We start from the raw sequence: 116,399 nt of genomic DNA on the forward strand, positions 1-116,399 counted from the left end.
ACAAAATTGACGACGCCGAACACACGTTCTTCGAGTGTGTTCGGTGGAAGGACTACAGGAGCAGCATCGAAGAGAGTATAGGCACCAGGCTCTACCCCCCAAGCCTGGTTACCTATATGCTCAAACAAGAAGGAAACTGGTCAGCTGTTGCAACTTACGCACAGCACCTTCTGAAAGACAAGATTGCAGAAAGGGACCAGTAGCCAGGAGTAGGCGTCGCAAGACGCAGCACGGACTGGATTGATGTAATGCTAACGCGGTTCCAATCCAGTCCTCCCCGTAACATCTGCGGGGAGAGGGGAAGAGGAGTGTTTTTTTTAGTGGGTAAAAATCTCCACACTACCGACTATAGTTATCCGCCGTAGGATGGGCGGCGGAGTATTAATGATGGCGGTGTCTTCTGAAGATCTTTTTTCGTACCTCTTTATAAAAACACACACACACACACACACACACACACACACACACACACTCAAAGTTAAGTTCATCGAATGAATGAATAAAGATGCTTGTTACCGTTCGGCAAAACGGCGATTTTGGTGGTAAAAGGGCGTATAACTTTGTTATAGAAAATTTTATTACCTACAAAATGAAAAAAAAAACGACTCCGTAACTTGGATAGTTTCCGAGATATCCCGATCAGAGTGTTTGCATAGCCCTCATCCTGTGTTAATCAAATGGGAAAAATTCATACCGGATGCGTCACCTTTTAGAATTAAGCCACCGTGCTCCGGTTTCACGAGGCTTCGTTTGAGGCTCAAAACTAACTTTTTCGAAATTACGTAAGAAAAAAATTTTTTGATGTGAAACATCTATAGCCGCACGTAAAACAGATTTCTGGCGTGGCGACGCAAGCCGTGGCGACGCGTCGCCACGCTATATGATGGTAGTACGGTGTGGCGACGCGTCGCCGTGCGCAATCGACTGTGCATTGTATACTCCCGGAGTGTATACAGTGTTTTGTTTTTGTTTACTACAGTACACATAACCTGTGTTTTACTTGAAAACAAATTATTCTGATAATAAAATGTCTGACAGTAATAATTTAGAGAGTGAAAGTGATCAGCCTCCTGCAAAAAAAGCAAAATCACCCGATGACACACTATCAAGTCATCAGTAAGTTAATTATATTTTTATATTTTAATTGATTATTAATTTTAATTAATTTTAATTTTTTTAAATTGATTATTAATTATAATTAATTTTAATTTTACAAAATAATGTCGATGTTTCACATCTGCCAGGCGTCCCGTGACGGCTCATTTTTTTTAAAAAAAAACCACTCCAATATACGTATATACATATGTTGTAGCGAGTGACATTCGACAAACCCAGTCCCCTGACACTCAAGAGTGCTCGTATACTAAAAAATTGTACGCGTCTTGTCCCCGTTTTTGAGTTCCTCTACGTGGCGCTAGTAGACTTCTGACACGCTCGCTGCCCTCACTGACCGCGCGCAAGCTCGTCAGGTAACTACTAGCGTCACTGGTGGTGGAAATTGGCGGCAGAATCGAGGGACATTTTGCGAACCACTTTTAGCAGCGTGTGTCAGGGGGCTGGACAGACCCGTATGATTTATCTGTAAGATCATCTGTTCTGTCGAAACATGCATCAACAATGCATAATTCTGCCGCAAAGTGCTGCCGAACACGGTCTTGCATAATCGGATGCTACATGAAATGCTACCTGGTAATGGTTCGGTGTTGTGTAATTTAAGGATACTGTAACAGTGGACGAGATTGTGATAAAAAACTGAAAAAAATTTAATATTAATTTGAAGAGCCTGGCATTAGACAGTAAAACCGTGACCGCCACGCTGCTTGGTGGGTAAAAACTTTACTAACTTCCTTATCCGTTTTGGTTTTTCTGCGACACCTGCCTGATATTGGTACTGTTACGTGCCAGCCGGTATCCACGGCGGCACCCTCTCTGCGCCCTACCTGACCAGCGTGCAGTTACCATAAGAGAGCCTTACGTACTCTTACCAATAGTCGTAGATTAATACCAACACACATATTTACCATCGTAACGTACAAATTCTTATATCGATAGTTCTCATACGCGAGATTAACCGTTATTTCATCAGTCAAGTTCATGACATACACTTCTCGCAAAAATTAAGGGAACAACAAAATTTTCGAAATTTTTTGGTGATTTTCAACAGGCTGTATTTCAGTGAAAAATGGTCGTACAAGAAATAAAAAAACCAAGCTTTTGAAGCTTGAAGACTCTAGTTTTTGAATTTATTGGTTAAAAATTTTTCAAAGCACTATTAGCCATGCAATCCTTGGATAAAGCACGAAGAAAAAATTTTCAAAATTTTTGACATTTTTCTTTTCGCTCTACGGGCATGGAAAAATTTTTCCGAGCTAAACTAATGCATAGGTCGCATAGCCTGTTTATTCAGCTTCAAGATGCTTTTTTTTAAACCTCGATACGACCATTTGTCTTCGAGATATCGAATTTTGAATGCTAAAGGATCCTTTTTCACTCAACTGCCGATATCTCTGGAACTACTGGTCGCACAGCAAGCCGAAGGGCAGTTTCTTTTTCTGCAGAAAATTTCCTACAAAAATCTGTCAAGGTTGATGTCAAAAAAATTTTTTTTCCACCGGTAACGTTAACGTGAAAAAACAGCAAAAAAATGCCATTTTGCCTTTTTTTGGATAATCGACTGTATCTTCGTCAATATTGGGGGGAAAGCTTAGGTTAGAAGAAAATTTTACAGCCTAATGTACCCCAAAGGTCCCCCTTAATCGGTAGATCGATCGGTTCAGCGGTTTTCCTGGACCGATTGATTGAAATTTTGAAAAAATCAAGGGAACAAGGTTTTTGTTTCTTAAGGGACCTTGTTCTCTTAATTTTTTCAAAATTTCAATCAATCGGTCCAGGAAAACCGCTGAACCGATCGATCTACCGATTTAGAGGGACCTTTGGGGTACATTAGGCTGTAAAATTTTCTTCTAACCTATGCTTTCCCCCCAATATTGACGAAGATACAGTCGATTATCCAAAAAAAGGCAAAATGGCATTTTTTTGCTCTTTTTTCACGTTAACGCTACAGGTGGAAAAAAAATTTTTTTTGACATCAACCTTGACAGATTTTTGTAGGAAATTTTCTGCAGAAAAAGAAACTGCCCTTCGGCTTGCTGTGCGACCAGTAGTTCCAGAGATATCGGCAGTTGAGTGAAAAAGGATCCTTTAGCATTCAAAATTCGATATCTCGAAGACAAATGGTCGTATCGAGGTTTAAAAAAAAGCATCTTGAAGCTGAATAAACAGGCTATGCGACCTATGCATTGGTTTAGCTCGGAAAAATTTTTCCATGCCCGTAGAGCGAAAAAAAAAATGTAAAAAATTTTGAAAATTTTTTCTTCGCGCTTTATCCGAGGATTGCATGGCTAATAGTGCTTTGAAAAATTTTTAACCAAAAAATTCAAAAACTAGAGTCTTCAAGCTTCGAAAGCTTTGTTTTTTTATTTCTTGTACGACCATTTTTCACTGAAATACAGCCTGTTGAAAATCACCTAAAAATTTCGAAAATTTTGTTGTTCCCTTAATTTTTGCGAGAAGTATATATAGTATATATATTTTTTCCCATTTAACCGTTATACCTTTCAACATTAGCTTTCACATAAAATCTTTGATTCACGATCTCAACCGCAATAACCCAAAGTAATAAACACCTGCAATAGTTAAGATAATCGACTAGACTAAACACCGGAAATGTGGGAAGAGAAATCATGGATAGCTCACAGAGAAAGAAACCCTTATTCTTGGAATTCAGGATAGCGCCTTCATTTTAATGACGATAAGACCAATTAGCGCTTCACCGCTTGCTTCCCTAAACCAACCACCTCGCGCTAATCCCCCACCGAGATCTCATGTACTAATCAAAAACCTTACCCCAATTATTTGATCATCCTTAACCAATCATCCGAGACCCGCGAGAAACCGCGACTCCTTTTGAACTCCTCCTACTTTCCCTCCAAGTCAACCCTTTCAGAGAACAGAAAAGTACAGAAGAACTTCAGACATCATAGACAACAGATCAGAACCTCACCGAAATCCTAGAATCAAATCACATTATAAGTAATTCAGAACCTCCGACACTCATTAATAGTTTGTCATTGCGATAGTGATTAACATCAGTTGGTACCACAATTGTAAATCTACCCAGGTAGCATTCTGTCGCAAGTTCACGTTATGGTCGTCACGTGGCGCGTGCATGGCTCTGGCGGCAGACCACTATCTGCCTGTTTCCGCAGTTGTAGGATGACGTGCGCATGTGTGCTTTCGACAGCAGCTTGCTGCAGATCATGCATGATTCTCGAAGGGTCTGTCGGTATTCACGAAGAGCAGAATGCACAGGTTCTCATTGGCAAAAAAAAAAAAACTATATATTGTAAGATTTTCTCATTTATTTCAAATATAATGTTCAAAATCACAGAACATGGCAGGTCATTCGTTGACTGTAATCGTTATACTATATAATTATAATAATATTTATATTTTATATTATTAATATGCGGCTATAGTAAAATATATGATATATTACACCCATATACATCTATAGGTATAATATAAGTTTGCATATATTTTACTTTTACTTAAAGATAATTAGTTACAAAAGTGTTACAGTTACTCGCGAGCAAAAATGAACAAGAAAAACACTGACTTACAAATCTATGTCTGCAACAAGACTAGAAGAGAGGGTCTCTTCTACCGTTGTACAGTTATTAATGTAATATGTCTTTAGTTACTTTTTTATACGTTGTAGCTTAAAATTATTAACTACAGTTTATAATAGTATTGATAAACTGATATCAAATGAGTAGAATAGTAGATAATAATGAAGTATTTGAAATCAAAAAATAAAAATTAATACTTTATATAAATGTTAGAAGACTAAAATTTATACCAGATACCAAAAGCGTCTACAGTACCTAAATGTTAGCTATTTTATAGCTATGTTAGTACAAACCCGCCACATTTGTTGATATAGGTATAATGTTTCATTGGAAAACATATAGTTACATATCACTTGTGGATATCACAGCTGCAGTACCAATTATAAATACTATGCTTGAGCATAAACATAAAAACTAACATCACAGCTATGTGTACTAAAATATTTCTTAGTCAAACAAAGTACGTAGGTACGTATGTTTGAATATGCGTAGGATCTTTAATAGGCAAATTGTGGGTCTCTTATACCGCAGAGTCATTGTCCTGGGTGTTCAACCTTGTAACGATGAGCCATTTCAGTCATATATTTTTGTCTGCGACCCTCCACATGGACAGAGCGATTCGCCCGTCGTTTTGCATCCGGCAATCTTTTTTGTGCGCCCCGAATTGCCTCTTGCATCAGTCTCGCAAATTCTGTACAATCATGTGGCTGTGGTATTGTTCGACACTCACGTAAGGGATCTGCGCAAACAATCATCGAAACCTTGCATTGAATATAGGGTAACGTATTATTAGTCAATAACGATAATCTTAGTCATACACACCAAAAAATACCTTTCCAACACAGGTATTAAATAACAGTCGGAGATTCTCTTTATCTGAAACAGACTTTCCAGTCCAAGAGAATTTTTGTGTCAGGCTATCCGTCATGGCTTCCTTCAGAAATTGGTTGAGAGCATCTCTAGCTGTGACACCACCAACGTTAATAAGATAGTATCTCTGAAATCCATATCACTCGTTTTTAAACTTGCAATAAACGTCACTGAAATTAGTTACCACCCGAGAAAAAATACACTATCGGGTGCTATGATAAAACTACAATGCTTACTAGAAATCGTTGTCTTTCAGGATCTTCAAACTCTTGGAATACCTCCAAGGAATCAATCCGGAGCATCAGCTATGAAGCATCTGAACTTTATTTTTACTAAATGATTCTTGAAGTGGATACCACCGCTGGCGAAAACCTCTTGGACTTCATTTGTGAACATTTTAAAGAAATTGTTAAGATCTTTCGGCTTACCCTTCCCATAATAGACACCTGCGATAAGTATAGAGCTATCAGGAATATTTATTATTCAGAACTGGATAGGCCAATACTGAGTTGAACAGTCTTTTGCGCCAGCAGCTCCACCAGTACTAACATCGATTTCTAAGATATTAGGTATGGCATATGTGTGTTTGGAAAGTTCTTTTAAAATTTCAGCAACAAAACTTACATGCCAATATTTTCCGGGTTCAACATCAATCAATTCAACGCGACGATTGCAAGTCCCAATCAATATTCTTACATCTTCTGGACGAGAAGCCAAACAGCAATGTGATCTGAGAACTGTAAGTATTGAGTTCGCCTGAACATTGTCCATGTTATTCTCAATAAAACAATCAGCTAACTGTGTTCGAAAGCAATTTTTTAATCGAGTACTGCCTTCTTCACCCATAGACTGACTGTTACTATCGTCTTCACAGATAGCATCTGAATTTGAACACCCATATTCGGAAGAATTATCTTTCGCCTCGCGAGCTAAGTTATTCCACGTAACTGAACTTTGCGGTTCGTAAGGAGGACTGTCATTTGGTAAAATAGATGCTACAACGTTTCCATTATTCAAAGATATTTCCTCAGAACTATCATTATTGACGATATTGCAACGTAAATAAGGATTAGCATCGGCATGCCTCGCCATTCTAGTCATTCAAACGATTACGCCGTTGCCTTTGTGTGAGTTGACTACAGGGGTTTCGTTTCAGCCTAATCATGATTCAGGCATGTATATAGACAAGCTACAGAAATTATTAATAATATTGCATATAGTTATAGTAGAGGCAACAAATATGAATCTCTGAGAATTACGTGACTTTAAATTAGACGAAATATCACTTTTGTACGTAAAAGTAATAGCAATGGCCAAAAATTTAGCTTAAAAAGTGAGCTAATATAGGTAATGTTGTATTATATGACAACATTTGGACACGACATACAGGTCTCCATATGTGCATTAATTTTGAAAGATAATTTGAAACAACACTTACCCTGTGAAATGAGGTAATGTATTTCTTTATGTTTTCCTTCCAGCACGTGTATGTCTTACGGCTGATAAAATATCGTCGACTATATATTTACACGTTTTCCTGGGAAGCCCAAGCTTCCCCGGTTCCCGCTGTTATTGTATGTAATATATAGGGTATAAGCATCCTGCGTGCACGTGCGGGAAGCTTGCGAAGTACGAAGAACATAATTGCGGCAGACGTCGCATGAATGCTGCAGCAAGCTCTGTTTGACAGTCCCATAGGGACCGTGCACTAAATATAGAGGCAGCACTTTAGCCGAAAGTAGCGCGCCCTGGTGTTTAAGAAAAGCAAATGCTCGCTTGTTTTGCGTCGCCATACAGCAATCATGCATTATTCTGCCGCATGGCGCTGCCGATCAAGATCTTGCATAATCTGACGGCGCATGAGATGCTACCTGGGTACCATTGAGAACTAGAGGGAGATTGTTAATAAATGTGTAGTTAACCCAAGTTTTGTTATAAATAATTATTTCAATCACGCGTAGTGATGGTTGGCACGAGCCTTACCTAACAAACTCTTAGAATTGTAGCCGAATTGAACGAGAAGATCTGAGGAGCTGATCTGCGGATTGCCGAGATTTACATATACCAACTACGTAAGTCAGGAAAATAATTTAAATCACGCAGCGAAGCAGAATCGACTCGAAACGTTCCTCTCAGAACGTAACACTACTATACTCTAATCTCCCTATTGGCAATACTGTTCAAGTCCAGCCATTGCTATCATAGGTAACTGTAGGTGACATCAACCAGGTACGAAGTGTGAAGTGATAGATTTACCTAATTTGGATAAAATAAGGGAAAATATTCAACACATTTTTTATTTTTTAAGCATCTCAAGATCTATATGGATTATCGACGTTTCCAGAGAATGGCTGCAGCCGTCCCCAATTTATATCAAAATGCTGGTGTCCTCAAATATGTTGGCAACCGCACAAGTAAGCCTACTTAAAGTTGATACTTAACTGCACTCTGTACATGTAATTATCAAGTTCGTTGCGTTACTCACGTATTACCTCGTAATATCTAAAAAAAAGGTGTGCGTCGTGGGACGTGCGATAGAAATGATAAATTTCGGTGGAGTATCGTCTGTCGATGTTTTTATCGCACTTTTTTTCGTGCTGATACCAAATCATCTGCACCACCAGAGGGGCAGGGGAGGGGGGACAGAAGGCGCAGACTCAGTACGAATTAATAGTCCAGGAAATATAGGGACATGAGCGTTATTACCTTGGGGCAAACTGACTTTTCTAGGCGGGTAGTAAAAATGCTTTACGTACACATACCAGGACAATCTCTTAAAACTTGGAAATCAATTCATCGGCTGTTCTTGCAGCCTGTAGTTGATACGAATTTTTGAGGTTAAAATCTCAAATAATTGATATAATGACGCGGAAAGGTTCAGGAAGCATTTGTTATTGGGTCGGAAAGTCAATTCTACAAAGAACGGTCGGAATTTAATGCTTATGCGCTTTGAAAATTCGTTTTATTCGATGAAAATAAGAAATCGGTTTAAATGTTGGGTGCTTGGAAAAAACGAAGCAGGTATGTGGGAACTGTTTATTCAATCATTTCTATGATTTCATATATTAGAAATGACAATGAAATTTTTTTCTACTAACAGGAAATACAGTCAAGATAATTACATCTCTGCTATTCACTGATATCCCTACTAAAAATCGAGGCATGAGATCTGATGTAAGATGTCATGTGAGAAGTTACGTGAGAGAATATGAGATCTGATATCACATCTGATATTACCTCATATGAGTTTCCGCACGTGTTTACATCAGATCTCAGTAACGAATTTCGAACTGAGCCTTTATATGAGATCTTTTACGAGTTCTCATGTCAGATATTTTCCATGATTTTTGTTAGATCTCAATTGTAATTTTATTTGAGATCTCGTCCTAGATATCCTGGTCACAAATTGTACTTAAAATTTGAAGAAAAATAATAGGTAAGTCAGAAATTGTTGTATATTTGGATCGCAAAACATTGTGCAATCAATTTTTTTTTTATTTATCACATAGTAAAGTTACATAAACATTATTTTGGTAACAATAAATTTAGATGATCCACATTGCAATTTCTTTATTATTACAAATTATTGTTTGCATTTCTGAGGTAACTAGGATTGTAATTGTAATTTGTATTTTATTGAAGTGAAGTACCAGGTGTGGCTATTAAATAACCAGACTGAAGTTATAACACTTTTTATTCGTCACCAATTACAACAGAAGTTTTATTGCCTTCAATGTACTCCCTTTGGCGATCCTTACACCGCTCCATACAACGCTTGCAGTATTGAAAGCAGTGCTGGAAGTCCTCTTCTGTCAGCTGGTTGAAAACCTCCGTCACTTTTGCTTTAACCGCTTCTGCACTGTCAAATCCTGTCCCCTTCAGCGCTGATATATATCTATTTATGTTCAGGAGCATACGAGGATTGATATTTTATATATATATATATAAAAACGAATATACATCAAGTATATATAAAAATAGAAAATAAAAATAGAAAAGAAAAAAATAAATAATATAATATGAAAAAAGTAGAAATCTAACAAGATTTAACACAAGGATAATAACAAAAATGTGCGTAAGTTTTAATAGTTAACAATAATACTAGGATTTTAGATTACTTAAATTTCATTTTTGAGTAATGCTTCAACGTCTGTAGTTTTGAACCAATTTACGATTTCCGTTGTCACTTTCTTCTTCAATCTGGTTTCACAGTTGAGCAGTTTGATTCAGAGTGCGGTTGGCATGGAGTTGATAATTTTTAGACCTATGTATTCATAGCTTTTTGTCCTATGGTTTTACGCCTTAATGGAATTCTCAATTGTTGAGCTGTAGTTCGTTTTGTAGTTCTTTTGGATTCATTTGCAGGTTCTTCTTCGATTCCCTCAGTACTCAGGTACAGGATTGTTTTCAAGGCAAAAGTTTCTTTAATTGTCAAGTATTTTGATTCCTTGAGTAGTTGTTCAGAGGAGTATCTTCTTGGCTTGTTGGAGATTATTTTTAGAACCCTTTTCTCAATGACTTCTACTTGTTTTATCGTGGTTTTGTTCATTCCTCCCCACAGTAAGATTCCATATCTCAGTATCGAAATGAAAAGCGCATGGTATAAGCATGTAGCAAGTATTTTTTCGTGGAAAACATTTCTCATTTTAGCGAATATAAATGGTAAATATCTTAATGTTTTACATAAACCGTCGACATGATGGTCCCAACGGAGATGGCTATCGATTATCACTCCTAAGTATTTAGTTTTTTCAGTGACTTGTATGTCAAGGTTGTTTAGCTCATGTTTGAAAGATATCTTTTCCCAGGTTGGTATAGATGATTTGTGAGAACCGTATAGCGTAGCTTGAGTTTTTGTTACATTCACTGTTAAGGAGTTATTTGCAGACCATTCATAGATTTTTGGCACCTCTTTTTCTACATTTTCTCTTAGTTTATCCCATGTTTGATCTTCAAAAATAATGGAGGTATCATCAGCAAAAGAGTAGATTTTACCAGAGCAGTTGAGATTGTAGAAGTCATTCAAGTAAAGTATGAAGAGCAGTGGTCCAATTACGGTTCCCTGCGGTACCCCATATTCCATGATTTTATGTTCGCTTAGAGTGTTTACAATTTTAACTACTTGCTCTCTTCCTTCAAGATAGCTTTTTATTAGAGCGTGAGGCACGCCTCTAATTCCTATTAGTTCTAATTTCTTGAGTAAAATTTCATGGCCTAGAGTGTCAAAGGCCTTTGCCAGGTCAATGAATAGGGGAAGTCCGGGCAAAGTGAACACCTTAACGTTTGATGAGTTACAGAAAAAAATTCCAACAGATATAAAAATAAAACAAATAATCTATATGAATTAGTCTTTATTAAAGTTTTTAATATAATCAACAAAAATATGCCAACATCAGTATTTTAATTATAATTATAAATAATATTGGAAGGTATGCTGCTATGCACTTTGCCCAGAGCACCGGGTAAAGTGGATAGGGCATTAGGGCAAAGTGAATACAAGTAGCCGTGTGGTTCCGGCAGAGTAAAATACATGAGGATCACTCCATCTCTTCTCGTGGATGTCGTACGAGGCGACTAAGGCATACAGACATCAATATAAGATCACTAAACAGCCTCCCCAACCCGTCAAAGCTTTTATTTATCAGCGCAGACGTCACAAACATATTGGCCCTGTCCTTCATATGCTGTGCATTTTTCGTGACTCCATTGTTTACAGGAATTGCACTGAATCCAGTCATCAACAGGTTTTTTGTTTACTTCTATGTAATGTTCTCCTCAAAAATAGCACACACAATCTGCTTCATTTTCTTTATCATGAACCTTACGTTTTTTATTTTTAATATCTTTGGTCGTTGTTGCCTTTTTCTTTGTCTTTTGTTTGGTATTTAATTTTTTTATGTCTACTTTTACTTTAGTGTTTACTTTGACAAATTTGACTTTTCTATTCCTTCACAGGCGTACTTGCACCTCAGACTTATTAATCATTCTTTTGCGGGTACCTAAAGGAACGTGTGCAGTTGGAAGCGGTCTTACTTCTTTTGGACTAAAATAAGCTTGAGGACGATTGAATCCTTTAATTCTGCCAATTGACGTTGCTTCAGGAACTCTGAGAGTAATTTGTGGATTTCGGCTCATAAATCCTGCTAGCCAATCATCACCAGCCTTTTCACTTTTGTCCCAACTTGGCGGGTATGTGAGATTATTCTTTTTTGCGTAAGCGAAAACCATCGCTTTGAAATCTTCTCGGGTTAACCCATAAAACATACTGTCCATTTCTTGCAAATATGTTTGAAGATCGCCTTCCTGTTGATCGTTGAAAATTTTACGAAAACGTCCAAGCTAAGCAGTTGAACTGCCTTTTTTCCAATGCCTATAGAGAGTAACATAAGGTAAACCATACTTTTTTGCCGTCGTTTTCACGGGAATACCAGAGTTGCAGTCTGCTATTGCAAACACCATACTATCTTCACTCCATTGAGCGTGATTCGTCTTCCTTTTGTATTTTTATACCATCTAAAACGACAGAAAAACAAAATTACTCAGAATGTATTAAAAACAAATCAAGGTGAAATATCTCGTATGTTTTGTGGATTATCGATTAGTTGCTAATAGTGTATGATTCCCTCAAAATAACAGCTTAACCTGTTTTTTGACAAATTGAGCCGAAAACGGACAAAAAACCAAAAAAAAAGTGATAATCTTATATATGAGTTACAGGGCAAAGTGGATATCGGCAATTAAATCCCCGACAGTTTTTAGGCATTTTGAGCTTATGTTGTCATGCCCTGGATATTTGGAGTCTTTTAGTTTCATGATTTCCTTGTAAATTTCAATTTCAGATACAGGGTGTAGGTAAAAAGTGTCTGCGATTTTTTTGATGCCGTGACTCGAAAATTCCTTTTTTTTTTCAATTTTGATGCTAGATTTTTCCCTACATTTGCAAAGTAGTCATTGAAAAGATTCGCTCTGTCTTTTCCATCTTGAGTTTTAGTTCCATCTTCTTTGAGTAATTCTAAGTTTTCGTTTTTTTTTTGTTGTTTTTCCTTTGCATGAACTCATTAACTACGTTCCAGATATTTTTTTGGTCTGTTTTGTTTTTCTCAGTTTTCTTGATGAAGTGCTCATATCTCGCTTTGTTAATTGATTCTGTCAGTTTATTTCTGTACTGTCTGTAATTTTCAATATCGGCTGGACTAGCCGAGAGTTTTGCTTTTTTGTGAAGTTTGTCTCGTTTTTTTATGGATCTTATTATGGCTGAGGTAATCCAAGGCTGTTTGTTTCTGTTACTTAATTTTGTGTCATATTGGCTCCTTTCGATCGCGTTTTTTATAATTTCCGTAAGTATTTCGGCGCAGTGATCAGGTTCATAGCTGGCATACAGTTCAGAGAGGTCTTTATCGGATACAATATTTCGAAATTTTTTGAAGTTCATTTTCTTTCGTTTTTTTGGCAGATCTTCACTTCTTTGTTTATTTGATTGTACAATTTTAATAACAATCGGATAATGGTCGGTAATTGATGTTTCAATGACAATTGGGGTTAGCTTTTCAATAGCCTTGTGGGGCTTTACAAAGCAATGGTCGATGCAGGTTGCAGATGTACTTGTTATTCTGGTTGGAATTTCAATGGTAGGAAAGAACCCATAGGCTGCAAGTGTATTTAGATATTCAGTTGTAGTTTGAGAGTTATCCTTTAGGTCAATATTGGAGATCTCTAATCAAGATTTGTTCTGATTGATTGTTTGCAGTTCTGGCATGCAAAAAGTTTTCCAGGTGCTCGTTAAAATCGTTAGTGTTTAAGGAAGGTGATTTGTACACAGCATAGATCTCATATTGTATATTATGTTTATATATTTTGTTTATGTTTATTGTTGCCTGGCTCATGGTTTCAATTGAGTGTTCATTATATAATTCATTTTTTACGTATGTTATTATTCCATCATTTTTGTTGGATTGTCCATGATTATATGACAACTGGTATCCTGGGATTTTGTAAAGATTTTCATTTACTTGCCATGTTTGCGTGCAAATTATGACATCTGGAAGCTCATCCATTTCGTTTATCATGATTAGTAGTTCTTCGTAGTGCTAGTTTAAACTGCAGATGTTCATATGAATAATTATGAGTCCTTCAGGGCCTTTTTTTAGTATTTTTTTATATTCAACGGTTGTGGCTTTCAGAGTTTCTTCTACGTTGTGATAATCCATTGTGGTTGTTTCATTATTCGATGATTTTCCCCGCGGGGAAATCAGTCCTCGATATTATGTACCGTTTTCTGTCCTTGAAAGATTCACATTTATCTTTTTCTGAGGGAAGATGTCGTGTGTCTCTTGTCGTTTTGTATTTTTCATTCGATTTTATGCAGTTTATGCATTTTTTCTGGTTTTTATTTTGGCATTTTTCAGACAAGTGGTCGTCAGCGCAATATTTGCAATGTACTTGTTCACATTTGTTACCCGTGTGCCCATACCCATGGCATTTCCAGCACCTTCCTGTGTTCAATTGGTTGTAAACTCGGCAGATTTGCATCCCAATATATAATTTCTTTTTTTTCATGATCGGCGCATAAACTTTCGGGCTGACTCGTATGTAAGCAGTGTATGTGTTTTTCTTTTCGATGTGTTTCTGGTATGTTATCTCAGTGTCTTTTTCTTCTAGTTCTTTCAATTCGTTTTGTTGTGTGATTGTGTTTGTAAGCTCTTCGTTGCTGTATTTTTCAAACATATCGACAACTTTAATAACTGCTTTCCAAAGTTCCTCTTGTTCGCATGTATATTTATTTCGGAATATCTCTTTAATTTTTTCAGTAACTTCAGTGTTTTCGTCTTTCTTTCTAAACCTCATTCTAATAGTTCCATGTTTCAGCTTAGTTGTTTTGTTTACGCCTACCTTTAGGCATTTAATACTTTTGTTTATGTCTTGGATAGTCTCGTCTATGTTTTGATGTGTATTGGGTTTAATTATTAAGGTTGGAACTTTTGCTATATTTGTTTTGGTTGAGTGTTGGTTGCTAACAATACTGGAGTACGACGGTATGTCTGTGTATTTAGTTTTTTCTTCTAGTATTCCATTTTTTCTTCAAGGAATTTGTTTTTATATTTCAGAACATCATTAAATTCTTGGAGTAGTTTGTTTTGTGTTTTTAAGTGTTCATAATCCCATGTTTTGCGTGAGATAGATGATAGAAGTGTCCTTGCTGCTTCAATAGTCAGTTTATCTATATCCTCTTCAGTTGTTTTTGAGGTTATGTCGTTTTCGAAGTGTTCACTGCATAGGATGAGTGAACCTGTAAGCCAGGTTCCTTTTTTTCTTTCGAAGCAACTCCGGTGGAGTGCTATTCCACACACTATACATACATATGTACTGCACTCTTGTTGGCTTTTTTTGTGGCATTTATAAAATATTTTGTCAGGAGGCTCGCGTTCTGCGTTCTCCATAACTGATGCTTGCGATACGAAGAAATGACAAAGTTTTGATGTCTGTCTTTACATATAAATATACCGTGTGTCCATGAGGAAAGTGCGTACCTTATGCGCGTGCGTCAAGTCATTCAAATTTTATTGGCTGACAGTTACCGCCTAATTGAGTAGCCGACGCAATACCAATCGCAACTGTCAGAAAACGGTCAGAGCCCATATGTAGTGGTGGGTTCCTAGGGACATTTTCTGACTTACCTACTAGTTTTATTCAAATTTCAAGTAAAATTTGTGACCAAGAGATCTAGGACGAGATCTCGAATGAAATACGATCTAGGATCTCAAATGAAATTACAATTGAGACCTGACAAAAATCATAGAAAAGATCTGACATGAGAACTCGTTACTATCTCATATAATGGCTCAGTTCGAAATTCGTTACTGAGATCTGATGTAAACACGTGCGGAAACTCATATGAGGTGATATCAGATGTGATATCAGATCTCATATTCTCTCACGTAATTTCTCACATGACATCTTACATCAGATCTCATGCCCCAATTTTCAGTAGGGATCTGCTTCTGATATTCAAATCACCACACGTACAGAGATTACGACACTTTTGTTGGTTGGCGAACAAAGTTGTAGGTTTTAGGGTTTCTTTCAATTTGAAATCGCGTGAAACGTATCTTCTAAGCAACTTTCTTGCTCTCTCCCAATTTTAAGAGGTAACATGAAAAATTTTAGGACCTTTGAAAATGAAAGACATCCAATCGACCTTTTAAGAAATTGGAATATTTTACTATTTGTAACAAAACCGTGAATCTCTTTTTTTCTCGAATTTAGTTCAACAAAATTTACCGATAATTTATAGTCAATGTATTTGTTCCTATCAATAATTTATTGTTACCAATATTAAAAATTTTCCAATAATTTAAAATTAAGTCAATAAGTGAGCAAGTGAAGGGGATCCAATACTAAAATTGAATACTCAATAATATTTAATTTATAACCCTTGAATGATACAAGTTTTAGGAATGACTAATTGGATATTGACTAATCGGATTCTAGATCTCCTTGTTCCTATAAAACGAATGAATATCTAATTTTCAACAAAGTCATGGAAAAATGTTCTTGAATAATCTCTTAGTTGCTGTTATTTAGGAACAACAGACTCAATCCAATCCAATACAATATCTATTTCTTAGTGCTCCGAACATCACCTCAAAACATGAATATTCAAAAAGAATCCCCGTGTCACAAGTCCTATTACAAAATTCTTGATTTTTACCTTGCGCCGATGGATAACTTCTGTATTCCAGGTTCCATTTCCAACATCCGGATGAGATGTTTTCTGTTTCAGACAGTGCTAACATGAAGTGCAGGAATAATTGCAATAAATAGGTTCACAAATTTTCAGTCTCAGCATAGGATCCCTTGAGGAGGGTAAAATTGAATCTGGTTCTAAACTTTCGATAAGTTGCAGGATAACTCTGTGATCCAGATTCATAATGAAAAAAAGTTAGCATGCAAGTAAACCCTATTTTAGACCAAGTGATTATTTGCAGGACAACGTGTACTACTAACTGCTATCTAGTTGCAGTTATCACACGTGCTTCGGTCTCGTGGAACCCCAGTAAAGTGTAAAGAATGCATTCACTTACTAATACACATTGCCTTGCAAATAATCACTTTGTCTTCTATAGGATTACTCACTCGCTAACTTTTTTATTATGAATCTGGATCAGAGAGTTATCCTGCACTTTATCGATAGCGTAAAACCAAATTCAATTTTACACTTTTTACGGACTGAAAGCTGAAGACTGAAAGCTTGTGAATCTCCATTTACCGGAATTACTTCTGCATTTCATGTTAGCATTGTCTGGAGCAAAAAAAATCTCATTTTGAGATTGGAAATGGAACCCAAAACGCAGAAGTTATTCAGTAGCACGAATTGAAAACCAAGAATTTTATAATGGTTCCTGCAACAAAGGGACTCTTTCCAAATATCCTTGTTACAAGGTGATGTTCGGAGGACTATGAACAAGATATTGTATCGGATTACATTATTTGGAAAAAAATCTTCATGAACTTCGTTAAAAATTAGATATCTATTTATTTTGATGAAACAAGGGACACAATCTTGAATCCGATAAGTCAATATCCTCGTAATAATTTTCTGACATTACTCTAAAACATGATTGTCCTTGAAGCTAATTGTGACGTTAAGGCGCGGTTTTAGAAAGTTGATTTTCAACTTGTGTCACAGGATGTGATCTACGTTCCTGAGTTCTACGCTTCTGATTAGAGTTTCTTTGTTTCGAACCGCACCAACATGAAATACAGAAATCATTTTAATAAATCTGATATTACTTGAATTTTCAATTTGAGTATTGGGTTCCCTTCATTTATTTAATCGAACATCATTGAAAATTTGCGAAATGAACTCTGATAATCATTGGAAAATTTTTAATAGTAGTAGCAATAATTTAATTGATCGGAAAAAATACATTGACTATCGACTATTGGTAAATTTTGTTGAACTATTTTCGAAAAAAAACGATTCACAGTTCTATTACAGATAGATAGATATTTAAATTTCTTGAACGCTCGGTTTAATGTCTCATTTTCAAGTGATAAAATTCAATATTACCGCCTGAAATCACAAAAGAGTGAGAAACTTACTTAGTTGCTTGAAAGTGGCGACGATCTTTGTACGAGTGATAAATTGAATAGGCAGATAACAGTGAATATTAGAGATGTAACTATTTTGGCCATATCACCTGTTGATAGAACAAAATTTCATTGTTATTTTTAATTTGAATTTGAAATTCGTCGCGAAGAGACACATTTTTGACTTGTGTGTGAAGCTTGTTAATATGTGCACACATGTGCTGTATGTGGCTATTAATGTGAGTTACATTCACTTAGCCATTTTTGAACGGCGGGCCGTTCATTTTTGACGATATGAACTACGTATATCATATTTATAGCGAGAAAATTTAAACAATTTTTAATTTAAACAAAACAATTTTCGAAATACAGGTGATGAGAGAAATTAATGACACTGTAGTTAGGGCGGCTAGGTGGTCTAGTGGAGTAAGTCTCCGGTAAAACATCTCTAGATACCAGGTTCGATTCCTGGCTCCGTCGTTAATTTTTCAACTCACCTGAAAATTTCGAAATTGTACTCTTCTCTAGCAAATTTTTCTCGCTATAAATATGACATGCGTAGTTTATATCAGCAAAAATGAACGGCCCGCCGTTCAAAAATGGCTAGGTGAATGTAATTCACATTAATAGCCACATACAGCATATGTGTGCACATATCAACAAGCTTCACACACAAGTCAAAAAAGTGTCTCTTCGCGACGAATTTCAAATGTAAATATATTCAATGGCACACGAAAACAAAACAATTTTCGAAATACAGGTGATGAGAGAAATTAATGACACTGTAGTCAGGGCGGCTAGGTGGTCTAGTGGAGTAAGTCTCCGGAATAGCATCTCGAGATACCAGGTTCGATTCCTGACTCCGTCGTTAATTTTTCAACTCGCCTGAAAATTTAGAAATTGTACTCTTTTCTAGTTATTTCTAATGTACGAAATAATAAAAGTGATCAAATAAAGTATTCCCACCTACCCGCTGCGTTTCTTCCAAGCACCCAACATTTAAACAGATTTCTCATTTCAGTCGAATAAAACCAATTTTCAAAGAGCATTAGCATCAAGTTTCGACCCTTCTTTGAAGAATTAACTTTCCGACTCAATAGCAAATGCTCTCCGAGTCACTACCTCGACTGTTTGAGATTCTAACCTCAAAAATTCGTATGAACTACATCGCCGCCAGAAACACAGTTTGACAGCTAAAACTCGGAGTGGCCAGCCTGACCGAGCAGCCGATAAAACTCTCGCATGCGCATTGACTGTATAATTTCTAGAGATTTTCCCGGGTATATTATATGGGGCATTCCATACCAAAACGAACAAGATTCTACCGTGAGGTCACAGATTTTTGAAATTATTTTTTGTATGAAAGTACATGACAAAAAACTCATTCGGCAATTTTTTCAGAATTTTTCGACCCAGCGGATCTGAGTTATGATTTAAAAACTCCAAAAAAACTCCACTTTCTAAAATCTGAAAAAATTCTGAAAAATCTTATAAAATATAAAAAAAATTTTAACGCTTATTAAAAGATGAAGATTTCATAACTTCAAACGATAAATTGAAATTAACGCCACTGTTCAAAATAGTGTGCATTCAATTTTGACGGTGAATATTTTCTGAACAGTGAGGTATACAAAAAAATTGTAAGAGATCTTTTGTGCAGAGAATTGAATTTCCTATGCTAATATGAGTTGCGCGTATTATAATGACTTTTTGTTGAAGAGTTATAAAATTCATAAAAATAAAAACATCTACTATAAAATGATCAAACTTTAACCTTCAATAACTTCTGAACAGTGAGGTATACAAAAAAATTGTAGGAGCCCTTTTTTTGTAGAGAATTCAATTTCCTACGAAAATATGATATACATTTTTTTTTATAATTAGTAGATACCGAGATATGTATTTTTCTTCCTCACCATAAGAAAAAAATAGAAAACTGCGAGGCGGAGGACCTTCCTATTAAAATTAAGAGCTCATACTTGGAGAGAATGTTTTTGAGGTCTCTACCAACCAAGTTTTCGGAGTACAAAGTAAAAAAAAATAGTCGATTTTTTTGGCCCACCCTTATGCATATATTATACAAAGTATCATATTGCTTGTAACACACTCCCTTAATGCATGCATTGGTAACTTATTATAATATATTCTAGCATCATTTCAAGTTCTTGAAATCAATTGTACATTTTCAACTATTGTTCAAAACATAATAGTTATTATACAGTCAACCGAAAATAAATCTCAAAAAAGACTGAGTCGCGACTTGACTTACACTTCCAGCCAACTGTACAAGTTTGATATAGAGATATTAGACAGTTTATTTTTACAGTAAAGTCTTATCATTCATATTACATGTATAGCTCTGTGTAAGATCCTGATCTTTGTACATACCAATGTTTGTTAAAAAGTACTCTACTTTAGTCGGACCTACGGCCTTGGTTAACACATCTGCTACCATTTTATTCGTTTCAACAAATTTTAGTTCAATTAATTTTCTATCAATTTTTTCTTTTATAGAATAGTATTTTATATTTACAGGTTTTAGGACATGACTAAACTTGGCATTCTTTCCAATGTCAATGGTGCTTTTATTATCACAGAAAATCAATGTAGGACTTGAATCTTGTAACAATTTTCCTTGGCCAAAGTGCATCAACAGCATCTGATAATGATTGTAGTTCAGCTTCTGTAGATGATTTTGCAATAGTAGATTGTTTTTTGGCTCGCCAGCTAATAGCACTCCCTTGCATCAGGTAAATGTACCCTGTAATTGACTTATAATCAAATTTATCTGATGCATAGCTGGCATCACAATAGCCAAATATTTCAGATTTGCTTTCAGCGTTGAATGTTAGACTTATATCTGATGTACTTTTGATATATTTCATTAGGTTTTTTACTGCCTGCCAATGTTCTTGACCATAGCAGGTATTGAATCTACTTAACAGGCTTATTGCATAGGCAATATCAGACCGGGTAGCTTGAAATAAGTACATTAGTGATCCAATAGCATTCTGATAAGGTATCATTCGAAGTCTTAATATTTCTTCTGGCGTTTTCTGCCCTATATTAGGTCTTCGAATCACTCCTGGATCTATTGGTTTACTTTTCCAACGCAATCGTCTAAACCATATTGTTTTAACATATCTTCTATGTAATCAATTTGGTCTAATTTTATAATTTTATTTTTTCTATTCATGGTTATGTTGATGCCTAGCAGTTTTTTTACATTTCCAAGATTCTTTACTTTGAAATGTTGTGTTAAACTATCATAGAATCCCTTGAAGAGTCTTTCATCTTTGTAGAAAACAACCATATCATCTACAAAAATACTTACCATAAAATTGATACCGTTTTCAGTGTTTGAATAATATATACATAAGTCATTCATGGATTTCGTTAGTTTCATTGACCTAAAAATGAGGTCTGGTTTGTTATTCCATACCCTATTAGCCTGTTTAAGACCATAGATGGCCTTTTTTAACTTGCAAACTTTAGATTCATTTCCTGGTGCTATATATCCTAACGGCTGGGTTACATAAATGTCTCTATCAATTTCACCATTAAGAAACGCTATTGTTACGTCTAAATGTTTAATCTCTAAATCATATCTTGCTGCATTTGCAAACAGCATCTTCAGAGATGAACATCGTACAAGTGGTGAAAATATTTCTTCATTATCTATGCCTTCTTTTTGTTTGAAGCCTTGAGCAACTAGTCTGGCTTTGTATATTGTCTCTCCTTTCATAGTTTTCTTTTGAGTAAAGACCCATCTTGTGTTAATTAGATTCGCTCCAGCTGGTAAATCTGTTATCATCCAGGTGTCATGTGAGAGTATGGAGTTATACTCCTTTTCCATCGCTTGTATCCAAAGATCAGCTGTTTCACTATTAATTGCCTGTTTATAGGTCTTAGGAATTTCATTTGATTCTGTTCTTGTGTTGAAAGCAGTGTTATAATCTCTGTGCCATATAGGAGTACTTCTTTCCCTTCCAGATCTTCGCAGTTAAAGGTTTAGAGTTTTATTTTCGCTTGATACCGGTCTCATAGATGTTGTTGGGCTGGGTGAAATATCTGAATTCTTTTCTCCCGTTTGATGAGAATCTTGTACATCTTGTGGTATAGGTTCTTCAGTGCTTGCATCTTGAAATTCATCGTTGTCATCAGAGTTTTGTTGATCATGAATTACCTCTTCATCGTGAATGGGTAGCATAACAACTGATTTTGAGTTTATTAGGCTGGATTTTCCATCAAAAACAACATCTCTGCTGAGTATGAATTTCTTCTCTTTAATATTCCATAATTTATAGGTGTTTGAATTTTTACAGTGTCCCATAAATAGACAATCAACAGATCTACTGTCGAATTTGTTGAAAGTCTTAGAGGGAACATGTGCAAATGCTTTGCATCCAAATATTCTTAACTTAGATAAATTTGGTTTCATACCATACCACATTTCATATGGAGTTTTTCCATCTAGTACTTCTTTTGGAGATCTGTTAGATAGGTAGGATGCTGTGGCCACTGCTTCTGACTAGAATTTTGTTTGTACATGTGCATCAGCAAGCATACAACGAGCTTTATCTTATAATACTCTCTTGATTCTATCAGCTCTTCCATTTGATTATTAGTTGCCGGGTATTGAAGTCTGATGATCAATTCCGTTAGTCTGATGATCAATTCCGTTAGTCTTTAATATTTGCATGAATTTAGCATTAATATATTCTCTGCCATTATCACTTCTGATAGCTCTGCCAGTTTTTCCAGTTTCATTTTTAGTATAATTGATAAAATGCTCAAGACAGTTGACTGTATCACTTTTTAGTTTGAGTAGATAGATAAAAATCATTCTGGAATAGTCATCATAAATTGTCATGAGATAACGGTGACCTTCTATAAAGTTAGGTTTTATTTCACAGAGATCCGTATGAACGAGATCTAAGATAGCTTGCGCTTTCTGATAATTTTGTGAGAAAGGATTTTTTACTTGCTTGCCATGGATGCATGTCTTGCAGAACTTCCTTGTTGCATTACTGAAGTTTACTCCCTCAAAAACATTTTTCAGTTGAGACAGGTATTTGTAGTTGAGATGAGCCAGTCTTCTATGCCAGGTCGACAAGTCAGCTTTGCTGGTGGATGTTGATAACAGAACTTGGTTCTTGTTTTCATGATGAGTTGTTATATTTTTCTGGTCTTTCCTATTACTAGGAGCATTTGATACATTTAGTCTGTAAATTCCATCTGTGATTTGATTTGCAGTCATAATAATTTCGTTGGAATGTTTTACTGTACATTGTTCATGTTCAAATAACACAATAGAACCTTTGTTTACTAGGCAACTTATTGATATTAAGTTTAGGACAAGTTTCGGTACATACAAGACATTTTTTAACATTACCTTACAAATTCCATTTGGTGTTTTACAATTAATCATGACATCACCTCGCCAAATACTTTTACTTGGTTTGAGTCTGCCATGGAAATTTGTTCAATTTTGGAGTGACGCAAATTAATAAATTTCGATTTCACAGTACACATTTACCTTGATGCGCCTGAATCTAATATCCACAATTTTGACACATCAGCTTGCTTGTTATTAATAGTTAAAAAACTGAGAAGTGTACAGAAGGTTAAATTAACCGACAAAGCTTCACTGTCGGACTCATCATCATCATCTTCATCCTGGTTGTCATCTTCTTGATCCTCGTATTTGGTAGCAGACGCTGCCTTTGTCCCTTTCGACTTCACTGGACAATCTTTCGCACAATGGCCGTGTCGACAAATATGACACATTATTTTTCTAAGTGCCGTTTTTGACCTTGACTGACCACTTTTTGCCCGCCAGGAATTTTTGGGGGACGTACGTGAATACATACCTCGTATATCAAGTCATTCGGTAGCTTCACGCTGAGCTATTTCTTCAAGTATGCTTTCTTTTACTTTATCAGACGTGATATCCGCTCCTGAATTCTAGCCATATCAAACTGGAACCGCCACATTCGAAAATCGAAAAATTTCCTATAGAATAATTAAGGGCTAATTAGAGGCTGATTAATTGCTCTATTTTCGAATTAAATGCTCCACGTTTTTTGAAAGAAACCTGTGGCGGTGCCAGCTTGACATAAACCTGGAACCGCCACACCGAAAAAAAACGGAAAACAAGTGAAATTTCGGAGAAGTGTTAGGGTTATAATTAAAGGCTAATTAAAGGCTCTTGGAATTGCTCAACTTTAAATTAATTGCTCGGCGTTTTTTAAAAAAAACCTGTGGCGGTGCCAGCTCGAGATGAACCAGACTTAAAAAAAACGGGAACGAGGTCGAATTTCGAAAAAGTGTGAGGGCCATAATTGAAGGCTAATTAAAGGCTCCCGGAAAACCACCCGCTCGAATTAACTGCTCCACCCCCGGGGGTGGAAACCACCAAAAAACTCGAAAAATCGGTGTAACTCTCGGACGCAACAACTTACAGAGTTCGTACGCACGTCAAAATTACTCCAGAATTAAAGGCTCCCGGAAAACCAACTGCTCGAATTAAATGCTTCACCCCTGAGGGGTGGAAACCACCAAAAAACTAGAAAAATCCGTGTAACCTTTGGACGCAGCAACTTACAGAGTTCGTACGAGTGTTAAAATTACTCCAGAATTAAAGGCTCCCGGAAAACCACCCGCTTGAATTAAGTGCTCCACCCCCGAGGGGTGGAAACCACCCAAAAACTAGAAAAATCCGTGTAACTCTCGGACGCAACAACTTACAGAGTTCGTACGCACGTCTAGATTACTCCAGAATTAAAGGCTCTTGAAATTCCTCATCTTTAAATTAATTGCTCGGCGTTTTTTAAAAAAAACCTGTGACGGTGCCAGCTAGAAATAAACCAGACTTAAAAAAAAACGGGAACGAGGTCAAATTTCGAAAAAGTGTGAGGGTCATAATTAAAGGCTAATTAAAGGCTCCCAGAAAACCACCCGCTCGAATTAAGTGCTCCACCCCCGAGGGGTGGAAACCACCAAAAAACTAGAAAAATCCGTGTAACTCTTGGACGCAGCAACTTACAAAGTTCGTACGAGTGTTAAAATTACTCCAGAATTAAAGGCTCCCGGAAAACCACCCGCTTGAATGAAGTGCTCCACCCCCGAGGGGTGGAAACCACCCAAAAACTAGAAAAATCCGTGTAACTCTCGGACGCAACAACTTACAGAGTTCGTACGCACGTCTAGATTACTCCAGAGTTAAAGGCTCTTGGAATTCCTCATCTTTAAATTAATTGCTCGGCGTTTTTTAAAAAAAACCTGTGGCGGTGCCAGCTCGAGATAAACCAGACTTAAAAAAAAACGGGAACGAGGTCAAATTTCGAAAAAGTGTGAGGGTCATAATTAAAGGCTAATTAAAGGCTTCCAGAAAACCACCCGCTCGAATTAAGTGCTCCACCCCCGAGGGGTGGAAACCACCCAAAAACCAGAAAAATCGGTGTAACTCTCGGACGCAACAACTTACAGAGTTCGTACGCACGTCAAAATTACTCCAGAATCAAAGGCTCCCGGAAAACCACCCGCTCGAATTAAGTGCTCCACCCCCGAGGGGTGGAAACCACCCAAAAACCAGAAAAATCGGTGTAACTCTCGGACGCAACAACTTACAGACTTCGTACGCACGTCAAAATTACTCCAGAATTAAAGGCTTGCGGAAAACCACCCGCTCGAATTAACTGCTCCACCCCCGGGGGTGGAAACCACCAAAAAACTCGAAAAATCGGTGTAACTCTCGGACGCAACAACTTACAGAGTTCGTACGCACGTCAAAATTACTCCAGAATCAAAGGCTCCCGGAAAACCACCCGCTCGAATTAAGTGCTCCACCCCCGAGGGGTGGAAACCACCCAAAAACCAGAAAAATCGGTGTAACTCTCGGACGCAACAACTTACAGAGTTCGTACGCACGTCAAAATTACTCCAGAATCAAAGGCTCCCGGAAAACCACCCGCTCGAATTAAGTGCTCCACCCCCGAGGGGTGGAAACCACCCAAAAACCAGAAAAATCGGTGTAACTCTCGGACGCAACAACTTACAGAGTTCGTACGCACGTCAAAATTACTCCAGAATCAAAGGCTCCCGGAAAACCACCCGCTCGAATTAAGTGCTCCACCCCCGAGGGGTGGAAACCACCCAAAAACTAGAAAAATCCGTGTCACGCTTGGACGGAACAAGTTACAGGGTTTCTAGAGGCGTCAAAATCACTCTTTAGTCAACGACTCTCGATACACTGCCCCTACAAATCAAATGCTTCACAGTCCACCCACAAGAGTGTGATTGAGACACGAACTTTACGAATCAACGTAGCAGGTGGATGAAACAGGAACCAGGATTTTCGATGCGAAAAAATTCCCGTGTCGCATGAATTCGTTACAATTTTTGTGTCTTCTACTTTGATTTCAGCATCGTCACCAACGAACGTCATTCCAGCGCAAATGAGGCGTTGTTTTTGCAGTTATTGATTTCACTTGTGTGGATTGCAGGTGAGTGATGGAGATTATTTTCTATGTACCTTTCTCCACACTATAAACATTACTCGTCACCGCCACCGACGTCACCATCACAGGAACTTAGCCCTTTCTTCTCTTTTCAGACGCTATCTAGAAAGATAGACACAATGGTCTAAATTGTGCTACAGGCTTGAGAAAGAGAGTGCGTTATATAAAGAAAACTCCTACTCCAAATTTCAAATCTTCAGAAGCTGCCAATTTTGTTTAAGGCCTGGGAGTCAACGATAGCCGGGTCATTTTGGCAACATCAATTTATTTAATGAATCATCCGTGTAACGTATAATAGTAATATGAACATTCTCCAACGCACCACCGGGACGTGAACGGGAGAGTTTTATTGACGATTAAAAATCAACAAAAAAAAATTCACAGACGCATAAGCGAAAGTGTTCTTACACATTGATTGGAATATAAGAATTTCACAAAATATCGTTTTCCGCCTGAATTTCACGACTGAACTCGTCTTTCACCCATATAAGCAGGCGTAAAAAAATCTAAGAAAATTTGTATTATCAAGGATGAAATTAATTGCGATGCTTTTTTTTATAATAACAAACATGAAAAGAATAGTGTTTCACCTATAAGATACAACGACGGTCGTCCAGGACTGTGAAACTGCGTTGGGCATGCGGCACATGAGCGACGAGGTTAGAACGCTGTATCTCTACCTGCCTTAAAGACGATCGTTGGTGTTCTGAATGATTGGAAGACCATCGTGAAGCTGTTTTTTCCATGTTATACGTTTACTCAGTGAATAAATTCAAACTCTGGCGGATAGTTGTAATAGATCTTTTACCGTAAGAATCGAGACTCAAATATACTGGTAAAATTCGCAAAATTCCACCACTTATGCGGGTGGACGACAAGCGTGTCATGGAATCCAGGCGGAAGATGATATTTTTCTAAGTTTCTTATTTTCCATTCTCTACAAAAATATGTCTATGAATTTTCTGTACGGCGCATCGTTAGCTAGTGATGAAAATCAGAATGAGCCACAAACAATTTTCTCCCATGTAATCCTTATGAAAAATGGAAAAGTGCGATGCGCAACCTCTTAATGTTAAGATTGAGAGCTGAAATTTTGAAAGACGTATTTTCGTGCTGAAATGGAAGTTCTCAAATTTTTTGGAAGTATAAAAAATTACTTTTTTTAAACTATCTAGTTTCATTCAAAATGGTTGTAAAATTGATTATTCGATATTATTATGAATTTGACTTATAGTTAAGACCTCAAGAAACAAGAAGATATTTTTCCAGTATTTTGGGTATTATAAAGTTTTAAGTGGTTTAATGTGCCGCGAATGCAAACGGCTCATGTTTACCTTCAGTGAGGTACGAAAAAACGGAGTATGGTTTCAGGATGAGCGCTTACATAGCTTTACAGCACATGATGTGAATGCCAATATGTCGATATATTGTCGATTGATGTTCCCAACACAGAAGAAAAGTTAAAAATGGCAGTTTTGATTATTTCAAAAACTCTTGCAATTGAAATATTTTCCGAGATGTGCGATGCCATGATGGCTAACATCACGGTCGCCTACACACAATCCACATTCTACTGAAATCATACATGCTGTGAGTACCAATAGCTATTTTGTTGAGTAAAAATGATTTTTGCCTACCGATGAGATTTAATATTAACAATGTGTACTTATAACCAATTACCGGCGAATAAAATTGATGAGTTTTTGATACATAATGGAATTTAACACAGGTCAATTAAATAAATTTACTCGAAGCGCTTGCGCATTGACAAGTTTTTTTTGCTAATTGTCGAAATACCCTCTGTTCTCCTGCACTTTTATGATCATGATTAATTCATATTTTATTACTGATATTTTTATTATTAATTATTACTGATTTACTATTCTGATTCATGGGTGGATTTAATTCAATGGATCAGGGGCGATAACGTCGGAAATGAACCAAGTCAACGTAGAGTGAAATATGTTTTGGATGACGGTGAATGGCTTATACGGGCAGAACACATTATCGTAGCAAAGTTGTGAACGAAGAACAATTTTCAACAATGTTGATACCTGATCCAATAGCACTCCACATTTATACACCAGCGCGAAGTTACGAGCAAAACCAGAAATTACTCTATTTAAAATTGTCTCGGGAATCATGGATTGAAACGGGGTATCATGATTCCTGATAGCGACGAAGTAGTGAACTTTACTGCAAAACGGTCCCGTGAAACTTGAATTCTTTTATACTACTAACAGCACAGAATGATCGGTTTGATCGTTGACAGAACAAGACATCAACTGAACACTTGAGAATTTTGTGTACCCTGAAATTCACTCAAATTTCTCTGCTGATTTTTGTGGGGCTTGTGTTGTTGAAAATTCTTCTGTTGTCAGAGACGATTCAATAATGCATTGTTTTGAAGTGACCGAAATCTGGAAATTAAAACGGATTACGTCAACTTGTATGGATTTTCTGAAACACAAACTTTTGGACTGTGCAGCGGAGAGCCTATGATTGAGAGATTAATGTAACGCCTCCAAAGACCATCTAACTTAATCCGTCCAAGAGTAACACCGATTTTTCTGGTTTTTGGGTGGTTTCCACCCCTCGGGGGTGAAGCACTTAATTCGAGCGGGTGGTTTTCTGGAAGCCTTTGATTATGACCCTCACACTTTTTCGAAATTTGACCTCGTTCCGTGTTTTTTTAAGTCTGGTTTATCTCGAGCTGGCACCGCCACAGTTTTTTTTTTAAAAAACGCCGAGCAATTAATTTAAAGATGAGGAATTCCAAGAGCCTTTAATTCTGGAGTAATTTTGACGTGCGTACGAACTCTGTAAGTTGTTGTGTCCGAGAGTTACACGGATTTTTCTAGTTTTTGGGTGGTTTCCACCCCTCAGGGGTGGAGCATTTAATTCAAGCGGGTGGTTTTCCGGGAGCCTTTAATTCTGGAGTAATTTTGACGTGCTTACGAACTCTGTAAGTTGTTGCGTCCGAGAGTTACACCGATTTTTCGAGTTTTTTGGTGGTTTTCACCCCCGGGGGTGGAGCAGTTAATTCGAGCGGGTGGTTTTGCGGGAGCCTTTAATTAGCCTTCAATTATGGCCCTAACACTTTTCCAAAATTCGACCTCGTTCCCGTTTTTTTTTAAGTCTGGTTTATCTCGAGCTGGCACCGCCACAGGTTTCTTCTAAAAAACGCCGAGCAATTAATTTAAAGATGAGCAATTCCAAGAGCCTTTGATTAGCCTTTAATTATGACCCTAACACTTTTCCGAAATTTCACTTGTTTTCCGTTTTTTTTCGGTGTGGCGGTTCCAGGTTTATGTCAAGCTGGCACCGCCACAGGCTTCTTTTAAAAAACGCGGAGCATTTAATTCGAGAATAGAGCATTTAATTAGCCTCTAATTAGCCCTTAATTATTCTATAGGAAATTTTTCGATTTTCGAATGTGGCGGTTCCAGCTTGATATGGCTCTGAATTCTTCAGTGCCATCATCATTGGACGATAATACTCGGGTAACCCCATCAGCAACAGCATAGCAACAATTTTGTCTGGAACTGCCATATTTGAGTTTTTAGCCTGTTCGCTGCATTTAGTTCCTTGGCAATATACTCTTGTACTGTTTCACAGTCTTCTAATTTCGTGATGCACAGATCAGTTAACATATTACAGACACTGAAAATCGCTTGATCATCATATACAAGTTTCAGTTTTTCCCATATTTGTTTTGCTGAATCTGTCTTGTCGAAATGTACTCGAACATTCGGCTCAACTGCCATGATCAACCGCGATCTTACTTCAATGTTATGATCTTCATCGGTATCTAGATCTCCCGTAGTTGATTGTTCAATAACATTCCAGAGTCTTTCAAGGTGCAAATATGCCTCCATGGACATAGCCCAATCATGATAATTATCCTGTCCAGTCAGTTTCTCAATCGACTGAAATAACGAATTATGTGATCGGGATGCCATATTGTCCTTCAACGGTCGCTGGTCATCACACGCGTCTCTGAGCAAGAAATAAGAGTTCCATTAACTTTGCTTGTGCACTACTCAATTATTGTTTTCCTTGGTAAAGGCCCATAACCTGTTGCAACTAATGCATTGACGACCAAGGGTGGAGGATTAGAAAATGAATACACAGAACTAGAACTGACTTGGATGTATTCAAGGTGTCATAGAAATATTAAACTATAAACAGAGTTGTTGTGGAAGCAGAGTAACTACTCTGACAATACTCACATCACGACTGACCTCCTAATTCATCAGCTCATTCTTACACCTCTATGACACACTCACACGCACACATGCATACATTATACAAAGTATCATATTGCTTGTAACAATATTTATAACACGATCTTACAGCACTACATCACATTTGTGTAACACTTCAGGAAATATATTTGTGAAGCCTCCTTTGCATAGGACTGGTTTATAAATTCATTTACCTTTTACTTCCGCTGCGTTGAACATACTATTTCCTAACTCACACAGGACGACTTACGGTGAACAATGATATCCGTTCGTTACCCCGATGCCAAGATATGGAAGTGAGGCCATGCTTACCTGGATCCAATGTTTGCGAATTTAAGTTTAAAAGAGAGTTGTTCAACGTAATAGAGGTAAGAAATAATGATAGTGGTTTTGATCCACAAATTTGCGTGGTGAAAATAAAATATTCATATTTCCCTAAAATCTACAGGTTGTGAAGCAAATCAACGATAATTTCATAGTTGCAGTTGCCCTGAACCAAGATGACATCGCCTTGCTATTGATTGATCAGCATGCGATTCATGAAAGGATTCGTTATGAAGATTTGCTGAAAGGTATTGGTAAATTCGGCTTTCGTTAAAGCGTATATTATCAACGTTGTTTAAAATAAAGATGAACGCTCAAGTTGACCCTCATACAATGATAAAAGTTTTGCACTGAATAGGTTGGGGCTAGTTGAGCCTGGAACATACAATTTTCTGCAAGGATTCTTTTTCACTCTGCTTTCGTACACGCTTTGAACTGCCTACCTAACTTCGGTTCTCTGATACATTTCATCCACCACAATTTGAAATCAATCTATCATTACGTTTCAATATATTTCCATACTCCAATAAATCTCCAAGTGTTGTTTTATTCTCATAAATCAAATCATCTAAAACATATGAATCACCAACTTCTATTTCATTATCAATTATGATAAATGCAGACGTGTGCGAGAAAAACCAAGTCACGCTGTATTCCTTAAAGCTATACATCAAAGCGTTGGATTTTTTCTTTTTTTGTATTCACCGTTTCTTACTGCTCAATTGTCATAAATGTTTGAATAATTATCGGTTAATAACTTCAAACATTTTTAACTCAAACCAACCCACTCTCAGATAAAAATTTCCGCGGCGTAATTTATCGATTTCCGCTTAAAGTTTCGAACCTCCATTGCAAACAATCACGGCGGATTTTCGAATTAAAACACAAAATTAAAGATTGATATACAACGCCATTTTACGCTTTTTTTTTAGATGTAAGCAATACATAAAAGTCTGAAAATTGTGACGATCTGTTTTTTTATTATTACAATTTACAGCTACATTGGATGAACTATCGACTTGTGTATTCTCAATAGCAAATAGTCAATCTCAATGCAAATCATGAACACGTTCAACTACAAGACACATTCGTTCTCGTACCAAATAAATAAATGAATTAGGGATGTATAATGGTAAAGAAAAGAAATAAGATGAAAAAATAAATTATTAAAAAAAAAACACTCATTCATCCATCTATTCGCTCTCAAGATTAAAATAACGAATAAATAAATCAAAGGTGTATAAATAAAATGGTAAATAGAAATCATTAAAAAATTATTCATTCATCCATCCATTCATTTGCAAGATTTAAAATACACTCCCCACACACAAAATATTCATATAAAAATGTCTTGGTTTTCTTCCCATTCCATTGCGTGCTAATGCTTTACGTTCATGCAACTTTTGTTCTGTCTGTCGTCGTCGAAGCTCGTTTCATAATGTTCATTTTCGTAGATGTATTTTTCAATTCATGTTATTTGACCAGGAAAAGAGAAAGAGAAACCATGACTACCAGACACTCTGCTATTCGTACGGCGTCTTATCGTCGAATGCTTCCCGCGTTACCGCGAAACCCGTCCCCCACATCATCGTCGCCCCAAACGTCACATCTGGCTTATCACCGTACTACCTTAACTATATGACTCTTACAAAGTTTTCAACCTTGATTCAATGTGGGTTGAATTTTTATTCACTTATTATTCATTTGTTTTTTAGGATCATTTGAAATGAAACTGAGAGATGTATACAAAATTTCGAAATGTGTCAGTGAAATTCATTTTCAATGGTTCTAACCTTCTAACGAGGTTTTCTATTCTGAATCTGTTGTGGAAAAGAGATTTATTATTAACAAGCAGCAATCAGAACTAGCCCTATACCCACAGGAGACGTTAGTTTCTTTACTTACACGTACTATTATACATTATAAAAATAAAATACCAATTTTCAATACCAAAACCTGAACTAAAATTGAATGACTTTCGACACAATGTTGCACGTTTAAAACGTGTTGCAGATTGTAGTCGATACTGCCAACCGCGACGTACTAGTGCTTGTCAGGCACAGGCCAAGCAATAGAGCAGTAAATAAGTGATTGTGTAATAAAAATATTAACAGAATTCCGGCTGTGCCATCACACGAAAGGCAATTTCCAATTGTATTTTGTGTAAAAAAAAAATACATACGAAATCTTTGTTTTTTCAAAAATTACTGCTCTGTCATGTTTGTAGCTTGTAGCGCAATCCCTTCAGATGAAAGTAGTGATTGGCATGTTCTTTATTTGTGCACAAGTCAGGCGCTGTCACATGAATAGTTGTTGCGCAAATGCGATTTCAATTTTTGAATGCCCCATCTTGCAGTGTGTCTGGATACATAATTAACGGTCGGATTTTGAATTTCCTAACAGAGTTTGAAAGTAGAAGTATAATACATCAAAACGTATATTCGAATTTTGCGTTGAAATGCTGCGAAATAGGTAAAAAATACTTGCAAACGTGACTGAAAACGGACTAGCACGCGAAAGCGGTTGAGTAGTGGGGGTAGAACGGCAGACGTTTAGAAGCGCGTATACCAGGAATCTCTTGAAATTTAGAAATCAACTGCGGATGCGCCGAATAATTCGGGCTCATTGGTCGGCGAAATCTTCCCGCAACGATATTTTGGTTTACGAAGCTGAAAGTCAACGTACACAAAATGTGACAAGATTTGTGAATCTCTCGCGCGTAAAGAAGCGGATAGACGTTATGTTATTATTTATTTTCAATTAGCTTGAATTGTCTAAGAAGAATAGTATCGTTGAGCAATACCGTGGTCGATATCAGAAGATATTTAATCGACGCTCTTAAGGCAATAGGTTTGGCTTGTGTGGATGAGTGAGAGATAACAGAGACATAGGTGCGCTCAGCACCTCTTTTGAGTAACTAGATGTAAGTTGGTGTAACGAGTTTGTTGCCTGTGTGTATCAGTACAAACCATTGGAAGCGACATATACTTGAACAAATACAGTTTCTGTTATACACAAAATTAACCTGTTCCTAAACAAAAACTCATCAATTCCTACATTCTGTGATAACAGACGCGATAAGGGTTTTAATGGAAAAACAAATATTAAATGCTACAGAAATTGGGTTAGTTATTTAATGAAAGAAGAAATCTGAAGTTACATGTGGAACGTCATTAACAAGTAGGAGTCTGTAAAAACTGAGGCAGGTTAGTAAAAACAACGTTCATTGTAAAAAGATTCTTCATTCACGTAAACTTAAAAATAAATGGTTTGTTGATACACTACAGATCACGGTTTCCGAATATTTGATCATTGTACTTTTATCGAGCCAATAGCAATAAGTTTGTTATTTAATTGATGCTGCCAATTCATGCTACCGAGGAATCACTTTGTGCACCATTGTAATTCAAGCATTATTATTGACCAGCATTATTTTCCAAATTTTACACCATTCAATTTGGTATCTTATTTTGAAGCTTGCTTTTACTCTCTTTGGTATTAAATTCAGATGAATAGTGTTTCAAGTCTTGTATTAGATTGAAAGATAAATTTTTCCAAATAACTGAACCAATCTAAACCTAAAAACGTTGAATAATTTCAGTTGGAGATGTCTTTACAGTTGATCTTAGTTGACGGTGTTATCTGAGTAGTTAGTCGCAGCCATCATACATGCTTGAGTCTCGTTCAACCCCAGCAAAGTCTAAAGAATGTATTTACTTACCAGTACACGTAGCGTTGCAATTAATCGCTTGGTCTACAATAGAATTTACTTGCTTGCTAAGTTTTTTATTATGAATCTGGATCAGGGAGTTATTTTGCAACTTATCGAAATTTTAAAACCAGATTCAATTTTACACTCTTGAAGGGGTCCTACGCTGAGACTGAAAGTCCAAGAATGTTAATTGCAATTACTTCTGCATTTCAGGTTAGCACTGTCTGAACAGAATAAATCTCATCCGGATGTTAGAAATAGAACCTGAAACACAGAAGTTATCCAGTGGCAAGTGGCGAAAATCAGAAATTTTTAAATGATTCCTGCGAAACAGGGATTATTTTTAAATATCCATATTACAAGTTGATGTTCGAAGCACTATGACGTAAATATTGTATCGAATTGGATTGAATCTATTGTTCCTGAATAACAGCAACTAGGAGATTATTTGAGAATATGTTTTCATGACTGTGTTGAAAATTAGATATTCATCTGTTTTAAAGGAACAAGGGACACATCTTGCATCTGATTCAAGACGTGTATCATTTAAGGGTTAATAAATCAAATATCACAGAATATTCAATTTTAGTATTGGGTCCCCTTCGCTTATTGAATCGGACATTGTCGTAAAGTTGTAAAATAAACTCTGATAATTATTGGAACATTTCTAGTATTATTAACAATAATTTATTAATCGGAACAAATACATTGACTATAAACTATTACTAAATTTGGTTGAACTAAATTCGAGAAAAAAGAGATTCACAATTTTGTTACAGATAGCAAGATATTCCAATTTCTTGAAAGATTGGTTTGATGTCTTTCATTTTCAAAAGTCGTAAAATTTAATGTTACGTCCTGAAATTACGAGAGAGCGAGAAAGTTACTTAGAAGATACGTTTCAAGCGATTCTAAATTGAAATAAACCCTAAATCCTACAACTTTTTTCGCCAACCAACTAAAGTGGCGATGATCTCTGTGCGTGTGATGAATTGGATAGGAGAACATATCAGTGAATAGCAGAGATGCAATTATATTAGCTTTATTTCCTGTCAATAGTAAAAAATTTAATTGTTATTTCTAATGTATGAAATCATAGAAATGATTGAATAAAGTCAGCCCACCTACCTGCTTCGTTTCTTCCAAACACCCTACATTCAAACAGATTTCTTATTTCAGTCGAAGAAATGAATTTTCAAAGAGTGTATATTGTCCTGGAATATAGTAATACAAAAAATTCTCTATTGCTTGGCCTAACAATTCAGAGAACAAAACACTACAGCAAACGTCAGGCAGGAGCGGGGGAAGGTATAAAATATCTAGTTCGCTGTTCATGCGTTATCAGTCGATCAACATTGCATTTCGGTATGTTATTCGAAATTTCAAATTGAATATGACCAATCGTATTGCTTTATTTGCAAGAGCCTGAAGGGATATGAAAGCTACGTGGCCGCCGCTTAGTACCCGCCTCGCCCTCATGTGGTCCCTAAATAGCTTCGTAGCACCCCCCACCCGTGTCTCCTAAATGAACGACGTGGTTTATAAACGGTTCCTAAGTTTATTATGATAAATGTTCAAGAAGTGATAAGGCACGTGGAATTGTATATCAGTACGTAGTAGATTTTGAGATTTTGATAATGAATATGAAAATTGATGTTTTGCTCGTTTGAGAAAAGGACTTGGAATATTATATCTCTTGAAACATGGAATAGAAGTTGACTTGTCAAAATGTCTTCTACGAATATACTTGATAAAAGTCGAAGTACAATAATTATTGATGAGAATTGGAATAGAAGTTACAATTATAGCCGTCAAAAATGAATTTCACTGGCATTCCTATTTCATATTGGAAGTCCTATAGGAAATAGTTCGTTTTATTTCATTTCGGGTTCTGCTGGAATAGTTAATAGTAAATCAAAAAAGGTCATTTGTAGAAAAAACATAGAAATTAAAAAGAAAAATTAATTTTGGAATCTTTAATTTTTAATTTTATTATGAAAATAACGATACGAATAAAATGTAACGACACGGGTTCGATAGATTTATTGTTTGAACGAATGCGACTATTCGTTTCAGTGTGCGATTTGGTATCAATCATGTCAAGACGATTCGTATCCATATTGATTCGCATTAAAGTGAATTACAGTTGTCCCATGAAATGTCAAACATTTGCAATATTGGAGAATGGAAACTTTTCTAAATCGTTATCACAATATGTTATAATTATAACAACATATAACAGAATTGTATTTGGTAATTCTGAAAAAAGACGCATAAGTCTCATGTTCTGAATACCTCGCCGCAATTTTCAGAATTGGAACTATTTTTCCATCATTCTGTACCTCATTACAACCAGCGCACAACTTTCTGAAAAAATATTTGATATTTTACCGTTTCTTCTTAGGATAATCCACAATAATAATATTGATAATGGCTATGACAATGATAATGATAATGTAATGTAATGTAATGTAATTTATTGAAAAGGCCGTAGGACGTAATCCTCTAACGGCCAAAAGCAAATACAAACATACAGAGTGTACACAATATTTTGAAAATAAAAAGAATACAATTCAAAATAATAATAATAATGCAAACAAAATCCAATTGCACTTGGTCAACACAACGCACAACACATGCTTAAAGTTCAGCACGCTCAATAGCCAGTAAGTAGTTATAGCAACTTGTCTTAAATATTGCTAGTGATTCAGCTGCTGTTATCGATGGTGGCAAAGAATTCCAAAAGGAAGTGCCAAAAACCAAGAAGGAGTGCTGAAGGATTGAGGTCCGTGGAATCGGCGCAATAAGTGTGTCAGTTCGATTATTGTGCCTATGCCTCGCGATGTTGTGGTTTGTCCTAATTTGATCCGTCAAGAGAGCATTCTTATTTAACCCTTAGCGTCACACATTTTTCCTTACTTACTATCGACTTGAAATTTTTTACTCGAGGGTTTTTGGGGTCGCTGATTACGAATCTGCACTCAAAATTTGAAAATTCAAGATGGCGGATTCAATACGGCGGACCAAACGTGCAAAAACTCGTTTGACGAGAGCGAAAGTTGGTACTCAGGGGTTTTCAGGGTCGCTGATTACGAATCCGCACTCAAAAGTTAGAAATTCAAGATGGCGGATCCAATATGGTGTACCGAAAATGTAAAAAGTCGTTTGACGGGAACGAAAGTACTCAGGTACTCAGGGTTGGTACTCAGGGGTTTTTGTGTTCACTTATTACGAATATGCACTCAAATTTTGGAAATTTCACATGGCGAATCTAATACGGCTGGCTACAAATACGGATGTCATTTGACGAGAGAAAAAGTTAATAGTTGTGGGATAATTATTGCTCGGTTTCCAGCAATTTTTGAAGGATTCACTGAGTTGGTCCAGTAGAGGTCACACTTCGTATGATTTATAATAATTAGGCGTAGCCTTTTTAGGTTCTACACTATCATGAGAAGTACATATATATATTATTTAGAAAAGAGTTTTCATTAGTCCAATGGTTCTGTGTGGCCTCTTATCACTCAATCAGTGAAAACAAATTTTCTCGAAAAATTGGTGGATTTTGTTATATTTTATATCTGGGTGCTAGACTGGTTTGCTATACTAGATCTGTAATTTTGAATTTCGTAATTCAAACGACGAATTCGTAATCAATGCCTATGAAAAAAGTACAAATTATACCGTATAAAGATATACTTAGAAGTTATGCAAATAATGAAATTGACTAAAAACGTTGTCATCATTCAGTAACATATAAAATATTGTTAATTATTCCCTGAAGACTAACCTGATATAAAGCAGTGACCCGAAAAATAAATTCTTAAAAATCATTATAAGGATATGCTACGAAGTCTTCCAACTAATTAAAATTGAAAAAAAATTATATTTATCCTGTAGCATCTGGAATACTGTTCACTATCTAGCGGAGAACGCTTCAAATATTTATAAATCATCATTATCTGTGTTTTGCGAAATGGAAGTCGCTGATATTCCCAGTGACGCGGAGTCTATGGATGAGCTTGTTGATTCAGATTCCGATGAGGATGGGGTGGATGATATGCAGGTAGAAAATGAGAATATAGAAGAGAATGCAAGTGATAATGATGATGAGGATGAAGGAGAATGTTCTGGCGGTATAGTATGGACGAAAAAGAGAAAACAGAGAACAGACAGACCATTTAATGCTGATTTTGGGCCAAATATCCCAGATAATATAAAATCTCCATTGGATATATTTTTATGTCTTTTTCCTGGAGACATTTTGAATTTGATCGTTCAACAAACAAATATTTACATACAGAATAAATCACGGGATGAGCAAAACCAAAGAAGAATTACAAATTTTTTTGGGAATTAATATTCTGACGAGGATAAAAAAATTACCTTTTTACCGTGATTATTGGTCAGTCGACCCGAAATTGAACGATCCATTTATTAGTTCATTGATGCCTCTCATTCGATTTGGATTCATTCTCGGAAATTTACATCTTTCTGACAATAGCAAAGAACCTAAAAGAGGTGAGCCACATAACGATAAATTATATAAGTTGAGGCCACTAGTCGATAAACTCCAAGAAACTTTCAAAACATACTGGAAACCAAACAAATATCAGTCGATTGATGAATCTATGATCAAATTCAAAGGCAGCCTAAAGCAATACATGCCAGCTAAACCGATAAAACGTGGATACAAATGTTGGGTTCGCGCAGATGAATCTAGTTACGATGTAAATTCCAAATTTATACAGGTAAAGCGGAAAGTTCTGAGAAACAGTTAGGATTACGAGTTGTCAAGGATCTGATACGTGAACTTCTTGGTAAGAATCATCACGTATACTTTGACAACCTTTTTACCGGTGTTGATCTGTTGCTTTCACTAAAAAAAAAAAAAAATTATTTGCATGTGGAACTGTATATTTTAATCGTACTGGATTGAATGAACTGGAAAAATATAAAAAACATTTTAAAAAATTAAAAACAAAAACCACAAGAAAATTTTAAAATATGAAAAACAACGAAAATTAAAAATAAAAACCCTAAAAATTTTAAAAATATAAAAAATACAAAAAAAAGTTAAAACATAAAAACCATTAAAAAAATATTGAAAAACCAAAAAAAAAATGGAGATAATAACCGCCACGTCCTCGTTCGTGTCTCCGGGTTCGACTAAGAGCGGTTCTCTTTTTTAGTTTTTTCTTCTATCGTTTGACCTTCGCAAATCATAAAACCCAAGATTTTTTCCGTACTTTCAAATCAATTGCAATCGTTCTGCGGTCATAAAATCCGTCATTTGAAGTGTACAGCCGCCATATTGTGTCCGCCATTTCTTATTTTGCAAATCTGAAAACGGATATGTAATCACCGACCCCGAAAACCCTCTTCCCATACTTTTAAATCAATCAAAATCGTTTTGTTGTCGTAGAATCGGTCATTTAAAGTGTACAGCCGCCATATTGTGTCCGCCAATTTGAATTTTGCAAAATCTGAAAACGGATTCGTAATCAGCGACCCTAAAAACCCCCGCCTACCAAAAATCGTAAGGATACTCTTAAAACTATCTTCAACAATACATTTTTTCTAAAAAAAAGTGCTATTTTTCAGAATTTGTTAATTTATATAAACAAATTAACGAAACATAAAAACAATTTGAACATAAACTTTTATCCTCTAACATATCAAGATCACAAAAAAATAACCCGGTTAAATCGAATAAAACTACTCTAAAATCGTAAAAACGGGTTTTAAAACAGGTGGCATTCTGGAATGCCACTATGCCACTAAGGGTTAAGACCAGCATCCCATAATAAATGCAACCCATCAAGTAAAGCCAACGATTAAATGGCGAAAGCCACCCAAGATCAAGCCGCGGTCCATTGACGTGTTCTCCAAGCGGCTTTCGCAACACAAGATGCACACAGTTATTCAGAGTAACCTTCAACTTCTTCTCAAGACTTTGATTTACGTTGGTAAGAGCCACCGCCCAGTAATCGAAAATAGGGAGCACCAAACCAGTTACTAATTGACGCTTTAACGTTCAAGTCATTAACCGACTGACGAAGACGATATAGCACTTTCGACACTGATTTACAAGTCTTACCAACCTGATCAACCCACGATAGTCTCTGGTCAATTAAAACCCCGAGGTATTTGAAACTAACAACGTACTCAATATTTTCATTACCCAAAACAATACTCGGTATCTGATCCAGCTTGACCAAGTTAACATTGAACGGACTGCCTAATATCGTAGCCGTTGTCTTGGTGGCATTAATCTTGAGCTCATTTAATCGACACCACTCCGCCACCGCAGCAAGATCTTCATTCATCCTTCCAATTGCATTATCTAAGTCAGTAATTTTACATGTTAAATAGATAACACCATCATCTGCAAAAAAGATATAACTGCAATATCGTAGACACGTAAGAAGATCATTGATAAACAGTGAGAATAATAGCGGGCCAAGAACACTTCCCTGACTCACTCCTGCAAGGCAATTACTCCATGTAGACAGCTCTGCACCATCTCTTACAGCATGTCTTCTTCCAGTCAAATACCAATATACCCAGTGAATAACTTCAATCGAGAATCCAAGATTACAAAGTTTAGTCAGCAACAGCAAGTGATTAACAGAATCAAATGCTTTCGTTAAGTCCAAATACACTGCTATAGTGACCAACTGCTCATCAATACCAAACCTAATATCATCAACAAACTTTAAAACAGCAGTTTGCGTACCCATTTCGGGCCGGAAACCAGTCTGACGTTGATCCAGCACATCGTAGTCATTTAGATATTTAATGATCTGGTCAAGCACAATATGTTCACAGATCTTTGACATCGCACACAAAATGATAATGATAATAATAATAATAATACACATGATAGTAATAAAAAATTGTATGCATGGAGTCCACGCACGACAGAAGTGAAACTTATTGCTGATTGATTGTAAATAGAGATGCATTATTAGTATTTTTTTATTCGGCAAGAAATAATAATTGGTAATAGTGAGAATGCGGGTATGATCTGAAATGAAAAATGTGGTAGCACCAATGATTAGCCGTTACGAAAACTGAGGAATACACAAACATAGGCAGCATTACGAAAATTCAGTAGCATCACTGCTGCGTCATTTCTACCCCTCCCTTGCCTTTCCCCTTCCCGTTCAATCGCTCACGCATGCATCGGAATGGCGTCACCGCGGAGGCACTCTACTCCGCTCCCGGTCACCCCAACTCGCACCTAGTCATTCCCCTTACGCGGTCTTAATTTTCATAACGCCAGAAAAGTATTGCCCCCTCAGCAAGGAAGTTTCACTTTAATACGTACATAATGTAGAGGTCCGGTGTCAAGGAAAGAGTATTAAAATGTGTTTTATTATTTAAGACACGTGACCAGTCTTCCGAGCGTACAGATATATTGTGAAGAACATAGACTAGATACTCGTATATATAATATAAATGGACAGAGAACTCACAACTTATTTTAGGGTCTACTTAATAACAAGTTAGATTGTCCGACTCAACACATAACCATTTGAATTCATACATTTAGTATTGTTCTTCTCATGATTGGAATGTTGTCCGCACTTTTTCAACTTTTTCATAAAATGATATGACTTTCAGGTTACACCGTCGAAAACCAGAGATTGTTTACATCCACCAAACTGACCATACCAATGATTATTGATGACCTGCCAAGCCATTTTTCGGAGCAAATTGCAACACATCTAAAAAAAATAGAAGCATTTGGCATTGGGCTGAATTTAGAAAACAGGGATCGTTTAGTTGTAACAAGTATACCAACATGCTTTGACAGAATAATGTTGAATCATAGTCGTACTGAATTGGAGCATACAGTTCGAAAGCTTCTGTTCGAGATATTGGATAATTTGGACTGCAACTATATGCCAAATGCTAATCTACCAATGATTATTCACCAAGCCATTGCAACGGAAGCTTGTCACGGTACGGTAACTTATTCTATTTATAGTTTATTCAAATCCATATCATGTTACCTTCTTGCCGACCATTTTGAAAGTTAGATATATAATAATCAGATATTTTCGGGACGATCAGTGTCCTAATTTTGAAAATCATACCTGATAGATATACGTCATTTCAAATTTATTTTACCGGTCCCTGAGATCCGGCTAATTATGCGAAAAATTCCGCATGGTTTAATATTCTCCATAATCGTTCATTCCTAGCTTTTCAATGCAGGCGCCTTCTAATGACTAAAATCATGATTTTTCAGTTTTTTCTCATTAGTTTATTTGTAGCCGGACTACTTTGTCTATAGAGATCATCGAATGTAATATCTTAATCCGTGTTGGTTTATGTTGAATATCTTTACCTTTCTGCGTAGCCCCATAAGTCGGTTCGGAATAATCTAAAAATGTTTTCAGGAGCAATAAAGTTCGGAGAAAAGCTGGACATCGACCAATGCACCAAACTTCTTCAATCCTGGATACATACAAAGGCACCAAGTCGATGTGCCCACGGTCGTCCGTGTGTGATTTTACTGTTGAAGCTCAAGCAATCAGAGATCCAAATGCCAATTTTAAAGGTAAAGAATTAATTATTGCATAAAACGATTTCCTCACCTAGGTACTGTTAAATTTGCTCAGTGCTGTAGGAGGATTGAATATTCGGGAATAATAAAAATGCACACGTATTTATCAGTGGAAAATATAGTAATGTAATATTCGTTTATTCTTTGATTGCTCTGAACAACGTTCTTCATAAGACTAACGAGTAGACGGGAGATCACACATCTCTCGGCTACTCTCACGCTTCTATCCGTGACATTAGTTCGCACATATTTCGCCCAATCATGTGTGTGCTCGCGTAAGAGCGCACTTCTTTAAAAAAAAGTTTGACAACCTTTATTCAACAGGTGAGGGATTCTCCGTCAACTCGGCTACTTTTTTTTCGACCATCTCAGATCTGCCCCATAATTGGGTATATCAAAGTACTACTAAAAGGTACTCTGTGTGAATTTTTTCAGATTTTTTAATTCATTATTTGAGAAATTGCCGTTTTTTTTCAAATGAATATATCTCGGAAACTTGAAGTAATTGAAAAAAAAATGACTCCACACAAAAGTTGTAGTTTCTTGTTAGCTTTCGAGAGGAATTTTTGAAAAAAATTTTACGTTCCGGTATCGCTGATTTTTTACCAAAAAAGGAAGAAATTATTTTTTTTATTCAAAAAGGACCCTTTTTTTTGGCTGAAAAAATTACAGAGTCTTCCAATATGTGTGACAATATCGCCGAAAAAACGCCAGAGTGGCACGGATCGAGGTTTTAGGATAAACAAAATGAATTCTCACAAATTCGGTTGAGGTTCCGGTATAAAAAAATTGATTTGTAACTTCTTCATTTTTTTTACCCTAGAACCTCGATCCGTGCCACTCTGGCGATTTTTTTGGCGATATTGTCACACATATTGGAAGACTGTAATTTTTGTCAGCAAAAAAAAGGGTCCTTTTTGAACAAAAAAAATAATTTCTTCCATTTTTGGTAAAAAATGAGCGTTACCGAAACGTAAAATTTTTTTCACAAATTCCTCTCGAAAGCTAACAAAAAACTACAACTTTTATGTAGAGTCATTTTTTTTTCAGTTACTTCAAGTTTCCGAGATATATTCATTTGAAAAAAAAAACGGCAATTTCTCTAATAATGAATTAAAAAATCTGAAAAAACTCACATAGCGTACCTTTTAATAGTACTTTGATATAACTAATTATAGGGCAGATCTGAGATGGTCGAAAAAAAAGTGGCCGAGTTGACGGAGAATCCCTCAGGTACAACTCCGTAGCGATTTTTGCCATGTTTCACTTTTTTTTCTTGTTATTGACAAATGAAATTGAATGATTATTCCTATTGGTGATTGTGAATTCATGCCAGGGGTATTGAAAATTTTCTTGTAACAATACAAATTTATAATATTTCTTACGATAATTTATTCACTCACTAATTACAGCATGATGTACTGTTGTGACACCTTGAACTGCATGAATTACCACTTTTTGAGTATGCACATTCTTTTGTTTGACGCTTTCGCATTTTGCTTTTCTAAATTTGCACTTTCTGCATTTTGAAATTCCATAATTCTAACAGCGTTACAATTTTCTATAAATATCACATGAAAACCACTTTCCCGAAAATACCTCGTTTTCATGACGTTTTATTGCAGCGGCTTAATGTTTTAAAACAAATTTTCACTGACTATTTCACTACATGTTACAATCATTCTCTGCAATTTCCAGAAATCCGTAATTTTTTTTTTTTCCCAATGAGAGCAGGAACTCAACTTTTTGGCATCTTTTAAATCAACAGTGACGGTAATACTCAACTCTACTGAAGTGATAAAGTTGACTCACTTCACTGATTAATGACCTTTCATATTCAAGTTCCGTAAGCAATACTGAACTTACATGAACTTCTACGAAGTATTAACAAATTACGCAGTGAAAAAAAATTTAACGAACTACCATGTTGTTCGAATTTGATTGTTAACTTTCCAGTGTAAAGAGTATAAAAGGCTGGTACAAAGAGGGCACTTATGGAAAACACTTGATAACAGTTATTCGAACGACATTTTATCATTCTTACTGACTGAACGATGATTCGTCAGAATTGATCATAAGATTATTTATTTATGTCGACGTTTCGATCTTCAGGTTACAGTAACAAAATAAAGATAAATTAAATATTGTGTAACTACTAATGTCCGACCGCACCTTTGACTTCGGCTTCAGCCACCTTCGATCGCATCTTCAAAAAGCAGCCAAAGGTTTGGCCGAAGCCGAAATTTTCTATCAGCCCCCGATAATGAAGGAACTTGTACAAACGCGCACGAGTTGCGCGCCGAGTTATACTGTTATCTTATTTCATTTCAATACAGAAATAAATATATGAATCTTACTCATTGCTTGTACTTCTTTTATTACTACTATTGTGGCGATGATTGTAAACAGACACTCAAGTGTGCCTACGCCCTCTATACATGTACACGACGAGGAGCACGCCGGCCAGGGTCGCTCCTGACTTTGTATGAAGCACGTGAAAAGTAAAGAGGTATAGAATATTACCGACCCCTCGTGTATTTATTACAACTATCATGCATAATAACAAATAATTTCTACACAATTTGCATCGATATTATTATGGTTTTTAGCCAGTATTATAGAATTTTTATCCGTGATTGATCGACTTACTCGCGATCACGGATAGGCTTCCGCTGGTTCCGGATTGGATTCCCGTGTTGTCCGTTAATTTTTCTCATCAATAATTTCTTTCGTTTTTTCTTCGCATATTATATCCTGACTGGTTTCAAAATTAATATCTGAAATGACACACCTTGATTTGAACCGTGTTTGGTGACTAGTGCTGTCTCTGTCTGATCCACGATCCCACATTCGAACCCCTCACTCGTGCGTGCTCGTGCCACTGAAAGTATGAACTTTGCAACGAACCTAATGGTGACTTGTGAACTACTGATGTGTTTCCAATAAGTGATATACCTTTTTCACTGGAGCTACCAGACCTGTATGAAAGACCATGTACAAGAGCGTTGTGTTGGCGGCTTACTGAAAAAAATGGCCGCCCGAACATGAATTCCCTTTTCGCAGGGAACTAGGTAGCCGGTGAGATGTGTCCAACTTTTCTTAATACTATCGCCGTTAGTGCGTTTCGTTACACCAAGTTTCGCGTTTAATCTTTCGTACAGACTTCTGAATCAATCTCTCTTCAATCAATCTTTATGAAAGACAGGATTTTAGACTTATTTTATTGAGTTTTCGTTGTCTACAAACAGAGTTGTCTCGTTTTTACATGAATATTCAATACCTAACAGAAGTTCAAGCAAACATACCAATTCTCGTGTCGTAGTTAATGCGGCTACATTCTCCGCTTCTGTTGTCCTAAGTGTTACTATTTTATGCCTTTGAGAAGACCACGTGATCACCCCATTTGCCAGACAGAAAACGTACCCTGTTGTTGATCTCCTTGTCTCTATATTGCCCGCATAATCGCAATATTGGCTGTGATTCGGTCTCTGTAATTCTATATTCGATGATAAGATTAACAGTTCCACGTAAATGTGCAAATATTCTTTTTGCAGCCCTTTAAAGATCACGCGAGTTCTTATTTAAATACTTACTGATTGTGTTTACCGCGAAAAGTTATATCTGGACGCGTTACTGTTGCTGGAAAGATAAATGAGCCCTCGCGATACAGCATACTGATCAATTTTTCTTTCCTTTCCTCGTACGGCACTAGTATAACATGCAGGTCTGCCGGTATACTTACAGCTTTCGCGTCTGTCATTCGAAATTTTTCAATTATCTTCTGCGTGTATGCACTTTGATGAATCCCGACAAATATACTTGAGTCACGAACATTTATCCGAAACGTTTTACTTACTTGTGAGTGAAACAATATTCACTCAATCCAACAAATCCTCTTTCTCTGTGTAGAAATGTAATTTTTTTCAGTCGGCTTTGTCCTGCCCTCTCGCTTTCTTCTCCTTTTCAGCGAAGCTACACTGCATGCAGTTTTCTCTTACTCGGCTCAATACAGTAATGGTAGCTACCCACTTTTCTTGAGGAGGTAGGTGAGCGGAACAGTTTTCTCTACTTTCGCCTTTACACGTATAAATGATTTCCGCGGACAAAATTTTCCGCTATTAGAATTTAGTTGATGATGTATTCATACTTCACAATCAGCAGCTCTAGAATTTATTTAAAGTATAATTACATTTAATATCCATCTGGCTCCAAAAACCGGTTGGAGTCAGAATAGAATTCTTAGTGTATTCAAGAACAGCCATTCTGATTTCGCGTCTAAAATCTAATCTGGCACATACATATTGTAAGAAACAATATTTTCCTTGATAATGACAATCTGAAGTCATGAGAAGTTATTGGATGCCAAATATTCAAATCGAATGAAATTTTTTTATTCGTTTAATATCTTATAATTTCCAAGCATTTAGCCTATGAAAATTACTTGTACGTCTGTAACATATGTATTTCAAAAAAAAAAAACACATCTGACCACCACTTAATTATCATGCGAATCGACAAAATTCGATAAAATACAAAATCAAAACGATAAAAGTTGACGAAAGCAGTTGTAGTTTATTATTCACATTCATATTGGTATAACTAACATAAAGGCTTCGGTCATGCAGTAGATTTTTTCTACTAAAGTAAAGGAAGTTAGAAAATCATAGAATTTATTTAGTCTGTTCCAAGCGTTAGAAAAATTCTGTTAGGACAAAGTCACCAAAAGTGTGGATTCTTATATTCTTTTAAAACATGTCCAATACAGCAAGGCTTTTTTCAATAAATGGATACATTTTACATAATCTGAACAAACATTATCTTAAGAATGAATTACACGGGGTGGTCGATTTTAACCGTCTCAAGTAAATATCCGTAGAAACGGAAATAGATGTAAAAAACGTTTTTCACTAAACTTAATGCGTCTACTTGAGGATTCTGCCATTTTACAGATCTTATAAGTAACATTTGATTTTAGATAGGGAACACGGTTTTTGGGCATCAGCAGCTCATAGCGATAGCAAAGACGTATTCAAACACGTAAAAAAGAATTGTTTTTGAATGTACTTTTTTAATACTTGTTCACCTCAATTTCTACACGTATTCATTGCCCGCGCTAAAAACTTCTTGTGGATACAAAATTGGCAACTTTGAAACGATATAACATAATTATAACAGCAAACTCCGTGAGTGTTTATCCGTTCGTCCGTTTATCTGGAAAGTTTCCAAAATTTCCACAATTTCTCCGAGCATAACTACGATTGTCTTAGGCGTGGATTACGTTACCCAGGATTCGAAATTGATGCTTTTGTTTTTGTTATTACTACTATCATAACGAAGAATTTGTGGCTCTCATAAGGTTAAAATAACTCAAGCTTCAAGTGGGGAGTGGCATTTTCGAAACCATAACACTCAAGCCCCGAATTGGAACGCAAAAGATAATTGTAGTACTCTGAAGGTTAGAATAAATGAAGCTACAAGTTATCTGTGGTCCTCCAAAGGCCTGAATGAATTAAGCCGTAGGTGTCACCTATTTTGGAAAAACATTTTCAAAACGCAGAAGTCACCGGACGAGATTTTCTGTAAAATGAAGAAATTCCAGACGGTAAAATGTCCGCACAGTGAAATTTCGTAGACGAGACCGCGCCTTCAAAAATAAGAGCCTGATTGAACAAACAGGAGACGAAGAGGTGGAGTACGAATAATAGAATCGTAAATGAAATATCTAATAATCGTTTCTACGTCTAGAGTACTACAATGATCCACGTGTTCCACGGCTATCGTGAGCCCGAACGGTCTTTAGCGAGTTTAGCTTTGACGTTAGTTCTTCAAAAACTCGCTTCAGAGCATAAGTTACGATAACAAACTTTTCCATTAGAATAAGGGACAACGAATAAGTATGGAGGCTTAGGTGAAAGCATTGATCTTACTAATAACTGCTGATATCCAAAATACGTGTTCCATATCTAAAATAAGACGTTGCCTGCAAAATCTCCAAAATGGCACAATCCATAAGACAACCCATGTCAGCACCATCTTTCTTAAAGGCAGATGCCGGCACTAGGTTAAAAAGCTAGTTTTACCGCGGCAACCTGGGCGCGAGGATATAAATGTAGAGATAGGACAATAGATGTAAAATGTATAGCCTGATAACCGTTTCTTTCTACCAAATACAATAAACAGAGATAACAAATATATAAACTGAGTACAACTCACTTATAACACCTTGAAACCCTTCAAGTTTTGTAAAACATTTGTTCTTGCATTTATTTTTGCCTCAGCTATATTTGCCTAGAGCAAATATACCGTGTACACTTACACGGTGGTACACTCTTGGAAATTAATAAATTTAAAAAATAGCTATAAAATAGTATATTGTGTGACAAATGCAGAAAATGGGTAACATCTGAACAAGTGTAGCCTGCGACATAACCTACAGGCAAATGCTGTGATCACACCTGTCAGATATCGCCTATCCCCACGTGTCACATACGATATTTTTGCAGCACCCGCGCGGAAAGTTTGATTTCAAAACGCATTGAGTGTGCCACTGACAATGCGTACAATTGAGATTAGGTAACTTACACTCAATAACACAGTGCGTAAAATTGAGTGATTGGAATGTACGCATGAACTAAAGAAAGCTCAGTGTGGGAAGTAGAGCATTTTAGTTGTGCACATGCACTAACAGTCCCCTTCCGCACTGTTTGGCATTAGGGCACTACACGCTGCACGGGTTTCGAAAATCGAACTTCCCAAGTAGTTGCTGCAAAACTTATATTTCTGGATAAGCCGAAAAAAGAGTTTCTTTGCCGAAGTAACTTATTTTGTTCGTGAATATTGTAAACGGTGTAGATCCTAGTGATACGGGGCACGCACCATTTGGGCGAACAAAAAAGCAAATCGTATACAGAGCCATTTCTAATTCAGGTGAAGTGCCAACGAAAATCGTTGTGACCGGTCTTACGATGTCGTTTAGAGTTGCCCGTAATTTGATGATTACAGCATTCTGTAAAACAAATGTTATAGTTATTGTACCCTCGATTATAATGTTAACCATAAAATAGTATAAAACGTTCTTCAACTGTGAATGGTAACGTGAAAAAAATGCTCTCTGATGTTTTATTTTTAATTTTATCGTTAGCTGAACCTAGTAATATAATTTATTGGTAGAATACTTGAATTAATTGTTTAATAAATGAATAAAATATCCGTACTCAATCAGACCAAAATACTTGTGTGTGATGAACATTTTTTAAGAGAGGAGATACCAGGAATCTTCATGCCTTATTACCAATTTCTTCACGTTAATTACCTAATCATTGCTTTTTTAGGAAAGGATTAAGGATGCGAATATGTCTTTTGAACAATTAATCAACTAGGCTGTAACTTCTAGTCAGAAAACATAAGTATGTATTAAAATACAAATCCGTAATTCTGAATACTCACGTTTCCAAGTTTAGCTTCTCTAATGTATCCCAAATAATTTGCTTTGCCAGCAGACTCCTGCTCGTTGAAGTAAATCCAATTGTGTAACCCAGTGATTTCCGTTTGAAATTTTTCGGCCAAGAATACGTTTTCAAAACCGCTGGTTGATATTATGTTATTTTCACGAGCATATTGAGAAAACCAAATCCTTTTTAACGCATCTTTAAATTCGTACTCATCATTGGGTATCAAACCTTTACTCGCGATAAATTTCATGGCCTTTGACATTACTTGTGTTTTCAGAAACTCATTTATCACATTCATTTCTCCATCTCGTCTTTCTGGGGTTATTTTTTCAGGTACTCCGGAATCCAATTCGTATTTGTCGTAAACAGAGCGCAGCAAAGCAATCGTCGGAATTTGTAATCCCTCAGGCTGGACCGTCAGCAAACTGGAATCAGAAAAATCGTTGCTTAACTGATATATCGAGGTTACATCTGCGAAGTAGTACACTGATACAATTACTAACGATGGCCAGTGATCTTAAGCATTGGAATTTATTAATGAATAGATAAGCACAAGTTGGCTTCAGTAACGCAAAGTATTGACATTTACTAAGATTTGATAAGATTGGCCTCGATTTCTCGTTCTACAGTTCGATTTTTTATTTATTCGAAAGGAATCGTTACCCTAGTTAAAAAACTGAACTCCGCATATTTAAATACAGTACTATCCTGCTATAAGCGAACGTTGAGGCAATCAGCGAAATAGAACTCGGAGAAATTTGTTGGTTGAGCGCTTCCCATTTTTTCCGGCATGTGAACTATGTCCGTGAGCATCATTTTAGTTTCGATATAAGCAAACCGCAGATACCGCACTCAAGCTGGAGTGTAAGTTGCAACACATATTAGACGAAGTATGTAATTTTGTACAGTCCCTCGTTCATTTAAATGGAAGCACTCAAGCCAAAGTTGTTTATCCGATGAATAGAGCTTAGAATTAGGGAGAGAAAGCGCTTCTCTGATGAACGGATGGGAAATTGGCTTATAACGGGTTCGCTTGCATCGAAAACGATGCTATACTATACTATACTATACCTACGTATTCGCAAAAAAACGATTAAACGTTTGTCGTATGAAATTCTGAGTCATATTGTGGGTGAGTGTTAAAGAGATGAATGGCTACACAATAGACGGTTCCGAATACCGAATTTTCAAAGATACAAATATCTGTTTCATAGAATTTTTTAATATAGAAGAGTATAGAATATAGCATAAAGTATAGAAAGCTGAAGTATTGAAACGTCAAAATTCCGACAACTCTATATTTTTAGCTTATTATATTCTTTTCAATTTTGAGGATACTATGTATTACCATTCTATGCTTCTACGTTTACACATTTTGACTTTTCGATATTTCGTTTGGCTTCCTATACTTTGAAATTCTATAAATGAGATGTTGGGTTTTTGGACAATTTGATTATTATGCCGTCCTATTGTGTCGCCTTCTATTTTTTACCCCGCGCAATTTTTAGTGCTTTCTAAAGAACTTCAGATAAAAAATTCAAGATGTAACAAGTATCCGAATTATCGAAATGAAACTTAATGTATAAAAGCGTAAAGGGGGCATGCACTTTCGGCCAGCTAGCTCGTTCGAATTTGATGCCCATATTGATCACATCACACTGGGAACCTGAGTTATTTGAATCAATTGGGACAGTTCGAACTAACGAAAGTTTGGATAGTGAAACAGTTGTTAGAAAAGTAAAAAATATTAGAAATATGACGCACGTATTTTTATGTTATCCTTACATACATAATATGTTGCTTTAATAACTGTAACATTATTCTCATTCAATTTACGTATAAAGTCAATATCATAAATTTCAACATAGGACTATGGACCTTCTCGGATATCTCTTTTTATAACGGCGTATTTATTTATTTCAAACTTTCGTGTTTTCGTTCATATAATGCAACTTTGCGAGGCAGAAACTGTGGTTCCGAAATTACCGGAGAGTTGGGGAACTGGATGTTCGGTTACTCAAGGTTCTACCGTACTTGACAGATCGATTTATTTCACGTTTGCGTTTGTCCCGCAAAAAACTCAAGTATGTGATTCTTTTCAGAAAAAAACATTCACAAAGACAAATTTATCTGTCAAACAGATGATTGCAATAATCTGACATAATAAAATTGGTGACATTTTTTTTTATAGTACATAAACTCACTTGTGAGAAGCTGGAAACATTCACAACCCCATTCAACATCCGTAGGAAAAATTTGAAATCATACGAAATCATGCGAATTCATCTAAAAAGTATTGAATGATGGCCATTTCGACAGAAATGGGAAATGTTTACAGCACATCGATGAAATTTGAAATTCAACTTTGAAAAATGAATGTATCCTCAATTCTACGTGAAGCACGGGCCACGGTCTTATACTATTGTCTTAAATTCCATTGTGAACTCGTAATTTCACTGTGTGCATTTGTTTTTTCGTGCAAGTAAAACAACTTTGTGCGGTGTACTTACGATTCCATTGCGCTGTCTGTTATGCTATCATCAGTTTTTTGACCTTGCAGCTTTAAAGTAATATATTTGAATGCGTTATTGGCGTCAGCTTCAAAAAGTTCTTCTGATAACCGCATTAGCTCCTCGTTAGACACTAAATTTGTCTGCGTTGGTGGAGCGATAGGATTTCCTGAAGCTGGAGCTAAGGAGGCACTGGATCCTAAATCAGTCCCTGAGGCGTTCATATTTAATGGTACAACACCCAGCGGTGCATCGGGAACAGGATTGGTTTGAACGCTCTTGCTTTCCGGGTTTCCTGCAACTTGCAGCCCCATAGCATTTCCAGGAGCAGAGCTTGAGCCTTCTGCTGGCTTAGCCGTACTACTAGAATCTCCTGTAGTCGGTGGTGGCACAGGGTTTCCTTGACTGTCAGTTTGATTATTATAATAATTATTATATGTTATTTGAGTATTGGTTCCTCCGCCACGAGAGCCGCCTGGAAGCAATCTGTTTACTGCAGCATTTACACCTGCGCTCACCCCGGCAAACACTACAGCCTCTTTAGCGATTTGGCCTAATCCGCGATTTGACGATGGTACTTGAGCTGGTGCTAAAATCACAGTTTGTCCAACTGGTGGGTTGTATGGTTGACCAACAGGTTGATGGTAGGGTTGACCAACTGATGGGTTATACGGTTGGCCGACGGGTTGATGGTAATTCTGACCGAATGAAGGATTATAAGGCTGACCAGCAGTTTGATGGTAAGGTTGCCCAACTGATGGATTGTACGACTGGCTAGGAGGTTGCTGGTATGTTGCTCCAGCAGGCGTATTGAATGGGTGATTATACTGTTGCCCAACTGCTGGATTATAACCTTGACCGACTGGCTGGTGCTGCCCGTGATATGAATTTTGTTGAGATTGCCCAGGATAACCTGCAATTTAATTAATTGGTAAAAAAAAGATTTTGCATGATTATAATACCTATTTCGCTACAGTTATATGCGTCGATGCATTGGCGACAACCTCGTTCAGCCATCCTTAGCCTTTCTACTTTATACCGTGTGTCTATGAGGAAAGTGCGCACCTTATGCGCGTGCGTCAAATCGTTCGAATTTTATTGGCTGACAGTTACCGCCTGATTGAGCAGCCGACGCAATACCAATCGCAACTGTCAGAAAATGGTCAGAGCCCACAGGTAGCGGTGGGCTCCTAGGGACATTTTCTGACAGTTGCTATTGGTATTGCGTCGGCTGCTCAATCAGGCGGTAACTGTCAGCCAATAAAATTCAACGACTTGACGCACGCACATAAGGTGCGCACTTTCCCCATGGACACACAGTATATTCGATGTGTTTCCAGCGCGTATTCATTGTCAGTAAAACGTGGGTTGTCGCATTTAGTTATTGAAACACTCCCATACTGTGTATGGCAACATTAGGCAAATGAATATAGTTTATTTGAGAAAAATATATCATACTGGACACATATTTAGAGATACACCCCAACTTTCATAATAACAGAATTCTCGGAATACTAATTTAATTGAATTTCTGCACCATAAGTTTTGAGCACAAGAAAACAAAAGTAATTCATATTAGAAAGAATATTATGCAAATACGTAATTGTTAGCCGAAATTTTCGGATAGAACAACTCGGTCCTGGCTATGCTTTTATGTTCTTACGTTCAATAAGCTTACGTTGAACTTTTAAGCCTTTCACTATTGATTCCAATAGTTTCGAAGACAAAGTTCTTTCTTCGCACATTTAACAAAGACGTAATTACCTGACTGTAAGGATGGTGCGTTGGATTTCATAGCAACATTTTGATCTGGTAGTGGGGCCGATGGTTTTGGCGGTAGATTACCACTGTTTTGTTTATTGCGAGAATTTGCTTCTGGGATTGCCCAGCCAATTCTGTTCGGATCTACATCTGGAAATTGTAAATAAAATATTGAATAATGATCTCGTCAAACTTATACATCGCATTTTGTGTGGATTTCAAGTTCACTATAAAAACAATTAGTTTTTATTATTTCCAAATATACAAGAACATTTCAAAATATTGTTTCTTGTTCAAGGATTATGAAAACAGACAGCATCTCGCGCATTCTTTCAATTTTTCAGGTAGGTAGTCTTCGAAGAGTTAGATTTTCATACGGAACGATGTTATAATTGTGAGGTATTGAACAGAAAGACGTAATTCCTGCCATTTCTAGTTTATATTTGGTTCCTGTTATTGCCGCTTCTCTCGAACAAGAAAAAAAAACCGCAGGCGTGTATCAACAATCAACGCGGTGTATGCGTACGTTTCAAGAGGTAGGCATCTTATTTCGCATAAACTTTACATATAATAAACCGAACTCTCCAGCACTCAAGTTTATTTGTAACTGATCAAACTAATTTTTTGGTTTAAAAGAAGTTATCGTATATGATAGAAACGTCACTGCTAAAGAAATAACAAGTCTTTTGCTATAAAGTTTCCATTAGTGTATTCTAATATCCTTGACTTCTTGGAGATTGTCAGAGTCTTACATAAAAAGCTTTATTAAATGTTGAACTCAAAAACGTTTATGAATAATTACATTATGAACATTGCATGACCACTTTGCATTTTAAATATATCGTTTTCTTTACGAATAGATCATTGTGTACCTAAACCTGATCATTGCAGATTTTTTTCAATTTTATATGATACTCCTCAGCCCAGAAGCTACGAAAATATTGAAAAAAAATTATCTGTGGAACCAAGATTAAAAAAAAATGTTTTACCCATCTCAAGCTCAAGAAATAATTAAAAAATATTCACACGAATTCTATGGTATAAAAACGATAATGAGATGGTAGTGGGATTCCTGGTCACTTTTCATCACTTTTGGTGATGCAAGAAAAGTATTGGTTTCAGTAGAAAATCACTTTTCACAACTCATACGTAAAATTCGGCGATTTTGACTACTAGCTGAACATGAACAACAGACACTATTTTCAACGAATGACTTGCGCATTGGGAAATAGCGACCCATTTCTCCACTAGTAGGCAAACAGTTTTTGCCCACTAACAGAAAAATATTTCGCCGCTAGTGGAAAAACGATTTGCCATTTTCGAATGCGCTCGTAATTTATTGAGAAATAGTGTGTTTTGTTTGTTCCAACAAGCGGCTGAAATTGCCTATTTATACATTTCAATTGTGAAAAATATCGTGTACAACTCTTGGGCAATGAGGATTCTGAGTTCGTATGATATCCGCACAAGGCTTCGGCTCGTGCAGCTAATTCGCAATCACTCAGAATCGTCACTTTTCCCCACTCGTTACATAATATACTATTTTTTAATTTTAACGAATCTTTTCGTTTTCGAACCTCTAGAATCCGAAAAACAGGTATGTGTAAAAATGTCAGTCTGTCCGACAAACTCCCGCAATGATCTCGAAAACGACTTAATGAAAAAATCTAAATCTTAGATGATTTTGTAGGGAAATCATGGGCACGAATAATTGCCATATCCCGTTTCATTTATCCTTCGATTGTCTAAGCAAACGATTATGTTTTTTTCCAGTTTATATATTTATTTTGAACAAAGTTTACAAATTTTTTGTTTTTTAGGGATTTTCTCTTTTATAATTTTTCTTTCTAATCTTTTTCATTTGGCTGCCAAATCTTATCAGTTTCAAATTCTTCACTCAGCTGTTTTCGAGATTATCGCGGAAATTCGTCGGACAGTTTGACAGACAAAAGTATCACGGTAAAACAGATTTTGCAGTTTCTTTTTCCTGGCGTATTAAATATAATTTTGAGACATCTTATGAAAAGATAGCCGAAAAAATATGTAATAACTTTATATTATGCCGAATTTATTGACACTGAAAATTTAAACCCCTGTAAACAAGTTAAAGTGAAAAAATGAAACCCCACTCCAGTTCAGGTATTCGAATCATCATCTGACATCATGGAATTTGCGTGAACTTTCTCAAAATTTGAATCACAATCGTTTTTTCATAGTTTAAGTAATTTTTAAAAGCAATAGTGTTAAAATAAATTTCAACATCCTTTTTCAATTTTTGGGACGAGGATTGTCACGTAACAATAATTAAAAATCGTCAGTGTTTGGGCAGATAATGACCTATAATTAGTCAACTTACCATGATTATTACGGTGGGTGGTTGTTGTTCGTGGCCTTGGTGTTGTCCGAGACGAAGGTCGAGATAGGCGAGTTCGTGACTTCTTCCCAGACGCCACGTCACCTGTGTCATTCAGAAAAAATATTTTTATTATTTTATTGTAACGGACGGCTTAGTTCAATATCGTTGCATTTCCTGAAACCTCTGTTTACTATAATTTGTGCACCAAGAAGTAGGTATAGCATAATTCCATAAAAGGTTGGCCTGCCATCGTAGATTTGAATAAAATCTCTGTGTAAGGATAAAGATATGAAAAATAAGCCATAGTATCCCATTGAACGACCTTAGACCTTGAGAGATTTTCCAATGGCAGTAATATTTCTATTGCAATTTCCTTTCATTCCTATTCAATATTCAAAAGACTTCCTCCATAGTAGCCGTATGATGAAGATCTAAGCGCTGAGGAGTATCTTTCAACTGGCTGGGCATAGCCGAAATGTCGCCAAAAGAATCCTAACGGTTTTACTCCCATCAAAAATTTACCTTCTCCGACGAACTTCTAACTTATGTATCTTCTCGGGTCACGAAAATCCACACGTGCTGTTGCAATTTTATTCATTTCAAATGTCATTGAAGAAATGTAGCCCATTTTTATCCCGTATGCTCTATCAATCATACTATCAGCCAAACGTAATCTACCATAACGCTTTATCGATAAAGGGAAAACTGCGTTCTCGGTGTCAAAGATCAAACGAAGTAGTTAAATATTTGGAACGTTTCGCACCTTGTTGGGGGGGGGGGGGGGGGGGGGGGGCTCATTAGAAAAACTGAAGTAATGGGAAAAAATAAACTGAAATTATTCGTACAAATAAGAACAAAGAAGAAAAGCGATGGATGGACGAACTGCTACACGGAGAAAAGAGTACATTTTGCTGGTATATCTTGTGAAACTCACTATGCTAGTGCAACAGAAGAGGGACACATGAGGGTTTTTAGTGAATTGTACTATCCTCCATAGTAAAAATTCACTTGTAGCCACTTGTGTACTATTCACGTTTCTGCGAAACAAAATACGATGGCAGTTTTACTACTGCTCCATAGTAAAATTTATAAGAGGAAATAGTACTTGCTACTTTGCTGCTCTAGAGAAAGTACACGTTTAACAACAAATTTTCCTACGATCCTTGGTAAAACTAACAAAACCCATCGGCCAGATCTTGCTAGTCTTATATGTTAAGTAAATTGTGCAACACTTGTACAGTATGAAGTACCGTGCAGTTATCCTATTTTATAACTAATTGTGAAATAGTATAGTCTACAAATAAAATAAAGATGTAGCTATTAAATATTTTAATGACAAATCTGCAAATTAGATAATGACAGTACAAGCTTAAAGCTTCAGTACTATAACTGAACAGTTCAAAATTTTTCCATTCACTGTATTAAATTCTTCTAATAACATTATGTTAATTTGAGTTGTAGATATAACACATTTATCACATTGCTTAAAACAGAAAAAACTAATAAAAATAAACGAAAAGAGCAGCAATAATATCATCTGCCTAGGCATTCAATGCTTTTGACGGAATGCTAGTAATAAAGACAAATTGAATCAATTTAGACTATAGGAATTACAATACTTTTGTAAATACAAGACGCTCTTACTATTAGTTTAAAAATTTTTTACTCTCGCTAGAGATTTCTGATATATCCTTTTGCCTAGCGCATCCCTCGCAAATACCAATAACCAATTTAATAATTAGTTATCATTGAATAAGCAAATATTGTTTACGATTAATTATCTCGGTAGTTGACACCGATATAAGGCCATCTTTATTTATTTTTGTTTAAATCATACTTACGATTATTTCTTTATTTGATTGCTTTCAAATGTTATTTCTATAATTTTTTATTTTTTTTTATTTCTCTCGTAATCCTCGCTCGAGCGCTTCTCCCACTCCAATTTTTTCGCGAGTCTTTGGACACTTACTTTTGAATAGGGCGGTTATTGGGAAACGGTTCACATCTCTTATTTACTTCAAATCCATCATGCAATTTTTTATTTTGGAAAATATTCTTGTACTCATCTGCATTCATTCAGAATCACACTGCATAACTTGAATTATTTAACTGACAAATATGTAATTGTGAAAACCTTGGCGGTGAAACTTGCACACCAGGAAATGTAAGTATGCGTGTTGTGATATTATATATTTTTTTTTTTTTTTTGATTCAATACAAGTAATTTTTATCATATGAATACAAGTAAATACAAGTAGCATCACATTGAGTTTATATCTTTTCCCGAGTTCAATAAAAAATATATCCTCTTTCAAACACAGGACACTCAAGATAAAAATAATTCGGTCAACTTGTCGTAACAATTAACATTTGTAGGATAAGATTATATTTTATGCTTACCAAAAATCAAGTGAAAAAAATTAAGTATCACCTGATCATCCATCAGCCAACACAGACACGGGTACCCTATTCTGAGGTTAAGCCGATGTCCAAGTCGAGTCTTGCTCGCGAGATGTTGGTGAGGGAAAGTCAGATTCAAGAATCATACTTCCCTCATAGCCTTCGAGATGCCCTATTCAAAGGATTTACTGGGTTGGAAGAAAATAACGTAGCTGTTATGGACTTTTGCCGGCCCTATTGCGAGAGACTCAGTTCAAAGCGCCATAATATAGGTATATGTCAATCTTGTTAGTAAGGGTATGCTAATTCTTAGGAATATCCTTCCCTACACCCCCATGACTGGACCTATGGAGAATCAACTGTATAAAGAGTACTAGCGCCGGCTCTAAGACATTTGCCGGCCCGGACAAACAAGGATATCCCCTCGCTCTTCCCGTTTTTCAACCGAAATTTTCAAACTGATGACCCTAATGAAAATTCACTCGCCTCGCTTTAACGTGGGCAAAATCTGCAATGAGACCAGCCATGTCTAACGAATCAGCCAACTCATAAATCGTTTGCTGCTCTGAATCATAATCGACATAATTTATATTTGGGTGAGAAAAAAAAAAAAAAAAAACGCCTCGAGCCGGTGGTCGGTGGTTGTAAGTTTTTAACCACCCTTTAAAAAAAAATGAAATAAAGGCTTTGTTGGCTTATTTAAATATGTTCCTTTCGGGTGTCACTCACGAATTTTCACAGGAAACTCCTTTTCATTAATGTGAAATTTCGTATATCCATGTAATTTGACTCACTGATCACGAATATGATGGTGAAAATACCGGCAAATTTGATTTTCAAGGCCAAATCTCATGAAAACTGATTTTTAAAGTCTTTTAATTTTCTTCCAATAAGCGTTGATCTTACAATTAGAAAAAAAAAACTTTATGAGAGTTTGAGCCTATAAAAACACTTATCTTTTGTGTTGCATGCAGTTGTTGTTTGAAGTCATTTTTTTCGAGAAAAATGGAATAATACTGGAAGTACGTTTTGCCAACACTCTATTAGTTTCGATATTGTTTACTTACGCACTTTACCGCGGTAAGGTAGGAGTTTGGCCTTTGAATTGCATCTTTTTTTTTTCTTTCCTGAATTATATTTTATTTTTCTGCTTTTTGGCATTATACAGAAGCCGAATTCATTCTTTGAGTGGCAACAGTCACCTTCCGCGTTTTACAAACGGGATGATGTGTTGCGGTTTGGGTTACGCCACTGCGATACAGAGGCCTAACTTATTTTAACCTTTGAGTTGCGACAGTCACTTTCCACGTCTTTCGTACGATTACAAACGCAAAAATCAAAAAATTAACCTTGTTGCAACGTATAAGTTTAAATTAAAATAGGTAGATTCATCCGATTAATTTAATCATGAAACTCCCGTAAGCACTTATAACTAAGCCGTTTATGAACCCTAAGGGCTAACATAGTCATAAAAAAAAACCTTCTACTTTCGTACCGTAGAATCGAACCTTTGACGACTATATGATTGGCCATAAACTCAAACCCTCTCGATCATTATATTACACTCCGTGCATGATTTACCGGTGTTATTCTATCTATTGTTTTTATCACGTTCGACGGTTACCATAAACACTACCCTTTATCTATCTCTTCACCCAACCCAAAAATTATAAAAAACTAACCACTGCCCCTAATATCCCTCCTACAGTTTTTTCATCAATCCGATTCATTAAACAATTCTCCCACTTTCTCTCGTTCCATCGCTAACAACCAAAATATTCGAAAACCATTTCTTCGGTCTACCACGATCTTCTCGGTGGTACACACTAGTGCCATCGTCCTGAAACTTAAACTAAAGATTTTTAGCTACGAGAATATCCAACGCTTTTTAAACTTATATTTTCTTCAACAACTATCTACCTGAAAATTAAGCAACTTTACAAAATTAATTCGAAACAAATTTGTAGACCAAAAATGTAGTAACCAAATCGATTAATTCTAAATTACATTTTTGTCAAAAATATTCTGTGAGTTAATCAATTATCTAACCCTCGAAGTACCTATAATACTTTAATTACAATTTGCAGGAGTTCACATTTGTTAAAAGGTTAAGGGTATCGTTTGATTAATGAAGCGTCGTTTAGATTCTTTAATGAAGCACTTCATTTTTTAACTTACAATACATTCTTTACTGACGGAAAACTCGATTCAAACACTGACTCTGTCAGCTAGCTCCCTGCTCTCTTATATACTTCCTCTGTGTCTAGTACGTGTTTGTACCCCCTTTCTGTCTGATTTTACTCTAGATTTTTCTCGTCCGTGCTTCTATCGATATTATCAACCGTGTACTATATTACCTTTGGGTAATAAAATAATCCGTATTACCTCTTTTCTTTAACAACATTGTAAAAAACGCTAGTTTACGGACGCGTGAACAAATCTTCGTTTGCCATGCCGGAGCTCCTCGAAATTAGAGGTAGGCGCTTCTGGTGTCCAGAATTGTTAATTTGCCACTTCCAATAGAATCAGTTGAATCAAATTGACGCAGTTTGACCTGACTCGACTGTTTACTCAGTGAAATGCGTCTTAAAGCTCTGTTTGACAAAACCCATCCAAATGGAAATTACTGATATCATCGTGCATACATTTCGCAGTGCTGGATTTAACCAATTTTGCAATGTTCCACAGTAATTAAAGTGATTAAGAAATATTTGGATCATTAATTCAGTACAAAGTAATCATCTTTTCTGAAAATTAGGGTCATCGGTTACGTAACACTCCTATCTTTGCTGATCAATTAAGTTCATTCTTATTTGTCGTTAAAATAAACCAATGAATTGGGATGGCTCGAATTTGGACCCCGCATTGCTATTGTACAGGAAAATTCGTGAAAGTTGGTTCTATCCTTTGAATTATTAAACAATGTGTCGTTTTCTGCCACTTGTTACCGTACTTTCGTATGTCCTGGATTCTGAAGACTGGTGTGATTTAAATTATTTACAGATGATCAATTATCATAATCATCAATTGTGATGCTCATTCTAAAATTAGTCCAACATTTTTGCATCGATCATATGAAAACTTATTGTACACTAAAAGTATGATGGGCAAAATTATACTACACAATATAACACTGCACAAAATTATAGATAAAGTAGTATAACGTAAGTAAGTATCACTAGAAGTGGTATCATTTTGTGTAGTGTAGTTTTGTGTGGTATGATTTTTTGTGGTACAATGTCATATAGTATAATTTTGTTGTATCGAATACGTAGTAACAGTGCACTCTCGTTTATTTACAGGTATGAAAATGTTACTATGCTGCAAGGGAAACTAATTAAAGATGTATAATTATAACATACCAAATTTAAAATAATATTTCGATTTTCCCTCATTTTTATAATTTTTTATTGTTGAATTCCTCGGACTGTTCCAACCACTTCACAACCAAAAGTTTTTTAATTGTAAGTTTCCATCGTATGACTTCAGTTTCAGAAAGTAACAAAGTTTAGTCATAAATGTAATACAATTTGATAAAATGGAGACGCTTATAAAGGGTATCAACTGATACAGTAATGACGTATACAGCAATTTTGAGCACGACCCTGTAGGGTCAATTACGGATTAACACTGACGCGGTTACAGATTATATAAACTGTGCTGAATAAGCCTAAGTGAATAATGTCATAGCAGTCATAGGACGTGTACGCAGCGAACCACAGAGGAAGTACGATTTCGTTCAGTGATTCTTTTGATTGTACGTCCCTTTGAAATGTATACGTGCTACATACAAATGGGCACGCTACTGATTTTCAATTATATGTATTTTCACGTGAAACAACAAAAGCATAGAAATTCACACGGGAGGATGACTTCATTTTTACTTGCGAATGAATTATTTATACCTTTGTCCAAGCACATATCCGTTACTCAATAGCATATAATCATCGCGCCTGCTCAACATTTTCATACCGTTCTAACTGTTATGTCTAGATAAATCACGGTCTGGAGCTGTAACTATTTTCATTGACTAAATAATGGATGAATTTTCACAGGTTTACTAAATTCTTTAGGTTAAAAGATTTTCAAAATGTTTAAAGTGTCCTATATGCATCAGGGTGATGACATTATACACCAGTAAGTGCAGATGCATTTTGTACTCTCAAATGCAAGTAGATGGTTTCGAAGTAGTTGAAAATTGTATAATTATGAAAAGATAGCAAAATGTGTGATTTAAACGATTTTTGATTGAAACTAAAATAGGATCTAGCAATAACGCAAGTCACAATGATTAAATCGCCTGCTATACGACCGTGGAGCGTATTACTACTGCATTTATGCTATCAAAACCTGTACATTTTTTTCAAACACCAAAAGTCAAGTCTTTCCGTTCTAGAAGTGGAATACATTACCAATGTGATTGACTCTTATTAGAATTCACACCTTGACGATCAGGAAAGAATCATTCGACTGTGTAGGTATTTAAGGTAGTAAACACAAAAAATACTTCAATTCTTGAATTTCGATGCCCTTGAACAATTACGAGATTAAATGATATTTGATATCGATAAAGACGTGTTTTGCGCCAAGGGAACGTCCTATTGTTCTCAAAGGGGCAGAAAGTAGACTTTTATCTTTATCTTATGCCTAGCTTTTTTATTTACAAACAACTTTACTCAGTTTTTTCAAAGAAGCACAAGCGTATGCTGCCCCGATTGAGACTCTTGCTACACACTGATAAGATGCGTTTAAAATTATGCGTTACCGGCCACGATGACTCAAAAGTTGGCTTTCGAGTTTTAAGGATATACTGGTTATACATTCTCAACCAAAAGTGAATCTCGTCAACAATATTGAATTATGAGATGAAATTCAAAAAAAAAAAAAAATCAACCACAATAAAGACGATAAGAAAATTTATTTTGAATAATAATAATGGCCAAAAAATAACAATAAATTGTTTAACCCTTGGCTGGCATCACGGAGTCGTACGTGACCAGAGGGTTTATAATCTCGATTTTTGTAACTTCAAAGTTTGAAAATGTGACTTATAGCGTCATTTGTTGATACATGACATGTATCGCTTTCCTCGTCCATCATTCAGGTAAATCTAAATACATCAGTCCTGCTGTAGCAGTGTTGCAAAGTAGACGGACGTCGTCTGCAAACCCAAGATGCCAGCAATCTTATACCAAATAAAGATGCCAAATAAAGATTGAACAAAATATTGTGTAAAGAATTTACAGGGAATATTTCTATTTGTCGTATGAAATGAATTTCTTGATTTTCTGAGTATACATGAATTTCTAAAGAATTTTCTTATTGTTTTGAAATTCTCGTTTTTGAAAATTTGTAAAAGCTGTACTTATGAAACTATTCGTACAATGCCCGGAAACTTTTTAATTGTAATATACAACGTTTTTACGAAAACGTATTCAAAACTCACTATTTTTCTACCATTTTTCAAAACTGTAAATTTTCTAAAATTGAAATTTCAAGATAATGAGGAAATTCTATAAACAGTCATGAGTATTCAAAACAATCATTGAATTCGTTTCAAATGACAATAAAATATTCGCTGAAAATTTGTTAAAGAACGTATTGTTTAAACAATATATTGACAAGTTTTGGACATTATTATTATTATTCAAATTCAATTTTCATATCATCATAAAGTGTTCAATATTGTCAACGAAACACATTTTTGGATGAGAATGTATAGGCAATAGATCCTTAAGGTGTATTCCATCTATTATATTCAGTACTAATTAATTCATCCCGTCCGTGTTGTTCCTGAAACTATCAAAATGAGTACCAGACCTTTAGTTCGTGAATTCTGGTCAAACTTTCAAGGTTGTTTTATAGGCCTCTCTTTACACTGGATAAAATTGTTTATATTAGCAGTTTTACGAGTGAAATGATAATGGATGAACCTATTGTATATTTTTGTCTTCAGTATTAATTGTCTCCGATAGCAAAATCTTATGTAGTGAAATTTCAATAAATATATTATTATCTCAAAGCCTTAGTAAAGTACTAACTGCAAATATTTGACAATGTAATATATTGTAAATTGAACGATGGAAGGTACAAAGGATTAATCTATGCATCAGGAGCTCTATATTTTGAGATAAAGCAACACCCCTAGAAGTTTTAGTAGAATCCGTGATCCAGAGGTTTGATACTGTTCTTGTGAGTTTTCCTTTCCGCATTAAACTAGCGTAGAGCCGTAGTCTTTTATTCTTTAATGTAATTCTGTCAAGATCCGACGTCCTAGGACACGCAATGTCACAACGCGGGCATAAACGAAACACCAAACACTTGAGCGTAGGTCCGGTGACTTTTGCATGCAGGGTGTGGAGTACTCGATACCCTGAATACCCACCGTGTGGATATTTCATACTCTGAAAGCCTTGTTTCATAACTGAAGTTTCTGAACGGATTTCCAAAGTCTGTAATGAAAGCAAATATCCAAAATTTTCCAAACATAACCATATTATATTTCCCTGTAATTAACTCTTGTGAGCTTCTGAGTAGATTTGAATCTCGACCAAACTGATGCGCTTTGGCGCTATTTCGTCGCGTAGCACGTGATTGGCAGACAGCGTTTCCTACCTCGCGAATCTGGTCCGTCTGCTGCAGCCCACGGTACAGTCAAGAGGCTAGACACTTCGCTACTTCTAGCTTGCACATGGCACGCCGCCATGTTCGGTGTCATTTCGTCAAATTTTCGTTCATGCGTTGTGCCCGGACTGTACGTTCTCAGCAGCTCACAGTCACACACTACAAGTTTACCCTAAGCTCACCATTGAATGGTGGTTGAGCATTTCATAGTTTCTTATCGTTGTGTGTGAAAACCTTATCGTACAATGGATAAATACTTCTTGAGAGGGAGAAAGAAAAAAGACGTAGAGGCTGCAGCTGTTGTGCCAGCAGGAACCTTTAACCTACCAACATCTAACCTCACAACTCAGATCACTTCAAAATCAGACACGGTGGAGGCAGAACCTAGTATATCGATGAAAGAAAATAATTCAAATCACGCTAATAGCGAAAAATTATGTAAGCATACATGTGTTGCGGTATTTTTGCACACGTAAAAGAATGATTGTTTAGTCAATCAAAAGGATAATGGATTTTTCAGTGCGTGAGTAGCCTTTCTCACGACAAGAATATCAAACCATACTTTCAGTACATATCGCATTATTTTTTCAGATGCTAAATTGCTCAGTTCCTGCAAGACACGGCAAAAAATGCATGAATGGTTTGGATTGAAAGACGGAAAAGCGATACATAACATTTGCACAGAAGCAGTAGAAAAAAAATTATTCCCTATTTCCGATGGACGCGTCAAATCTTCTATTTCTGCTTTTGTTTTTGATGGATATAGTTGTTGGCAGAACGCGTCTAAACGTTTTTAAAATCACGAAAACTGCGAATTACATCACCAAACATTTTCAGTTTTACAAAATTTAAGAGTAAACTATTGCAGCGTATATATCGGATGCTAAACGAAGAGAAATGGAAAATTCTAGAGTGGCTTTAGAGAAAATATTCGATACACTGAACATATCAGCTCAACAAGGCTCTGCATTTCGTAGTGGTGACAACGGAAATTCCTGTCTCATGAAAATTTTGAGAATGAGAGTTCAAGATGTTCCACAATTAGATCTGTGGCTTTTAAGAAGTGAGTAACAAGTCATTACACCACGATTCAATGAACGAAATATTGTAAATTTTATCCGCTGCAGTATTGAATGAACTGCTCGATTAAATAAAAGCAACTCAACGTTTCTCTGCAATAATGGACGAGAGTGCTGATATCTCCAGAACGGTACAGGTGTCCATAAGTTTCAGAATCACAACACTTGACTTTGAAATTAAAGAAATACGTACAGGCCTTTACGATACCCCAAATACTAAATCAGCCACGTTATTTAAAAATTATCGAAGATGTGCTGTTGAGGTACAATTTGAAATTTTGTAATCTGAGAGGACAATTTTATGACAGAGCCGCTGCCGTGAGCAGAAAAATATTCGGCCTACAAAAAGAGTAAGAGAAGTCGAACTATGAGCGCTACACGTTCATTGCACTGCACATTCGCTCAATCAACTCGCACAAGATGCAATGATAAACATTAGCGTTGTCAACAACTTTGTTGGAGTATCAAAAGATTTGATAAATTTTGTATGAGATTCTCTTAAAAGAATGGAAGCGTTCAAAGGTATACAGCTGCAGTGTTCTAAAAGTATCTCTCATACTGAATCTCTCACCGTTTTGTCCTACTCGTTATGTAAGAACTAAGAGAAACCAAAAATTATTTTGATTTGATTCATATAAATCAATGAATCGAAGCTAATACCGGAATATATTCAATAGTAATTATCTGTACCGCATATTCTTGGAATTGCATTTCTTAACGTCTTTTACATCGATCGCTATTTGATAATATATTCAAGATATCAATTTGTTTCGAGGTGGTGCATGAGAGTGAAGTCTCTGAAAAGAATAAGTTCCAATTACGAGACTATTCTATCATTTCTGGAAGAGATGAAGACTGAAAAACCAATGACAGTAGCCAAGCTGATGGTTTTTTAAAATATCGGGAAGGTTTCGAATTCTATTATCTGGCTTTATGTACGATTAAAGTATTAGACAGGATCGAAGATTTAAATACAGAACTTCAAAGGAGTGATCTAAGTATCAACGAATCGCATGAACAAGTAAAGCTGGTTTTGGATGTTATGCTAGAAATAAGGGAATTTGTTTGTGAAACATTATTGGAAAAAGCGACGGTGGACACGAAGGATCTGAACCTCGAAGATATACCTTGTATTTGGAGAGCTCCTAAGCGATTGGAAAATGCGATCATTTACAATTTTAATGTACTGGAAGTCTACTAACGGAAAATATATTTTTAAATAGTAGATCATGCGATTTCTTCTTTGAATAATCGATTTCCATCTGAAACGATTCAATTCTTGAATTTCTGTGAAAATTACATTCTTGGTAAAGAAACTGGAGCAGCAATAATAGCAAATTTTTACAGAGATGATTTAATCCAATTACTTTGCAATTGCATAGAGATATGTTTGTTGATGTAATTCACCAAAGAAATCCACAGGTAAAACACTTGAGAGACGTTGTGACAGTTTTAAAAAACAATGAACGTCTGGCAAAGCTGTTGTCAGAGTAATCAAAGCTATTTCGCTTACTCTTGACTAGGCCAGCGTCTTCGTGTACCGCGAATCATTTTCCGCGTTCGGTAGGCTTAAAACTTACCTGAAAACGACAATGGCACAATCACGCTTGAATAACATTGCTATTTAACACGTCCATCAGGATGTAGCCCAACACTTAGACCTAAACAAGCATGTAAATACGTGTATCCTCAAAAATAATACTCGGCTATCGCACTTCGGAAGAACTAGTTAATAAAACTTTGAGCAGAAATATTGTGAATGCCCCCCCCCCCCCCCCCCCCCCCCCATCCTCTCAGCAACTCCACATCCTGAAATTTGAAAGTCGCCGGACTTGCTTGAACGAACATGACAAGAGTATTCACGATAGTCAATTACATTATCCTCCTGGAGAAATAAGAACAAGTACGAATATGATGTTAGTAGACACTAACGCATTAAAAGCTTGCTTCGTAATGTCAATTTTTATTACGACCGCAACGTTTGTGCTAACATCGTATTCGTACTTCTTCTTATTTCTCCAGTAGGATAATGTAATTGATTGTCGTGAATACTCTTGTTAAGTTCGCTCAAACAAGTCCAGCGACTTTCAAATTTAAATCGATTGATTCTGTCGTAATAGAAATTGGCATTACGATGCAGGTATTACTCATCTGACGCAAATACCGATCTGGTTGCCAAGGAGACTTGTACACTACCCAAGCCAAAAAGCTTCTACAATCCGTAATCCTTTGAACTATCAATTCAAGGTGTATTGCGCACATTTTTATAAGACGGACCACGATTGGGCCGCTACGTTCACTAATGAATCACAAAACGTTGATGGTGATTAACAGTACAAAAGTTTTTCAAACAAATTGAAAAGGAAATGGTAGATTTTTATTCTTTGTGCAAAGAAATGTAATGGATTGAAATAAATTATTATCAAATGAAATAAAACTTTCTCGCTTACGCCAAGTAAGTTATTTGATAAGTTCATGATCCAAAGAAGTATATTTGTTTTAAACAAATCCATCAAAATTTATGTTCTAGTGTATGATTAAGTCAATAAATGAATTGGGATTAATGTCAGAAATGAAAATGATCTCGGTTCAATTATATTAAACCAGTTTTACTTATCCCCCGTTTTCCACCTACTGCTGATTTTCGATTCGTTTCCAGAGATTTTTTTTATTGGCTGAGAAAACCATTTTATCCGTACAATACTTTATCGGCATAACATCCGCTACTACTCACGATATAAGTGTGCTTTGTAGGTGACAATACGAATAAGTTTTTCCTGCAATAATAACAAGCCCCTACAATTGTAATTACTGCACAAATCTCAACTCGATACAATATGAGGTGACGATTTTGTCTCTGCCTTCAGAGAAGTTAAGTGAACTAATTCGATTAATCTTATGGCTGAAGAATTACTGGCCTCAGTATCACATTCTTACTAAAAAAAAACATATTGCGAATGTTGAAGATATCTTATACCCTAGTATCAAACGTGGCAACATCGCATCGCCCGCAAGGCATTGGCTTAAACAGAATATAATGAATGATTCACAGATTATGGAACCATGTTTCTAGAAATCTTTCTGAGAAAAGTATGAGAGTATAGGTGAAAGTATAAGACACAACTTGACAGCGATTGGTAGAGTTGACATTAGCTGCACGCACTGCTAACTTTAAAGTCCTGAGTGACCTAATACCGCAAACTATATATAAATAATAATTTATAATAATCAGAAATCTTTCATTTCTTTGGTCTTGAAATTTTCAAGTTCTGTGGTTATTGAGAACAGAAATAATTGTATTCAATATTTCATTTTACTTACCACAGATAATGATACCGATGATCATGACAAGGAACAACTTATTACGCTTCATTGCTATTGTTATAACTTCAATGGTTTCCCACCACTTCACACTTGACGTATTAACAACCGTTCTTTTTCAATCACACAGCAGACAACTGTGTACCGTAGTTACCTCGAGCAACCATCAACGTAAACTGACTCGAATGTAGGCTTTCTCTTTCCAATTGATGCTCACTGCAAGGCTTCTACAAAGCAAACAGGAATGGTTAACGTGAAGAGGGGGTAACTGGATAGTTCATGCCACAATAAAACGTAGTTGACGATCAGACTGATGGTAGGTGTCATAACTGCCATGCCACAGTAGTGAAGATTATAAAAAAATCACATCACCTTATACTACGTACATTGAATAACCTGTTAACAAAATTATCACCTCTGAATCATCATGTATCATTCAATGATTTGAAAATCAATTTTTAATATCCGGCTTATTTAAAAAGGAAGAACAGGCTTAATTATCATTCAATACCGGTCTCTGCAATACAGAAACAGTAACCTACTTTTAAAAAAAAATGCCACTTCTCAAAATGTATTTTTTCAATTTAACCTTTATTTGAGTACGCATTTACAGATTATTCCAACAGTGTTTCTTTCTAACTGCAATCCAAAAATTTTTAGAAGCCATATACTCGTTTACGCGCATTGGTGGGCTATCCAAGAGACACCAAAAGAGTTGAGTTCAGATTATTCGAATTGAGTTTAGTTTCGGAGATGGAAATTGATCAAATTTTATTTTCTGGCGATTTTCGTGATTTCGGAATCTTTTAAGAATGGCCTGATTGTGAAAGAGTATTAGGTATGTCAGAAGAAAATTGACGATTAGCTTTGATGCTAACTTTACCAGTGTCCAAAGCCCCACAATGTGCCAATTTTGTTCAATATTTAATGTGCCGCTATTATGTATTATCTTATAAATTTGAATTTTTATAGTGGAATTGAAGTAACTCGTTTCGATAGTGGTTTTAGTTTTTTTAATTAAAGTACTAATGCCAAAATAATCTTAGATAAGTTTGCAATGTTGGAGTCAAATTCATTCACAACTCTTATCGAAAGAAATCATGATAAAAGAAAGCGAAGTTGCAATAGTTATTAATGATGTTCCAAACAGACAAGCTATGCGAATTTTAATACATAAATTACTGACAGCAACTTGTCCAGATATAGTTTATGCAGTAGGTATAGCTGCTAAACATTCAACACTTAAACATTCAGATTAGATTGCATTAAAGAAAATTTTCAGATACATCAAAGGAACTATTAATTGCTACTTATTATACTGGATTATTTTGAAAACGCGAACCATAGGACATCTAAGGGGGTATTACAGTCTAGAGGCCTAAATTTTGGGCGTTTTTCGGGACTGATGAAGAAAGAAGAAGGAAATAATTTCACCATCTATTTTTTAAAGTCTTCTCTTCCATCTTACAAGAATGTTAACAAAAACATTTTGTGTAAAAAAAAATAAAAATTTAATAAGATATGGGCCTCTAAATATCACCGTGAATAAGAACGGGTTGACGCGGTTGATATGAGTCCAGTGCTCCCATCCATCCGAATCGAAGACAAAACCAGTTTTCCTGATCGATAAGAATGTTATTACGGCCGGATCCAAAGAAAAACACAATTTTAATAGAAAAATGGCGATTCTCTGAAGGAAAAGTTAATTTTTCGACCTACTCTTTTTTTCAAATTTTTTATTTTCTGAATTCAGCAATAATAATAATTTCGCAATACCTGGAGTTTGGGCTATAGAGGGATATATAATATGAATGTAAAAATATCAAAAGACAATAAAAATTTGCATACATTGTAAAAAAATGTATAGAAATAAAGTTGTGTAAAATTAAGATAAAAAATTTGAACTATAAATATACGATTATTTACGTGTATAAAAACTTGTTTTTGTATAAATCACAACTATGAAGAATGTTGTAAAATAGTCGACACAGTGACATTGAATAAATGTTGATCAGAAATAATTTATTTCAAAAATAATTATTCAAAAAAAACTAAGTTTTTTTCTGCGAGTTTCCGAGTGAGTTTCAAGTATCACAATCTAAACAGTTCTGAAGCTGGTATGTAATTTACTTAATATTTTGAAATTCGCGGGATTGTTTTCCTAAAAATGAAGAAGCCAATCAGTACGGGGTACGCGTTCGAGCCACACTATTCCTAGACCCACTGTAATGTCGGCCGACGGTAGAGCCATCCTACCGATTTACGAGTCGCGAAAAGCTTTGCTTCAAGCTGCCCGTAAGTCCTACGTTTCTATAATATATGACTCTATCTTCGTTAGTTTAGCATTCCTACAACTCAGGCTCAATCATAGGCGCTCATTCACCATCCATTCACATTTATGTAATCTGGAATTCTGGTGTTCATTTATTTCACCAGAGTCGATTGCACAGGCGCTAGGCAGTCCGTTGTGTAACAGTCGAATAAGCCCGCCTAAATCACAATAAGATTTTAATACAGATGTAAAGGCTTGACCGTCGTAGCCTATAAACCTCGTCCTCGCCGTTTCTCGCTCTCACTCCCTCGACGGCGACCAAACGATTAACATGGGCCAACACATAAATATACTTATCAAAATGGGGTGAGCTTGTAAAAGAAAAACTAATTGTGTATTCGCAAATTCACTAAATTTTAAAGTTGAACATTCACTTAAATTACACATAAAGAGGAAAAAAAAGGAAAAATGTGTATCTTTAAAGGAACATACGGAAATACAACACAGCACAGTCGAATAAATTAACGGACGAAACTGGACAAAAAACGAGGATAAAATCAGACGTGCATTGCTGTTGATGAGTTTAACATACATCTATTTATATTCCTTTTCCTCACATTCTATCATTTTTATAAAAATAACGACAATTTTATTATATACACCAAATTATTTATTCTTTTAATTTATTTATTCTATTGTGATGGAAAACGGGCATTCCGTTACAGTTGATTTGAACATTTGCTGAAACATCTTTTTTTTACAGATTGGTTTGAAAGACGGGTCTGGCCCTGAAATACTTATAATTCCCTTTCTCAGGACTCTTGTTGCCATTTTGTTGGTTATTCCTTGAGAGTTTCCGGAATTCACTGATGCACTGTTCTCTACACCTGGGTTTCCAATTTCTACTCTTTATATTCGTGGGTTGACGGTTGAATTTTCAGTTTAGCGGAGCTGCCAGACGAAGCAAAAATAAAACCGGCGGATGTTTTCCCCACTCACTTTTCCTCTGTCATCCTGCCAGACTGCCATTAGCCGTCTTTTCTGCTACCTCCCATCATGTTATTGTGGTCCTTATAGTGTGAAAGGAGAAAATCAAGTAGCTGATATTATGACATGACATCTTTATTTCGTGTAATTTTTCAAAAGTTATATGATATGATAGAAATAATATCATCAGAGAATTGTTACTGCAAACTTAAGATTTCTTCAAGATAATTTTATTGTTAATTATAAATTGATATTTTGAAAATAGAGCTAGTTGCTTTCAGAGGAAATATCGAAACATCGTGACGGCTAGAAGCAACTGAATTATTTATGAGCTAAAGACTTTTGTTTAAATAATAAGTTAGCAGTTGTTTGAATGGTTTTCTTTAAATACTCGTTTAATATGTTGAAGAAATAATATTTTATTGATATAACTGATAGGTGTTTTTCATTTATTTGTTGGAACTGATTTAATTTCAATTGTTACGACCAGTTTGAGAGGAGGTTGACCCAAATTTGCAACCCTCAAAATTTCAATACCAAAACGTTGATCGTGTTATTTTCTTTTCTCACCTTTATCGAAAAAACTTTATACAACGAAGTGAAAAAAGATTTGGGGATACGAGGAAGACAAGCGGGAAAAATGGGGTTATCTGTAGGTGAAAACTCCGTTGCCACGATTACATGTCGCGCACTTCCATCATTGCTTTTCCGATATGCGTTTGACATGACGTTTTAGGCTTTGAACTAGATACGGTTTAAACATATTTGCCAGAAGAATACACGGCTAAATCCATCTCAAACCATGCAGACGAGCAGAGGTTAAGTTCCAGAATTGCTCGTAATTTTGGCCAAGGTAAAACATACTTCAGTTACGACCAATTCTAGAATATGACCTCTTCTGGCCTGCATAATTTGAGATGGATCAAAATCAAATCAAAAACATGCGTTTAAACGAATCAAATAGTTTGTAACGTCCCGAATTAGCGCCAACCGGACGTGGTGGGACGTGGGTCTTCTTCTGTCTTCTCGTACAAGTTTAATTCGTGATTATTTAACTGAGAAACGTCTCGTCGTTTGAGTATTTTAATTTTACAGATTCAATTATTGTTAAAGATTTTCCATTAACAGTTCAAATAAAAGCATTATCCTAGCACTTTTTCAGGAATTAAGTAGGAACAAATGAATGCCAGTAAGAAAATTTCCTTTCGCAAAATGTTTATTAATAGGTTTGAATAGTATAAAACACATTTTTTAATCACATAAATTTGATAATGTTGACGGGATGTAGAGTAGACTGGGCCAAAAAAATTGACTATTTTTTTTTTTTTGAAAAATATATTGAGAATATCATTCAGTATGGCAAAAAAAAAATTTCATGCAATTTTAAGCCCTTAATATTAACTTTAAGAGGTCTATCATCGCTATTTTTGATTTTTAGTAATAATTTGATGTTTTACGTCAGAACTGTCGAAATATTGAAGTGAAAAAATTTATGTTCACTTATCCCTTTATAAAATTAAATTCCCTACAAAAAAGGTCTGATTATAGATTTTTGTCAGACAAGCCGTTTCCGAGTAATTAAGCTTAATAAATTGATATAATTTCTCGATTTGACTTTTTTAATTTGGAATTTTGTGACTAACGAATCAATGAATGTATAAAAAAGATCATGACAGATTCTTAAAGGAAATTTAATGTTCTACAAAAAAGATCTCTTAATATTTTTGCCTCAATTTAATTTTTCAAAAGTTATTCTCAATTAAAATTGAAGAAAAAATTGAAATTTCAAGTTTCATAAATTTTTTCACTTCAATATTTCGACAGTTCTGACGTAAAACATTAAATTATTACTAAAAATCAAAAATAGCGATGATAGACCTCTTAAAGTTAATATTAAGGGCTTAAAATTTCATGAAATTTTTTTTTTTTGCCATACTGAATGATATTCTCAATATATTTTTCAAAAAAAAAAAAATAGTCAATTTTTTTGGCCCAGTCTAATGTAGAGTCAATGGTTAGCTAATTTTTTTTACATATGCTCGTTTTGCAGCGATATTTCGAGTTCTATTGGACCGATTTCAGTCAAGTTTTACTGAAATGCTCCTAGGACTTGTAGTTTTTGGGCAATGCTCGGAGAAAAAATAAGATCATTAAAATTCGACCATTTTCGGTAAAACATCGATTTTCCATTAGAATTTGAAACTTTGTTAATTAATAATTAAGAAACTTAAGCTTTTCTGCCAACTTCCGAGTTTGGCCCAAAAATTGCGCAAGCAATGAAGATGTTGAAATTTCAAGTCAATCGAAAACTCCGGTTTCGAGAAATCGTGCAAAAGTGACCAAAAAATTAAATAGCAAAAAAACGCTCTCAAAGTTTTGAATGCCTTTTCGTAACGATTAGTGTTTACGACGATTAAAAGTTGCCTGCGCTATAATACGAAGTTTCTAGTGCAGCATCTTCCTCGATCCTCTATTGCTCTATAATTTTTTGTTTAATTTGGGCTTTTTTAATTTGTTTTGATTGGTTTTCAATATTGATGTCTGCGCCACGCACGCGGCAAACGTTTTCAACCCTGCAAACTGTGACTACTCGTTCGCCAATTTCGATGTCGAACCTTTAAATATGGAGGGTAAAAACTGAGGGCTAAGAATAGTAATACAGGAAACATAGGAAAGGAATTTATCGCAATTAATCGTGATGATTTTCTTGCATCGTCCACAATTTTCTTTGCCGCCTCGTTTCGGCGTCGCTCGATTATTTCATCCGTGTGCCGTTCATCCTCTTGACTCTCAGCCCACTCTATATGTTACTGGTCCTGTAATTATTATATTACTTTCGCTCCTTTCACAGATCTTTGTATCAGCTATATTTTTTTTTTTATCTCTTCCCTTTTTTATTTGAAATTTGCCGGTCTAATTTTGTATTAACTTTATCTGCGATGTTTGGTCGGAGAAACTGCCGCGCGGTCCCACTTTTTTGGAGTGTTAAGAAAAGATAGACCCCATTCGAACTCGATTTTCAAATTTTTACCGTGTCTTCAGAATTGAAGTAGGAATAGGATATTTTTTTCAAAATTTGGAGTTGATGAGTTGATGATGAAAATAGCAAATGAAATTTATAAGCAAAATAATAATTATTTAATCATATCAAACGCAAATTTGTAATATGCAACTGCATAGAATGACTCAAAATCTTGAAAATCGATCTGTTGCATTTTTTCGTACGTCTAATGGATTCGAAAATACAGTAGTTTGAATGTTCGCATGCTCAACGTTTTTTGTGATTTCCTGCAATTTTCAACCTTGCATATTTTCTTAAAAAAAAATAGCAAATTTTTTTCGCGAAACACGTTCCATTATTTCATTAGTAGAATTTGTCTGTAAAATTTTAAAAAACTTGAAGTCATTGATTAAAATTTAGTGTACGGTTTGACATGGAACGAGTGATGGTTATAGTGGAACGTTGGAAGAAGGTATGTAAATTTTGCTAGATTTTTCATAATAGATTAACTTGGTGAAAAAAACGCCGGACAAAAGAAACCCAGGTTTCCAGGATAAGGGTAGCGAACAAACCTTTCAGGGTTAAGGGTTAATTTCATGGGTTTCACCACCTTCTACCCCCACATTATACAGTGTTTTATTGAATTACTAGATCATTTTTCCGGATGTCATAGGCTGTGTATTCATCAATAATTTTTTTTTTTTTTTTGTATGACCATCCAATTTTAACGTAGCATATAATCGATGCGAGTTCTTCAATCTTCCTCGACTATTGGCTTACCACTTGCCAATGTACAGACATGAAATTTTAATCAATTAATTAATTTACATACGATTATTCTTTTTATAAATTTTTAATTTTTGCTGGATTCACCAACATAGTTGATATTATAACGAAACGCATTTAGAAAATGTGAATATCGTTGCAATCTTCTAGTGGCCATTATTGGGATACCGTTGTTGAGCGTGAAAATTTGCAGTAGTAATTCATGATGTTTTCAGAATGAATTTTTGGCCGTACAAATAGTCGTAGAATTTCATGATTCCAAAGATAATAGCTTTTGCTTCCTTATCAATTATTGCATGCACTTACGCCCTTTTATTTAATGCCTTTACCGCGTACGCAATGGGTTTCTTGCCTTTTGGCGTTTCATGTGCTAGTACAGCTGAGATTCGGTAATTCGACGCGTCACTGGTTAAAACTATTTTCCTATTGGGGTCATAATTAATTAATAATTGGTTCGACCTAAATTCTTTCTTTGCTTGCTCAAATGGTCTCTTGCACTTTTCATTCCACTCAAATGTATTTTTTCCAAGACAATCGTACAACGGTTTTCATTTCTCAGATCTTGCATGGATGCTACCGACTCTCATTGCTACCCGTCATCATCCTTCGGAAGAGCTCTTCGTCTTCGTGTAAGGTTTTTACTAGTTGCTTTGGGATGCAAACCGTAAACGCGTCCTTCAGATTCATTACTATTTTGGCTTCAAATTTCGTCTTGACTCGACGTATTCTACTCCCTCGATTATCTAGATATGCTTCGAGATCGACTAGCTTCCTCAAAGGGAGAAATGTCTCTAACTGTGCAAGTTCATTCAGTCTAGAGAAATCCATAATTGTAATGGTCAATACGTATATTAAAAAATACCGAAAGAATGTAAATTCGAAAAATTGGTGATTTCGAAAAATTAACGACGGAGCTAGGAATCGAACCTGGCGTCTAGAGATGCTTGACCGGAGCCTTACTCCACTAGACCACCTAGCCACCCTGATTCTGTTGTCGTTAATTTCTCTCATCACCAGTGAGTTCGAATTTGTTTTCCTGTGCCCGGTTTATGTGTGAATAAGAAGTTTCTTCTCTTCAAGCACTGTGTATATGGAGGACTATAATGTGTAGATGTTGTGTTTACCCTTTTGAAGCAAGGATTCGCACAACATCTACACATTATAGTCCTCCATATACACAGTGCTTGAAGAGAAGAAACTTCTTATTCATTAAAAAATTCTCTTGTGAGACGATTCCTTCAAACTCACCACATGAATTTGAAAATTTAAAATTTGGTGAGGGGTATGAATGTCACGTGGTTAATATCACATCAGAGATAACAAACAGTTTTTAGAACTAATCATGAGGTGAAGAGTGTCACGTGATTCATGTCATGATGGTAAGAAACATGTGAGGCGGTTGATATCACGCCGGCATCCGGGATGGTGAAAACAATTCTCGGAACTATTAATTGTGTAATGTAGTTGGTGGTTGATATTATGTCCGAAGCTGCCCAAGGTTAACCAGAACATTCCTGAGATTGGCAGGTTGATCGCACGGGAAAAAGAAGGGCTTGCGTCTCCGTTATAGTTCGACCATCAGTAAGAGGGATGACAGCGAGATTGTTAGTAAAGCAGAGTGATTTTGACCCTCATTTGATGAAATTGCTGGTAAAACAGCGCAGTCTTGCCCTTTGGTAGATCAAATTGTTGGTGAGGCAGCGTGATTTTGACCTTCGGCTCAGTACAGCAGGGGTCGATCGCTGTGACGGAGTAGCGTACCTAGGGCGGGGCAAGAAGGGCACCCACCCTGGGCGCCATTCAAAGGGCTGTGCATCACTCACAAATTGTTGAACTTAAAAATCGAAATATACCAACAGTATAATTCATATTTATGTATACTTTGTTAATCTAACTTTATGCTCATTAATTCGTACATTTAAGCAACGGCTAGTTTGTCCAATTTACGGCTTGTTGCAATCCTTATAACAGATTTTATATACTAAGTTTGATTGTTTTTCAAATGGTAGTCTATCTTTCCCTGTATCAAAAAACAAGTGTAAGTCATTGACATTTTTACCCACAAATTGTACGTTGTATTTTTTAAACGTTATGTTTAGTGATTCAAACAAACCATTAGCGTATGGAATAGAAATAAAGGTTAAGTTGTCTTTATTTGTTGGGATCAAGAAGTTATTGTTGTCTTGTTCTTGGATTTTTTTGTACCTTTGATTGATGATTCTATATAATAGGCCCCGCGGGTAATCATTCTTAATTAAAACATCTCTAATTATTTTGAGATTTTTTTCGTGATAACAACTGTTAGCTGATCTTATCCCCCTATCAACTAAGTTAATTATTCTACCAATTTTATAGGATCTAGGATGATGTGAATGAAGGTGCAAATATCGTTCAGATCACATGGTTTTTTGGAACCAATCAGTTTCGATGATATATGAGTTATTGATGATTGTTACATCCAAGAAGTTAATTTTGTTATTAAGTTCAATTTCTATGGTGAATTGCAATCTTGGGTGAAAGCTATTGAAATTTTTTAATAGTTGTGGGATGTAATCCTTAGGAATGGCTGTTAATATGTCATCCACATATCTAAAATAAAAAGGTAACAAGAAAGGCAGTTTTTTCTGCAATGGTCTTCAAGGTCATCCATAATCATGTCTGCTACATTGGAGATAAGGAAGAGCCCATTGGTAATCCAAATATTTGGGAAAATATCTAATCATCGAATTTGAATATAGAAGCATCAAAGCAGATGTTTGAAGCTACTAAAAATTGTTCGAGTGGTACGGGGATGTTCGGTGATAGTTCACGTCAACGATTTTTTATCGAATCTATAGCCAAGTTGAACAGTATATTAGTGTAGAGTGATACTACAACTAAGGAAACTAAAATGTAATCCGGTGGCAATTTGAACCCATTGATGGAGTTGACTAGATTGGAACTGTCTTTTACGTATGAAGCTGATCTTGTCAAACCCAATTTTATTCATGAATTTAAGATTTTGGCTAATTTATAAGTTGGACTATCTAAAAATGACACAATACTCTCACAGGGACATCAATTTTATGAATCTTGGATAAGCCACAAGTTCTAAGTGGCACACTATTATTAGTGTAGATGCTACGTTTGAATTGTCTGGTAATGAAGTTTTTTTGGTGCCAACCATTAATTAGTGTATTAACACGTTGTTGTATGGTGTAAGTAAGATCATGTTTGACGATTTTATACGTGTTTTGCTCTGATAGTTGCTGTGACATTTTCATTCGATAGTCATTGAGAGTAATACAAACGGTTGCATTACCTTCGTCAGCTTTTAAGAACAACAACCCAGGGTGAGAAGCCCGGAAGTCTTTAATAGTGTTGAGTGCTCTTATGTTGAATTCACCTGTTATTCGTGGATTGTGTTTAAAGTTGTTAATTTTATTAGAAAAATCAATTCTAGCTCGATTGCGTGACTAGAGAGGAATTTTATGAGCGCAAGATTCAAAATCAGCTATGAGATTGGATGTAGGTATTGCCTTGTTTTTTATGGAAATTCCATGTTTTGGTCCCAAACTTACAGTTTCAATAACTTTTGGGGGTATAGTGACGTTCGTTAAGTTAACAAACCATTTTGATTTGTTAGATGTTTTTGTCTGTGATGCAGGAGGCCAACAAAATGTGTATGTTTGAATTTTCAAAGAGCATAGGCATTAAATTCCGACCGTTCTTTGAAGAATTAACGTTCCGACCTAATAACAAATGCTTCCCAAACCTTTCCGAGTTACTACCTCAATTATTCGAGATTCCAACCTTAAAAATTCGTATCAACTACATCACCGCCAGAAATAGTTTGACAGCTGAAAGTCGAGATGGTCAGTCCTCACGAACAGCCGATAAAACTCGCGCATGTGCAGTTGCTTTTCAAGTTTCAAGAGATTGTCCCGGTATAATTCTTTTCTATAATTATAGGCTTAGCTTTCATATTTTAACGATATCTTTGTTGAAATTGTTTTCTTTTCCCTAGCAAATGGCATTTCTTTTTTGAAGTTTGATTACTTTTTGTTACTTGTATTAGCTAATTTTTCTATTTTTTATAAGACTTTCTTGAAAATTTAAAATTATGCGTAACCACTATTAACCTATTTCATAAGGCAAGAATAACAGAGTGCAATTTAATTTATTTATAAATATATTAAAACACGAGCCGTTATTTGGTTTAAAATTTATTCATTCATCCATTCCTCAATTCATTCATTCCATGTATATGTTGTTTAAAATAGTGTGTATTGTTAAAATTAGTGTATATTGTTAAAATTATAAATAATTGTAAATAACTGTCTTTGGTCGAGGCACTATATTCTTGGATATCACTTTTGCTGTTTCTTCGTTTTACGTCGTTTATCTTTAAATTTGGCTTGACTTTTGGAGTGTATAATAATTAATTTGAAATGGTCGTCCTCGTGGTTTGAATTTACTTTTCTATTATTAGTTCGCCGATTTTCGATCTGTTGAGCCTCAATTTCAGAGAGGGGAACCTCCACACCTCCTTCCTCTTAGAGAGACGTAGACCAAGCACCTTCTTTTTCTTAAATTTGTGACCAGGTGCCCCACTCCCTGGGTCTAACCTCGTCCGCTCGTGGCGTGTTCATTGCACGGTTATATTTGAATCATTACATTGTATTGGAATTCGTAGTAGTACCTTCTGATCAAATTATTTCGCTAGGCTCTGGTTGAGCGATCATTTTAAGATTATTCGAGCTGTTTCTGTTGATTTATCGAATACTATAATCTTATTGATCACCCAAATTTTGATTGATTTCAGAAGACTGTTAATCGATAATAAGTTCAATGATCGTACAGAATCAACGACTGCAATACAAATGTCCCCGTCACAACACGACTTGACAAAATTATCTCTAGAATGAGAATCAAACATTCAAAATTTATTATTGAATAGGCAATACTGCTACTGATACTTCGTGAATCGTTAGTATATTCCAAGTGAAATTCGTAAATAAATCCATTAACACGTTTTCTAAATCAGGCATGCCAATTTCGATATTATCGTCGATTCGATGACAAAATGTTATATCTCCAAACTTGAAATCATGACTCGTCATAACGTTTCTGGCTTGCAGCTTATTATTAGATGCAGCGAAATAGTCTTGATTCATTATATCAGGATAAGCTTCATCTCACGCAATTCTACTGGTAATGTACAATTTTCCTCCAATTTTAAGAGGATCCCCAACCTTCATTTCTACCTATATGAAGCAACAATGTCCCAGAGCTGAAACTTTTTTAATATCGGGAATTTGTTGCATGAAATTTAACTATCAAAAAATAAAAAATTAACCAAATGTGGTAAGGTCTGTTTAATTTTTTTTCATCCAAACAAATGAGGTATCGCAAAATTCATATGACTAATTTTTCGAAATCGAATTTGCAGCACGTACAAATTTTTTCAAATATTGGAAATAGTTTGTGGTATTTTTGATATATTAATCGGATTTTTTTTTCTCGTGGCATTGTTCTACGCTAGAAATATTTACTATTTACTGGCTGCCTACTCATGTTGCCCGTAACACTCATTATATATTGTTGCATAAACCCTATCACTACAGTCGAACATTATCATAGATCTTATGCAGATGACATTTTCAATATTGCACACATATGAAGGATGAATTTCAGGAAAAAAAGCCGCATTGAAATTGATGATACACTTTTTATAATATCTAATTTATATGTATGAGTATTCTGAAGCCGCTGATTGAGTTGTGAGTAGTAGGGATATGCCGGTTCTGGACCACAGAATGATCCCAAAACGGCATTGTATCCTGAATCCTACCTTACCGACAGTCAGTATGTTACCATAGAATGGTTCAGAACCCGCATTGTATCCGACTGTTAAACTCTTGACCCTCCTTTCACGCAATCTTATAGTCGGGTAAGCCTTTACCTGGTTTTTCGTTGTCCGATTTTTCCCCATCGCATACCCCACGTTGGTTGGGGTGTGCAGGTCTTTGATTTTTGCTTGGTCAGATGAGCAGCCATTTTGATTTTTCCCCCGTCAATCGGTGTTCACTACCTGCTTTTTCGTTGACCGGTTTTTTCCCCATCACATGCCACACGTTGGTGGGGGTGTGCAGGTTTTTGATTTTTTAGAGGGGCTCTCGCACCCATTTTGATTTTTCCCCCGTCAAACGCTGCTCACTACCTGCTTTTTCGTTGACCGATTTTTTCCCATCACATGCCCCACGTTGGTTGGGGTCTGCAGGTTTTTGATTTTTGCCTAGTCAGATGAGCAGCCATATTGATCAATTTTGCAACCTCACCGCACTCACAATCCTTGGATCGGTAAACACACCGGCTTGCACCCCGCTGCATGCACATTTTTACACGGAAACAGTGAATCGTCTGAGAATTACAATGAAATATTCAATTATACAAAATATCTCCACATTCTCTTCCCTTATGCATACAGGTATAACGCATCATCAGTAATAATAATAATAACAACAATAAAAATGATGATAATAATAATAACAATAACAATAATAATAACAATAACAATAATAATCTACAATTTATCCATACGATTAATGTTCATTTTATTTTTTGGAAAACTTTTTTTCATTTTCGGAAAACTTTTTTCATTTTCTGAAAACTTTTTTTACGTGTTAATCAAATGGGAAAAAAGTTTTCTGAAAACTTTTTTCCATTTTCCTAAAAATTTTCTCGTGGTAAACGAATAAATATGAATAATTACTCGATATAATAATAATAATAATAATAACAACGACATCAACAACGCCGACAACGAAGACAACGACGACAATGACAATGACAATGACAATTACAACAACGACAACAACAACAACAATAATAACAGCAATAATCAAATATCACGTACCAAAAAAATCTGTGATTCCAAACTGCACAAAGAAACGATCCCCGGAAAAATGCCATTAAAAATTTCTCAGAAGAATCCCCAAACAAAAGGATCAAAACACAACATCGAAACAAATTTTACCAGCATTGTGTAACCAGGATAAACGTCGCTATATTCAGAAAAGAAAATTCACAGCTAAACCTGAAAATAATCTATAACTAACTTACAAACTATTTGGAGGGGAAATGAGTTTTAATACATAGACATCATCAAATATGATATATAACGTGTTGACATATAACCCTTTGTTTTATTTTATTCACATTTAAAAAAGAGTCGTTGTGGATGGTTTAGTAATTGGGGCTGTAAGCCGCCCAGAGCCTCTCCGTCGCCTGCCACGCCGGGTGAGCCCAATCCACAAAGGGGCAGTGGTGCCCCCACCGCTCCTCGATCAACCATCTGATCCCGAAAAAATCAATGCAATCGTCACCGTGCCATTGGCAGTCGTCAACTAGTCCTCGAAAATATGCAATTTCGCTTCGAATTTCCGCGCTATCTTGGCGTCGTTTCTTAAATTCGTTAATTTCAAGTCACCCTAGAGTCCTCAACAGGTACTGTAAACAAGGATAAACAACCAAATTCAAATTAAAATGCTACACAAAACACTATCACGAACAATGAACAATAGACTGGGCCAAAAAAATTGACTATTTTTTTTTTGAAAAATATATTGAGAAAATCATTGAGTATGGCAAAAAAAAATTTCATGAAATTTTAAGCCCTTAATATTAACTTTAAGAGGTCCATCATCGCTATTTTTGATTTTTAGTAATAATTTGATGTTTTACGTCAGAACTGTCGAAATATAGAAGTGAACAAATTTATGTTCACTTATCCCTTTATAAAATTAAATTCCCCACAAAAAAGGTCTGATTATAGATTTTTGTCAGACAAGCCGTTTCCGAGTAATAAGGCTTAATAAATTGATATAATTTCTCGATTAATTCTCGATTAATTCTCGTATCTCATATATTTTTGACGTAAACAATCTATACGGTTCGTTCGAGTGGAGGCATAATTCTTTCGATATATCAACTCACTCAAACGATTCACCGATCGGTAACATCCTGAACCGAAGGATATCCGAATATCCTATAGAGCTTCACAAGGATCATAAAGATTTTACCTCTTTTGTCTCGAGCATTTCACACCTCGGGGTCTGATGAAGGATGGGAACAATGGAAAAATTATGACCGAATTCATCGGGGATACAAGAAAAACTCGGCACATTTACCACCAAAGTAAGCGAACGTGCCAAAGATGCCGAAAGTGCAACGTTGAACACCACCACGTTTAACGATTATAAGAACCGCATGGGGGGACTTACAAAGAGTTGGTCCATACCACAATGCCTAAAAAGTAGCAAAAAATAAAATAGAAACACCAACTTAACCCCACTGTACTGAAAACAATTTCAGGCATTTTTTACCGACGATCATGGTCATTTGGCGGATTTTTTACCGACAATCATGGTCATTTGGAGGATTTTTTACCGACGATCATGGTCATTTGGGAGATTTTCTTACCGACGAGCGGTCGGCAGAGCAAATTTTATCTTCCGAGAGTGAGGGTAACCTTCAAGGGTTTGCACCTGCAATGCACGGATAGGCGGATTGGTCGGCTTGGTCGGTAAGGAAGGTGTTTCTACGCAGATCCCGCCTTGTATATCTACTTCTCACTCCACCGCTAACTTCATGCGTATATTATTGCTATTATAATCTTTTTCATACTATTGTTATTATAATGTTTTTCACCTGTTGCTACTTCTTTTTCATTTGTTCAGGACTTTTTTATTAGATAGAGAGATTATTGCAGCAATGCGCTTAGCTGTACATATATTGTATCGATTGTATATCTATTGTATTAGAGTCTTACATATTTTCAAAGCTGTATGGTGTAGCTTAGGTTGCCTTTAATGCAACTCTCAACTGCGTGTTCACGAATGGCATTGTCAAGTGCTATATAATGGTTGGATGCAATGGTGGTAGTCAATTATAGTACCAAAATGATAATATTATAGTTTTGAATAGTGCGAGGATCTCGTAATATGGTTTTACATTCGGAATAATGATTTTTGTTGTTATATACCATCTAGCCACATTTTGGATAGTTGGGCGGTCCTTTCATCGATCTGGTTACAAGATCTCACACTTGGAGTTGGGTTAGTTGGTATTAGTGGTATAGAATAGTAATTAGGAATAAAATATACGAGGGTTCCGATCGGATGTTACACCATCATGAGCGTTCGTCGGTGTCTGGCTGTATTTTAATGTTGTTCGACTGGAGTGAAACGGCCCAACATGTTACAGTATATATGGACAATAATTCAAAGACGGCTAGTTTTTCGGCCGAGTCGATTACGTTGGTAACTCAGATTCTGCTGGCCGGCCGCTACGGGCTGAATCGGCGTTACCCACGTAATCGACTCGGCCGAAAAAATAGCCGTTTCTAAATTCATGTCCACCACTCCGCATTCGCCAGCGAGACTTATGCATTTACCTCTCAACAGTTCTGATCGCTTCTATGCTCCGAAATACAAATGAAAGAAAGTATCGACTGACAGATCTATTGAGAAGTAGGTTCACGAAACCCGAGCTCGCAGCACATCCTCTGAATAGTGGGAGAAGCATTTAGCTCATAAAACTAGAAAAGCGGCATTATTAAAATGCCAGCCAGAAGTGATATTTGACGCAAATTATTCCCAATAAAGCCTGAGCTAAAATAAATATTCTATACTCACTTAACTGCCTCAGAGATTCATTTGTCGACATTTTAGCTAATCAATATCTTTTATTTTCAGACTAAATTGAACTTCGCATCTTTGAAACGCACATGCAGGCCAGAGAAAATAATAAGTATCCATAAACGAAGCAAAAGGAATGTCGACAAGAGCCAGAGTATAAATTTCCATCACGTGATTCGTTCCTCCAACAAACTGCTACCTAATAGTGATTCCAATTGACTCACGCTGATGAGACTTAATTCTATTACCCAGTATGCCTGATGAAATATTCTTCAGTTATACCTATTGTTCTAATATGTTATTGCAGTAAAAAAAATTAGTTAAGTCCCATTTACCGCAGGTGGATAATAAAAAGTGGGAATACATACTGTGACATTTTTACGTCAAGCAAGTCACGTATTTGAACGGCCATCGATGATTTTTCTCCACCAAATATTTTCTACGACTAATCAATGTAAGTCTCTTACAATGAGTCAAGCCAAAGGCCAGGACGCGATACGATTGGCTACCTACCTGAGGTAATCGAATTGCTGTTTTCGTGCGCAGTCATGTCTTACTCGGCTCATATCTTAGGAGGAAAGCTTAATTGTCAGTGAGTGATTCTTGTAACTATTCGCGAACCTTCGAACAATTACTCTCACATTTTTACGCGACTATAAGGTAGTACTAAAAAATAAGTGCGATACTAAACACGCTTTCTCAAGTTAAATATTCGTTTCTCAAGTACTCCGCCCATATTGAACATTTCTGATTTACCTATATAATAGGCTAAAAATGTATCCAACTTATACCCTGAATGTCGAAGTGAATTATCTACTAGTTAGTGTCTATTAAAATAAAAACAAGGAATCTATGATGAAAAAAACATCCTAATTTATAACACGAAATGACTATAAGGAACACGTTTAGCCCTTCTACAAATATAGATACATTTTTTTAAAGATTTTCCAAAACTATTTGTTGATATTTAGTTTTTTTTTCTTACTTTGCAAATCAAGACAAAAGTTTTGAATGGGTGAATTTTTTGCTTTAAAAATAACTCAGGCATGAGCCGTGAAAGAAACTGCACGTGAAAACAGCATCTGTATTACCTTCGCTAGTTAGCCAACCGAATTACGCAATGGTATTTGGCTTGGCTCACAGACTTGCATACATTGGTAGACTGATATCCGAAGTACAAAATACCTTGTGGAGATAATAATCGGTGATTTTCGGTCAAAAGAGCGTCTTGCCTAACACGAAATGCCACTTCAAAATATATATTATGTATAAAGTTAACGATTAACTTTTTATATTTTATTTATGTAGAATTTATGTAATACAGGCCGGCTTCCATACAAAAATTCATACCAATTAACTAGTCAGAGTTTCAGATTATCGCAATTAATCCTAAGTAAATAGCCGAATTCGAAGAATTCTTCACAATCATCTTGACTTCGTCATTTTCCTCACACATAAAATATTCGTGTGATAGATAATCTTTTCAGAAAACAATAAAACAAAATTGTCCTAGTATATCAACATTAAATAGAACTTGTAAATGCAACCAGAGAAGCTATAATGATTATTGCTGTGGAAACTCTGATAGCAGTGAAAAAAAGTTTTCCGAAACTTGAAGTTCTCAAATTAGGAAACATCGGAACAAATCCCCCTCAAAGAAGGTTCTACGAATATTATTTTGTGCCCAAATGTCGAAATACATCATATTCAACACCGCACAACATTTTTGTACTATACTCGAAGAAGGTGAGACCATGTTTACTCGTATACGGTCCGATACATTGCATATTGTACTACAGTTACGGTTAGTCTTAAATCAGTCGAAGCCTCTTAAGAAAAGTAGCATGTTTCGGATTTCTTACGAAAACTAGCACGTTTCGGCCTTCCACGAAAACTAGCGTGTTTCAGTTATGGCTGCGCGAAAACTAGCACGATCCAAGTATTGCGACGAATAGTAGCACGTTTCGGTTATCCCCACCAAAACTATCATATCGCGATTAATGCAATAAGAATTTTTTGAGGATTTGTGCGGTGTACGGTAGTCGAAATGAAAGTCAATTTCCGGATGCAGACGTCCGTTTTTTCGCGTCAAAATAAACTTATAAATAGCCTCGAAATTGTGTTATCGATGAAGATCTTAGAAAAATTAATGTTTGAATTACAGGTTCTTTAAAGATGTTTTAAATTGGTTACAGATTTTTTGTCAATACAAATATCAATTCGTCTTATTATATTTATATCAAGTAGTCCTTACCTAAACTATGCGTAATCTTTCTATAAGAGTGTAACAACTATTGTATCTTATTGGTGATGAATAAATCAGTCTTTTTGGATTTTCATACCGAGCAATCATACACTCTTACTAATCTGTATTAGAACGTGTTAGTTTTTGCAGTGAATATCAAAACGTGCTAGTTTTCGCGGTGAATATCGAAACATGTTAATTTTCGCGGTAAAAATCGAAGTGTCCTAGTTTTCGCGGTGAAACCCACGACGTTGACTGATAATATATAACGGTGAACGTTTCAACTTTAAATTACATTTTGCGGCCTAAATTTAACATCTTTTTGGAATTGTTACGTCCGGCATATTGCCACACGTCTCCCTCATCTTGCCGCTCTCCCACGTATCCTTATCATTTCATTCCTATCCTCCTATTTCCATTCTGGCTCACGCCACTCGCTTTTTGCTGACTCTGCTACTTCTATTCCCCACTATTTTGAACACCTTACGTCTAATCCTTTTTACCTCAGGTATTCCGATTCCAACGTTCGACACGAACAAGTCTTTCTTTCCAACACTCAACAACTTTAGGTATAACTTTACTCATCAATTGTGAACTACACGCTCTGCTCAAAACTACTCCACAAATTATTCAACCAAATATACAGTTCATACCTAAAACACCCAAACATTATTCAACCTTTACCCAGGTTCCGGTTGTCTCCGGACGTAAAGTTGAAGGCGAATCCATGTGTTCCTTACCGCTTGGGACTAAACGACGTCCACGGACGTAACATTGGTGGCCAGCGGTGGTCTTCGCTTTCTGGAACCTAGGCCGCCGTAATCAAATCGTAAGGGACATATTACCAATCACACGTCAAGTGGCAGACAACAGTCCAACAAGCAGTTAAGATATTCGAAAGCGATATCAAAACGAACAACATCAGCAACAGCAACAGCACGAAATCTCCCGGAGTAACTACGTGAACACCAAACTAGTGGAATTAAAAAAAAACAAAAAAAAAAAAAACTAAGAACATTATCACGTCATCATCGCAGCTTGATGCATACTCAACATATTGTCGCTAGACAACCACGATAAAATAAGAATCAATCAAGCACCAAGTACGAGACCCATTCGGACACTCATCTTCCACGAACTCGCTCACGATGTCTACCTCTGCTTCACCGACAATTCAACATAGGATACCTGAGACATCGCTACGCACTAACCCCAGGACAACTACACCAGTAATCTACAAGCCTCACAACCAGTCGACCATGCGTTTCCTCGTGATTTCGTTTTGCATCTACCTGTAAGTTTGTTATAAACTATCTTGCTAAGTTAACCTACACTTTTCATTACAGTAAAAGCTCGTACACCAAAGTACGATGCCTGACACCAAAAATGATAACATGTCATACGTATCAGCCAAAGACGCTATGCAATGGGCTTAGCCCTTCAATAGGCATAACATCCCAGTAGACAACTTCGTCTTCACAATAAAACACGCCAACTCACCCGTAAGACCGAACGAAAAACCAATATTCACGAAGATGATCTTGCTCAGAATGACTGGATATGTACTAACAATATTACATGGCAAAGAGTTCATCACAATACATGATATTATTAAAATTCTCGAACGAGCTTTCCAGACTCCTAACGATATAAGCAACATGTATATTACACTTACGGGTGGCAGCATAAAGCAAGGCTTATACGAGAGTGTTCTAGTTTTTGACGGGGAGTAGATCGGTTAACAACGAAATTGTTAATTACGATTATAGCCAAATATCCCCGCCACAGATTCGATGGTTGGTTGGACTACATTAACCAACAGACCCTACTGACTTTCATCAGAGGTCTTCACGATGAGCTAGAATTAAGGGTAGTCAGTCATAGACCAACCACATTCAGAGACGCGATAGAAATTGCTTTCGGTGAAGAGTGTGAATTGATGAGGCAACGACTACCAAGTGCTGGTCAGCCCTGTTCAGCCAATCTTCCTCCTCTGTGGCCGTCAACAGCCTTTTATGATCCCAGATAACTCCCCTACTCAACAAGATGGATCCCTCAAGGGGGTCACACCTTTAAACGCCTGTCGCGAAACAAAACCCCTCACGTTCGAACATCTCCTTCACGACTATACCTCTGACGCTACCGGATCAGCTAACATATTACACGTACGCGACTACGATTTTGCTGACTCTGACGTAGTTGCACACCTTACATCAAGTAACTTTAAAGCCTTTCACAACACATCTCAGCAAATTTTCAAAGTACCAACGCTTGACCACACCGATATCACGCAATTAAACACGAAACCAGACCAAGTTCAAGTCGTTCCTGTAAAAGCAAAATGCCAAACGTCAAACACTGCAACCGACAAGACTTCCAAAAGACAAAGACGCACACCAATACCCTCGACGAACTCGATCAAATATCGATGAATCAGGCAATCCGACCCGTCGTAAGAAATGGAACAACCTACAACCTACGGTTATTGCGAAATCTTCCTATTCTTCAGGCAGCGAATCTGCTGACGACGATGCACTCATGTTGTCACTCCTCCACCGTCAAATAGCTAAACGTAGTCGAGAAATCTATATCTCCAGTAACTCGAAATCGCATAAAAGACCGACTTAGCACACCAGGCTGACATATCTGACAGTTCTGATGACGTGATGACATCCGACTTCGACTCGGAGGGCTATGACCCAGACTCAGACGAACGACTGTCCAGGTGTTCTAAATCAAAATACTATAATACACCAACATACGCCGATTTCTTGCTAGACGAACGGTACCAGCCGTTAAGACGCAACGTCAATATCAAAGAAACAAATGTCGATTTATTCGACCAGAACGACAACTTAGCCCACTGCATATAAGCCGATTGAGAATTATCGCAAGGTGTTGCCATAAAATTGGTGCAACGAAAAATCGTAGACCGAACCCAATTCAACGAATTTTCTCCGGCAGTTACCGACGTTATTCCGACCCCACACGGTGTTAAGTTCATGTACAACTTGGTGACTAAAGCAAAGCATTATGACAAACCCAAAAGACTTCTTCCAAACCCTGACGAATTTAAAAAATACTTTGCTCGAAAACAAGATAAAATCCATATCAATTCCAAGACCAGGCTGCGGATTGGATAAACTAGATTGGAGATCCGTACGCCGCGCCGCATGATTCATTATATATTCAAAAATTCTGACATTAACACGAAGATCTATAAAAACGAGAGTTCATCCTGCACTCGGAATCAACCCGATCCAACAGCTGTGCAGGTCATTGTTTCAGCTACTCTTTCGCCCGTTGCACCGTAGCCACCTCAGCCTTGACCTCGATTTCCCTCCTCACCTGTTCGCGACACATTAAACCCCCCACATCTTCTCCTGCGCCATAAGCGCACCTCACACGCTTTCAGCCTCCCTCCGCCACCCTCTATCCCTGCCCAGAGACGCTGTTACAACTTACACTTCATCCTTCTCACCTTCCAATCACGCCTTCTGCCCCCCCCCCCCCCCCCCCCCCGCCCCCCCCTCGTCACCTCCGCCGGTAGTTTCCTATGTCAGCTCCGCAGACGAGCTACAGCAAACCCTGCAGTAGCAAAACACAAATCTGACACGTACTGTGACAGGAATTCCCGCCCTCGCGCCTTCGTCCCTGGTCGACAAGTTTACCTACTCAATGAGATCAAAACAAAACTCGGAGAAAATTACAAAGGGCCGTACTAGATAAAACGTACCATAAACCACATCAGTGCCGAAATATATCTCCCGAATAAAAATACAAAAGTAGTCCACGTGATTAAACTTAATACAGCACACTGACGTTACTATAAATCAAGCCCGACTCTCGTTTCTGAAATCCTCTCCCGCGCCACTCACATCCTACTCCCAAAATATAATGTCATGATACCACTACATCATGAACAACCAAACGTCGATAATGAAGTAATTAACAGCTCCACAATTGATTGGATGACCGGATCCTAATCAGACCTTATTTTCATAATGTATTATTACAGGTCCTTAATAGCTGTTAACGGCACTGATAACTCGGTACCATACTCGATGAAGAAGATGTTACATCCGTGAATGTGGTTTACTCCCGAGCAGTAGGAATAACCTGGTTTGACTTCACTTTTATGTACTAAGACAACCGGAATTTAGATTGAGGATGGAATAACGTTGAGTTTATTGGACATATCTCTATATATAAAGGAACGAGTACGATCAACGCACAGCCCAAACCCCTTGACCTAGAAACTTGAAATTTAGGATGCATATTCCCCTCGGAACGTAAGCACCCACTGAGAAGCGATTTTTAGAAATTCGAACCCTAAGGGGGTGAAAAGTGGTTAAACGTGATTTTTACGGATTCGACGATATCTCCGCACACAGATGAGACATCGACTTGGTTTTCGATTCAAACAGTTCATAATATAAATACCTAAAAAGTACGTTCTGCGTTTTTAGAAATTTAGACAATAAGGGGTTGAAAAGCGGTTGATCGTGAGGCGCGAAGCGTGCATGACTTGTGCTTATTGCGGTTAGCTCTCATCTTACTTGCGTATTTTTATTTTATTTTTACCTCGCCGGAAATGGGTGGGATTTTAGTATTTGTGTGCGATTTTGAATTTATTGAGATGTACTATTTTACTTTTGTTTAGCGTTAGGTATATTTCAGCGTTAATGTCGTCTATTATGCGCTTGATTAGATATGAGCCTTTATAGTGATCTTGGAATTTTGACCTTGTTTTGTTCAATAGGTAGACAGCTTGTCCTACTTCAAATCGTTGTGGGTTAATCGTTCTGTCATAGTGTACATTACTTTTCTGTTTAGCTTGGTTCAAGTTCAACGCGGCGCGTTTGCGGATTTCTGTGAGATTCGCTATTACATCGAAGAGAAATGTATCGTATGTATGCGTGGATGTGTTGCCTAGTGTCGCATCTGTCGGTAGTTTAGCTTCCGAGCCGAAGATTAGCTGGTGAGGTAAATAATGCGTACTCTCGTGTTTCGCTGTATTATAGCAGAAAATGGCAAACCTATGAATTAGTCCGAATCTTTGCCTGCATTGGTGTAATGTTTGATGTATTCGGTAATTACAAGGTGACTTCTTTCTAACGAGCCATTTGATTGCGGTCTATAGGCGGTTGTTCATAGTTGTTTGGTCTTGAAGAGCCTACATATTTTTTTTAAAGCGGTGATCATGATGTTTCGTCCCTGGTCAGTGAGTATAGTTCGCGGAGATCCACAGTGCGTGATGTATTCTTTAGCAAATACTGTCCCTATCGTCTTTGCAGTAACATCAGGAATTGGAATGGCATCTAAGAACTTGGTCGGATTGCACTGGATCGTCAAAAGGTAGCGGTTACTCGATTTCGTAACAGGGAGTGGACTGACTAAATTTAGGGCTACTTTGTCAAAGGCCTCTGCGGGCGTGTCATTAATTGCCATGAGTAATTTCATTTTGATCCTAACTAGTTGTTTCCTTTGGCGACTACCGCAAGATCTGATGAAATTTTAAATTTGCTTTTTCATATTTGGCCAACAATATTTTTCTCTTCTTTTATTGGAAATTTTTGTAACTCCTTGGTGTCCTCCTCCAATCATTGACTCGTAGTACTCCTCGATCATGTCTTCGCGTAATCGTTCATCTGGTATGATTGTATATCTCGACAAAGTGTTACGCGAATGTCTGAATCCGCAAAAATGTGATAAATGAGTTTTTTGAAGATAGATCGTAGAATATCATCTACTCCTGGTTTTGACATAGGGAAAGATATGGATCGAATGTCTAGTCTGGACAAGATAATTCTCAAGTTAACTAACGTGTAGAAAATGTCGTCAAGTCTGCTCGGGTCTGATTGGCGTGATTTCAATACAAGGGTAAAAATGTATTTGTTGTTTTTCAACTTGGTTTTAATCACATAAGATTTTTCTGGATTCTGGTTTTCAAGGGATTCCATGTTTATCAGATTTTCGTCTATCAACTGTTTTTCTAGTCCTTCTGTCCAGTGACAATCAGCTGATACGAAATGAGCGTAATTGTCGCACAACATGAGAAGTCCGTCATTAGTTTCGGCTACGTTAGGTGTTGGTAGTATCTCGTTTTGATTTTGTACGAAGTAATCTAAGCAAAAAAAGTTATCATTATCAATATGAAGGCGGTCCGGATTTCGCTCTTCGGGAGTGTCGCGACGTTGTGAGCGTGAAGGTGGTAACGTTGCCATTGGTACAACGGAGGCATCGCTATCCGTGTCTTCAACAGCTGACTCCGGATCATGTGTCACGGAGTCACTCTCTGAGATATCAGTTGGGTAGCGCGAGGGAGCAGAAACGGGCGCATGTCTTAGAGCCGACCTAGGGCCGGTCCGACGCGTCGGCCGACGAGTCGGAGGAAGAGCAGGGATCGCTTCAGATTCAGAAGATGTCGAGTCATAAGCCGGGTTTTGATAATTACAAATGGTGATCGTTATGTCGGAGTCTTTAAATATGTAATGGATCATCCGATTAACAAGGTTCCAGTTCAACTTGTCTAAGCCCCAGCCTAGTCTTGGAATCGAGAGCGATTTGACTTTATCTTGTTCTAAGCAGTTCTCTAGGTTTATTAGGGCGTTGAACAGTGTTTCTTCAGTTGATTTTTGGTAGTGGTACTTCTTGGTTACTAGATTGTAAATGAGGCGATCACCATGTGGTAGTGTCAATGCGCTCATTACTTCAGGATCTAGCTGTTGTAGTTAATCTCTGGTGATTATTTTCCTATTGATTAGTTGTCTCGCGACTCCTCGTCATGTTTTGCAGTCTGCTGAGATGCAATAGGCTAGATTATCTTGTCCGTCGAGGAGAATGGTGCGTCTTTCTCGAATAAATTTACTATGTGTTAATGGTAGGTGGTTAAGGTCTGTCAGGAATTCCGTGAATCGAGGGGCATAATTTCGTTCTTTGCTGGTAACGGCTTCGAATGTAGGCTGATTCAGTGTGTCGGACTGTTTTTCACGTATTTTAATACTACGGCTCTGGGCTTTACCGGAGTTTTGGTTTGGTCTGGATGAGGTAAGTGGTTGAACTCGTTCCGTAGTTTGCTCGATCGTTTCACCTCTTACAATCGTTGGCTCCATTGCGCTGCTATTGTCAGTCATACGGGCACTTGAGTCGGAGGTAACCGCAGAATTGGAGGTGTCTTGTAATGTTGTGGTTCGTCTCCGTGTGGAAGGGTTAGTGGATGCGTGTGCAAACCCACGCGCTCGTGTCGGGTACTGGATCATATGTTTCATGCGTTTGTGAGCGCTGGTGGACGAAGATAGCGTATCTGATTCGCGAGCACGTGTTGGCTGTTGATGAGATATTTTGGCGCGTTTGTGAACACCGATAGACGAAGATAGCGTATCTGGTCGTGCCTGTTTTGAGGTAATAGGCAGAATTCGGAAAGAATCGACACGTGGATTTCTGGAAAGTGCGTCCGCGTTGAAGTTTGCTATTCCTTTTTTATGTTTTGTAACGTACGAATATTCTTTCAATTTCAATCTCCAGTGCATTAAACGAGAAGTCGGGTCTCTCACATTTTTGATCCACTTTAGTGGTTCGTGGTCTGTTACCAAGGTGAAGGTTCTACCGTAGAGGTAAGGGCAAAAATGTTTGACGGCATAGACGACCGCTAAGAATTCCTTCTCTGACACCGAGTAATCGATGTCAGCCTTTTGTAACACCCTTGATGCATACGCGATTGGCATCTTCATCTTGACTGAGTATTGCTCCTATTGCATAATTTGAGCGTCGGTCGTTAGGACGAAGGGTTTTTCAAAGTCGAGATACTGCAGTATTGGTTCCCGACACAGTTATCGCGTAGAGTTTTGAATGCAAATTGATGTTCTTCTGTCCATAGAAAAGGGCTATTCTTCTTTAGCAAATTATTAATAGGTCTAGCAATTTTTGAAAGGTTAGGTGAAATTTCCACCACGCTAACTCCTGTTCAGATAAGTGACGAATTTGACTCCCCCATGAAGACGGAGTATCCACTCGACATTGTAGCGGATGGTAGGTTATATTTATCAATAAAACTCGTGATGTTACAAATAATAAATGATTTAATCGTTTGACGTAATGAATGTCTACATTCTTCTTGTTAGACAGTTCAAGTAGGAACACAGTACGAGAGAGTCCGGGAACCCGAGAAATATACATGAAAGAAAAATTCTATCTTAGCACACAGGTGTCGCCTGTTAACGTACATATTGTAAAGTTCTTAGACGTTACGGAAATAAATATGGATCCGTGAGTTTGATTATCAAGCCAAAATCAAAGGCGTAAATAAAATGTCGTGAAAAAGCTTCAATTGCAAGATATGTGTTTCTCGTTTTAAGTCTGAAACAAGACTGTTTTTTCAATAATGTTGGTTGACGCAGCAACCTTATTCTTTTGAAAGACATAAGAGGTTTATAAACGTCTTTTATCTATGATGACTACTAGATCATTAAAAAGGGGGCAAAACGGGTGATTTCACCCTTTGTAACAATATATATTTTTGGCGCATATATTTGAACAGAGTAATAGAGTACATATTTAATTATAATACCACATTGTTATCTTTAACAGACATATCTCAGGACAACCCCTCTATCTCAGAATCCGAAATAAGAATGAGGGATTGGGTGAAAACCGAGATTCGAAACTCCCTGGGCGATTTCAGCAATTTCCTGTGTAAAAGAATCGCAGACGAATTCCCAAACTCCGACCAAATTATAGCAAATATCAAAACTTCGCAGGAGCTATTTAGGCGACAAAGCCACAGCCAACATCAATAACAAACTACGCATATTACAGTGGAATTGCCGTAGTATCTCCAGCAAGATCAATGAGTTTGAAGGTTTTATTTATGATTTTGACATTATCTGCCTTACAGAAACTTGGCTGACGGATAACCAACGACTAGTATATAAAGGCTTCAACACCCTGAGGAGGGACAGGCCGCCCCCCACTCCGACTAGTGGTGTGGCCTTCCTCAACTCAAAACAAATATTGTACCAAAGACTGGACCATCTCTCTCTGCCCCAAAAACTGGAGTAGGACATGGTCCGAATTAAACTTTCAGGTACACACTTGCATATCCTAAACATATGCAAACCTCTTAACAAATTCCTTATGCGCGCCGAATGAAAGAAACTTCTCCAAGCCCTTACTCAATTCGAAAACCTCCTTGTTTGCGCAGACTTTAACACAGATCATTCTGCATGGGGGAGTCAACTCCTGCACCAAGACGGGAAAATCTTACTGGACGCGTTACAGAACAGCGATCTCATCATCTCGAATGGTGGATCACCTACTAGAATCCACGCAGAACCCAACAAACTGAGTGTCCCGGACCTGAGTTTTGTCTCAGTATCGCTTTTTACGGGCACCTCCTGGCAAGTAACCGAAGACTCATTATGCAGTGACTATTTCCCTATCCACATCTGCTTGGGCGGAATCAGTCTTCATAGATTTCAAGGAAGGAAAAAAGTTGACCTCAACACAGTCGAATAGACTACCTTCAGCAACTCCATCATCCTTAAGCTTAAGGGTATATCCAAGAAGACAAACAACTTAGACTCACTATATAGGCAATTTCCTGAATCTATATAGGACTCCCTCCGGGTATCCGGAGGTAGGTACCCGGATGATCTTTCTTTGAGGAAAGGATCACCTCCTGATGCCCCCTGGTGCACTCAGGAGTGCTCCAATAAGGTGGCATCTAGAAGATTGGCGGCCAAGCGCTTCAGGAACTACTCCTCTGTGGAGAATCCAGAAACATACAATAAAATAGATAAAGAGGTCAAAAATTTTCTTAGGGAAACTAAAAAAAACAGTTTTAGAGAATTTTGTTCCTCGATTGGCCCGCAGACTGGCCTTGATAGGGTCTGGGGGTCAATCAACACCTTTAAAAGAAGGTTCGACCTTCCCAAGACGGTTCTGACTTAGGATCCAGAGGATAAAGGCATTCAGCAAAGTCTCCGTCCCTTTTGCGTCCAAAGACTACCTTCTTACAAAGTTCGGAAACGAAGATCACACACTAGACGCAGCCATTATTCGAGAGGAGCTGTCTTGGTCGGTGCAGGCTGCCAAAATTGGATCGTCTCCGAGAACAGATTGAATCACAAGCGTGATTCTCAGACGACTTCCCCCCGAAGGGCCGAGTTATCTGCTCTACCTCTTCAACCTCATTCTTCAGTTGGGCGAATTTCCAGAGGATTGGTCTCACTATGTAGTATGTTTCTTGCCTGAACCTGGATCTAAGGGATATAGACCAGCCTCCCTCTCCTCAACCATTCTTAAAACTCTAGAGAGAATAGTCAATTTCAGATTACTTTGGTCTACTGAAAACCGTCATATACTGTCGAAGTGCTTTTTCGGCTTTAGAAAAAAAACTCAGTTAATGACAACACCCTCACGGAAAAAAACCTCAAATTGGGTGTAAATTCGTACCCCTAACTTTTTTCCTATGGGAAATTAGCATTATCTATGAATTGGGGGTACGAATTTACACGCAAGAGGGGGTTTTTTTCCGTGAGGGCATCACCATTCTCACAACTGACATACACAATAGTAGTATAGCAAGGCGGGTTCTGCGTAGAAACACCTTCTTTACCGACCAAGCCGACCAGTCCGCCTATACATTCTCCCCAGACTCAAACCCTTTTCCGCACCGCGCAGCCCAGACGCAAACCCTTGAAGGTTACCCCCACTCTCCTCGGGGGGCGAGAACTTTTTTAGCGTCCCGCATTCTTTTCCCACGATATGACTGCTGATGTGTAACATTAACCACTCCGAATTCCTTTCCCAATATCACTGATGTGTAACATCAACCACCCCCACATTCCTTTCCCACGTTATCAACCACGTGACATTCCAAAATTAATGGTTCCGAGAATCGTCTTTCACTTATTCGGATGTCGGTTTGATATCAACCACGTGACATTTTTTGGCTTGTAACTACCGTGTGAACTCAACGACGAATTTTGAACGGGTTCAGACAAGACCGGAGTGCAAGGTCGGCCGATAGCCGCTGTACATTCAGAGCCAAGGATCTGCGGTGTTGGGTTACTATCGCTCAGGGAATGCTAAAAAGTGCGCGCGCATCCGTACAGCTGCCCTATAAAAAGGACGCTCATCACTGCAAACGATCATTACGTCACAACTTGTCAAGTATACGTGAGGAAAGAGCTCAAGATGGAATCCGCGAAGTGTTTGAGATTGATCGATGTTATGGAAACGGCGTTCAAGATTTTATCTGAAAAATCGTCGCCGGCAGAAATTGCAAAATGGATTCGATTCGGAACCCAAAATATCAGGCTTTTGAATAAAATCTTACGCATCAACGCCTTAACGATCGAGGAGAAGACAAGAATTTTGACTACAATCGGAATTCTGTAATCGTTGACAGTCAAATTTGAACAATTGCAAAAAGTGGGTGACGGATTACGAAGCCGACGAAGAAGCGATCGAGTACGGTGGGAGGATTTGGAATCAGCTTTCGAGAGGAGAATTCGAACTGGATCCATCGTCAATTTAAAGCATAAAGATGTGGAGAGATTTCTAGAAGACGCAAAGGTACTAGCTGTGACGAGGCTAAAAAACGCTCTGAAGAAAGACAGGAGCTTGAAAGCCAACGTTATCCTGGCTTGTAAATTTGAAGTTAGAAAAGATGATCGCATGGTGGAAGAGATCAAATTTTTTAATACAAGAAATGAAATCATCCTCCAGACAACGGATATAAACGAATGGTTCATCGAAAACGCGACGGAGCGTTTGTTGCAAAAGGTGGAAGATTTCCAGGAAAAGGATTCGGGCTGGTCGCTGACTGAAATAATCAATTTGACTGTGAATATCAACAAGTACGTGCCACTACGAGGTGGTGTCTTCACATACACTCCGTTACCTAAGCATATCAGTGATAAGAAGGCTGTAGTAAACATCAGAAACAACGACTCTTACTGCTTTCTTTGGTCGGTCACCGCAGCTCTGTTCCCAGCCGACAACAACCATCCTAACGCGACCAGATCGTACCCGCATTTCAGCTCAGTGCTACGGTATGATGGTATAAAGTTTCCTATGTCTCTAGACAAAAACACCATTTCAAAATTTGAGAAGCTTAACGGCCTTTCAATTAACGTTTATGGTATAGACCAAGGTGATCGGAAAAAAAGTGAAATAGTACCGATTCACCTGAGTCAGAATGAGTCTGATAAACCTGTGATTCATCTTTTGGCGATAGAAACTGAAATCACTGACGATGATGATGATGATGATGTAGATATGGAAAATTATGAAAAAAATAGAATCTTTCATTTTACTTGTATTCGAAATCTGTCTCGATTAACAAGTTCTCAAATTTCTAAACGCAATGGTCGTACTTGGTTGTGCGATAGATGTTTGACTTACTTTCATTCTGAAGAGTGTTTAACAAAGCACAATGTAGATTGCATGAATTTAAACAAAACCAAAGTTATTCTACCTACAGATGAGGAAAAAATTCTAAAATTTAAAAATTTCAAGCACAAAGAAACCGTTCCGTTCTGCATTTACGCGGATCTCGAATGTTTACTGCAACCCACACATGAAAGTTTTGGGGAAAATAGAACAATTTATCAGAAGCATCTCCCGTATAGTATAGCTTACTATCTACATTGCGCGTTTGACGATTCGCTTTCAAAATTCAAAATTAATCGCGGAGAGACTTGCGTTCAATGGTTTGTGAACGAGTTAGCGGAATTGGCACATTCGTTAGAGGGATACTACAAGACTGTTGTACCGATGGAACCGCTCAATTTCAATCAAATCAACGAATTTCACTCAACAACAGTGTGTCACATTTGTGAAAAACCGTTTACACTCACAGACGTGAAACATCGTGATCACTGCCATTTCACGGGAAAGTACCGTGGTGCTGCTCACCGAGGTTGCAATCTAAATTACCAAAATTCGCACACTATCCCAGTGATATTCCACAATCTGTCGGGTTACGATTCACATTTTCTGATCGAAGCACTGGCTACATCGTTCGAGGGCAGAATTGAGCTTCTACCCGTAAACAAAGAAAAGTACATTTCTTTTACAAAATATGTCGAGGGGACAGATATAAAGTTTAGATTCGTAGATTCGTACCGCTTCATGCCCAGTAGTCTTGAGAAATTAGCAACGTATCTCGGTGATGATCAGAAATCAATCACACGAAAATTTTATCATAGCTCAGATAAATTTCAGTTATTGACCAGAAAAGGAGTGTTGCCGTACGAATACATAGACAGTTGGGAGAAGCTCGAGGACACACGGCTACCATCCAAACAACAATTTTACTCAAAATTGAATGATCGGGATGTATCAGACGACGACTATGCACATGAATGTAAAGTTTGGCAAACTTTTAACGTTCAAACTTTGGGAGAGTATTCGGACTTGTATTTACAGACGGACGTGTTTTTACTAGCCGACGTTTTTCAAAACTTTCGACAGAGCTGTTGGACAACATACAAACTGGACCCGTTACATTACTACACAGCGCCCGGTCTGTCGTTTGATGCAATGTTAAAATGTACAGGCATCGAACTCGAGCTTCTCACCGACATAGACATGGTTATGTTTATCGAAAAGGGTATTCGAGGTGGTGTGTCACAGTGTTCGAACAGATACGCAAAGGCCAACAATAGATATATGGGAGAGGAATTCGATCCTGAGGTCGAAGAATCTTATCTTATGTACTTTGACGTTAATAATTTGTACGGTGCTGCTATGAGCTTTGCTCTGCCATACAGTTCCTTCGAATGGTTATCAGACTTCGGACAATGCGACGTTTTTACCATCTCGGACGATGCGGAGTTTGGTTACATACTGGAGGTGGATTTGGAATATCCTGAGGAACTGCATGAAATTCATAAGGAATTACCACTGTGTCCGGAGCACTACATACCTCCGATCTCCAATAGTAAGCAACCGAAATTGACGCCCACGCTATTTTCCAAGAAAAACTACGTTGTTCACTACCGCGTTTTGAAACAATGCTTACAATTAGGCTTAAAATTACTCAAAATACACAGAGTTCTCAAATTCAGACAAACCCCGTGGCTCAAAAATACATAGATTTGAATACCGATTTGCGCAAAAAATCTCAAAACGAATTCGAGAAAAATTTTTACAAACTGATGAACAACGCAGTTTTTGGCAAAACAATGGAAAATGTTAGGAAGTATAGAGATGTCAGACTGGTCACGAAATGGGACGGAAGATACGGTGCTAGAGCTACTATAGCCAAACCCAATTTTCACAGCTGCACCGTTTTCGGCAAAGATATAATTATCGTTGAAATGAGTAAGACGAAAGTCAAGTTGAATAAACCATTGTATGCAGGTTTCTCCATCATGGATCTGGCTAAAACATATATCTACGATTTTCTTTACAATTACATTAAGCAGAAATTCGGCAACCGAGCAAAATTAATGTACACGGATACCGACAGTTTGATTTACAATTTTACCGTCCCCGACATATACGAACACATGAAGGAGGACTTGCACAAATTCGATACTTCTGATTATCCGCTTGACAACGTTTACGGAATACCTCGAGCAAACAAAAAAGTTCTCGGCTTGATGAAAGATGAGAATAATGGAAAAATAATGCTGGAATTTGTAGGATTAAGAGCTAAACTGTACGCATTCCGAGTCTTGGGAGATGAGAAAGACAATAAACGTGCCAAAGGTGTCAAAGGATCAGCGTTGAGAAAAATAACTTTCAACGATTATTCGGAATGTGTTTTGAACCGTGAAAATCTATCCTCAAATCAGCATTTGATATTGAGTCGAAAGCACGAGGTATACACCGTAAAACAGCAGAAAGTAGCACTGAGCTGGAATGACGACAAGCGGATCGTGTTTCAAAATACAACCGACACGCTTCCGTGGGGCTACAAGCCTACACCTTAGCTTTTTAAGGGATCGTCTCAGTGTGACCCTCCGAAAAATCACTGATTTTCGCGAATTTTTTTTTTAATGTTCAAATAAACTAATCGGTCCGGTTTTTTTTATAAATAAATACGTTTATGAAGAATACAAAATGATTTTTTTAAAGTTTATTTATTGAGTGCATCATTGTTGTATAAATTGTTGTAATTTCACGTGAAAAAAAAGGTGCTGCACGGTTTCCACGACGACGGCCGCAATTTTGATCTGAAAAAAAAATTTCAAAAAGATTATTGATCTGTAGAAACGTCGCTATCGCGCTATGGAGGGGTTTTTTATTTTTTTCAAATTTGACAAAATGGCGGCGGTTTGAACAAAAAGTGTCGAATGTGGCCCTTTTTTTCGACAGTTTTTCGTAAAAAAAAATAGGAAGTTTTCAAAAAAAAAAAAAAAGCTTCCATAGCGCGATAAAGAATGACGTTTAAAATGTTCTCCCGAAATTAGAACTAGATATCTTTAAAACTCTTCCTTTGAGAGTGGAAACCGTTTTGAAAAACACCATTCTGAGAAAAACGCGTTTAAAGATTGAAGTTGGAAAAGTTTATATAAATCGTTTACTTACGATCAATCGGCGATGCCAGGTCTTAATTTTTTTCTCGGGGGTTTCTCTCGTACGTCTATCCGTGGTGGATGTCAAAAACGAACTGAAATGCTTGGACAGTTTATTCTGCAAGGTTATAGAACCTAAGCACCTTAGTACACGCGCAGGTAGAAAAACCGTTCCCTTTCTACAAGAAACGCTGTAGCGACCGTAATAATTTGAATTTCGATTTAAGAATTTGAGAGAATGTTTAGAACAGTGTATACTATACGATAATGCAAAAAAAAACCAATTTTTTGAAAATTTCACACTGAGACGATCCCTTAATTTATAACTGTACCATGATGTATAAAATATTATTATTATGTAGGATAGTGAATAAGAACGCTCCAAAATATAAGAAATTGTACAACGATGCATATGTCTGTCGATTGTCTAAAAAATAAAGACGCATACTTGTTGTGTGTCGGATATAAAATAAAGAGGGACATGCGTTTTTACCAAAAAATTCATTTATTCAAATGTTACATATCCGATTCGTTTATCCAACTGTTGTGTGTATTGTCAAAACCTAACCATTTAACGTATATTTTTCTTCCGCGATTCTTGAGCGCCTTCTCCACCAGATAGATATTCGGATGTTTAACCTTGAGGATCTCTTGTTCGTAGAAACCACCAGCGATGGGTTGATCTCGGTAGTCTTTGAGCCTGTACGTCACAGGATGAGGATTTGAATTTTGCCGATACGGTAGGTATCGCTCGAAGCCCTCCGTACGCCTGACGTAATAACAGCCTCTCGTTCGCAACGGTGACATCCGACGGTTTCATTCTTATGGTTCGGTGTTTGGTGTTGTTGTAAGCCGAAACCAAATCAGATAAGATATCGAGCCACTTGTAGCTTCCTTGCATGCTGAACCGTGTCCACATTTTACCTTTCAGCGTGCGATTGAAACGTTCACAGATCGAAGCCTTCAAATTACTGTACGTGGAGTAAAGTTTGATTCCGTAACGTGTCATAAGCGATTCAAATTTCGAGTTGTAAAATTCCGTTCCTCTGTCGACGTGTAAATTTTTCGGTACCCGTCCTTGAACAAGCACAGATTCCATTGCCTTCGTAACATCATCTCCAGACTTGCTCTTTATCGGTATAGCCCACGCATACTTTGAAAAGATATCAATGACTGTGAGCATGTACTTGTAACCTTTGTTTTGTCCAGCGTACGACGTCATATCAACAAGATCCGCCTGCCAGGTCTCGTCGATGCCGCGCACGTCTACACGTCGACGTGGGTAATTCCGGCGTGCAGGCTTATGCAGTTCCGTCACCAGTTCTTGCTTTTTCTCGTTCATATTCCAACGCTATTAGTCTGGTGTCCAATTTGGAAATGATTTCCGCGTTTCGAATCAACAAGTCTCTGTCTGTTTTAAAGTCTGTGTAGAAGGTATCCAAGGCTTTCTTCGTGGTGATCTCCAAAGCTTTGATCATTTGATCGAGGTTGTCGATTTGTTTTTGCGGCACGCTGAATTTTCGTCTCAAGGTTTTTAAAGTTACAGCATTGTTCGGCTCTGCGGGATCTGCGACGTTGCACAGTCTCTTGTTCCGTATATCGTAATGCCCGTCCGCTGTTATTTGAAACCCGACACCCGGAGGACCGCGAGTGCTCGCGGTCGTATTTTTATTCAGCTGACGTCCAAACACGTCGACGCTCATCTCGGTAATGAATGCAAAAATGACGGGAGCTGCTTAATAAATGATTCCTGCTTCGCGTAGCTCTTCGATAATGGAGATTATTTCGTTATTGTGACTCGGATTTCCCGCTGCCTGAGATGCCAGGAGTAAACGAAGACGCTCCACTAACTCGTTTGGATCATCCCAGAAGACGTATTCCGTTTCAACACCTTGTCTAGTGATCATAGCTTGCGGAAGTAGACCTTTACCCTTTCGGCGAGGTGATGGGGAATAATCCATTAATTCGGCAATGACATTTCTAAATTTGTAACTGTTATCGTTTCGAACAGCTCCATCGGATGAGTAATACTTCTTATGCGCGTTCGTTGCGAGGATTATGTATTTAAAATTTTCCCGATCTCCGGCGCTCACAGAAGAACCGTCAGGCTTCTTTTTGAAAAAAAGTTCCAGCAAACCCTTCGTTTTCGGGTAACGCGTGTCGCCAATACGAACGTAGTCACTCTCAAAAGATATCAACGAATCACCAATCATTAGTCCGTTTGAGAGGTTGCGTAAATCTGAGTCCGTTGGGATGGGTTATAAGTATGAGCAACGCATTAGTTTTACCACAATTCGACGGTCCACAGAATATCGCACGTACACTGTTCGGGAGTAATTCACCGTGCCGTTTGTGCCTTTTGACATTTTGCTCCGAAAGTTTGTCAAAATTCATCACGGGAAGCTTGGTAGGTTGTTTCTCAAACCGCATCTCGGACATGACTGATCGGATTTGCTATAAATACCCCGTTTTAAAGCACTTTTCTTTAGTCAACGCACGAACATGATCGCGTACAGAGGTAAACGAAGCAGCAGCAGGCGGCAACATCGTGGCAAGGGTCTGGTGAATAGAATCATCAACAAACTTCCGATCGAGTTGCATGTTCCCGGTTACCAATACTGCGGTCCTGGTACGAAGTTGACGGAAAGACTAGCGAGAGGCGATTCCGGTATCAATCCTCTCGATGCAGCGTGTAAGGAACACGATATAGCGTATTCGAAAAATCGTGAGAACCTTGAGGTTAGAAACGAGGCTGATAGGGTGTTGGCTGAGAAAGCTTGGAAACGGGTTCTCGCAAAGGACGCAAATTTGGGTGAGAAGGCAGCCGCTTGGGCAATAGCTAATACAATGAAAGTAAAATCAAAACTCGGAATGGGAATGCGAAAGTCAAAAAATGTGACCTTGAGAAAAATTGTAAATGCTGCAAAACGTTCTATGGTTCCAAGCAACGATGCAAAAGTAGCTATCGAATCTGCGCTGAAGGGAGCCGAGAACGCCGTTAAAAAAGCGGGTGGTAAATGTAAAGTGCGAACACCTCGCGTCCTACCGGTACCTTCGAAAGTCGGTGGTTTTCTACCGTTTCTGATTCCTATTTTTGCCGGTCTCAGCGCTACGGGTGCGTTAGCCGGTGGTGCGGCAGGTATAGCAAAAGCTGTAAACGATGCGAGCGCGGCTAAACGAGAATTGGAGGAAAGCAAACGACACAACAAAACTATGGAAGCTATCGCGTTGGGCAAAGGGCTTCATATGAAACCGTACAAAACAGGTCTTGGTCTTCATCTTTCAAAAAACTAGATGCGATGCTACCACGTCGAACGTTGACTGATTGGGACTTGTTGAAATATGCAAAAATCTTGAGGGTTCCGCATTTCCGCGGTGTTTTCATGCGAAACGAAATGCCCGAAAACGGCCCACGAAAAAACGAGTCAGCTATAATCAACCTTGACGACAAAGACGGTCCGGGAACACACTGGGTTGCATACAAGAAACGCGACAATAATATCGATTATTTTGACAGTTTCGGCAATCTTCAACCACCCTCGGACCTCATAAAATACCTCGGCGTTGGTAGCGTCAAATACAATCATGAGAGGTACCAGGATTATGATACATTTGAATGCGGACACTTGTGTCTGAAATTTCTAAGTGGTGAGCTATATAAACATGGTGCGTGATTCGTCAAAGTCAGTCTACCACTCGCAGTCATGGATGATTCGTTAACGTTAACGATTTCGGGAACCTCTTCGATACTCGAGACACATTATTTCCCACCGATCGAACTTGCTCGTGATAAAAGTTATGCTCTTGGTAGAATTGTTAACCTTTAATTCGATTCCCAACGTTGATGTCGGTCACAATAAAATTTACGTAGCTGACAAAGTGATCACCATACCTACCGGCAGCTACGAGATCGAGGACATAGAAAAGTATCTTCAAAACGTGCTAAGAAATACAGATATCAGGCTCGCCATCAAACCCAACAATAATACATTACGCAGCGAAATCACATGCAACCACACGATTAATTTTGAGCCGAATGATTCCATTGCTCAACTTTTGGGATTTACACCACGTGTATTGGAGGTTGATAAAACTCACGAATCAGACGTGCCTGTAACTATACTCAAGGTCAACGCGTTGCGAGTCGAGTGTAGCATTACAACGGGCGCCTACGTCAATGGACACAAAGTACACACTATTCACGAGTTTTTCCCGACCGTCCTACCAGGATATAAGACCGTGGAAGTACCGTCGCACGTCATTTACCTTCCGATCACCGTCAAGACCATAGATCACGTTCAGCTCCGGTTAGTGGATCAAGACGGAGACCTGGTTAATTTTCGTGGAGAAGTTATTACTGTGAGACTACACATCAAATCGCAATAAACGATGGGAATTGTATATAACAGACTGTCAAAGAGTAGGTATATCAGTAAGTCGACATGCCCCGATCAAGTCAGTCGTCGATCGATTCCCGAACCGCTAACACCTCGAAACGTGGAGTTCCTGATAGCTCTGGGTCTGAAACTGACACCTTTTGGAAGAGGAATTTCCGACAAATAAAAATCCGATTTTGCTTTTTTATCATCTGCTACGTACCATGGAGGAGGAAATCTTGCGCATTCAAACACCAGTCGTCTTTGACGAATCCGTTGCACATTACGAGATTCACGCTCACAAACCTTACGCCTCGTCAACTTCCAACAACAGCGATGAAATTCGAATCACCGTTCAGCATCAGGATTTATGCATATTACCCAGCAAAAGTTCGGTACATATCCACGGACGACTCCTCAAACCTGATGGTACAGCTACTGTGAACACACAGCTCGTAAACAACGCCATCTGTCATCTGTTTGAAGAAATTCGCTACGAAATTAACGCAGTTGAGGTTGATAGAAGCAAGAACGTTGGCTTGACAAGTCTCATGAAGGGTTACGCTTCCCTGCACCCTGGTCAGACTTGGCTGATGGAGAACGCTGGATGGCTCGATGTAGAAGAGAAGAAAAAATTAACCGATGCCGATGGTAACTTTGACGTACTGATACCGCTCAGCATAATATTGGGTTTCGCCGAAGACTACCGCAAGATCGTTGTCAACGCTAAACATGAGTTAATTTTGACGAGATCAAAAACTGACGTCAACGCAATCATGCAGACTCAAGAGGAGGAATTCAAAATCACGATCAATGCAGTGGAATGGCTAGTACCGTATTTGAAACTCGCGGATCAGAAAAAGGTTGACCTGCTAAATTTCATTCAGAGAGATCCGCCTATTTCGATGAGCTTCCGCAGTTGGGAATTGTACGAATATCCCTTACTTCCCACAACATCGAAACACGTTTGGACTGTGAAAACTTCCACTCAGCTTGAAAAACCTCGGTACGTCATTTTGAGTTTCCAAACAAGTAGAAAGTACAAGACCGGCAAGAACGCAAGTCATTTCGATCATTGCAATATCACGGACGTCAAGCTATTTTTAAACTCTCAATCTTATCCGTACGGTAACCTGAACCTCAACATGAGTCGTAATCTGTACGCGCTCCTGTACGAGATGTACGCAAACTTCCAAGCTACCTACTACGACAAGAACCCCGAGCCGTTGCTGACAAAGAGTGAATTCCTTCAAGACGTCCCCTTATTCGTTATCGACTGTTCGAAATAAAACGAATCTTTGAAGTACGGACCTGTCGACATCCGTCTTGAATTTGAAGCTAAAGCCAACTTTCCCGCTGAAACATCGGCGTACTGCTTGATCGTTCACGATCGTATTGTGGAATACAACCCGCTCAGTGGTGGGGTGAAAAAGTTGGTGTAAAAGCTGACCCGTTCCCACCATCTCGCACAGTTCACAGATGGAGCTTATCGTTGACATACAAGGCTTTCGTAGACCTTTCAACAATACCTTCACATTGAAAGAATTGGCTATAATTTCAATCTACTCGGAAGCATCTTCATCAGTGTTTTTCTTCAAGCCACCTTACAAATGGAATTTACTGGACGTCAAATACAAAAGCCAAAATTCTTGGTTAGAACGCGATTTTCACGGTTTACCTTGGAGCTGTGGAACCATACCTTTTGAGGAAGTTGAGCGGACCATTGAAGACAGGCTGTGCAAAGCTCAAACCGTGTACGTAAAAGAAGAAGAAAAACGAGATTGGTTGCTCAAAATCGTTCCGAAAGTTCAAATCATCGATATGCTGGACTTTGACTGCCCGTCGCTTGAAACCCTGCAAAAAACTTCAGCTGTGTCTCTGAGATGCGACCTTCACACAATTCCCAACGCAATCTGTGCAGCACGAAACGTTTGCATACTTCAGAATTGGCTACAAAATCATCGTACTGTCCGGATGGCGAGACTGTACGATTTGTGTTACTGCGCAGAAGCGTCTACAACAACGGTCCCGCATTCCTGGCGAATATATCACCCTGGTCATGATACTGTTGAATAGAATTATTGTAATATTTTTGTGAAGTAATTGTCAACCGTACTCTAAAAATTACAATCAATAAAACTGTTTTTTTTCAAAGAATATTCATGAAATAATTTTATACCTTCACCTTAGCTCTTAAGAGAGAATTTTTTTCAATACGAAGCTTATGTAAGATTCGACCTTGCTCTCCATCCTTGACCGAGCTGTACTCAAACCGAGTTATGTTTTGCATTCCTAGAGCGATAGTAACCCAACACCGCAGATCCTTGGCTCTGAATGTACCGCAGCTATCGGCCGACCTTGCACTCTGGTCTTGTCTGAACCCGTCCAAATACTCATCGTAGAGTTCACATCACATGACGCAGCTTGAAACCCTCCATCGTTGCTTAGTGGTGTTCGGAGTAGCATTTTCTTAGATTTTGAGATTTAATTCTAGATACAATTACAAGGTCCAAAACGTACGTAGGATTAAAGGTATACAAGATGGATAAATGAAAAAATATTCATAATTTCAATCTTTTTTTTTTTATTGAACGTAAGACTTACACAGAACATTGGATATTCGAATGCGATACTCAGATTATACGTATACGAATTCAAGTTGACCGTACGGTCCGCCAAGATAGCGTAGATGCAACCGTATCTCCTTACTGGCTGTCGTCACCTTCTGGAACAAATCTTCATTTTCGTGGAGGGCCTTGGTCAGTCGGTTGGGCAGAAAAATCGTGAAAGAGTCATCCAAGTCCAAAACGATTTTGTCTCCAAATTTCGTTTTAACCCGACGAACGCCACTGACCCGGTATTCGAAGTATACTTCGAGGTCCGAAAGCTTTTTCAAGGGCAGAAATGTCTCCAGGCGAGCGACTTCGTTCAATTTTGAAAAGTCCATGATCGTTACGGTCGAGTTGTATGTGCTCGAAATCTCTTGTGAGTTGATTGAGGTCAGATCTGATTTTCAGCAGATGTTTTACTTCTCCAATATTCTTGAGGAGCAGTTCTAGTCGTTTCTTCAACTCACGTTGATGTTCCAGAGCACTTCTCATTTGCAAGAAGAACAGCTTCAGACTGGCGATGAAGTTTTCACTTTTCGTTTATATAACGTTCCCCCACCACATAATTTGAAATTTGGTGGAGGGTAAGGAATGTCACGGGGCTGATATCAAATACGTATGTTTGTGTATGCGCGCGCACCTTTTAGCATTCCAACAGCGATGGTAACCCAACACCGCAGATCCGTGGCTTTGAATGTACCGCAACTATCGGTCGACCTTGGATATCAAACCGACATCCGAGTAAATGAAAAACAATTCTCGGAACCATTAATTTTGGAATGTCACGTGGTTGATGACGTGGGAAAGGAATGTGAGGTGGTTGATGTTACACGTCAGCGATATCCGAGTGGATAAAAAACAATTCTCGGAACTATTAATTTTGGAATGTCACGTGGTTGATAAGGTGGGAAAGGAATGTGGGGATGGTTGATGTTACACATCAGCAGTCCTATCGTGGGAAAAGAATGCGGGACGGTAAAAAAGTTCTCGCCTCCCCCCCTGCTGCGCCCTCTACCGTCGGCAGGCGAGCACTACAGACTTTGACCTTCGGTACGGCAGACTGTGACGTCATCGCGGAAAAGGGTTTGAGTCTGAGCTGCGCGGAGCGGCTTGGCGGGCTGCGGGGAGCGGCTCGGTCGGTAAGTGTCGGTAACCGGATTCTGCGTGTAGAACTCTCATAGCCATACTACTCACAATAGCTTCATAAAAACGGAATATCATGTGGGTATTTTTCTGGATATCGAGGGAGCTTTTGATAAAGTGATTCCCAAAATCCTTATCCGAGATCTAGCTGAACTCGGCATCTCCGACCGTATCTTGAGATTTATAAGGCATGTTATCTGGCGAAGCGTGCTCCATAGCAGGGCCCGGGGGGCAAATCTGGGTGTTAGGCTGACTAGCCTTGGCCTCCCTCAGGGCTCTGTTTTTAGCTCCATCCTATTCAATATTTACATCAGATCCATCCTTAATAATATAGGCTTCAATACTAAAGTTCACACATATGCTGACCATGTGGCAATTTACTCCTCCCACCGAGAACGTCAGGTCGCCCTAAATGACATTTCAGCTTCCCTAGATTCCGTAAACTCTTCGCTCCTACACAAGGGCCTAACGGTTAGCACAAAAAAGACTCAGCTCTGCGTTTCTTCTAGGAGACTTCTTGTTAACTTACCTATCAGCATTCGACTGAACAACTCCACGATTCACTATCAGCCTTCAGTGAAATTCTTAGTCGTTCACATGGACGGGAAGCTCCTTTGAGCAACTCAGATGGAATATAATAGGGCCAAAGCGATCCAAGCTGTTTCAGTTTTAAAGGCTATCTCGAGTCTAACATGGGGAGGCCATCCCGCAACAATTTTAATAGTATTCAAGGGATTTATGAGAGCTCTCCTGGATTCGGGGGCCCAATTTTTTGGTAACAACTCCAAATGCCATCTGTCTCGACTAGAATCGGTACAGGCCTCAGCGGTCAAAATTTGTTTGGGATGCATTAAAACTAGCGCAAATAACGAGGCACTACACCTTATTCCCCTCTCTACGTAAGGAGAAAAGAGCTGACTAATTATATTTTCAGAACCTACTCTTGTCAGGGCAATTTAGTCATTCCCAAATTCCAACTAATGGAGATTTTGCTTGATATGCAAGGTCAGAATCTCATCTACCCGGGATCCTATGTCTACAAGATATGGTCCTCGATAAGGAGCACTGCGTCTTGGATCAGATCCTCCAAGATTCCCACCTGTTATGACTTGGAATATCCGGCTATTTTTAATCGAACCGACACGAATACCTCCATTGGATTTAGCATTAAAAAAGGCTTCATCTCCTTCCATAAGTTTAAAGTTGATATTCATCCGACTTCCCAGACGTTTTTCAAATTTACTGTGACGGCTCCAAAATCTCTTCACCACCTAAAGTTTCGGCAGAGGTGGTCCCCCCGGACGAGGGACGGCCTCTCCTTTATAGTCCCAATGGTAACTCTTCAATTTTCTCTGCAGAGGCTTTAGACATCTCCAAAGCTCTGGACCTAATTAATGTCAGGAGTGACTTCAAAACGCTAATTCTCACAGACTCTCTAACAAGGAAGGTATCCCAGCTCGAACTTTCCGATCCGATTTCTTTTGTAATATGTTATAGTAAACTAAAAACTAAGCGACACGTATTTTTTTTTATCGGCCATGAAACACTTCAATGGGGTGAAATCACCCTTCAAAGTGAGGCATGTCAAGGGGCGATTTGGCAGTTTCACCCACAAGAACATAATATTTTTTAACCAATCCAACTGGAAAAGTTTTCTCATGAAGAGAAATGGAAAAAGTATTTTTCTCAAAAATAAAAAAAATTAAGTGGGTGAGCCAGCCCCAAATATAATCACATTTATGCAAAAAATTGTCAAATTCAAGTCTAAAAATGTGAAAAAATATATATTGCGTATGAATAGAAAAGAAAATTTCCGTGTTTTTGGATTTCCCGAAAAAAAATATTGGCCGGGGTAACTGCCCCCGAACGCTGTTCATCTTGCGCGTATGCAAAAAATCGTCAAATTCAAGTCTAAAAATCTAAAAAAATATACAATGCGTACAAACACGAAGGAAATTACATATAATTGGATTTTCTCGACAAAAAATATTGGAGGGGGGAACTACCCCTGAACGCTGTATATCTTGCGTGTACGCGAAAAATAGTCAAATTCAAGTCTAAGAATCTGAAAAAATATATATTGCGTATGAACATGAAAGAAATATGACGTATCTCGATTTTCTTGAAAATAAATATTGAACGGAACTACCCTTAAAATGCTTTGAATTGTTAAGGTTTTTTCTATTTTCTCACTGTATCATCAAAGGCTCAAAAATAAATCATCTGCAACAAAGACAATCTAATGTTTCAAATAAATTTTGATACGTTTTATTGGTATAACTTGTCATTACGAAAATTATAAACAAAACATTATTAATTTTCGAATCTTGAACAATAATGATAGTCGTCGAAAAAGTGTTCAAAGCACAAGGATTTTTTACACCATGAACATTGAATAACAGCAATGCCTATGCAGCCTTCGATTTTGCAATCGGTCTTACAAGGATCCCCGAAACTGAAATCAACTGGATTTTCGAATTTTTCTAGTTTTTCATCAATGTATCCAGATTTATACCAAGAGTATTTGAAAAGATTAATTTATCGCAGAGAGGATAATTTATTGATTGTGGACCAAAGATTGCAGTTTTACAATGTTATTTCTTAAATGTAGACTGATTTCATACTTCATCAGAATGACGCTGCCTGAAAAGTGTCGCACGAAATTTTTCCAAATTCTGAAACCGTATACATCTAGAGGTTAGATTTTTCCTGTCGTCCTTGTTGTTATTAAGTTTAGAATAATATTTTTGGTTCCGGGGTGTACTTTCTGCTACTACTGCGAGACAATGACCACTCCATGAATCAATTAGTAATACGCTGCTTTGTCCTACATTTGGAAAACATATTTCCGTCAACCAAGTTTTAAAGTGATCTGAAATAAATAAAAAGGTGTGAATGCGGCTTAAGGTATATTTTTGTGAGTAAGAATGTTAAATAAAAATTATGTTATATTTATACCTGAAGTAAGTTTTCCAGATTTTGATGCCACTATATAAATAATAAGGGGTCTGAATAAATTCGCTTCTACAACTGACCTGAACTTTCGACTTTGATCTTTTAACACCAAAAAGAGAGGTGATAAAAGTTTTCCTTCAGTTGATATCAGCGGTTGTATTGTGTAATTATGCGTTGTAGATGCAACTCACCGGACAAGGCACTGAACTTGCTTTTCTCCTTCGACAGCCAAAGGTCTTCCTGAATGCATCTCCAGTTGGAATTCGCTTTGATCGG

The 116,399-nt window shown here is 37.3% G+C and overlaps 3 protein-coding genes and 1 long non-coding RNA gene across 4 annotated transcripts; 2 read left to right on the forward strand and 2 right to left on the reverse strand.

The window, feature by feature from the left end:
* Positions 1–4,993: 4,993 nt before the first annotated feature.
* On the reverse strand, positions 4,994–5,878 carry LOC124293906. Its single transcript, XM_046736847.1, has 3 exons — positions 5,798–5,878; positions 5,514–5,688; positions 4,994–5,430 (listed from the first exon to the last, which is right to left on the reverse strand). Exons 1-3 carry the CDS (start codon positions 5,861–5,863, stop codon positions 5,225–5,227), a joined length of 447 nt encoding a protein of 148 aa, XP_046592803.1. The 5' UTR covers positions 5,864–5,878; the 3' UTR covers positions 4,994–5,224.
* Positions 5,879–5,908: 30 nt separating this feature from the next.
* On the forward strand, positions 5,909–6,577 carry LOC124293910. Its single transcript, XR_006903787.1, has 3 exons — positions 5,909–5,969; positions 6,173–6,300; positions 6,436–6,577. It is a non-coding gene; the product is annotated as an uncharacterized LOC124293910 (long non-coding RNA).
* A 1,198-nt stretch (positions 6,578–7,775) lies between these two features.
* Positions 7,776–88,757, forward strand: LOC124293903 (DNA mismatch repair protein MutL-like). The gene is made up of 8 exons (XM_046736826.1): positions 7,776–7,790; positions 7,906–7,975; positions 23,275–23,277; positions 30,661–30,788; positions 30,869–30,992; positions 42,086–42,427; positions 42,868–43,028; positions 87,320–88,757. The coding sequence occupies exons 2-8, from the start codon at positions 7,909–7,911 to the stop codon at positions 87,479–87,481; spliced, it is 987 nt and encodes a 328-aa protein (XP_046592782.1). The 5' UTR covers positions 7,776–7,790; positions 7,906–7,908; the 3' UTR covers positions 87,482–88,757.
* On the reverse strand, positions 47,587–70,735 carry LOC107225777 (endoribonuclease CG2145). The gene is made up of 6 exons (XM_015666356.2): positions 70,537–70,735; positions 57,113–57,214; positions 54,760–54,906; positions 52,996–53,908; positions 50,481–50,910; positions 47,587–50,040 (listed from the first exon to the last, which is right to left on the reverse strand). The coding sequence occupies exons 1-6, from the start codon at positions 70,586–70,588 to the stop codon at positions 49,807–49,809; spliced, it is 1,878 nt and encodes a 625-aa protein (XP_015521842.1). The 5' UTR covers positions 70,589–70,735; the 3' UTR covers positions 47,587–49,806.
* Positions 88,758–116,399: the final 27,642 nt, after the last annotated feature.

This window comes from Neodiprion lecontei, chromosome 1 (genome assembly GCF_021901455.1).
Source record: "Neodiprion lecontei isolate iyNeoLeco1 chromosome 1, iyNeoLeco1.1, whole genome shotgun sequence".
NCBI classification, from domain to species: Eukaryota; Metazoa; Arthropoda; class Insecta; order Hymenoptera; family Diprionidae; genus Neodiprion; species Neodiprion lecontei.

What these genes read in the sequence shown, in the direction of transcription:
- LOC124293906 (XM_046736847.1), bottom strand. Translation starts at nt 5,863, where the DNA reads ATGCTCCGGATTGATTCCTTGGAGGTATTCCAAGAGTTTGAAGATCCT. An exon ending in CTGAAAGACAACGATTTCTA is followed by an intron (nt 5,689 to 5,797) that starts GTAAGCATTGTA and finishes TATGGATTTCAG; the next exon opens with AGATACTATCTTATTAACGT. An exon ending in TGTTGGAAAGGTATTTTTTG is followed by an intron (nt 5,431 to 5,513) that starts GTGTGTATGACT and finishes TTGTTTGCGCAG; the next exon opens with ATCCCTTACGTGAGTGTCGA.
- LOC124293903 (XM_046736826.1), top strand. Translation starts at nt 7,909, where the DNA reads ATGGCTGCAGCCGTCCCCAATTTATATCAAAATGCTGGTGTCCTCAAA. An exon ending in TTATGAAGATTTGCTGAAAG is followed by an intron (nt 30,993 to 42,085) that starts GTATTGGTAAAT and finishes TATGACTTTCAG; the next exon opens with GTTACACCGTCGAAAACCAG. An exon ending in TCCAAATGCCAATTTTAAAG is followed by an intron (nt 43,029 to 87,319) that starts GTAAAGAATTAA and finishes TTTTATTTTCAG; the next exon opens with ACTAAATTGAACTTCGCATC.
- LOC107225777 (XM_015666356.2), bottom strand. Translation starts at nt 70,588, where the DNA reads ATGAAGCGTAATAAGTTGTTCCTTGTCATGATCATCGGTATCATTATC. An exon ending in CACCCACCGTAATAATCATG is followed by an intron (nt 54,907 to 57,112) that starts GTAAGTTGACTA and finishes TACAATTTCCAG; the next exon opens with ATGTAGATCCGAACAGAATT. An exon ending in ACAGACAGCGCAATGGAATC is followed by an intron (nt 50,911 to 52,995) that starts GTAAGTACACCG and finishes TTCTGATTCCAG; the next exon opens with TTTGCTGACGGTCCAGCCTG.